This window comes from Ambystoma mexicanum, chromosome 9 (assembly GCF_040938575.1).
Source record: "Ambystoma mexicanum isolate Mex_15411 chromosome 9, UKY_AmexF1_1, whole genome shotgun sequence".
Taxonomy (NCBI): Eukaryota; Metazoa; Chordata; class Amphibia; order Caudata; family Ambystomatidae; genus Ambystoma; species Ambystoma mexicanum.
Window position 1 is genome coordinate 885609594 of NC_090931.1, and position 144179 is coordinate 885753772.

A 144179-nucleotide genomic window follows, 5' to 3' on the forward strand; every position below is an offset into this window, starting at 1 on the left:
ATGCTCATCTGTGTAGAGTTAGCTGGATCTCTGATGAATGTGAGGACGTCAACACTGGCAGGTCTCCCCACAAGTTTTGGAAAATTCCTCAATTAGGCGAAAGAAGACGTTGCTGGCCAATCTGCTATCTTCTGGTGACAGGGACATTTGTCCTGCCCTTGCTAAAATTTGGAACTGTTTGGCCCTCACTCACTGTGAGCAGTTTCTGCAATTTCGATGTGTGTGGAGAGCAACTTGGATGATTATTCTGTTCAGGATTATACTTAAACATTCTGTGTTTGCTGGATCTTGAAGAAACATCAAAACATCTGTGTTTCTCCCGGCAAGATCTGGACAGTCTTCAATTAAGCGAAAAAACAGCACGTTGATAAGCCTATTCGCTTCTTCTTCTGCTTGGGATATTTATTTTGTCCTCTCTGTATTCCGCAAGCAGGAGGAACTGCTCGGCAATCACAGTGAGCAGCCTCCTTATTGTCTTTTCATTTTCAGGATCTTGAAGAAATTCAGTAATGTTGGTGAACCTTCCCACCAATGATTGGTATGACTCAGGACGTCTTTGGTGATGTCGCTACTCTGGGACACCATAAGTAAGTCGGAACAATATTTCCATTTTGGAACGAGTCTGGATACTGTATTTTCTTCCAATTTGTGTGTCCTCGATCAAAATTTGGCATAACATTTTCTTATCAAGGCTTCAGTGTGCCTTAGTCCAAAGTTCAAAGTTAATAACCTTTGTTGTGGCTTATGCATGCAATTCTCTTCTTCACCCTGTAACTAGGATGCACAGAGTGTCCGTTTTTTTTAATGTCCTTATCCCCTTTTTTTGCTCAGAGGAAATGTCCAAAATGAAACCACAACTTTACACAAAAGTTTTCTGTCTTTGCTTTGCTGGTCATGCAACCTTCTTCCTCGTCATGGATCTCGTCTGCACGTGCTGTGGTTCTTCCCCATCGTCTGTAGTCTCAACGCGTTGGGGTGCGGGCAGGGGCCTTCTCCGGTGTATGGCTTGATGTCACCCAGAAAGATCCAAGCTCTTCTTCCTTGTAGCTTGACTGCAGAGGGAGTGACGTCTTCCACTGTGAAGGGACCGTTGAACCTTGGCTCGTCCCACCTTTTCCTCGTATGATTCTTCACCAGGACCGTGTCTCCAGGGAAGATTGATGGTACACATAAACTCTGAACTGTGTTTGCAGTAGTATCTCCTTCTGTGATCTGTGCTGCGTCGCACCCTTTTCGTCATCGCTGCAGCTGGCCTGAAATTACAGTAAGACAAGATGTCATGCAATTCAAGTAATTTTGCATTTCAGACCCTAAGATTTCTCCTGTTCACTGGGCATCACATCTAGCTCTGCCTCGGAGTGTCAGGGGAGTGTGTATCCTTCTGCCTGTTGCTATTTCATGCGGCGTAAGATGATGGTCAGAACCAGGCTGGTGTCTGAGTGCATACAGTGCCAAAGGAAGGCAGTGTAACCATCCCTTCTTTAGAGGAAGCTTCAACTTAGCTATCCTTTCCTTTAACAGGCTGTTGAGCGTCTCACATACCCCATTACCTTGCGGGCGATACGCCAACGAGAACTTGTGCTTTATGCCAAGCATCAAGCTAATATGTTCAAAGACTTAGTTAACAAAGTGAGCCCCATTGTCTGATCTCATAACCTCACATACTCCCCACCTGGGAAATACCTCTCTTACCAGAAATGTGGCCGCACAGGTGGAGTGTGGGTGTGTGCATGGACCTGCTTCTATCCATCTAGAGAATGGACACACCACAACAATTAGGTACCTGTACCTGTTACATACTTGAATCATATTGACGTAATCGACATGCAAGTGCTGAAAAGGTCCATTGAGCCTTGGGATGACTCCTCTAATTACTCGTAGTGTATGCCCAGCCATGAACTGTTGGCAGATTATACAGTTCACCATAAAAAATGCAACGTGCGCCACCAAGTTTGGTATGAACCAGTCTTCAGCGAGCGTTGCCGCAAGATTCTCTTTTGTCATGTGTGCTGGATAGTGCAACTGCTCCAATTCTAATTTTAACAGGGCTATAGGCATTACTGGTTTACCAGTGCTGTCTTGTCGCCACAAGCTTTCGGAGGGGTTTAAAGAACACCCTTGCCGCTTCCAGAGGTTCTTCTCCTCCTGTGGTGCCTCCCCTTGCAGTTCCATTAACTGGGTTTGCCCCATGTTATTATAGCTCTCAGGTTCACTTCGTGCAACAATCATTTTGTCATTTACATCAGTTATTTCCACATTCATTATTGTTTCGTCCTTGGACGCCATATGCTTGGCTTCCTTGTCTGCTGCTTGATTTCTACTTAAGATCAAATCTGTCCCTTTCGTGTGGGCGGCGCATGTCACGACTGCTATGTCCACTGGGAGCTGTAGTACCTTAATGAGCCTATCCAATAGGGCTGCGTGCTGCACTGGTGTGCTGTCCGCTCCGAGGTAGCCCCTCCTTTTCCAGCGCGCTAGGCCTGCGTGCACTGTCCACGTCACATAAGCGGAGTCGTTGTACACTGTTACTTCCTGGTCTGCATGATTCTCGATGGCGAGTATCAACGCAAATAATTCTGCAGCCTGTGCTGAATAGTGAGATGGTAATCATGCACTAATGAGTACTCATAATTCTCCATTTGCTGTGTGCTTTACAACAGCGGCGCCGGTATATCTTTGCCCATCATTTTGATCGATTCTCAAGGAACCATTAACAAAGGCAATTTCTCCTTCTGCCAATGCATTTTCTTTCACTCTGGGAATCTCATCATAAAATTCTTCAGAATTTGCGCAGTTATGTATTGGCTCTCCTTCAGTGACTGGTTCTGCTATGAACATAGCTGGGTTTACTATCTTACATTGAATTATTTTAATCGATGGATTTGATATGATCACTTCATAAGCAGAAGCTCTCTGAGATGTCAATGTGCCCTTTGGTTTCTCTAGAATAGCAAATAGCAACGTCATGGAGCATCCCATCACAATGGTTGCAGCTTTCTCTATGGCGAACGCTGCGGCAGCTAAACTTTGTTCGCAATGGAAGTGGCATCTCATCACTTAGTCCAAGTTCCCACTGTATTATGCTAGGGCCTTGTACCCCGATGTGGTTCTCTGTATGAGCACTGCCATCATAACGCTGCCATTTGTGTGTGAAAACAAGTAGAATTCCTATGCTTAATTGGGAATCTCTAAAACTGGCGCAGTGCAAATGGATCTCTTGACTTCAGCAAACCCATTTTCCATGGTCTCAGACCATTCAATTTTCCCTTTCGTCACCTGTGCCTTCTTTAGGGCCTGTAACAAGGGCTTGGTATATGATCTGTAGTCAAAGACCCAAGCCCTGACATAATTGCAAATACCTAAATAACTCTGCATCTGTTTTATCATGTGTGGCTTAGCTCTGTTCAGTATGGCTTCCGCCCTTTCAGGGGTAACTCTTTTCCCCTCAAGCGAGATTGGTTGGCCTATGTACAGCACTTCTCGCTGACAATATTGTAACTTTTCTTTGTCAACTTTGTATCCTTTCTCAGCCAATATGATGAATAGCCGAACAGAATCACTTCTGCATCTTTCCTCTGTCGTGCTGCAGATTAGGATGTCATCCACATATTGCAAGACAACACACTCTAATGAAAGATTTCTTAAGTCCATCTGCAGGACTCTGTTAAAAATTGAAGGAGATTCACAGTACCCCTGGGGCAACCTCATGCTTTTCAGACGCATCTGTCTGAATGTAAATTATGTCAAATCTTGTGAATCTTGGTGCAGTGGGATTGAGAAAAATGCATTTTTCAAGTCAATCACTGTGAAATATTTTGCCTCAACAGGTATATTACATACAATTGTGGCCGGATTAGGGACTAAAGGGAACTCGGCCTCTACAATATCATTTATCGGGCGTAAATCTTGAATTAGTCTCGAAGACCCTCCCTTTGATTTTTTGATAGGGTACACTGCGGTATTGCATGACAACTCTGATGTCACTAAGATGCCCTGTTCCATCCTAGCCGAAATCGTCTTGAAAATTCCTACTTCTGCTTCCCTAGACATGGGGTACTGTCGTACTTTAGGTAAAATTGCTCCTGGCTTCAATTTAATCCTGACTTCTCCAACTCATTTTAATAAGCCTACATCATAGGGGCCTGTGGTCCATACTGAGACATGCACCTGGGCCATGTCGTCCTCAAAATATTCCGGACGATTCTGTGCCAGCATCATTCTCTGAGGCACTTCTCTTTTGATAATTTTGACCCAGAAAGTGAGATTTACCTCAACTGTTGTTTCTTTTCCATCTGCTTGCTCGTCATCAGTGACGTCAGTCAATCTGTACCCTTCTTCAACGGCGATTACTGTGCACCATTGTCAGCCTTCATCATTGAAACCATCGATCAAAGCCATTTTCCCTCGCACTATAGCTGAGTGTATCGTCAAGGGAAATATTTGTTCCTCCTCCACGTGCATAGGTATTCTTGCCCTAAATAGAAATTCATCTGGGGTCCTCGTGGTATTGTCTGCAAGGCCTGATAGCCCTGCCATTAACACACGTATTGCATATGGAAATATTTCTGGCTCTCATGGGATAGCTCTCACAGCAGTATGTCCTGCGTATGCTCTGATCATCTCACATATGTTCAGATAGTGCATTCCTGTATTTGAACATATTATGCCCTTCTCCGTTAATGAGATTGTCATGTTTAACTTTGTCATTAGGTCTCGTCCCAAGATATTTACTGGGGTTTGTCTGGAATATAACAGTGGTACATTCATATCACATTCTCCTATAGAGACTGGAAGTGTATCTGTAAAAGGAACACGACATGTTGCTCCTGTGAAGCCCTGAGTATTTGTAGCACTGTCGGACAAGGAAAACTTGCCTTCACGTATACACGAGGGTGTTGCACCTGTGTCAACTAAGAAGGAATATTCTTTATCCCCTATAACGACATCCACCCTTGGTTCCTGCAGAGGGTCTGGTATCACTGATAGGATAGAAAACATCAGGGTCCCCAGTGAGCTGTCCTAGTCCATATACAACTTTGTCCCGTTATGCGCAAATGGATTTCCTCCATCACCAGTATTAGCCCTTATTCCAGAATTCGTAGCCTGTCCTGCACTTACTGTCTGTACCATTTGCATCAGCGACTGTTGAGACTGTCCTTGTGGAAAACTTATCAAGTTCTGAGGTTGCAAGCTTTGCTGTGCTCCTGGTGTTTGCTGTTGTACCGTGTGATTCTGTGCAACTCCATTTCCTCCCTGCTGTAAAAACACAGGTGGATTCACCATACCTGCTCTTGTTCCTTGGTCGTTTTGCACCATGCCTTGACTTCTGCATGTGCATGCTAGATGCCCTGTCATCCCACACATCCAACATATTGGCGGTGGTCTGATTACTTGCCCATTAGACGTATCTTGATTGTCATTTTGCATGTTTTGAAAGCTTCCCTGATTACTCTGCCATCCTCTTCCTCTAAATCCTCTCCCTCTGGGGTAAAACCCATTATTGCCCTGATTAACCTGCTGTGGATTATTGACCTGCTGTATGTTTGATCTGTCTGTGTTAGTTATCATTGCCCCTTCAATGGAATATTTTGACAATTCTTTCTGCACTAATTTTGCCTCTTTGGCTTTTCGTGCAGCCTCTTTTTTGCAATTCTTTTCCTGCAGCAGTCTGCAATAGTGCGCTATGATCAACTGTATGTCAGACCACAGTCTGCCCTCGACTCCTACCAATTTCTTGAGCTGCTTCTGTACCTGACCTGGCAGCTCTTGGCATAATATATGGTAAAACACGGGTATAGATTTCCCCCAAGTTTCCCACGTTTCCAGTACCCACGCGTCTTGGAAATTCTGGATGTAAAGCAAAGGGTCCTCTGACTCCTTCATCTTATGTGTCATTATAGCTCCCTTGTCGGAAGTATCTGGATATAGCAATCGTAGTGCTTTCCATACCGCAGCTCTGCAATTGTTAAATGGCACTCCATCGTGCGCAGTATTAATTGTGGTTACGCCAGGATAACCTGCACGTGTCCACACATCGTCAGCTCTATCACCGAGTATGGCGATTAAAAGACCCTTGATATCCCCTATAGCTAACGTGTTCCCTCCCGTCATTTTCTTTAGCTCTTGTATCCATTTTCCGGCTCCCAATGTCAACATTGGAAGCTTATTTTTCAGGTTTTCCTGATGCATGTGTAGCCATCGAATATACTGTGGTCTCGTTCCTCCTTTCTCAAGCAACAGAAATTGTTACGTATAGCCCTCCCTCTCTTCTCTCATCGTTTTTCTGTCTATTGCAGGAGTAATATTCCTGCATCACCACCTACCTGGTAATGTCCTTAGTCGGCTCACATAGGGTGGTGGAGATACCCCCTCTGACCGTAAGATACTTCTTTGTGTCGGTCTGACTGTGTGGCTGACAATGATGCCTTAAGTGCAGACTTGCTAGAATCTGACCATCTTATCTCTTTTCCTCTAGAGAAGCGTTTTTCACATCTCCTCTCTTCCTCCTTTTCCTCATGTTCTTCTCTTTTGGCGTCTGATATCGTCTGTGCCCAACTCGTGCAACTTCTCTCATCCTCCTCGTTCCTATTGATTGTCAACCTGTCTAGGGACAGTTCTCTATTTCTACTACTTCGGGAGGCGTCCTCAGCATCGTACAGCTGAGTGCTTCCAGGTGCTCGTCCTCTCCTTTCCCTTAGGGTACTTGTTCTGGCCCCATTTTGTCATATATACTATCGATCGTCTCTCCGATGCTTCTGGTGTCGAAGTCATTCTCAATATTTGCCCTAGACGTGCCTAGTACTGAATCGTACTCAGGGAAGAATTCTTCAATGTCTTCCCAATGTACTACAGGATCGGGTTTTTTAACCTCTCTTTCCAGAAATTCAAGATCGCGTGCTCTCTGTCTTCATTTACATTCTACGTCGTCATCTAATACACTGCGCTTCCTCGCTTCCTCTCTGACCCTATCTTCTTCCCTTTTCTTTGCATCTCTACGTTCATTTGTTCTTCGTATTTCCTCATCCCTTCATCTCTTTATTCTTTTTTCCCCGTATCTTTTGCTCTTCTTCTTCTATTCACTTTTGTTCCTGTCTGTCCTGATCATTATCTGTTCTCTGTTTATGATTGCGTTATCTTTCTTGCTCTTCGCGATACAACTGCTCTTGTCTCTGCCTATCTTTTTTCCTGACCCTTTCATCTCTCAATCCTTTTTCCTTTTCCTTCTCTTTTCTCTGTAAACTGTCTAACTTACCCTTTTGTCTCACATCATTGATGCCTTTACCATCGAGATTCAATAAAATCTGACCTCCCATCCGTTCGTTCTGTGTGAATGCTATCTCATCAGTTCTATCCTCATTTCTTTTCCATCTTTTGCCCTCTCTGTATCGAGAGATGTACTTGCTTGCTCCTGTTCCTCTCTCTCTCATTCTTGCATCTCTCTTTGTCCCTCGGGACCCTGGAGGTGATATCTCTATCTCTGTCTTTGTCTGGATTTTCATCACTACTTTGCGTAGGTAACTGATATGCCGGGTTGCTATACCCCGTGGCTGATTTAAGTTCCCTTACCGGGTATAATCCTTTGTCTTTACTGACTACACTTTTCGTTTCAGATGGGGTGGGTGGTGCGGAATGCATCTCACTCTCCTCTATGCATACATTAAGTATCCAATCTAACGGCAGCTCCTCCTCCTAATCGTCTTGGTACATCTTCCAAAGCTCTAAACTAGTTAGGCGTTTGTCTAACTTTTTGCCAGTGTATGTGTCATGCAAATATGTTGTCATGTGTTGCAGGACCGTTTTAGACAGTGATCCACCCTGGGGCCATGGCATAAACATTTTTTTTGCGGTTCCTTTAACCCATTCTGCACTGTACTTTTTCAGCTTGGGTGCGTGTTTTGGCAACTGCTTGCACAAGTGTATTAATGGTCTCATGTCTTCCATGCTTAAATCTATTCACCTTCTCTTTATACAACACTTGTTGTGCTTTTCTGTTTCTTTAAACAACTTCAACAATATGAGCGAGCACCAATCGTTGCAAGCTCCAATCCCGTTTTTCCACAACAAATGATACTTTATTTTTCAAACAACAAGCATCAATTTGTATCCTACAATATCTCAGCTAAATAATTGCGTAACTGTTATGCTAATTCCTCAAAAGGAAAAAAGAAATCTCATCCTATAATGTCACAACAAACAACACAGAAGAGAGACTCCAGCTGGCTACATAAATCTCTGCCCCAAGGTTTTACCCCGACATGGGGTGTAAGCCCATCCCTTTAAAATAAAAGTGTCTTTAAACGCTTTGGTCTCCTAGTTATTCATATTTTATTCAGGACTTTGGATGCAGGCTTCTTCTAACTGCTATATTAAGCATAGGAATTTGGGCATATAATCTCTTCTCGGGTGTCGGGTGAAAAAACTTTGCTCACGCCTACAGCCCAAACCGCTGGACGGATTTACACCAAATTTGCGGCAGGAGTGGCGGCTTGGTCCCGAAAGCGTGCTTTGCTTTATTTGGTGTAAATCGGTCCAGTACTTTTTAAAAAAATGTCAAAAATGTAAGTGAAAAAAATTTCTGATATCTGTGTTCGCTTCGCGGACACACTTCCCTGTTCGCTCCGCGGACAGGACGGTGATTGGGCAAGCAGCTTGCGTGATGTCCGCGGACATCTGACGTGCTCTCTCATTGGATTCGGTGAAAGCGTGCAGTGCGTCTGGCTTCAGAGACGCCCGCCATCTTTGTTCCTCGCCGCCTGCACAGTAAGTCTTGTGTCTGTCTCCTGTTCCTCCCACCCCCGCTCATGCCCCGTGTGTCCTTCTTGTCCCCCTCGCCCCCACTCATGCTCCGTGTCTCCCCTGTTCCTCCAGCCCCCCGCTCATGCCATCGGCACACGGTGGCCAGCGGAGGGCCGAGGAGAGGGATCTGCCGCCTGCACACGAACGCCGTGTGTCTCTCTCTCCCTCCCCCCCGACCCCTGCTCATGCCCGTGTGTCTCTCTCCCTCCCCCCACCCCCCGCTCATGCCCCGTGTGTCTCTCTCCCTTCCCCCCATCCCCCGCTCATGCCCCGTGTGTCTCTCTCCCTCCCCCCATCCCCGCTCATGCCCCGTGTCTCTCTCCCTCCCCCCACCCCTGCTCATGCCCTGTGTGTCTCTCTCCCTTCCCCCACCCCCGCTCATGCCCCATGTGTCTCTCTCCCCTTCCCCCCGCTCATGCCCCGTGTGTCTCTCTCCCTCCCCCCACCCCAGCTCATGCCCCGTGTGTCTCTCTCCCTCCCCCCACCCCCGCTCATGCCCCGTGTGTCTCTCCCCCTCCCCTCCACCCCCCGCTCATGCCCCGTGTGTCTCTCTCCCTCCACCCCACCCCCGCTCATGCCCCGTGTGTCTCTCTCCCTCCCCCCCGCCCCCGCTCATGCCCCGTGTGTCTCTCCCCCTCCTGCCCACCCTCCGCTCATGCCTCGTGTGTCTCTCCCCCTCCCGCCCACCTCCCGCTCATGCCCCGTGTGTCTCTCCCCCTCCCGCCCACCCCCGCTCATGTCCCGTGTGTCTCTCCCCCTCCCCCCCTCTCGCCCACCCCCCGCTCATGCCCCGTGTGTCTCTCCCCCTCCCGCCCACCCCCTGCTTATGCCCCATGTGTCTCTCTCCCCTTCCCCCACCCCCCACTCATGCCCCGTGTGTCTCTTCCCCTCCCGCCAACCCCCCGCTCATGCCCCGTGTGTCTCTCTGACACCCGCCCACCCCCCGCTCATGCCCCGTGTGTCTCTCCCCCACCCGCCCACCCCCCGCTCATGCCCCGTGTGTCTCTCTCCTTCCTCCCCACCCCCGCTCATGCCCCCTGTGTCTCTCTCCCTCCCCTCCACCCCTGCTCATGCCCTGTGTTTCTCTCCCCTTCCCCCCGCCCCCTGCTCATGCCTCATGTGTCTCTCTCCCTCCTGCCCCACCCCGCTCTTGCCCCGTGTGTCTTTCCCCCTCCCGCCCACCCCCGCTCTTGCCCCGTGTGTCTTTCCCCCTCCCGCCCACCCCCGCTCTTGCCCCGTGTGTCTTTCCACTTTCCGCCCACCCCCGCTCATGCCCCATGTGTCTTTCCCCCTCCCGCCCACCCCTGCTCATGCCACGTGTGTCTTTCCCCCTCCCGGCCACCCCCGCTCATGCCCCGTGTGTCTTTCCCCCTCCCTCCCACCACCGCTCATGCCCCGTGTGTCTTTCCGCCTTCCGCCCACCCCTGCTCATGTCCCGTGTGTCTTTCCCCCTCCCGCCCACCCCCGCTCATGCCCCATGTGTCTTTCCCCCTCCTGCCCACCCCCGCTCATGCCCCGTGTGTCTTTCCCCCTCCCACCCTCGCTCATGCCACATGTGTCTTTCCCCCTCCCGCCCACCCCCGCTCATGCCCCGTGTGTCTTTCCCCCTCCCACCCCTGCTCATGCCCCATGTGTCTTTCCTCCTCCCGCCCACCCCTGCTCATGCCCCGTGTGTCTCTCCCCCTCCCGCCCACCCCCCGCTCAGGCCCCGTGTCTCTCCCCTTCCCCCCAGCCCCCGCTCATGCCTCGTGTGTCTCTCTCCCTCCCCCCCACCCCCGCTCATGCCCCATGTGTCTCTCTACCTCCCCCCCACCCCCACTCCTGCCCCGTGTGTCTCTCCCCCTCCCGCCCATCCCCCGCTCATGCCCCGTGTGTCTCTCCCCTTCCCCCCACCCCCGCTCATGCCCCGTGTCTCTCCCCTTCCCCCCACTCTCCGCTCATGCCTCGTGTGTCTCTCTCCCTCCCTCCACCCCGCTCATGCCCCGTGTGTCTCTCCCCCTCCCGCCCACCCCCCGCTCATGCCCGTGTGTCTCTCTCCCTCCCGCCCAAACCCCGCTCATGCCCCGTGTGTCTCTCCCCCCCACCCCCGCTCATGCCCCGCGTGTCTCTCCCTCCCGCCCACCCCCCGCTCATGCCCCGTGTGTCTCTCTCCCTCCCGCACACCCCCCTCTCATGGCCCATGTCTGTCTCCTGTTCTCCCCACCCCCCGCTCATGCCCTGTATCTGTCTCCTGTTCCCCTCATGTGCCGTGTCTGTCTCCTGTTGCCCCCCACACTCCCCGCTCATGCCCTGTGTCTGTGTCCTGTTCCCCCCACCCCCGCTCATGCCCCGTGTCTATCTCCTGTTGACCCCCACCCCCCCGCTCATGCCCCGTGTCTGTCTCCTGTTCCCCCCACCCGCTCATGCCCCGTGTCTGTCTCCTGTTCCCCCCACCCGCTCATGCCCCGTGTCTCTCTCTTGTTGCCACCACCCCCCGCTCATGCCCCGTGTCTGTCTCCTGTTGCCCCTCACCCCCCGCTCATGCCCTGTGTCTGTTCTCCCCACCCCCCGCTCATGCCCCGTGTCTGTTGTTCCCCCCACCCCCCGCTCATGCCCCGTGTCTGTCTCTGTTGTTCCCCCCACCCCCCGCTCATGCCCCGTGTCTGTCTCCTGTTGCCCCCGCTCATGCCCTGTGTCTGTCTCCTGTTCCCCCCACCCGCTCATGCCCTGTGTCTCTCTCCTGTTGCCCCCCTGCCCCGCTGATGCCTCGTGTCTGTCTCCTGTACCCCCTACCCCCCGCTCATGCCCCGTGTCTCTCTCCTGTACCCTACCCCCCACCCCCCGCTCATGCTCCGTGTCTCTCTCCTGTTGCCCCCCACCCCCCCGCTCATGCCCCATGTCTGTCTTCTGTTCCCCCCACCCCCGCTCATGCCCCGTGTCTGTCTCCTGTTCCCCCCACCCCCCGCTCATGCCCCGTGTCTGTCTCCTGTTGCCCCACCCATGCCTCGTGTCTGTCTCCTGTACCCCCCGCTCCGTGCTCATGCCCCGTGTCTCTCTCCTGTTGCCCCCCACCCCCCTGCTCATGCCCTGTGTCTGTCTCCTGTTGCCCCCCACCCCCCTGCTCATGTCCCGTGTCTGTCTCCTGTTCTCCCCACCCCCGCTCATGCCCCGTGTCTGTCTCCTGTTCCCCCCATCCCCTGCTCATGCCCCGTGTCTGTCTCCTGTTCTCCCCACCCCCCCACTCATGCCCCGTGTCTGTCTCCTGTTCTCCCCACCCCCCGCTCATGCCCCGAGTCTCTCTCCTGTTGGCCCCACCCCCCGCTCATGCCCCGTGTCTGTCTCCTGTTGCCTCCCACCCCCCGCTCATGCCCGTGTCTCCCTCGTGTTACCCCCGCTCATGCCCCGTGTCTCCCTCGTGTTCCCCCCACCCCCCGCTCATGCCCCTTGTCTCTCTCCTTTCCCCCCCACCCCGCTCATGTCCCGTGTGTACCCTGTACCTCCCCGCTCATGCCCCGTGTCTCCCTCGTGTTCCTCCTCACCCCCCGCTCATACCCCGTGTCTCCCTCATGTTCCTCCCCACCCGCTGCTCATGCCCCGTGTCTCTCTCATGTTCCCCCCACCACCGCTCATGCCCCGTGTTTCCTTCCTTCCCCCCCACCCCCTGCTCATGCCCCGTTTGTACCCTGTTCCCTCTCACCCCCGCTCATGCCCATGTGTCTCCCCTGTTCCTCCTCACCCCCCGCTCATGCCCTGTTGTGTTCTTTATACACCCCACCTTCCCTTTCCATGGTGGCCATCTTGGTAAAAGATGTTCCTTCCTACACCGGGACGCCGCAGGCGTCCCGGTGTAGGAAGGAAAATCTTTTTGGTTTTTTTACCACCCTGCGTTCCCACTTTCAGGACATAAGATGTTAGTGGTCTTCATCTATTGAAAAGGATGTTATGGTGATGTTGCACTAATAAAAACCTATGAAATTCAATGAAAAAACGTTGTTAAAGGGACGTTATGGTTAAGTTGCGCTACTAAAAACCTATGAAATTCAGTGAAAAAACTTTGTCAAAGGGACGTTATGGTTCCAAGTAAAACTGAAAAACCCTTGAAATTCGCCAGTTATGGTAAGCTAAGCAACCATAACTCGCGCCACCACCGTGCACTGCTAAGACTAAGACCCAGGACATCAAACTGTATTTTTCTTTCCCGCCTCCCTCCGTTACCTTCCGTTACTTGTTCTAAGGCATGCACTTTTTGCCAAAGCGTTCAGACTTTTTCACTCACTGTTTGCATGTTTTCCTCTCTGGATGCTCGGGATCACTACTTTCGTCACCACCTCTCCTGCCGTTCACCCGATCGGCTGCTCATAAAAGTGGGAAGGGGTTTGTGGAGGTAAGGACAAGTTCCTTCAGATCTTAACCTGCAGGTTTTACAATTTATTCTAATCACTGTCTATGGGGAGCTTCTCGGTCTACTTAGCCGGATAGCAAAGGACTTGTGATATTGCCAAGGACCTAGAGTTACTTTATGTTAACGGCCAATGGGTGTCTTATCTATTCGAAAATCGATAAACCATCCTATCTCTGCTACCAAGTGTGCACTAGGACCCCAACCGGCCCATAAAGCTGGGGGTTGCCCAATAGCACTTTAAGATGAGTAGCAGCACCCGTGAGATGGATGGGGATGCAGATTAATCCGCTAGCATCAAATCAATAATGACAACTCAATAGTTTGGCAACGGGAGTCTGTTTAATGACAAGTACAAAAAACGAGGAGTCTCATGAATATCAGCGGTTGCTTGATCTTCCTTCTCGCTTCACAACTCCAACGAACTTCATAAAAAACACATAATTTATACTAAATATTTGTCATCACTGATGTGTAACGCTTAAAATGTTGCATGCAATTCTATTGGTTCTAGGAAGGTAACTTTAATATAGGTACTATATCTGTATATGGTAACGGAGTCAGGGCATTGGGTAAACACTGTCAGGTGGGGCATCTAAGCCCTACCGTAAAAATGGCTACTGTAGAAATCACTAAAAGTATGACATCCCATTGGTTCTACTAACTATAGGACCCTAGATTACTTGGTCCACTATGATTGGGTTGGCACCAACCCCACTCAGACTTTTCCACTTTGCCTAGCAGCATGCAGAATGGTCGGCCAGGTGCAGGGTGCACGTCAGCTCCCCCAGCCTTTCACCAATTATTGCTACAATCCATCATCAATTCAGTGTTCATGTGTCAATTATTTCACTGTGGTTGGCCTTGAGACTGCATCTCTGTCTGGAAAAATTCTGATATCTTTGCCTGGCACACTGCCATGCGTAGGTGTGAAAGTCCCCCTTCTTCTCGCTCGGCTGGTCACATGATTCAGACACCATAAAATCGCCTCATTCTCCATGTAATTCATATATTTGATTTTTGTTTTGTCCACCAACTGCCTTCTGCTTCTTATCTTGACCTTTATGAGCAGGATATTCTGTTCCTTGCTTCATTAATTGTAGCTACTGTTGGTCTATTTTAGCTGATACAACCTTGTTTTTTTGGCACGAATTGTCTCTGTCTGAGTTTCGCTTCTGTCTTTTATTCTTGATTTGTTAACTATGAAACTCTCCTCATGTGACCTCTAGTAACCTTTTGTTGATTCTGCCCTTGTGCGTAGTGGAAGTATACTGATATAACGTGCTTCTGTTGAGGTAGGTATGTATAGGTGGTGCTTGCCGCAATCTATCTTACTACTAAGCATAGCAAGCTGCACGATTTTCTCAGCTTTCTTGCGGTTCCAAGCATATGCACACGTGTAAACTAACTGAATATCTTCACCGTGCTCATGGCATAAGCTTCTTACATTTGACATTGTCCTTTCACTTTAGGTTCACAATGTCCCTTATCCAAGGCGTTTCGTTTCCTCTTGTCACTCACAGGTCGTCATATATTCTATATGTGAACCAGTCCGGGTTCTTGTGACAGCACCATTCGTCTTCCTTTAAGACCTTCTTGGCTTCTTCAGGGACTTTACTCTGACAATCTTCATTCCGTTTCATTTGTTGATATGGTTTTCTCAATGAATACTTTACTGTCCAGGTTTTCTTAGGTGTCGGTACCTCAACGGGTGCGGTTCTTCTGATAGGTACTGGACAGAGCCCCACTGCAGCTCTCTGCTGGTTTATTTGCTCCTCGTACATCACATAGTTTGGCATGAACGTTCATGGTACTTCAAATGGACGGTTGGAGTGCGGGCCGCACTTGGGACCTCCTATACAGTGTTCACAGTTTTCAGTTTCTGGCTGTACACCCCAGTGGTGGCTGTTGAATGCTTTAATTGAAGGGGCATAAAAATGTCCCCAAACATGCCAGTGTGACTAAGTTTAGCGAGGGAGCCCGAACCAATTAAGAGGTATTGGGAGGCTTCCCACCCAGAGAATTATTTTAAAATAATGGCTTAAAATGTGGCACAAATTGGGTAAATTTACAAACAGTTTGCAATTGGTTTTATACTGTAACGCATGAAAAAAATACAATAGATGGAAGTCACCAACAGTGCAGAGGAGCATTTTGCCAACACATTTTCATGTTGCTTTTTCCCACAATATATGCAAGTATAAACAAAAAATCACACTGGCTGCTCCCAGTATTCCTTTTTAAGCTCATATTCATGTTTGCTTTACGCATAATGCCAGTAATGATAGTATAAGAAATAATGTCCACGCTTGTAGGGATTCTGCCAAAATACGTCTGTATCTCCACATAATAAACATACGCCATTTGGCTCTACCTTTAAAAATGCCCTGTCACAGTATGAAAATATGTCCAAACTGGCTGCATTCAAAAGCCATTCTAGCTATACAATAAAACCATTCATGCTTGCTTTATCAAACATATCCAATACAAAATGTCATGCGACAGTAAGAAATGGCTAGGCTGGCTGCACCAAAATGACAGCCTAGCCACATAATAGCACTTATCATGTTTGTTTTATAAAAGATGCCCAATACAGAAAAGCATGCCAGAGTAAGCCATGGCTAGACTGGCTGCATTAAAATGCCAATCTAGCCACATAATAACACTTATCGTGCTTGCTTTATTATAGATGCCCAGTAAAAAAATAGTCCTTGCCTGCCTTCTGGTTCCCACAGCACCTGGCACACACACTATCATAGATGGCCAGCAAAATAAAATACCATGCCTGACCCCTCTGGGCCTCCCCAGCGCCTCGCACAGGGTGTTGATTTTGGCTGATGCACATCCCCCTTCCTGTCAAAATAAGCTCCATGTCCCAGTACAAATAGACATGCAAACACATACGCAGTCTTAAAACGCAGCATGCAGTCGCTCATTCACAAGCACACCCATCATCATACACTCACTCATTACACACAACACAAGCATACACACATGGATACATGTATTTAAATAAGCATACCTTCTGCCCCAGCCCTGCTGTTCCCTCAAAGCACTTCACCTTCCGGGTAGCATGAACATGAAGCAAAGATCGCTTCCTGGCTCGTGCACACGCGCACAAAAGCTGGAGCGCTGATGACGAAGTGGCCCACTCAGTTTGTATGTGCAAGGAGGCACAATAGTGCTTCCCATCACACATAGAAACATGCAGTTCCTCAGCTAGCATCCCCAATGGGCCATGCAATGTTGGGGAAGCAAAATGCCCCCTGCTTTGCATGGCTCATTGGATATGCAATTCTGGGGAACAGAACTGTCAAATGGAATCCGCGTTTTCCTTTAACAGTTCAAGCCAGCTGAGGAGCTCTCCCTCAGCTGGGAAAAGCAGCTGAGGGAGTGTTCAGTGTTTACACTGGGTTGGCTTCCCTGGCTCCTCCATAGTAGGTAAGGGTGCCCATGGGTCGGCGCCCCTCCCCACATTGTGGAGAAGCTGCCACTGGTACACTCTATATGAATCTATGCACAGGGTCTGTGTAGCTGATTAGATACTATAGATTAAATAATGTTGACTTTGAAGTCACGTACATGAACTGCACTGATGTTAATGCAGCGATTTTGAACACATTAAGGCATCCATAGACATGTCCTACAATAGAAGGCTACCAGGGTAGCTCAGCAGGTTGAATGATTGTTGCTAAAATATTATATATTTAAAACTTTCTGTAAATCATATGACTTTTTGTAATTCCTTTTTTTTTTAAAGTGCTATAAAATGGGTTTGGCCAGGGATGGGTTGGAGTGTTAGTTTGCTTATATTCAGGGTGAGGGTGAGGGCATTTCTGCCCCCATAGTGAAAATCAAAAGCCGGCACCCATGAACGCAGAGTTTAATGTCCTAATAACTGCTGTCAGCACAACAGAAGCATTTATTTGTGATTAAGCAGGTTGACAAGCATTTAACAGCTTTAGAAATGTATCCTGTGATAAAACACAAAGGAATTGGCACAAAACTCACAGTGCATGTGTGTGGTAGTCGGTCAAAAAAATAAACACTGTTTAAAGAAAAGTAGTGAATGTAAGTTTAAGAGCATGTTTCAGTTTGGAAACATCTTTTTAGTTTTTTTCTAGACAAGTTTAAGATGCCCATTTGGAAGACAATAGTGTGCCCAGCATGTAGGCAGCCTGCTTTTAACAGTGATGACCCCGACTCCAGTGATATTCATGGCCCATTGATTCTTGTGGTGTCCCTTTCAGGCCAGAAGAAAAAACACAGGCTGGGCAAATGAAACCTACAAACGCGCAAAAGATGGCTCAGCAAAAGCGACTCCAGGAAAGAGTTATTTGCAAACAGGGGGGGTGGGGGAGTAGGTCATCAATTAAGCCGGGCAAAGCAGCAAATATGGGGGTTTGCACCCACCTTCCCCCCTCTAAGCACACGTAAGCCCTCACCGAGCACCATTCACTTTCTTTATTTCCCACAGTACACGAACTCAGAAGCATATGTGTACACTGTGCTAGTAGAAACCGCTTGTGTGTACATTCTGGGGGGTATGGGCAGCAGGATAAATCCTAGGGGTCCCCCGTGCACGGGGGTATTCTCTATCTTAACAGAAACGCGTACTGCATGTGCAGGCCCATGTTAAAGAGAAGACATACCCGGGGTGAGACCGGCTTTGAGCCCACGTAGAAGGCGGTGACTGGCAGCCGCACGTGGGAGCTGGCCTGCACAGAGTTTGTGATCACACACAGTGGTGTAAGCGGTATGGCGACTGTACACTCACACCCAGGGGCCTAACTAGATGCCACAGACTGCGCACTCACACACCATGACAAGGAATGCACGGACAGACTGATCGCACTCACAGGGGATGGCAGCAGGGAGGACACCTTTTACACTGCACATTTGAATTCTATTTTAAAAATTCCAGATCGCCCCGATAAACCGAGTGATACCAGGTGAGGCCTTCTGGCTGGGACCTTCTGCACCATCATCGCGAGAGAAAGTCAAGAGGATACACCACGCGCGGTGTATTCGGCACTGCTTTGGTGAATGAGTTTGACAATAATTGAAATTACAGTTGAAGAGGAAACGGGAAATGACCAGAGAGAGAGGGAACTGGGGACGCAGGAGAGACTAATGTGAGAAAGGGAGTGAAGTGTGGCAACCATGTCCCAAAACACCTGATAGTACCACTACGCGACCCATAGATATATGAATGAAACTCCATACACAACCAAGAATTGCCAGTACTTCTAATAAAGCATTATTGTGTGTGTTGTTTTATTGTATTGTATTGCAGATTGTTGGGTTTTAATACTGTGCCCTGTATTATATTGAAATGGTGGGGTGATTGAGAAAGAGGGGCGGGTAAGGAAGAGAAGCTAGGGGGCACATAACGAGTGAGAGGTGAAGGAAATAATCAAACACAGAATGAATAAGGGGGTGAAGTTCAAGCGGTTCCAAAGGGGCCACGCTCAGAGCTGAGCATTAGAGAAGGGCACTCTGTGCGTGGGGCTGGAAGATGGCGGCAAGAAAGAAGGAGGCGTGTGGGGTGGAGAGGAAATTTAATGTAATAGCATTTATAAAGCACGACACTATGGCCATAAGGCATCTAGGCGCCTGTGGGAGAGTCCCCTCTGGAAATGTTCAGATCATGGTCAGAAACTAAAAGATAGGTTTTGAGAGCTTTCCGAAATGCTAAATGATGAATGATGCTTCACAGATGATTTGGTAGTGAATTCCGCATACCAGGTGCAAGGATGGAGAAGGCACGACCACCCACGGCGCTCTTCGAAAGCGAGGGACCATCAAACATTTCTGAGACTACCAACAAAGCCTCTTTGAGAGTGGATTGAGACTGAAAGAGAGAGAGGGATGGAGGATGGAGAGGTAGAGGGAGAGAGACAAGGGGAACAAAGCTGTAGAGTTGGAGAAAGACAGAGGCGGCGAGAGGATGGCGAAAGAGAGACAAGCGGGAGAGTGACATTAACAGAGTGAAGGAGATGGCGGGAGAGAAGCAAAGGAAGAAAAAGAGAAAGGCGTTGACGAGTGGAAACAACAAGACAAGGAAAGACAGGGAAGACCATACCTGCCTAATCTCTGGCTTTTCCCCGACGACTGGGCGTTTTTAGCCATTTCTCCTGGTCTCTGGGGAAGACCCTGGAATCTCCAGGTTTTCGCATCCCGCCCAATCCTCCAACCGATTGGCTACCGGCAGCAGTCTTTTGCAGCCACTCAGATGGAGGATTGGACGGGACCCAGAAACGGCGCGAATGCAGTATTACCGCATTTATGTTGCTTAAACTTGTATTCTTTTTGGCCAGTTTGCCTTATGTTTTAGTCGCCCTGAATTGAAGGGTGATTAAAACATAAGGCAAACTGGCCAAAAAGAATGCAAGCTGAAGCAACAAAAAAAAACGTGGAGTACTGCTTTCAATCCGATGTCTTTCATGACACCGGATTGAAAGCAGTATTCCTATTTTATTCTGCTTCATTCTTTTTGGCCAGTTTGCCAGGGCTCAAGTTGAGGGTACTCGCGGGTGGATGGAGTCCACTCACTTTTTTCGGAGGGTGGACTGAGTCCCCTCCAGCTAAAATGAGAGACATTGAAGGACCTCTTTGAATTCATGAATTAGCCGACCTCAGGGATTGAACCACAGCCATCAGGTTTGCAGGCTGACACCTCACCACTGCACTATTTAACCTCATGAAAAATAAACAACTAAGGTGAAATGTCCAATTTCGGTACCGCAAGTTCAAGGGAAAAACTTTGTATTGGTTCTTGGAGTTTAAAAAGTGCACACATGTTAACGTTTTCAAAAACTTAATTTGAGGAAAATACCCTCGCTTCGTTTTGTGTGTGTATTGCTTTTATGGAAGGCGAATGCCATTCGTCCTAATGAATTTGAATGGTTATGCATGTCCTTGTTATTGCATTCCACTGTAAAGTGCAAACTGCAAACGTGTTTCTAATGATGGCTACAGGAGCCGAGTTTACCTTTTCGGCGTGTGGGCGGGGCCGTGTGCAAAAGGGCGGAGTCTTTTGGACCAGTGGACGGGACATACATCTCAGGGTTTTTGATTTCAATTGTAGGCAGGTATGGGGAAGACACAAGAGACAGATGCAGGGAAATTGAATTTAAAGGGCAATGATATAGCGAGATAAATCAGATGTGGAGAGAAATGATAGGGGAAGAAGGTAAAGAAAGGGGTGAGATTTAGAAGGTGGGCAATAGAGGAAAAAGGAGAAGATACGTAATGGAGAGGGGTGAGCAGAGGGAACGAAAGAGAGAGAGGGGAGGGGGCTCAGTGGAGGGAAATGCAACAAAACAGAAGAAAGCGAAGTAGAATAGAGGTGGGGTCACCTGTGAGCAGGAAAGTGGGCAGAAAAACAGGCACATGCGAAAATAAGGGGAAGGCGTGCTGGGATAACATGCAATAGGGTAGTATATGAGGACGGCAGTGGGAAGAGGAGAAGAGAGAGGCACGAGCCATGATGCAGGTTAGGACATCAGGGTAGCACCTGGAGTGGGAGCCCAAGTCATCAGACAGAGCAAAGGGAGCGACTTAAGATGGGAAGGTTGACTCCCCCGCAGACAGAAAGTGCAGCCATTGCCCATCAGGTTCACTCCCGTGCGTCTCTATCACGGCTGAGACTGGGGGTCAGAGCAGCGCGCCCCACTCTGCTTCCATCATCAGGGCAGCCGGGTAACAGAGCCATCTTACGCTCCAGGAAGAGCAAGGCCCTTCATTGTCTGGCTGTTTCCATGGCGACTCGGTGGGAGATAATGGCGTAAAACCACTTACAAGCAGTGTAGAGGTGCCCACAATGCACCGGGCCTATTTATTGAGCCCCCGTTGTGATCTTGCATATTCGCGGAGCGTCGGGATTGTGTTCGTAGCAGAGCTTCGGTACAGCGGACACAGAATGTTTACTAGCAGCACGGAGCATCTGAAAGGTTAATAGACATGCTCTCTGCTTTCCCTAAGCAGAGTGCAATGACGTCAGTGCACCAGCAAGTAATATGGCGGCTTCCCCAGTCACGCGGATACCTGCTTTGAGGCCATCTCCCAGCCCCCCCCCCCCCATCACCCACTCCATCCGCCACAGCTAGCACCCCTTCACCCTTCGCCAGGGTCAGACCATCTACCAGATGTGCTAGCCTAGGCCTGCACAGCAGCATTTGGTTACACGTCCCTTTCGGCTGCATTGTCTGCACTGGGTCCATCCTTCCTGCAGGCTTAATGCATGGGGCTGTCGTGTTGAATAAACATCTTCCCCTGTCACCCTTTTGCTTTTCTCGGACATGTTTGTGGGAAAATTGATCAGGGGCTTCTGTCATATTTCTTGGACTGTTTCCTACTCTTTTGGAGGTTCTGTGTGGCCTGTACTTCCGAGCTAATAGAGGAGCCCTTCGCCTTGTAGTCTAGACACTTACGTAGTGCAAGGTATGTTCTACGCGAGTCACTTAGCACCCAAAAGGACTTCCTCTAAGGAATGGTTGGCCACCTTCACTTCCCCTCCTTTGCAGTGCGGCATAAGTTGATCGCCTGCGGACTAGAGCTGCACGATGAAGCCTAACCCCACAGTGCAGTACTATACTTCTCTGCTGACTCACCTTCATGCTGCACTCTCATACCAAAGTGACGGAGCTTCCAAACTACACTTACTTTGGCTTAGTCAAGGTTGGTTGTCCAGCTCTTCATGCATGCGTCATATGCGTTGAACCCAGGTGAATGATCCTCTCCCTGTTCAGATCCGGTAAGCTCTCAAATTGCTGCTGCCCTCCCCCACCCCGCCCACTCCACATACTATTCATTAATATTCTACACTGTATTTAGGGATCTGCGTGATTTGTCCGCAACAGAAATATTCGAGGGAGAAATGACTGCCTTATTTGCTCGAAATAATCTTCGGTCATTTCTCCCCTGAACATTCCCGATGTGCGCAAACCCCTACCCAAACCCCCACCCACACCCCAACACACCCCCAAAACACCCCACCCCCTACTTACCTTTCCTTCCGACACGCTGTGTCCTTGCAGCGCCTGTTCCCTTTCACTTTCGTGATCAGGAACCGGCGCTACAGGGTCCTTTTCTTTTTTTACTTTTGAGCGGGTCAGTTGCAGGGGTGTCCCTGCAACCCCCGCTCAGTATACTGTATAGTTGTGTTGCGGGGGACACCCACGCAGCCTTTGTGTTTCTTTTTTTTACCAACCCCACTAAAAGACCCATACCACAAAATGTTCGAACTTTTTGCGGTATGGTGTTTTAGGTCTTTTGGTAGGGTCGGTAATTTGGATACGGTCATTTTGGCCTACACCGTATTTAGCCCCGCCTGCTGCCCTCTGATCATGATCGAGCTGCTGGGCTCATCTCTTCTGCTTCACAAGTGTTTCTCCTGATATGGGAAGACATTGAGGGGCTGAGGGTTCTATCTGACCATGCTTTTTACTGGCACTGTGCAAGGTGTCCTCACTGATACCTTAGGTGGCACGCAAGTCCCTCACTCCAGTGCATGACCTGGCACTCGAGTATCACCCCCCTACTCTAAGTTCTTGCTTTAATGCACGATTCATGAAGACAGTTTTACTCTGGGTGCCCCTTTGTGCAACCACTTAATATGCGGGTGGCTTGAGAAGTGCCTGGGCAACATTTCAGCGGTGGGCTTGCTGCGTTTGCTGTTTCAAAATAATCGTCTGGGAATAGAACAGGCACTTTCATCTCCCACTCTGCTTTATGGCTTCTTCAGCCTCTTATGTACAGCTGTAATTTCCGTGGGAAGTAGGTGATTGTCTGAACGCACTTCTGCTAGCAGCTGATTGTAAGTGCACTTCCTTCTATTTGTTCTTGCCTGGTGAATAAACCTCAATAATGTTCCTAGCTCCCCTTTTCTTTGCCAGAACTTCCACTTCTGGGGAGACATATCTCTGGTTGCTTAGGGTGCGGGGGGTCAGTGTTGCCAACTCGCTGAGCATTGTGCATAGCCTGGAAACCAGACGCTTCTGACGTAGCACACACAGACCTCAACACTCTCAGGGCTTATCCTTGTGTGACACTCTCAAGTCCATTCAATAGTAGAGACAGCTATGTTTCACGGTCAGATGGGGCTAGTGAATATTTTCAGTGGAGGGGTCTACATATCTCCCAAATTAGCATGAGGGATAAAGGGTCTCAAAGGAGCCCAAAATAATACCAGAGGGTGGGGTGGCAGGTGGTTCTCTCCCCGGGGATATTTGTAAATGATGGGTTGAAATGGTGCATTTTACAATCCAATTTCTATCCATGGGTAATAAACCATGTACTATACAATCAGATCACTTGGGTAAAATGTGAAAGACATCTAATCCAATAAGTGCCAGCTCACCAACAGTGTACATGAGAATTTTAAAACACTTTCATTATGCTGTTCCCACAATATATGTCAGCAGTTACCTTCCTGATGCTATACCCACAATATAATCTGACATGTCCACTGTAAATCACATTCATGATACTGCGCCCACAATATATGCCAGCACTGGAACAGTAAATCACTTTCGGGCTGTGCATAAAACATATGCCAGTTTTCATACTGTAAAATCACTTTGATGATGCAGCACCCATATTGCATTTCAACATGCCATTGTAAATCATGTTCCTAATAAGGCACTCACAAGATATATGCCTGTATTGTCACTGTAAATCACTTTGATCATGATGTGCCCATTAATATATTTTAGCATTCCTAGTGTAAATCACTTTCACAATACTGTGTCCTTGATATAGGCCAGCATTGTATGGCTAAGTCACTTTTGTGAATATGCACCAAAATATATGACAACAGCACCTTTGTAAATGTAAATGTATTATGTTGTGCTAATGGCATATGCCATCATTGCCATCAATTTGATGTTGTGTTTACAACATATGTCAATGTGCCGCTTTCATTCACTGTCATGAAGCTGTTCGCAACATGTTTATTTACCTATTTTGTAAAGTATCATGTTGCTATAAACCTGCTTCAAAGTGCAACAATGGAAACATACAGTACATCATGTCTCATTTCTAATCCACATTCAAAAATGTATAGAATAAATACAACAACAGTGATTTGACACATGCAAGCATGAGGTTGTTTTCAAGAGTAGTATGATTACAAGTGACAAATGTATAATTGATGGGGTGAATGTGAAGGTTAATTAATGTGAGAAATGACAAACGGATATGGAAATTAAAAAGCTTACAGATCCTGTGGGTGTGATGATGGTCAACCTTTAGGAGCATAGAAAAAAAGCATTTTCACAAATATTTATAAACCAAGGAGAGACTGAGAAGAGGAAGGGGTAACTGACACACAGACCACAATGGGTAGGCTCTTAGTTTATGATGGAAGTGGTAATGGGAACCTTCATTCTGATTTCCACAGGGAGATTGTTGAGAGCCAAGCCCTGCAAATGGTCAGCAGCCGTGTCTGTTGCTGTGGAATTCCGATGTGCATAGCAGGTTTTTGGAAGCTGATCTGAAGTTCCGGGAAAGAATATATCTCATGATGTAGGTAGTGCGTTATTGTGGCCCGTTATTATTGAGGCTCTTGTGGATGATGCCTAGACATGTGTGTATGTGTCTGTTTTCAATAGGGAGCCAGTTAAACATTTTTGCCGAGGATAAGATCAGTTCCCAATGTTTAAGTGAGAAGATGAGCTTGCCTTCTTTATTCTGGGGGTATGCAATTGGCAGATGGATTCGTTGGTTAAGCCCAGGTAAACAGTATTGCAGTTGTCCAGTCTATATAGTATGGGGGCATGGGCAATAATGATTTTCTGACATGTGTTGTAGTGAAAGATTTTCTGCATCATGAGATGTTGGAAGTTTGTTTTCTGTACCACCTTAATGATTTGAGAGTTGATAAGCATGCCATTGTAATTTGCTTTCATGTTGTTGCACCCACAATATATACCAACATTAATACTGTAAATCACTTTTGATATCATGCAGAAAACATATGCCAATATTGCCACTGTAAATCACTTTCATGAAGCTGTGACTGCATTATATGCCATCAATGCCACTGTAAATGCCACCATGTTCAATGTTAATCACTTTGATGCTACACCAACAATATATGGCAGCATTTCTACTGTAATTCACTTTCAAGATGCAGTGCCCATGATATATGCCAGCATTGTCATAGTAAATCACTTTCATGATGTGTTAACAACACATACCTTTCCAGCTGTTTGTTTGTTTGTTATTGTTGTTTATTGTAGTGCAGTCCACACAAAATTGATTTATCCATTTGAATATCGCCACCTTTTTCACCTGATTGCAACGCACCAGTGACAAGTGCATTTTCCGCTCAGCTGATTGGGCTCCCCATTTCAGGCGGGACCCCCGACCGGAGGCGAAAGCTGGCCGCTCTTGCAAAAGGACACTTTTCAAAGGACCTACCTGTGTCACATTTGTCCTCGTTCCGCTGCCATCCAGGGCAGGGCAGGAGCCCCTCCTTACCCGCTGATCCGTCGCCCTGATTCGGGACCGTGCCTGGACCCGGACCTCGACGTGAGGAGACCCCATCGATGCACCATTACTACGCCGACCCATCACAGTAAGCCTCCACTTGATATACAAGGTTACTGCTCCCTCCTCACCTGATACATAGCCTGTAATACGGCCTCCAACCTTGTTAATGCAGTCCACATGAAATTGATTTATCCATTTGAATATGGCCACCATTTTCACCTGATTGCAACGCACCAGTGACAAGTACATTTTCCGCTCAGCTGATTGGGTGTCATGATGCCTGCCTCTAAGGAGCCAAACCAGGCCCGGCACCCTCAGAGACAGACACCATGCATTCAAAGGAAGTCCCAGCAGCCCCAGATGGGGGCCCTTTGGACTCAATCCTGGCGCTGTTGGCGCCAGGCTCATAGGGGACATCAGTCCTGGCGCCATCGGCGCCAGGCTCATACAGAAGTAGGTTGGGAGTAGTGCTTGGTGTAAACTTACCTGTGCAGACCATGCTGCAACTTCCAAGACTGGAAGGAACTATTTTTCTAGGGACTACTTGATCTCTAGGGTGTGACCGGTGGAGGAATACATATTTCTGGGGGAAGAATACATACCTGGAACTACTTGAAAGGCTATTTAAGCCACACCCAAGCAGCAGACCACGCTTCGCGTTGTTCTGCACTTAGCAGCTTGCCGCTCACTGTGCCTGCTCCTGCCTTGGTCCTCCATCACGCCTGCCAGCATCCTGGAAACGCCTAAAGAAGAAAAGGGAAGAGAACAGGTGAAAACAAGAACCTTACCTGATACATCTGCACTCCGGATTCTGCACGCCGACGATCCTGCAAAGAAGGCAAACATTTTAAACGCGCATCGAGTCGTGCGCAGCACGCTGCATTTCACTCACCTGCACGTGGCGTTTTCGAGTCCTGCGACGTCCATCCGGAGCTTCCACCGCCATCCAGCACCTATTGGAAGGAAGGAGAAAGAGAGGTGAGAAGGGAAACACGAATCTAAGTAGAACTTACCTGTGGTTCAATTCCCTCTCCGCCTTTGGGTTTGTGCCATACCTTCGGCATCTCAGCACCCCGGCCCCTAAGGGGAAAAGAAACAGACATTGTATTAGTGAGAGCATGTGAGAACATTAGCAATACGCTCACTCAAGACTTACCCATTTGCAAGAGAGACACTGCAGCTCTTTTCGGGTCGGCGCCTTACCTCCGGCATTGCCGTACCCCGGCCCATATGGGGAAAAAGACATTGGACATTAAAGGAGATACTTAAAACTGCAAAGGAATCTCTCATCGGAATTCTTACCAGAATTTGGCTTCATCCAAATCGCCTGCAGCCCGGAATCTTCTCCTGCACCTGCGAAAGAAAAGAACAGACGAGTGAATATAAACCCAAACTTGCCATAAACATTTGCGGTACGACGGGAATGGACAAACTAGTTTAAACTCATCAATCCAGTGAAGTAACTGGAATCACAACGCGCCCCTGCATCAGAAGCAGGATGGAGAGCTCGTCATTTTGGTCCCTAAGGTGAGTCTTCGCAGGGAATCCCAAAAGGGTTTCACGGAGGGAGAGAAGGGAAGTGGGAGGTCGGAACATCACCCGCAGACTATTAACCCTTCCTTTTCACACACAGTGGGATATTCCTCCGAGCCAGAAAAGCCAGGTTGGGGAATCCAGTTCAGTCCATCTTCCGGGTCTTACGCATCTCTGCAGAAGAGGTCACAGCAGTCCCAGCCACGCCCGCGCCTCAGTGGGAGCCAGGTGAGCGTTACAGAACGCGAAGCCTACCCATAATTTCCCACCCAGGCGCCATGGAGACTTCCGAGACAGAACAACTGGCCCAATTATTGGGGGAATTACAGGCAGAAGTGCATGCCGCCCGCCAGGAAACTAACGCCCTTAGAGGGGAACTAATCTTATCCAAAGAACGAACTGATGATTTGGCTAAACAGCTTTTGCAGAGTCAGGCAGGACAAACGCCTTTACCCGGCTCCGGGATGAATTCCACTCCGATGGTTTCAACCAACCCGGTGCAAATTAACCTGCCAGGAAATATGCCTCTGGCCCCCCCTAAGCGTTTTACTGGGGATCCCAAGAAATACGCCGTTTTCATGAATCAATGTCGTTTACATTTCATATGCAGACCTGGGGCCTTCCCTAATGACCAAACCAAGGTGGTTTTTGTGCTATTTTATCTCAGCGGCAGTGCTGCCGATTGGTCGATTCCGTTGGTAAATCAAGACGACCCATTCCTTCAGGACTTTCAAGGCTTCCAGGCAAGCATGGAAAGATTATTCGCTCGACACGCTCAGGGTGAGGCCTTGGATAACGAACTTCTGTCCTTGCGGCAAGGAAACCAAGATCTCCTATCTTATGTAGCCACATTTAACAGATTGGTCGTAGAGACTGGGTGGCCTGAGAATAAAAGAATTACATTATTCCACCGAGGTCTGCGTGGAGAACTAAAAGACGTTCTTGCTCAAATAGTGAACCCGCCTCAACTCTGCGCAGAATACATTGACTTAGTGGTCCAACTTGATCATAGACTCCAGAATAGAAAAGCAGATCGGTCCAGATTTGAAACCCGAGTTCTGATCAAAACCCACACAAGCCCCAAGGGTACCGACGCTTCAGAGCCAATGCAAATTGGGGGAGTTAAAGGACCACTAACTCAGAAAGAACGAGAAAGAAGAAGACAAAAACAATTATGTCTTTACTGTGGAGCTTCTGGACACTTCCTGCGGGATTGCCCGGTAAAACCACCTAAGAAGGCGGTTGGAGCCACAGACAGTAATCTTCCAGAACCTGATTCGGGAAACGACCACGCCCGACAAGCGTAGAGGTCCGCTTGCCGGGCGTGAAGACAGACTCTTTGACCTCGCATTTCATCATGCCTATGGTCCTCATAGATCCAAAACAGCCTCAACGGTTGCACGGAATAAAAGCCTACCTCGACAGTGGGGCTATTGGAAATTATGTTGACCTTGAATTGGCTTCCAGGATTGGTCTCCCTCTCCGTCCAAAAACCACCAAGGATGTCATTACCACGGTTGATGGAACCGAAATTGCCTCCGGGCCGGTAACACACTCTACCACGGAAATTACACTGGTTGGCCAAGATGGCCATCGGGAAACCATAGTGTTTGACGTAATCAAGGCTCCACAATTTCAGGTAATCTTAGGGATCCCTTGGTTAGAAACACATAATCCTCGAATTGACTGGCGAGCAAAGAGCATAACCTTCCCTGATTGTGCACAAAAGTGTTATCCAGGAAATCCACAGATGGGTCTAGCCTCAGTAACCTCCACAACAGTACCATTTTCTTTTGAGTATCAAGACTTTCAAGACGTCTTCCAAAAGGAACAGGCCAACACCTTACCTCCTCACCGGCCATATGATTGTCAGATCGACCTGGTACCCAATGCTCAACCACCTTGTAGTAGAATCTATGCCCTTACTGAACCGGGGAACCTTCATTTGCGACAGTATTTGGATCAGTACCTTGCCAATGGTTTTATTCGCCCGTCAAAGTCACCTGCTTCCTCAGCTCTATTCTTCGTACCGAAAAAAGAAGGCGACCTTAGAACTTGCATTGATTACCGCGCCTTAAATCAGATAACGGTCAAGAATCGTTATCCTGTGCCCTTGATCCCTGAGCTCCTTGACCAGGTAAAAGATGCTTGTATCTATACTAAGTTAGATTTAAGGGGAGCTTACCACCTGGTGCGCGTCAGAGAAGGCGACGAATGGAAAACTGCCTTCCGCACCAAATATGGACTCTTTGAGTACCAGGTAATGCCTTTCGGGTTGTGCAACGCACCTGCTGCCTTTCAATATTTTATGAATGACGTTTTCCGAGAACTCATCGATGTTTGTGTCATTGTATATATTGACGACATCCTGGTGTACTCCTCCTCGGAATCCGATCACCGAAAACATGTTAGAACTGTCTTGGAGAAACTGCGCCAGCACAAACTGTTTGCAAAACTTGAAAAATGCCTTTTTCATGTTACGGAACTTGAGTTTCTCGGATTCGTCCTAACACCTAAAGGAGTCCGAATGGACTCACGGAAAGTGGATGCGATCCTCAAATGGCCGTCTCCTAGTTCTGTGAAAGGAGTTCAAAGTATGCTAGGTTTTGCCAATTTTTACAGAAGGTTTATCCCGGAATTTTCTCGAGTGGTTCATCCCATCACGGCGCTCCTACGAAAAAACAGACGCTTCGAGTGGTCTAAGGAGGCAGAACAAGCCTTTCAGGAACTAAAAACCAAATTCACCTCCGCACCTGTGTTAAAACATCCTCGTCCGGACCTCCCTTACGTTGTGGAAACCGACACTTCTAGTTTAGCCATGGGGGCTGTCCTTTCTCAAAGGAATCCAGTTTCAAATCAACTACATCCCGTAGCCTTTTGGTCCAGGAAATTCTCGGCTCCTGAAGTGAACTACGGAATCACAGACAAGGAACTGTTGGCTATTAAGTCAGCTTTCAAAGCTTGGCGTCACTACCTGCTCGGCGCAAGACACACTGTTACAGTGATTACAGATCACAGGAACTTGCAATACTTGAAAACGGCCAAAGCTCAATCTTCTCGTCAACTCCGTTGGGCTCTGTTCTTTGCAGAATTTGACTTTATAATCACATATCACCCGGGTTGCAAGAATGGCAAGGCAGACGCTCTATCTCGAATTGGAATGGGTGACATTGCCTCAAGTCTAGAGCCAGTTCCGATTATTCCCGAACAGAGGATTTTGGGTGTAATCTCTTCTCAAACTATTGAGGATGTTCAAGGTAGAGTTAAATTGCTTTTCGACGCTACAGCTTTACAAGAATGGAGCCAGAAAGGCTCAAACTATTCCATTAATAATGATTTACCCTATTTCCAAGGGCGGTTATTTCTGCCTCACAAGGAATTGCAAGAACTCGTTATAGCACATTATCATGATACACTAATGGAAGGACACCCGGGCATCGCTAAAACAGAGGAAAAGATCAAACAGCATTTCTGGTGGCCATCCTGGCGAAAGCATATTAAATCCTTTGTGATGACCTGCGGAGTGTGCGCCCAAAATAAAAGTCAGAAGCAAAAACCAGCCGGTCCTTTACGGCCCCTGGACATCCCTCCGGCCCCGTGGCACACCTTATCGATGGACTTTATAACTGACCTGCCTCCTAGTCACGGGTATAATACTATCTTGGTGATTGTAGACCTCTTCTCCAAGATGGCTAATTTTATCCCATTGAAGGGGTTGCCTTCAGCCCCCACCTTAGCAAAGGAATTTCTTGAAAATGTTGTTCGTTTACATGGCTTCCCATCCATATTGGTTTCTGATCGGGGAAGTCAATTTATTTCTAATTTTTGGAAAGGGTGTTGCCAAATGGCCCAAGTTGATGTGCGATTATCCACCAGCCACCATCCGCAAACCGATGGTCAAACCGAAAGAACAAACCAGACCCTGGAACAGTATCTGCGGTGTATGTTACCTCAATCTGAGGGTAATTGGAAGGACATTCTATGGATTGCCGAGTACGCGTACAACAATTCTGTGCATTCTGGAACGGGTCAGACTCCTTTCTATACCCTATTCGGCCATCATCCCAGGACTTCGGACCTTGAATCCCCTCAAAGCCTTGAAATGCCCGCCGTGGATCATTTACATGCCACAATAACCCAAGCCTTCAAGGAAGCAAAGACTCATTTACAACAAGCCAAAGAAAGGTACAAGGAAAATGCTGATTTACATCGAAGTAAAGTACCTCCTTACAAAGTAGGAGACCAAGTGTGGCTTGCAACTAGACATTTACCGCTTAAAGGTCCACGAACTTTTAACCCAAGATATATAGGGCCTTATCCAATCAAAGCTATCATTAACCCGGTAGCCTTCAAACTCGATCTGCCACCTAATATGCGAATCCATCCCGTTTTTCACGTATCACTGTTCAAACCAGTACCACCCGGAACCAGGTTATGCAAACCACCAGAACCAATTCCAATAGATGGGGAATTGGAATTCGAAGTTAAGGACATATTGGATTCTAAGATGTCCAAGTCAAAACTCTTTTATCTGATTGATTGGAAAGGATATGGACCTCAGGAAAGATCTTGGGAACCAAGTGAGAATGTACATGCACCTCGACTAATATGGAATTTTCACTGGAAGTTCCCAAATAAACCGAGGCCTCCAGGTTGGACACCCTTGGGAGGGGCCTTGGGGGGAGGTACTGTCATGATGCCTGCCTCCAAGGAGCCAAACCAGGCCCGGCACCCTCAGAGACAGACACCATGCATTCAAGGGAAGTCCCAGCAGCCCCAGATGGGGGCCCTTTGGACTCAGTCCTGGCGCCGTTGGCATCAGGCTCATAGGGGACATCAGTCCTGGCGCCATCGGCGCCAGGCTCATACAGAAGTAGGTTGGGAGTAGTGCTTGGTGTAAACTTACCTGTGCAGACCATGCTGCAACTTCCAAGACTGGAAGGAACTATTTTTCTAGGGACTACTTGATCTCTAGGGTGTGACCGGTGGAGGAATACATTTTCTGGGGGAAGAATACATACCTGGAACTACTTGAAAGGCTATTGAAGCCACACCCAAGCAGCAGACCACGCTTCGCATTGTTCTGCACTTAGCAGCTGGACGCTCACCGTGCCTGCTCCTGCCTTGGTCCTCCATCACGCCTGCCAGCATCCTGGAAACACCTAAAGAAGAAAAGGGAAGAGAACAGGTGAAAACAGGAACCTTACCTGATACATCTGCACTCCGGATTCTGCACGCCGACAATCCTGCAAAGAAGGCAAACATTTTAAACGCGCATCGCGTCGCGCGCAGCACGCTGCATTTGACTCACCTGCACGTGGCGTTTTCGAGTCCTGCGACGTCCATCCGGAGCTTCCACCGCCATCCAGCACCTATTGGAAGGAAGGAGAAAGAGAAGTGAGAAGGGAAACACGAATCTAAGTAGAATTTACCTGTGGTTCAATTCCCTCTCCGCCTTTGGGTTTGTGCCATACCTTCGGCATCTCAGCACCCCGGCCCCTAAGGGGAAAAGAAACAGACATTGTATTAGTGAGAGCATGTGAGAACATTAGCAATACGCTCACTCAAGACTTACCCATTTGCAAGAGAGACACCGCAGCTCTTTTCGGGTCAGCGCCTTACCTCCGGCATTGCCGTACCCCGGCCCCTATGGGGAAAAAGACATTGGACATTAAAGGAGATACTTAAAACTGCAAAGAAATCTCTCATCGGAATTCTTACCAGAATTTGGCTTCATCCAAATCGCCTGCAGCCCGGAATCTTCTCCTGCACCTACGAAAGAAAAGAACAGACGAGTGAATATAAACCCAAACTTGCCATAAACATTTGCGGTACGACGGGAATGGACAAACTAGTTTAAACTCATCAATCCAGTGAAGTAACTGGAATCACAACGCGCCCCTGCATCAGAAGCAGGATGGAGAGCTCGTCATTTTGGTCCCTAAGGTGAGTCTTCGCAGGGAATCCCAAAAGGGTTTCACGGAGGGAGAGAAGGGAAGTGGGAGGTCGGAACATCACCCGCAGACTATTAACCCTTCCTTTTCACACACAGTGGGATATTCCTCCGAGCCAGAAAAGCCAGGTTGGGGAATCCAGGTCAGTCCATCTTCCGGGTCTTACGCATCTCTTCAGAAGAGGTCACAGCAGTCCCAGCCACGCCCGCGCCTCCGTGGGAGCCAGGTGAGCGTTACATTGGGCTCCCCATTTCAGGCAGGACCCCCGACCGGAGGCGGAAGCCGGCCACTCTTGCAAAGGACCGCGTTTCTAAGGGCCTGTCTGCGGCTGTCCGCAGCAGGACACTAGGAGCAGAGTGCCTATTTCTCAATCTGACTACAGTAAGTGGCGCTACACACCTGATCTGCCTAAGAGACCCCTGGCCTCACTAACGTGGGGCATCTGCATGACTGTTTCCAAACCAAAGACATTATTGCCACCGCTATCTGTGACAATCATCACTGTGTCAATGCAAGGAAAGATTCATGCTCTGCAGCCCCATACGAGCTGTCCTGACTAGCACGACCTGCCCATGCATCGCTACCGCACTTTGCCCATACTAAGTTAAGGTTGTTTAGCCTTGTATAATATTCTACGTTACAGAAGTGTATAACTGCATACCATGAGACATGCCTAGTATTGTATGCCTCTACTATCACGAACTGCATATTGAGTTAGACGCTCCCCTGATATTTTCTGCTAATATAAACATGTCTGCTTTTCTTAGCTCAGGGTCTCGAGTTGACCTGCATTCAACTATGGCTATATTCACTCTTCAAGTGTTGCATGATACCCTCTTAACGGTTTCTTACGCCCAATAAGTGCTATAACGTGAAACTACTAAAAGCTGTTTTCTTCTTGTGTTATCCATTCATTGCCTCAAAATATTAGGTCACTATACGCTAGCAACATATACTGGTTAAACGTTTCATTTGTCTATGCTGAGCTCCTGATACGCTGACATAGCGCCCCCACTATCATCCCAGTAATTCTGAGCAACTTAATTTATTGATTGTGATTTTCAAACTATGTACCTTTTAGTCTGCCATTTTGTTGCGTTAGCATCTTTCCACTAATTAAGATTGCACCTTGTATTAATTCCATCTGCTATGTTATGCTGTGTTAGCTTTTTGGGATTTAGTTGGGATTGCACTCTGTATTCATCACACCTGCCACTTTGTGCTGCGCTAGCATCTTGTAACTAGTTGGGATTGAACCTTGTATTCATCCATTTGCCATGTTCTGCTGTGCTAGCATTTTGGTATTTAGTTGTATTCAATCCACCTGCCACCCTGTGCGCTGGAAGAACATTGCCTGTAGCCCACCTCACCCTATTGGTGGTTCATACCACACTCCTAGTTTACCCATTTGACTTTTTTTACTAAATGGATAAATGCATAGATCTCTACCACAAGATTAGCCTATTTTGATTAGCCACTTGACTTTTTTGCTCAAATGTTGAATGTGGGACCAGCCTATTCATGTTAAATGTCTATTGTGGGACTAGCCTCTTTGACCAGCATCTGCCCTGCCAGCCCCACAAGCCTTATGATAGACAGCACACCCCACTGCCCGATGTGAACTTGACTACTTGTGCCTAGTGCTCTGACCTTAACTAGCCTGTTCTTCTACCCCCTCTCACCCAGTCATTACTATGTGCCCGAGTAAGACCCAGGCAACCCTTCTGTTGTGCCTTACAATACCACTAATTGGCCTAATCATGTCCCTTTCCAAACAGGTACCATGCCCCACCTTGGACAGAAATACTAGACTTTGAGCTTGATTGCCCGCCTTTAGGAACCTGTAGCTCACAGTAACAAGGTCTCTAATATCCAGTATAAATCTACCTCACCACTCCCTGAGCCACTCCCTAGTCCTAAACATATTCCTATACAACTCCAGAATACGCCTACTCCAACTATAATATCTGGAGCACTGATCAACGCCAGATCCCTAGTGGCCCATGCCACAGAAATAGCCGACATCTTATCATCAGATGTCCTAGACATTCTGTCTAGGGCTTTATTCATAGCGTTATTGTAGCTCTTCACAAGGAGTTCAGGGTCTGAGTTGTTAGGGAGAGCATTAATGGTAGGGAGTAGGAGTGGCAAGAGGTTGTCCGGTGTGATGTTTTTAGGTAGTGATCTGTCCATTGTTGAGGCGTAATTTTATTGATAATGGTATCGCGGAATCCTGGCTGCACGAAACAGCAGGCCCAGCGCTCTCCCTAGCCATTCCAGAAAATGATCAACTAATTAGAATGGACAGACCTAACAGCAGAGGAGGCGGTCTTGCCATTATAGCAAAAACGAACCTTGCTTTAAGACTATTCACTCAACCTCCCCTTAAAACATGTGAACTGCTCACAGGCAAATTGCCCCTCTCCAGTTGTCGCACCTTAACTATTTAATTAATATATAGGCCACCTGGTCCCATCGGCACCTTCGAGGAGGACCTTTCTAGCCTAATAGCTAATAATACTAAAGACTCATCACAACTCCTACTACTAGGAGATTTAAACTTAGGATGTAATGACTCTGAAGACAAACCAGCCCAATCTATAGCCACTATGTTAGCTGAACATGGCCTAACCCAAAAAGTCCTGATCCCAACGCACGACAAAGGAAGGACCCTTGACTGGGTTGCCACTGTGAACTGCGATACCATCATCAATAAAATTACCCCTCAACAATGGACAGACCACTACCTGATCGACTTTTTCCTAACTATAAACAAACAGATTACCAAAGATAAAGTCATGGCACCTCCACTACCCACCAAATCTAGAAAAAAACATCACACCGGACAACCTCTTGCCACTCCTACTACCTACCATTAATGCTCTCCCTAACAACTCAGACCCTGAACTCCTTGTGGAGAGCTATAATAATGCTATGAATAAGGCCCTAGACACTATCACACCTCTGAAGTCACGAAAAATGTAAACAACAAGCTCACCTCAATGCCTGGTTCACCCCTCACCTAAAAGAACTAAGAATGCAAAAAAGAAAATTAGAATTGCAATGGCGACACACCCCGTCTGAAGAAAACAAACTACAACTTAAACACTTTGCTAACAACTACAAAAAAGAAATCCTACTTACTAAAAAAAACCTGTTCAACGAAAGGATCTCCAATGCAAGTTACAACACCAAGGAACTATTTGCCATCTTAAGGGAACTGGAAGCACCGGTACCCCTACCTGATAATATACTCAAAGACAAACAATGGTGCACCTGCATCCAACATGCCCTAGCTAACAAAATGACAACACTTCAAAATAAAATTTCTCAAAAAAGCCTCACTGCCCCCTAGTGTGACACCACTCACCAGCCCTCCCACAGACACAACTAGACCTGCTCCCTTCAAATTCGCTAAAGTTTCCATCCAGGAAACTGAAACGATTATTGCATCCCTCAAGCCTGCTAACTGTAAAGGTGACAACTGCCCAGCCCAACTAATTAAGTAGGCAGCCAGAGACCTAGCTCCCTTTATAACTAAACTGATTAATGCTTCTTTCTCCACCAACACTATACCTAGCATCTTAAAAGAGTCATGAGTTTTACCTCTCCTCAAGAAGAAAACCTTAGACCCCTCCATTCCCACTAATTATCGGCCCATCACTACGGTACCCCTTCTCAAGATAATAGACAGAGTAGCTTATATACAAATTCAGCGGTATCTTGAATCCAACCAGCTCTTAGTTGTCCGCTAATCTGGGTTTAGACCATAGCATGGCACAGAGACAGCCTTAATTGATGTCAAAACCCAAATTGACGAGCTCAATGACAAGGGAAACATGGCTATGCTACTCCTCCTTGACCTGTCAGCAGCCTTTGACCTGGTGGATCACACAGTCTTGTGTGAACCCCTGGCATCGGCGGCTCACTTTTCAAGAGAGGCCATAGCCTGGGTCCATTCATTTTTGGACAACCGAACAATGAGAGTCTTCTCCACATCGGCATCAGCAGACCCCATCAAGACAGCCTGCGGTGTACCCTATGGCTCCTGCGTCTCACTGACTATGTACAATATATTTACCAAGGCCCTATTCGACAAATTGGACAGACTGGGTGTCACCTACACTAATTATGCAGATGACACCCAGATCCTCATTCTCCTTTCAGGCAATTTTGTCTCCGATACAGCTTTGGTAAATGAAATATACCTCATCATTCAGGCATGGATGGCCACTCATGGCCTCTGCCTGAATGATGACAAAACCAAAATCCTGCTCCTCGGTTCTGCTGCCAACCTAAAGAAACTCAGCCCCAACTACTCTGCATTCAATATTGACGGCAATATAATTACAGTAGCCAAAGTAGTGATAACATTAGGCTTTCACCTTGACTCCCCCCTTGACGTTGCATAAACAGGTAAATGCCCTAGCATCTTCCACCTCCTATACTTGCAAGCTCATTAGGGCATGCCAAGCTTTCCTAACACAAGCAAGCTGTATCGTCCTCGCCAACGCCTTAATACTCTCCAAACGTGACTACTGCAATGCATCGTATTTGGGAGCCAACAAATACATCATTGGCAAAATGCAAATCCTGCAAAATAATGCCCTTAGAACTGTCCTTAACCTACCTACTAGAGTACACATTTCTAATACAAGAAGAGAACAACAGTTGCTAAAAATTAGCGATAGGATCTCTCTAAAAACAGCCTCACTAACCTACAAATGCCTCTATAATGCTGTTCCCCTACCTTGCAGAAAGAATAGTGAGAAGAACATCAACCCGCCCTACCAGAGCTGCAAACTCCTACTGTCTACAGATACCTAGATTCGGGTTAAAAAAAAAAAGGTAGTAGTTTCCCGGTTAAGGCGACCCAGTACTGGAACACACTCCCACTTGACATCAGAATAGATCAATCCTACTACAGTTTCAGACGTAATATTGTTAAATGGTTGAACTCCAACAACCCTCAGGACTAACCATGAATTACTTCAGTCACTGATCACCATCCTTTTATGTTTGTATATATGTATATTCTCCCTCTAGATGTGTTCAATTATTTACTTGTAAATGCTTTTCATGTACCTTTACGCCTTACTTTGTAACTAAGCTTAAAGTATCCATGTATTCTGTTCTCTGTTGCGCCCAGCTACCTTCGGGTTAGGTGCGCCATACACATTAATAAACAAACAAACAAACAACATATGCCAACTTTGCCACTGTATATACCAGCAATTCCATTGTAGATCACTTTCTTGATACTGCACCTATATAATGTGCCAACAACATCTTTTTTCTTTAAACATGTTACATTTTATTACAAACCTTTCATGATACATTCACTCCCTACAACCCAACACAAAGATGAATATGAAAACAAATTCCTAACATTATCCTTAAAACTTCCTTAAACTAAAACATCAGGCATTCTTTTAAATCTTCAAAGAACAAAAAATGAACACTTCCCAGTGTCTCATTTTAAATTTAAAACCTCAATAAAAAAAACGTGGTAATAGCCAGTACCTCTGAGACTTTTCCGCCCAACATGGACCCCTCCAACCATTCATCTTTTGTTAGGGTCCTAAACTGCAGCAAAGCATCAATTAAGAATGTCTCCTCTTCACCTCCAAGGCCCCCCAATCCAACAGGAGATGTTTAGTTTTTTGACCTCAGCCTTACAGTACCTACACAACAAAGAATCAACCACCTTGTCCCTTCTCCTCCATAGAGTGTCATTTGTCAGGAGAATGTTCAACCTCAACCTCAAAAAGACATTCCTATGTCTATTAGACAGACATTTTACCCGATACCTTTGGCCCTCTATTCCATCTTGAAACTGATGGAAACTTTATATGCATATCTTACATACATGGTCTCTATCCAATCAACCCTTCACAGTTGGATTCAAGCTTCGTCCGGGATATTCAACAGTGTCTCCTCATTGAAACGCATATGTTCCAAGTCCTCTCTACACTTGCGTTTCCAGGAGTCAACAATTTGGTCCCTTATCTAGGACAGCAGCACTATTAAACACCATAGTTTTCTTATACAGACATAATGACTTCCCCTTCACAATGGAATTGAGTGACTGCAATCCTAATTCAAATCTAATTAGCGCGACAGCCAAACTATTTGGCAGGTCCAACACATGCCTCCAAAAGATCCCATCCAGCAAATTCCAAAAAGTTGGGGGAATCCTCAACGCTGTTTCTGCCCCGTACAGTAAAATAGGAGCCACCTTTTGTTTGAAAAAGGTTAAGATTGGGACCAGTGTGAATCTGCCAAATTTGCTTAATATTACTTTAGTGTGCGTCACCAGCCTAATACACTTGCGCTTTAATTTTTCAGTCCATAACCTCTCCTTTACTTTGTTATTTATTAGAATACCTAGGTAAATTATGGACTCTACACACCCAATCTTCTGCGTGCCTATATGCCACGCAAACTTGAGGTTTACCTTCCTTCTAGCACTAGTGAAAGCCATGATTTTTGTTTTGTCTGTATTTATCCGCAACTCATTACTCTTCAAGTACGTGTTTTGATGAGTAAGTCTGCTTTGCATGCCTATCGGTGTGCGGTCTATTACCACCAAATAATCTGCATACATTACCCAAGGGATGCTCTGCCTGTAAAGTTGCAGAGGAAAAGCTCTAACCCCCTCTTAGCTTAAAGCCATATCTGAGAGATGGAAGGTGCCAAGAGGCAACCCTGTTTCAATCCCCTCCCAGATGGAATCAAGGATGAAAGTAACCCCCTGGCTGTCAGTCTCACCTGGATAGAAGTTCCTGAGTAGAGGCTCCTTATGGCTTCCAAGAGATCCGGCGGACAAGCCCAGACAGACATTTTCTCCGACGATATCGCTCTACTGATACTGTCAAAGGCTTGTGCCCAATCAATGAAAGCACTATAGATTGTCCCTTGAGACTCCATGGCTCTCGTCTTCAGGACATTAAGGATCATAAGGTTTAAACTCGTTTCTACCCCGGAACAAAACCTGCTTGCCTAATCTCAAAATGCCCTGCTTCCCAAATCCATAAGTTTAGATGTTTTAATAGAATTGCTGCAAAGATTTTCCCAAGAGAATCCAGGAAGGCAATGGGCCTATAGTTTCGTGGGTTATCCCTTTTGCCTTTTTAGTAAATAGGCACCACTACGGCCGTCCATCATGAAACCAGGACCTCTCTTACTACCAATATTTGAGTGAACAGACTCAGACAAAAGTCAGACCATTATTTCGGGTTCTGTCTAATGATGTAATTATTTAGACCGTCCGGCCCCGCTGCCCTCGATGGGTTTAGTTGTTTTATTTGATTTAACATGTACCCTCTATTGAAAGCTATTGCCCACGAGACTGAACACTTTTTTGATGTGTGAGGTCGATGTTGTTCAGGTGCTAAGAAAAGGTCGGTAACTAATCAAATCCAGACCTTCTCTGGCACCATCGGTGTCATAGTAGCCAGTTGAAATGTGGCATTGTTGTTCAATAGTGTCCAAAGGTCCTGAGTATTCTTATTGGCCAGGGCCCTCATCATGGTTTCAGAATCATCTTGAAACCTCTGAGCTCTGGAATCCAGCAACCAATTTCAATAGCACTGTTTCCTTATTTTCTTTTGCCTCCCTTTATCTCCACATTACTGCTGATCTATAGCTCTTAAATCTGACCTTAGCTCTCATTTCATCTGTTTCACTGTCATGCTTGACACGTGTAACCTCTTCAGATCGGGTTTGACCCCTGAAGTGGTTTTCAGCTGGAAGGCCACAAAGACCGGGGAGTTATCAACCCCCCCAGTATTTTTCGATATAAAGCCTGCAAGTCTGCTAACAATATTACTAACCTCATTCCGGGCAATTTGTAGGTGATTGCCCCCTTGATTGACCTGTAAAAGGCCTTCTGATGCCACCATTACTTCCTCGATTTGCCCCTTAAAAGTTATTTTTAGCAGAGAGTGGTCATTGTTTTCCATTGGGATAACTACCAGGCATTCTAATCATTCAAACAAATCATTGGACACAAACATGTAATCTAAATGGGCGCTTAGAGCATCCCTGGACCAGGTTGTTCTCCCAGGAGTGTCCCACTTCATATTACCGTTTACGGTAGTAATGTTTCTCCCTTTTAACTCGGACACCCACAACCCTGCCTTCTTGGATAAACGGTCTATGTGTAGTTTTAGGCCCCTCACATCCAAACATTTGATATTGAGATCTCCACATATTATAACTGAGGGGTTATTGTATTCCACCATTGCTAAGTCCAATGCATTAGTCACCAGATCCACAAAAACCTCATCCCCACTTCCCACTGGATTCCAATACACGTTAAAAAACAATAGTATCTGATGATAATTGCACGAAAGGGCTCATCTGCTTGAACTACAAAACTCACATGCTGCCCCTTCTTACCACTGTTATCAAACCCGCTGAGGGCCTGCCACGAGTTTTCACCAGGATCGGGGAAAAGCACATATCGAAGCCCTCACAAATTGGTTTAGAAACCAACCAGGTTTCTTGCATATAAATCACATCCAGGGGATCCAAGTCTAATCCCCCCTCATTAAACAAGTGCGTAAACCCCCTGGTGTTCCAAGATGCCACGGATAGGGAAGCTCTTCTTGTTTAATGGGGTCATGAGTCTGATCTTTGCACCAGGGAAGAAGCCAACCATCCCCAATCCTCATTTGAATTCAACCTTCTTTCCTTTGTGTGTAATTGCTTGAATGTACTGTCCTCTCTCTTTCGACATTCAAAAGTAACCTTCAAACGTGTTTTCCCCTCTCCCTCTGAAACATTAGAATTCTTGGTGAGACTATCCAACCTTTCCCCTCTTCTACCCTCACGACCTTTCCCCCTGGGGTACCTTCAACTCCCTCCCAAAGGAGATATTTTTTTTCAACTCAGTGCTATAACATCTCCCCTCAGTTAGCTCAAAACCCAAAGGCAAAAAATCCATTGCGGCTTCCAGCAGGCAATTATTAACCAGATTTGATGACAGATGGAGAGTCATCCAGTCCAAGCGCTCCTCTTCAACGAATTCCACAATCTGCAAAAAAATCTAAACCATGGTTTGGGCCAGCATTAACTTTGCTGTGGAAACAGGTCCGCCAGGCAAACAAATCTTGGAGGAGATCTAAATTATCCAGTGAAGCTAGTAAAGCAAAAGATATGTTAAAAACATATAAAACTGCACTCTTTGAAGCTAAAAAGATTTTTCTCCACAGAGAAATCGAATAGGCAGGGCCCTGTTCGATATAGTGGCTAAATTCTCTAACCCTTCACGCATGTTAGTACCTATTACATACACGCAGTTGGATGCTAATAAATTCTATCTTTTTTTTAAAAAAAAGATCATAGGCATACAAGAAATTATAGCAAAAGAAAGGGCCTCTGAAGAGGTAGTGGAAATTACTGCAGAAAACGACATGTCTGAAATCAAGGGGGGTAGGGACGAGTTCCATTTTCAGCTGGTAAATGAAGAATTGATACACGCCTTAATACCCCAACTTAAGCCTTCGAATGATCAGACATTTCCAATGCCGACTATTCTGCCAAAAGACTTTGCGAGTCACATCACTCTTTTCGTAACATTGTTCATTAACAAATCTTTGCAAGAAGGCAGAGTGCCAATGCCTCTAAAGAAGGCTATAGTGAAACCTTTGTTAAAAAAATCTACTCTGGACCCCACAATACATAAAAATTACTGTCCAGTGGCCAATTTATGTTGGCCTACTAAAATATTGGAGAAGGTGGTTTGTAGCCAGTTTTAGTCCTTTGTTGATAATAAGATCTATTGGACGGGCTCCAATCCGGTTTCAAATACAGGTTTGGAACAGAGACAGCACTGTTGTCTGTCCAGGGTGACCTGTTGGAGCCAGCGGACAGAGGGAAGGCCACAGCACTATTGTTGCTTGACCTGTCAGCTGTCTTCGATACGGTGGACCATCAGATTACACTCCAACGGATAAAGAAAGTTGTGAGATCATCCGATTTAGTGACACAGTGGTTAAGTTCCTTTTTGAAGGATAGAACACAACAGGTTTCCCTAGGAGGCTTTCTCTCAGAGCTAATCTGGTTGAAATGTGGAGTTCCATAGGGATCATCACTGTCTCCCTTGATTTTCAATCTTTACTTTCGCCCAGTATTTAACATGTTCAGGAGACATGGGCTGCGATTCCACTCATATGCAGATGATACCCAAATCTACATTGAAAGAGATAACTTTGAAGATGCATTTGAAAAAATCAATCAATGCTTGAGAGAAATTAAGAGGTGGATGGCAAGTAATCAACTGCAGTTAAATGCCTCCAAAACAGAACTGATTTTGTTTGGACCAGAAGGGAAACTGAGCCAGGAGAATCAAATTCCCCCTCCTCGGATATTGGGGGAAGAACTTTGCTACTCCAAGAAAGTTAGAAATCTTGGGTCTCTCTGGCAAGAGAACATAGGGGGAGAAACACAGGTGGGGGCTAAAGTCAAGGCAGTTTATTACTCCCCTTTATTCCAACAGAGGATCAGGCTACATTAGTTGGCGCATTAACCAATTCACACCTAGGCTACTGTAATAGCCTCTTAGCAGGGTTGCCAGGTAAGCAGATCAACAGATTACAGAGGGCACAAAATGCTGCAGTTAGGCTCCTTGGGTCCCTGGGGAAACGGGACCATGTGTCCACCCTGCACAGATCATTGCACTGGTTACAGGTCGAAGACCATATTAAGTTCAAGGTGGTCTGCCTGGCATTTAGGTGCATTATTGGTCTGGCGCCTGGGTATCTTGCAACCAAAGTCTGTGCTTACCGCCCAACAAGAAAGCTTTGTTCCGAAGATAAACTCCTGATGTGTGTCCCTCGGACTACCAAGGTATATAAAGGAGACAGGAGGTTTGCGATATTTGGACCAAAGATCTGGAACCAGTTACCCTGGGATATTCGAGCTTCCCCATCATTGGAAATCTTTAGGAAAATATTGAAAGTGTTCTTGTTTAAAGAAAAGTTATTTTATTAGCATTACCCAGAAACTACGTTCCACCCCCCAGATGAAACACACAAATGGCATTGGTCATTTGCATTGCAGAATTAATTACATTACAACCGCCCACCCCCTCACCTGGGAGTTGCAAAGGAAAACCTAAACCCATATACCAATGGGTCAATTTCCCACAAAAGGCCACAACAAAGGACACCACAGGGGACTAACAACGGCCTTCAGTAACACACCCCTATTCTACTCCGGGGGACCTAAAAGGGGAACACCTTACACATATCCCTGTAAACATGGGCCACAACATAAACAAAGCTTCAAACACTTGTGTCCACGCTTACGGCCCAGACACTAACCTGACCCCAAACCTCAGCAGTCATGATGTCCCGGAGCGTTTTCCACTTCTTGCCACTAACGGCTCCAGCGCCGCCAGAACTCATCATGTGAAACATGCTCCGCGCAACGCCGGCGAGAAAGACGTGCCCCTGGTGAAGAAGATTTCCTGATTGCGTTCGTCACTACGGGAGCAGGACACCTCCATTGCAACCCAACGGGCACGTCTCACGTGACTGCTTCAGTAGTTGCGGTCCCGCTGTGACGTCACCACTCTCGCTGGCAACGCCGGCTTAGCCATCTCGGCAGCTCTCCCCAGAGCTGCCTCACAGACCGTGCAAAAGTCCGACCCCAACGTAACCTCTCGGGGGCGGGGGAAACATCATATGGCGTGTTGACAGCCTCATCCTCCTCAGGCCCTTAGTGACTACCGCGGCAACTTCTTCTCGCCATCAGGTGCCCACGACAGCAAAGAGGAAAGGACGCCAGTCTCCACGCTGCCGGCACGACACAAGCGCACGCCAGGCCGGGCGGCGCACAACAGGAGACACCCTGCCAATCTAGCCTTCGGCCCAGCAAGACGGCCGTCCCGCTCGTCCAGAAATGAGCGAAGGGAAGATGCACAGCTCCCCTAGGCAAACCGTCTTCCTTGCCTCACTCTCCGGTGACACATCCGCAGGATGCCAAACTCGACGACAACAGCAGCACACCACCCCTCGCTGGTGAGGGGCACACTGCGCTTCAGCCAACACTAGGAAGAGCAGCCCCGAGCGCTGGATAAAACTGGGACAACGGCAAAGTCCAACACCAACTGCCACCAGGATGCCCCTCTCTAAACGTGAGGGGGCCACGAACAGCACACAGTGGATGATTGGACACAGACCCGCCTGGGTGTGGGGGGACCTCGCGGGAGCGGTGTTCCTGAGGTGCTGCACCCCCCCAGCAGCGCCGATGAGAGGCGATCCACCTACCATCCCATCCTCGTCGCCAGTGTATTAACGAAGACCTCCAGTACTCAAGGTAAGTTCTTAGGGTCTTTATTGTCCTTGTCCTGTACTCAATCAACAAGACACGGGGATGGTAGGGAACACAGATGACACAAGTTTACAACGGAAACACCGGGCTCACCCCCCCACCCATCTTCTCAGCTCACAGCTTGCTCTCTCACTAACTGTCACCCAGGAGAACACTCCAACTCCACAGCTCATGACATCACACACACACAGCTGCTCTGTAAGCCAGATTACTACATTCTTGTTTAAATAAAAGTTGTATCCCTCTTTTGCAATAATGTTCGCACTTCAATCTGTGTTATAGTTAACATCTGCGCTCGAATGCAGGCTATTCTGTACGGTGTACGTAAAAAATAATAAAAAAATAAAAATCAAAAATAATTTTGATGTCCTCTGGGGAAATAAACCTCAATTTAGGTGAGCAATGGAGGAGTTTTAAAATGTTTGATCTGTTCATTATTAGGCCATCTTTTTCAGATATCAGACGCTCTATGGTGACAAACCTCTTTCCTAAATCTTCACCCCCTATGATTGAGGGGGACCTTTGATTATTCTGTGGGCGGGATTTCCAAGGAGCCATTCCCGTATACACCCTAGAGGGCAAGCAAGGCTTGTGCACCAATCCTCTCTTTTGCTCCATTGTACGAAAGATAGCTGACCTCAACCACGCATCTCCCCTCGGCTCCCGTTGATCTTCCTCGGTGGTCTTCCTTGCACTTATATCGATCTGGTTGATCGTCAAGCTAGTGTTCCTATCCTCCATCTCAAAGGTTACATTCATCTGGTCAATTTCCCCCCTGGACGATACCTCCGTATTAGTTGAGAGATTCAGCAACTGTTGTATGTCCTCTTCTGGCACCTCAATTTGTACCAAACTTCTCTTCTCTCTGTTTTCTTCAGCCACCATTTCCAGCTCCGCCATTTTCTTAGTAGTCCCCTCCTTACCTAGTTTAGGAAGTGATATGTTTCTCAGCAACGCCCTTGAACCGGAAGGGCACCCCCTTACACTTGACAAAACATTTTTGGATTTTTTGTTGTTGAAAGGACCGAGGGTTTACTTTCTCCTGAGGGCTCATGTTTTTCTTTCCAAAGTCCGCAAATACTTTCTCCCCTGCCTCTGGGAGCACATCCTTGTCTTGGGATTTGGCCACGACTGGGACATTTGCCATGACAGAGGTCTCCCCCTGTGGGTCACTGCCCAATCTTTGTCTTGCGCCCACCTCCGTCACCAGGTTCGCCTTGAGGTTCCTCCCTTCCTGTGACTGTCCAGATTTTTTTGATTTTGCAGAGGATGTATTTCCAGTAACCTCCACCCGCGCCCTCGAAGTGGAGGTCCCTTGGCTTCGCAAGCCCTCGTCCACCTCCAAAGGGCAAGGTCTTAAACTACTCGTAACTGGATCATCTACCTGGGGCTCATGTGCCACCAGCCTACATTGAACCTCCTTCTGGTGTCCCTGCCACTTCATTAGATCCATTAGGGCTGACATCATTGTTGATTTATCAGTCATTACCCCTCTCGCTAGGTCAAATAGCCTAGCCTGCCATTGGGCAGACAATTCAGCTTCTTTGTCAAGTCTTGCTTGAACGGTACTCACAAATGACTCCAGGACGATCAACTTTGTAATAAGGCCAGCAAGGTTGCTTGAGCTTTGATTGTTTCTTGTAGATGTTCATATAATTTCATGAAGGGATTCATACATACCACAATTATGCCATGATCAAAATTTGCATCTGGGCTGCATCCAACCCTCCATTCTTCGCCCCATAGTCATATTCATCCTGGTTAGACTGAAGCGAGGAATTATTCAATTGTGAGTTACTTGAGGCAGTCGATTCAGATATTGTTTTCCTGGGGAGTAAAAAGGCAAAGCCACTTGATCGTGTAATACAGCTTCTGGAGCAATTCTGTCCAAAGGCTCATGCATAGGGGATTCATTGACCCCCCTCCCAATTTCCCTTGCCGAAAGTGGTGCACGACCCCCACCTTTGGGCAAGAGATTGGGCCTGTTAAGGACGAGGATTCCAACTGATTGCCCGGTCCACCAGTCCCCTCCCAGGGAGAGGGTTATCAGCTCATTAAACACACTCAGCCTTCTCTGAAACGTGCGAGTCGTGTTGAGCAGTTCCACATCCTTCACCATTCTATTTGCGAATGTCAGGTGCTGTCACTCTGACTTCAAGAGCAGCGACAAAGACGGTGGGGGGGACACAGAAGTTGATTGGTCCAATCCCCTCCAGTACTCATAGTCTGGAGAATCAGGTCTGTTAATCACCTCTTCCAAATATAAACAATCCTCTGCACATCCAGATTTCATCACTGAGAAAGGACCCTCTTTCTTCTCTTTCTCCTTGACCTTGTTGGTTATCTCTGCTTTCCTTTTTTGAGACATAGATTCAGAATTTAAGCTCTTATTGAGAGCTTCCTCCCGGGTCACTCCCATGTTTGGGCTCCTTCTTCCTATCAAAGCTATCAACTTTCGAGAACTGAGGCATGGAGTATTCCAACACCTCTCCCTTCCCCCACTTTAGGGGTCATCTCTTCAGTTGGATTGTTCAGTACGAGTTCCCTCCTTGTCTCCTTATGTGGGTATCTTCTCCAACTCATGTCCTGGGAAGAAGGCAAGTCCCTTTGCTCTCCCCACAACACCTCACCTTCCTCACGATGTATCTACTTATCAGGTGATACTGCAGCTATTGACGCACCTTGAACAGATTCCTCCATTTGAGGGGGATCCGGAATATTTAAGTCCTCAGAGGCTTCGCTATTCTTAACTTGGCACCTCGTTCGTGGGTGTGAAGGAAACATGCTTCCCCTACGTAATTCACAGTACCGTAGGGTCCCCAAGCTTTCCCTCTGACACTGGGACTATGTGACTATGTCCCGTTTATCCCCCTAGCCCAAGCCAAAAGTAGAACAGTAGTACAGTAGTACTAGTAGTATAAGTACAGTAGCAGTACAGTAGTACAAGGATACTGACAAGGGCGACAAGTGTGAGCGCTGCTCTCATGGCTCGACAACAGTTTTCAATTTTCTTTGTTTCACCCCCAAGCCCCACAAGCGGATAACCTTATCCTGAGGTGTGATGGGGTATTCAAATACATGCCTCCTCCTCCTCTGCCACCTCCGCCAAGGGGACTCAAAGGGAACAGCTCCCCACAGTCGTCGCCCCACCTGGAGGACGTGTTTGAAGCAAGTCACAGATCCTTTTGTGCTACACAGAGAACAGCAATGGCAAACCAGGGCACTTATCTGAAGTCCACTGTGCGAGTACCGGCTCCGCTGTCACCACTATTCACCCCCCTCTCAACCTCCTCAGCCCAGGCCAGGCTGGTACTGGGTTTATGGTCTTTTCATAGAAAAAGATCCATCGAACAGTATAAAATCATTGAAGCAAATGCATCGAAAATAATTGCATCGAAATGCTTTCTTTTGCATTAAAAGTACATATACATCGAAACTTGGCCATCGAATATAGGAATGGGCAAGTTTCGATAGATATTTATTTTCAAATGTAAAAGATAGCATTTTGATGCATTTATTTTCCACGCTAAAACGTTACATGGAGCTGTCCAGTGCTGAAATGTCGGCACTGGCCAGCTCCTTGTAACGTTTTAATGTTTATTGTATATTGGGGGGTTCCCACCCAGCCCCCCAACCACCACGCACCCCCCTTAACCCTAACCCAACCCAACCATAACCCTAACTCCAACCCTAACTCTAACTCTAACCCTAAACCTAAACCTAACCCTAACCCTAACTCTAACCCTAACCCTAAACCAACCCTAACCCTAAATCTAACCCTAAATCGAACCCTTAATCTAACCCTTAATCTAACCCTAAATCTAACCCTAAATCTAACTCTAGCCCTAACCCTAATTATCCATCGAAATTATCCATCGAAATGTATTCAATGAATATGCTTTTTGATGGAAAAGCAATTCAATTAATATATTTTCAATGGAAAGTCCAGATACCCCGGTACTGCACTCAGCCTGGTTCGGCTCTGGGATGCATTCCACCCACACCAGCTGTTCTGCTGCTGCCGAGGAAAGGACCTAGGCACGTCGCCACTAGCACGTCATAAGCACACCTCCTCCTCTCTCTCTCAACTCAACACACAGAGGCTTCTTCCAACGCTCAATCGATGCTACATACATTTTCTTTAATGGCCAAGGGCAGTGCCGCCCCTAAACCATGTGTTGTGTGATATCCTGCATCACGGTAAATCACTTAAATGATGATGAGACGACAATAAATGCCAGCATTCCGACTGTAAGTCATTTTGAGGCTGCTGCTCTCTCATGACATATTCCAATATTGCCAGTGTAAATTACATTCATGAAGCTGTGTCCACAGCATATGCATGTAGTATCATTGAAAATCATTTTCATGATGCTGTAACGACAGAATATGTTGGATTGTCACTGTATTTCACTTGGGTGACGATGAACCCACACTAAATGTCAGCATTCCTAAAGTAAATCACTTTCACAATGCTGTGGCTACATTTGGACATTTGGCCTGATTTTCTACATGTATGCCATTGACACCCTCCTCCTTTTGGGGGAATCCCTGGGTGACATTTTAAATGATGCATAGAAAAAGTCACTTCTAGGCTAGTAGGATAACCCTTGTTCTGGTATTCTAGGACACTAAGCTTAGTGAATGGTATGTTCGACTGCAGTTGCCTAGCATTCGAAAGGACTTCATCTAAGGAACGGTCCCTGCTCAGCCACAGTTCTACCTTCACGTTCCATTCTTTGCAGTGGAGCATAAATTGATTGCTTGCTGACCCAAATAGGATGAATCTCAGTCTGCTCAAGTTCAATCCACAAATGACTGGAATTCTGCTCTGTTCTAATTCTTTATACAGAGCACACATTGGGCCTCATTACGAGTATGGAGGGCGCCATGCCGCTTCTAGCGGCATGGCTACCCCCACACCGGGTACCGGGTCTGGGTTCCAGGAATAGGGAATTACTGGGCCATGCTGACTTTGGCAGGCCCGGTAATTCCCATTCTCGGGACCCGGGCCCGGTACAGCCCCATTCCCATTTGAGCCCACATAGGGCTCAATGGGAATGGGGAGGATGCTAATAACGGGCCCATTAATGACGGGCCCTGTGTTAGCATCCTGGTCTGCTAACGGGTCCCGCTAAGGATGCCTGGTCTGACCAGGTGTTCCAGAGCGGGACCCGCTGCAGACCTCATAATAGTGCGGCCCGTAATGAACGGTGCCGGTCCCTTACCGGCACAGTTCATTATGGGTTCGCACTCGTTGTAATGAGGCCCATTATCTCTTGATTCAAAAGGCACATGGATGCTGTGCCTTGCTAGGTGGTGGGCTGCGTAAGGAGCTAACCCTGGCAGCAACTAATGAGGTGGCACGAGGAGAGGCATGGCCGGAGCTGAGCCTCTACTGCAGTGGATGTAGGAGTCCCAGGAATTGGGGGACCCCTAACCAGCTGCAATGCTTAAGTCAATGGGTACAGAAGAAGGAGAGACAAGAGAGACACACTGGTGTCGACCAACCACACTAACTCCAACTGCGACTGGGGGTGCAACATTCCACACATTCCATGCATTTCACAGCTACCTCACATACTCATGACATCACAAACACATCCACAGACCAGATCTTTACACTTCTCCACCAAAAGGGGCTTAAAGCGGAGGTTGCCTTCAAGGCTGTCAAACAACATTCAAACAGGTGCACATGCAGAGATTTTAACGAACAATCAGGGGTATAACAGCACACATGCACACCCAATCACTCTGACCCAGGAAAGCACATAGCACTTTCCATGGTTAGACAACCACACACAAAGCCAAGGCAGATAGGAAGTAGAAGAGGAGAAAAATACCATCCAGCAATCCAAACACATTGCCACCACTTCCCCCAGATGTCTGTGCTTGGCATGCCACACCAAGGAACCATCATCAAACTGCATCCCAAGCCAGCCACACCTGGGATCATGCCCTCAAGTGACTCGAACTGCCAACCCAAAGACATCAAGAACCTGTTTTACAGTCCCACCAGAAACACGTAAAACTCTGGAGCCGATGGATAGAGGCGGTATGATTTAGGAGAACATGTGCGGTTAGTCTGGAACAATGGAACTATTATATTTGAACATGGATCAATGAGGGTTTATGAATGTCTTAAAGGGACCTAGGGAAGGTGCTGGTTAGGGGTATCATGGACCACAAAGTGGGGATCGGTGATGTGGGATTGTAAATGGATCATACTAAATGTTGTCTTTTATGTTGAATTGTTTTATTTCACCAGTATGATCAAATCAACAATAAAAGTTCTTATACATTTTTTTTAAAAGAACCTGCATTACAGACCTGGATCCCCTGAACAGTCATGCGTCTTCCACGGGACACAAATACACCAGCACACACATGAACACACCACCAAACCACTTATCCCAGTGTAAAGAAGCAAGGACTAGGGAATAACGGAACCTGACTCCATACAACATCATACAACAGTAACGAACAAGTGCCTACTGGGGCCACTGCAGTACTTGAGCAGCTGCCGTCTGCCACATAATAGGAGACGAGACCACACTGTTGTGAGAAGCGCCAATTGGGTTTCTTGCATTTGGTGGCACCTCCTCCTGGCGCTCCCCAACCACCATGACATCACGAGATAATGGAAGAACACCTAGTAATCATGGCCACTCAGTAAGTAAATGTACAGTGCAAGGAGAAATGACTAGAGTGAATGAATGAGAATGCCAAGAAGAAAAACATAAACTACAGCACACGCAGCTTCTTCAACAGTACTACATGTAAACATCAGCATAAATAAACACTGAACACCCACATGGTAAGAAAAAAAGGGTGGATGGCGAGGCGCGCACTCCAGTTCCCAGTCAAAATAGACCTGATACAAAAAGTAACTGGGTTAGATCCCCCAAAAAATGTAGCAATTATTAATAGGGTTGAATCCCAAAACATTGAAAAAAAGTATTAACAGGGTTGGATCCCATCTGCTGTTCAATTGCTCTGTTTATCTTCTCCTCCTAGCGCTTTCCTGTCACAAACATTCATCAGGGAGGCTGTGCTGATATTTCAGGTGATTCCAATTTGCAGCTCTTATAGTCTCTAGGGATTCTGGTAGTTGTAGTGTTCAAATGTTACCAAATCAGGTGACCAGGAACCGACACCCCTCCTAGTGCACATTTTTTTCCCAAATTTGGGGGAGAGGAGAAAATCATCAGTGTGGTTCTCTAAAGTGGGGCACAGTAACCCTGGTGCTGCTGCCTCTGGAGCCCGGGACTGCAACATGGTAAGAAAATAAGGGTGGATGGCGAGGCGCGCACTCCAGTTCCCAGTCAAAATAGACCTGATACAAAAAGTAACTCGGTTAGATCCCAGTCCAAACCTTTTTTTCAGGTAATATATTGGCCAGGAACTGGAGTGCGCGCCTCACCCCTTCTTGTTTTTTCATGTACTTTGTGGAGATCCGGACTCCAGAGGCTGCATCACCGGTGTAATTATGCCCTACATTGGAGAACCAGAATTATGGTTTCCCCCTCCCCCTGTTAAGGGTAAGATGCGTGTTTTTGGAGGGGAGTCTTTTCCTGGTCACGTGAATTGTTAAAATGGTTTCACTACAGCTACCACAATTCCTAGAGACTGCAACGGCAATTATATTGGATTCCCCTGAACAGAATGGCAACTTAGCCTCCCTGATGAGTGTTGGCGAAACAAAAGCGCTAGGAGGAGAACAGCAGTGCAAGACGGGAATCAACCCTATGAACAATTGTGTTGCATTTGGGATTTAACCCTGTGAATGTACTCGACACTTTGGGATTTAACCCAGTCATCTTTTTTTCAGGTAATATATTGGCTAGGAACTGGAGTGCGCGCCTCGCCCCTTCTTGTTTTTTCATGTACTTTGTGGAGATCCGAACTCCAGAGGCTGCAGCACTGGGGTCATTATGCCCTACATTGGAGAGCCATAATTATGGTTTTCCCCCCCTCTCCCTGTTAAGGGTAAGATGTGTGTTTTTAGAGGGGAGTCTTTTCCTGGTCATCTGAATTGTTAAAATGGTTTCACTACAGCTACCACTATTCCTAGAGACTGCAACGGCAATTATATTGGATTCACCTGAACAGAAAGGTAACTTAGCCTCCCTGATGAGTGTTGGAGGCACAAATGCGCTAGGAGGAGAACAGCAGTGCAGGAAGGGAATCAACCCTGTGAACAATTGGGCAGCAATTGGGATTTAACGCTGTGAATGTACCGGACACTTTGGGATTTAACCCAGTAATCTTTTTTCAGGTAATATATTGGCCAGGAACTTGAGTGCGTGCCTCGCCCCTTCTTGTTTTTTACTGAACACCCACATGACACAAACAACAAAAGTGCTGCATGTTCACAAAAAATCAGCTCCAAGGAGCACTGGACACTCCATGCAGCAAATACACCAGCGAGATATGCAAACTAAATATCAGCTTTAAGAATGACTAGACTACCACATGCCGCAACCACACTAGCACGGCATGTAAACTGAGAATCATCTGTACAAAAACATCACAACCCCATGCCGCATCCACACGAGTGCCACATGTGAAGCAACATCTTCTAGGGATATCTAATTTATAAAACATCTTCTAACTTTGACTCACTTTGGAAACCATATGAAATATGAAAACACCACACACACACAGCAGTCACTCAAGTGCAGCATGTGACATACTGCACCCACAGTGCAAACGATGACAGTCCTTGCAGTTCTTGGAATCTACAAGATGGCCTATGTGTATCGCTCCACTACATCAGAGAACGCACCCAGGGCAATATTAACTGTGGTGCTAAGCAACATTAATCATCGCAAGGGAGCTCACCATGAAAGGTATAATTAACAATAGCTATCGCAACAAAAACTCAAATACGATTCTGCTGCATTAAACTGCACAGCAACCCCACCCCGTTATAACCATGGGCTGGATAGATCAGTGGGGGGCGGGGGGAGACACTAATCACTTGCCCGCCTTAATCTTATTTCCTGTAAAGGTGACATGAGGTCACGGTCACGTTCTTGGATGGCAGATGAGGGAGTGTAGCACTCTTCACTCACTGTTGTTCCACAGATCAGGCTCCTTCCCAGAATTGCAGTCAAGTTCACTTCATGGTCAGCGCAGTGGAGGTTTATCATGCGTTCGCTGCACAAGACACCTTTTGACGGCGGTCAGAGTCTTACCTTAACCCAGACTGAGTGCTGGGTCACACGTACCTCTTTTACGGTGGCACCAATTGCTGAAATTTGAGTCATTACCACAAATCCAGGTACTGAAATTTGAGTCATTACCACAAATCCAGGGCGGAATGCAAGGGGTACATGCATGTTCTGTGTGAGTTGGCAGAGGGACCGTGGGGCATTACAAAGGGGGAGAGACTAGTTCCCCTATGAGTATGAGAACTAGGTTGGAAGAGCTGGCTCACGAAGGGCATTTGGGCAGGTCTTTGAAAAAGAGAAGCTTGAGGGAAGATTATTGGTGGCCGGCCATGGATGAGGGGGTGGAAGGAGTAGTAAAAGAGTGTGTGGCTTGTGCACTTAGTGATAAGAGTAGAGTGAGGTTCTTGGTGGCGTTAGTAGATTACACCTCGCAGTGAGTGGAGGCTGCTGCTTTTGAAAGTGTCACCACCGATAGGGTGATTCGTTTTCTCGAGAAGATTTTCGATAGAGAAGGGGTGCCAGCAAGTGTGGTTACTGACAACGGTGTACAGTTTGTTTCCCAGCAAATGCAGGATTTTCTGAGGTACTATGGTATCAGACATCATTCGGACCTCTCTGTACAATCCTTGTGCGAATGGATTGGTGGAGAGGGTAAACGGTTTCATTAAAGGGGCTATCCAGTTGGCCATTGCAAATGGGTTATCATGGCAGGATGTATTGTCAGAGCCTTTGTCAGCCTACAGGAGAACTCCTTCGGTGATGACAGGTAGAACCCGTTTGAACTAATGAGGGGCAGGAAGGCGGGTTCGAAGTTGAGGACTGTTGGCCTGGGTGGTGGTGTGGGGACTGAAGTGAATATGGCTGAGGTGTTGCAGAGGGTGCAGTCTTGCCAGGACTGTGTGAGGCTTCAGCAGGCCGGAAGGAAGCCTATTGGGGTTGAAGTGGGTGATCGGTTTGTGTAAAGAATCCCAGGTTTGTTCCGAAGGGGAGCAGCACGTTCATGTCTCCTCGTGTGGTTACAGGTGTAGGGACAGGTTATGTGGTTCTTGGCAACGGGTCGAAGTTGAGCAAGAGGAGAGTTGTGGTTTTCGGCAAGGGTGTGGAACCATTATTGCACCATCAGGAGAGTGGATTGGAAGGTGTTTGTGTGATTTCCCCGTGCAACAGCGTGTACATGATTCTAGGGATCGTGGTGAAGAGGCGTTTGGGGGAAATGGTCAGGAAGATGGAGGAAGTGTTGTGTCGGGTGAAGCGGAAGTTTCTTCTGCAGCAGTGCGTGATGGTCATCCTGCAAGGGTATGTAGACCACCTGTAAGAATGAGAGATTATGTGTGGTAGGGAGTGGAGTGAGTAGTGGACAAATTTAAGATATTCTCATACATTTATTGTAGTTTCATGCTTTACATTTTTGTGTTTCTTTATTGTGTTTTGTGTGGACTTTTTCCCCTTTTTGTTCCATGGAATGTTCCAGTTTCCATTTTGTGTGGTATTATTGTTCATTTTCTGTTCACTCCAAGGGGGGAAGATGTATCATAATGTGATGTGCGTGTCAGCTGGAATGCTGGCTCGCTTTGCGTAGTCAGCATTCCAGCCTCACAGGAAAAGGACGGTTGGGCTGGTCTGAGTGGCGGTGTGCCACGGGGTCTGCTGAATAAACTCAGAGTTGACTGCACTTACCTGGCATCCTCCTTTTCATCACACTCCCAGACCATCCAGACGTTGCAAATTTCAGCCAGGCCTGTACCTCCCAGTGACTCCTTCAGCTAGCACCAGACTTCCTGTCAGCTCCTGCATAAACTGCATCTGCCCTCCTGCCAGGCCCGCAGATACTGCGTTCTCCCTGGCCCTCCGCCTGCCAGCTCCTGATGACAACATTTTGTCTATGCCGCCTGGACCACAGGACATCTAGGATCCCTCCAACCAGGGCCCTTCCTCCAGCTGACTCGTCCCAGCCCCTCCGCATGGTCCGCCCGCACCGCAAGCTGTTACAGGAACATTCCACCGGTCCTCGCCCGCGGCTGGCACCTTGATGGATGCAAGTAAGTCATTGAGAGCAGTGTCCTGTCAGCTTGCCACCCCCTCCACAGCAGCTAAGACCACTTTGACATCAGTGAAGTAATGGGTTTCTTCAATGCCTGAAGAGGAACGCTGGGGGCCGTCCACAGCTACATCACACACTTATGACATCACAGACACAGCCAGAGGCCAGATCTCCACACCATGCCTACAAAGGTCTCAAACTGTATTGCAACAAAGGAAAGCACATGTTCACTTTCGAGGCTGCACTTGGTTGTCGTGGCATAAGACACCACTAGCAGCAGAACAGAATGTTATTGGAGCTCAGTTTAGTACCTCAAGAGATTTCACAAGCACAAAACCATTATAAGCTAAAGGGACAGGAAGTGCCTAGCCAGATATGCAATTACCTGCAACACTGGGGTATGCAAAGGGTGCATCATATAGGTTTTTATGTTGTATAATGGCATGGCCTGTTGGGCAACAAAGGTCGGGTGCCTAGTACAGCAGTTTTGCAGCCTTAAATCCACCGGGGTGAACGCCAAGAGGTCAAAGACCTTATGTGTTTATCAATCCAACCCCTGTGTGAATTTTACAGGACAAAAACAAGAAAACATTTGTAACAGACAACAAGAAAACATTTGTAACTGCCATGCCCCCCCCCTTCCCAGTGCCAAGGCCTTTTTTTGGTGATTTCGATATTCATTCAATGCCTTCTAACATTTTCTCCTTCATTAACCCCTTAAGTGCCAAGGACGAGTTATCTCGTCCTTGGCAACAAGGAGGTAATCTCAAGGACGAGATACCTCGTCCTTGGCACTTAAGGGGTTCTTGGTTTCAGAGTTCCAAAGGTGAACTTGTCACACACTGAACCAAGTTGGGGACATTCAGTAATTCCACCGAACCTACGCCCGGGCAGGTCAGTACAATTGTTTCATCACATGGCTGTTACGGAAAGAGCCACACAGAGCCTGGCAATGTAGTTTCCTCTGCTTCGCTTTTTCTACAGCACTGGCCCACAAGAGGGCCATTATTTACACAACATAATGATAACCCTGTTGTGAGAGCCAGTGTTCTCACAACTCACTTTATGTGTCTGTGGAATACTATAGTATTTTTTTTTTAAATCAATTATGATTATTAGTTATTTATAACACGCTTCATACCGAAGCACTACGTCATCTTGCTTCCAAGACGAGCGCGTTGCCACTGAGTTATACTACCCTTGATTTGAAAAGATAATCCCACGCTTTTTCTTTAAAACAAATGCTTGGCGGTGGGACAAGCGTGCATCTAAAGCACTTCCCCCTGTACCCTGTAATGAAAATATCGACGCAAATGCTTCCTACAGGATGCCGTTACAACCCAGATATTGATGCAGTGTTTAAGCAAAAAGGCATTTGGAACGGCAGATGTGATCTGTGAAGAACACAATGCCAGGTAAGGGCATACCCGGCGCTACTACATCATAGGTTAACTGCGATGAAAGTATTACTTCTGTACAGGAGTACAGGGATGAGTAGTGGCGAAAGCATCTCCTCAATCACACTCTACTACTAAAGCAGCAGTGGTCCGAATCATAAAGGTGAAACAGGCACAGCTCGACTGTAGTACCTGCATCCCTTCTTTTGGTAACGTGGGCTGAGGGCAGAAAGGGTGTGAGCTGGTACAAAAGCAATCCAAACCACAATAGTGCAGTGATGTCAAAATGAAATAATGTCCAACCGAGGCTCTATAAGAATATGATCTTTAACTTAGAAAAATGGACAGGGGTGCTTAGGCAAAGATTTCATCAGCGGAATGCCTTTCAAAAGGCAGAGACAGGGACTTAACAGTCACTGGGGTCCTTTAAGGTGGACCAGCAGGACAGGTCCACTTTAAATACCGTTCATTTTTTTCTCTTTCAGGTTTTTAAGATCGAGCCAGTTGTCTGGGTGCTTTGAACGCTGAGCCTGGGCCAAGTCCGAGAGCGGTGTTGACAGGATACAATGATGCATGCATTTCAGCAGAGGTGATGGCTAGTGGGCCAAAGACGTTGGGATACTGCAGGTGTCGTTGGGTCTGTGAGACTTGAAGACTCAGTGGACTCAGATGTGTAGAAGTGGAGAATTTCTTTCGTTGGCAAGTAGGCTCAACAGGCCGAAAACAGCATCATGGTACTGCAGCAGCAATGACTTGAAGCTCAGAGAAGCTGGTAACCAGGCAGGCAGCTTCAATGTGGGGACACTAGAGAACTCTGTGAGTCACAGATGCAGAGATGTTGGCGCTATGCCATGGAGTTAAACGCAGAGATATAGAGATGGAAGAGCATTTAGGTCAGCAATGATTCTGGCAGTTCTCTTGCATCAGCATTGATGTCAAAGGTCCCTGTACCAGTTTCAAGTCACTTTGGGGATGCAGGGGATGCCATGATTGACTTCCTTTGTTCTGTGGTTGCTAGGAGACCCCGTCCAATGCCTATGGCGCAAGGTTAGCCCTTTTTTCTGCCATTCCCAACCAGGTTGGTTTTTAGAAAGCACTTGCAGGGTTCTGTCACCTCCGTTGACCAGGGCCCTGAGTACCAGAATCTCAGTTGCAGTTGGCCTTGTACAGCCAACTGGACATCGCAAAGAGGCCATTGGCAGGGTTAGGGGGAAGTGCTGTCCTCTTCCGTGGAGCTCCTGTCTTAACCTCTTTGGCAGAGGACTTTGAAACAAACTGTACTTAAAAGAGTGTTTCAAAGATGAATGACCTAAGGGGGGATCATGCCCGCCCCTTAAGTAGTAAAAATGCTACATTAGATTTGTCCAGATCCAGCCTTTTGATTGAGGTTCTAATCCAGGCTGCTGTAACAATTGTCCTTTGCCTGCTAATGTCATACCCAGAGCGTCTCCTCTTTAGGGAGTGGGAAATGGGGACAGTCAGTTTGGGAACCCTAGCAAAATCCAGCATTGTGAGGCTCCCTGTGTGGGCTGAACTGTTCCTCTGGACTACTTGAACTCCACCCCCTTCTTCTGTCTGCCTACATCAAAGGGTCTCCAGTAGGCAGCACCCTTGTGTGAGGTGACCATTGTGATGACATGACTGTCTTTGAAGCACCAGTTCCCAGGGGTCTTCCCGGAGAGAGTTTCTGTTCCCTGAAGGATGGTGTCCTCCTCAGGGAGATCAAAGAGAGGATTCCTGGGTTGGACCTAACATGGTTGTTATGGGTACTCCCAGGCATAACTGCTAATACACCCCAGGCCCTGTCATGAATGAGTCACTGCACACCAAGCTGACATGATTTGACATCCAATGCTTGTGGCTGTATAATTGTGTACCGTCAGTAGCCAACATGTCATAACTAGACATGGATTATATTTAGATAACAATTTGCCATCAGGTGGCCGGGGTCCAAAATTATGATATTTTGAACCAGAGGTGAAGATGGTTAAAAAGCCACATCTGCCTGTTGGAAGTTTGTGTTGCAGCAGCTGTGCTCAGGATTGCACATATGACCTCAGAACCACCCTCTTGCTGCTGCAGTGCAGCAGCTTTGGACATCAGGAGATGGCCACAACAAAGTGAGTGGTCACAGCAAAGTGAGTGCAGTATGCTTTTTGGCATGGAGCATTATTAAAACAAGCTCTGATTAGCAGACCCTCCTTTCAAAGAATAATTTCATTAGTAAAAATCATAAAAGCTCAGGCTATTCGACCCTCGTGGATGGCACCCCATCACAGGAAGCCACCTAGGATTATTACTTTTATAATGTACTTGTATGTTGTTTGCCCCCTGCTGCGGTTACCATGCTATTAGGACGATGCTTGTGAGCATCTTCAAGTTGTGTGAATGTGTTGATAATTCATTTTTAGATTATACAGAGGTGAACTATAGCAAAGGGATGTCGCAGGTCATTGCCAGGCCTTTGCGGTTAAAGGCCTACATTACAGTCGGGCCCTTAGCGTGGTGACGCATCCTGTGTTTCAGGACGAGTGCTTTCAGACGAGCTTGAATCCCAAGGCAGCCGCGCTGGGCTCTGGCGCTACACCCATCTGGCATGGCTGTTCCTACTCAAGATGCTGCGGCCTGCCAGATCCCCCTCCCCCACCCCCCAGGGGTGGAGGAGAGAGTCCAGGAGCTCTTACAAGAAAATTCTTCCTGCATGTCAAATCCGCCCAAATCCAGGCCGCGGCGCCATCGGATCCAGGTCAGACGTGAATTACATTCTCAGTTTAAGATTCTGCGATTGTCAGAGAAAAGTCATTGAGTTCACGTTTCATTGCCGTGCTGGACGTATCGGGCTTTGATCAAGAGCCTTTCACGAGTGTTATAATAAAAGTGGACAATTCTGTATGACACATTTGGCGCGCGGCCCATTAAGAGGGACAGTTGCACTGAGTGAAATTAAAATGCGTAGAGGGTAATGCGCCCTTCCTTCATGAAGATAGCCCCGTGAACGGCTCTTTACCACGTCCGAAAGTTCAGACAGGGTCGCGTGCCTCGCACATGACTCACAGTGTTGACCAAAATAACGATACAGGAGGGGTACACGGACACGCAACCTGATAATGTATTTACATTCACGAGCCACTCCAGGACATGGCTTCATAATTACCATGACACACCGCTTCCACGAAGATCCTGACTTCAAGGAAATATGTATTTATCTGTTAAGGGGTCGCCGCATAACTTAATGGCGTATTGCTGCCTGGGCAGGCTCCCCCTGACTGTCCTGTTAGAATCAATGGGCCTTCAGACTTGCCTTCAAAGACATCTGGTTGGGGCAATACCTATTCCATCAGGGGGGCTATTGGTGGTCCGGCGATCAAGTACAGAAAATTGTCTTGCGTCTCGGATCTCGGTGGCAGCAGAACTTTCCATCTGTGGAGCCTGGGGGTTTGTCAGGTTGGAAATGGTTAAATAGGATTAGGAAAACAAACTGCTAACAACCATTAAATCTGGAGACAAACACCAACTAGAGCCCAATATGGTGTAGGATCACCCACATGGCCTCACTCATTCACGCCATGCAATGAGGAGGCGGAGACAGGAGGAGGATACAGAAGCTCTTTAATCCTCTTGCTCCAAACACCAACTGAACTTCCCTCCTCCCGCCCCTCCCCTTCCTGCAGGCCCATGTCCCTCTCCACGTGATGTGGGAGCTGGCTTAGTGCCGGCGTCACATATGGCTGCAAGGTAAATGTACAGGCAGAAGGTTTCAGCTATATCCAGTCACGCCATCACTTCAAACCACCATCTGCACCTGTGTAGGTGCCATCCCTAAGCTCCACTCAAGTCTCTTTCTTTTACTCCAGTCATCTCAGATCTTTGAATGGTTTTCAGGGTGTAAGGGGCTCACCCTGGACAGTACCAGCCTGCCACACTATACGCCAGCTTTCCAAATACCCTTCAATACGTTCTGACTAGAGGGCCTGCTGGAGCTCCCTCTCCAGGAGTGAGGAGGGTGCTTCTTGGGAGCAAACGCTCCGGAAGGTTGCTATCCAGGGTGCGGGTCTCTCTCCCACTTCGTATCTGACCGTCCGTTGTAGTCTACACATTCTCCAACTGCCTCTGTTCTCTCGGCATCTCGTACAGCAACGGTCAATCAACTCAATGTTCTACTGTGACCAAGGTGTCCTCCAGCAGTTTCTCTGATGCCTGACACATAGGGCTGCTCCACCCATACTGCACTGTCACACGCACACACCGGAGCACATTACCAAACTGCACGAAGCATGTCACTGCCATCACACTGATCTGGGGTTCTCAACTGGGAAACCGCTCCAGAGTGGCACTCCTAAAGCATCCCCTTCCCTGCCGCTCATTAAGGGTTCAGTTACATTTTGAGATAAGTGACACTCCATGGACACACCAGTGTATGGGTGCTATGTGCCAGCTTTGTTGGAAATTATACTAGTCCATTGGAATACCTCTGTGGCATCTTGCTCTTAACGATAGACGTCATACTTGAGTAACCACTCCAGGAGTGACCCGTCCCCACATTGGGTTATGATAGATGCCTAAAACATAACCGTGTTGGCATACAGGTGCATCATGATATGATAGATTATTTATAACGTGTTTAATACCCAGAGGTTTCTAAGCGCGGACCCGGGGATCGGCTCTGTGTCGATGTGCTTCCAAAGCGAGCACGTTGCCGCTGAGCTATCCTCCCGAGATGATCATTCAGTGTCGTTCTACGTTCTACATCACTGATCAATGTTTAATTCTTTGGGTACAGTTTAGGTAATTATACCCGCATTCCAGTGCCATTCATGTGCCTTCAATCCTCTAATATGTGCCTTGATTCTTCTGAACAATGCAAGTCTCCTATAAACAGGCGGTGTCCCAGCAGTCTAGCCTCCACGCTTGCCACGAGCACTGCACGTGGTGTCTTCCTATAGGATTGCCTTGTACCCAGAGTTGTATAGGCAGTAAAGCTGCATTGCAACTACACATTTTGTGTCATGATGTTTGGGGAAGTGGCTGATGTGGGGGATCTCATATGACTTGAAGCATCAATTCCCTGCATACCCGCTACAGCCACTGAGGCGATTCCACTCATCTTCCGGGATCCCTTGCTGGTGCTCGGTGAACAGTGATTTGGGCGGCTATGTTTGCTTTCTTAGACATATCTTTGGCATGCCTACCTTGCTGTACGGCAATCAGGACTTTGGCCAACACCCACCCTATGTGCTGCAGGCCTTCACTTCCGATCCGGGATGCAGATCCACATTTGCCGCTCCTCCACGGTCCTGGCAGATAAGAAGATTCAGAAAAGAATCTATTTCCCAAAAGATACTATTTGCAGTTAACTGGTTCGGATTTCATCCGAGAAAACCGTATTCACTGTCGCATAAGGTGTTTGCAGGGGTCTTTCCCTTCTCGGTTTTAATTTCATCATGGCAAGCACAACAATGCAACACATGGTGTGAGTTGTGTTCTGCTCCTAACATTATTCCTTGCACATTATTAACACTGGTTAGGTAAATCAATAAGCATTACACAAAAACACAATCTTTAAAGCAGTGTTATGATTTTAGTTTCGATGCCTCCACAGCATTGTTACATGGCAGCAACAGGTTACCTATTCTTGATGTGTGGATTAATATGTATTATACATTCTTTTAAACACATGTATAAGCTGGTAGATAGATACACGTTCAGTCTGAGGAGACTGATTGGATTCACTCTTCTCCTTAAATCAGAACCTACCCTGAGCACACAAAACAGACGAAGTGATCTACACGCCCAACATCCGCAGTTTGCACATAAAGCAGAACAATTATATTAAAAAATGGTATACATCAGTTGGTCTGAAAAGGTATTTGAGGACCACATCCATACACAAAAGTTTATGATACGATATTGAGCTTAGGATCCTTTAGGAACGTGCATGCAATGGATGGCATCACACAGAATAACACTGAGTCCAAATACCCGAACCAAATCATGAAGATGGCAAATTACAGTTTTATTAACAATTATCTAAAACAGGGAGTTACAACAAACATCAACGAACGTATGCTCAGTTTCTCTCAGCGATCTTTTCACAAATCGTAGCTTTTATATTACAAAATACGTCAGAGGTGACATCATACTACGTGGCAAATAATGAAAAACCTACTGGGGATCAGGATAGGCTTATGGGGAACATCTAAGTACACATTCTATAGGAACTAGGATTGTAATTGGCTGCCCACTGTCAGGTGGACTACATATGCCTACCTCTAAAACATGTCATCTTCAAAATAAAATACATACACAGTTACTTATTGGTTTTTAAACTTTAAGGTCCCTCATTATATTGACCCCCACAATTGGTTGGCATGCTTTTGCCAAGTCTGGAACATTTGGTCACTTAGCAGCACGTAAGCCCAGACCCAGGTGCAAGGAGATAGGCCTGACTCTATCTCTCCACCCAATTAGCCCCACATCTCTGATCGCCCATGCTTTCTTCCATGAAAAAATGTCTTTGAACTTGGCCTTGCAAAGTATCCTTGTCTCTGAGAATACACGGGAGTGCAGGCACTCACTATCATCTTCTAGGACTCCAAGTCCGAACTCTATTTTCATCCTTGGCTCACGTGACAGGAGCCCATGATTTGGTCCTTTTTGCAGCTTTTAAATGTCTTAAATGAATTAAACTTGGCACTCTTGGTGTTCTTTCTCTGCACCTTAACAGGAAATGATTCATCCTTGCACATTCGCTCCTTTCCAGAATTGATAGCCGACCTTGGCTGCTTCAGTCTTGACTTCAGGCAAAACAACCTCACCATGCGGCTCCACGATTCAGCTTATTCTTCCTGCAACACAATTTTACCCTTCTCCTTCATGGGTTCTGGTTCATGATACCGATGTCCAGCTCCTATACAATCGTGGCTTTGCCTGCATTCTATGCACTACATATAGCCAGCCTCTATGATGACTCAGTCTACGTGTGTTTCAGCATCTGTACAATTATTGAACGGTTGATTCTCTGCAGCACTTTGTGCATGTGTAATCTTTTTCATATTTAAAAGTTCTCTTGATTCTTTACTTCATCAATAGTTTCTGTAGGATCCATACATCCTCTTCAACCAGTATCCTGAGACGTCATTCATACTCTCTTATGACGTCACAGGCTTCTTTCTTTACTCGTTTTTATATTCCTGCAGGGAGTTCCTCCCTCAAATTGTTGTCCATTTAGGGATCCATTCGATAGGGTTGTCTCAATGGGTATCATCTTTCTAACATATGCTGCGGTATTGGCACGACTGTTGGTGTCAAACACGGCACGATCTCAGGCTTCCATCATATGGGAGGTAGGGGGGCGGGATTTCCTGCAGAGGCGTGCAGCTGCTCCTCTACATTCCCCCCTCTGGTTGAGTCCTCAACCACCTCCTCAATTGTTTCCACATCCTGATATTTTCTCTTGAAGAATTGTTTCTTTGGTGTCAATATCTTCATCATCCCCCTCAGGGTGCTGGCTGATTTGACATGTTCATCTACACTCCAGGTCATGTAGTTAGATTGTCCATTTATTGTACAATAGACCCATTATCCTACGTACTTGTTATGATTCTTTGGATACAGGAACTTCGTTCCCTCAGGTGCTACTATGCTGGCCTCGATGTATTTTCTTACAGCGTCACCAGTCAGCTCCTTAGCATTTGGTTCAGGTCTGACATTGATCATGATCCTCATCCCCACCACTTGCTTAGCCATTTTCTTGCATTGGGCAATCATTATCATGACTAGACAGAATCCAAACATCACCAGTACCAATATTACTCCAAGAATTTTGAATCTATTTGCCAACCATTGTGGAATCCACGAGACAAGAGAGGCAAACCAACTGTCAATGTCATCTGTCTCGTCTTCCATCTTGTTATGTAGGTCTGTTAACAATGTTATGGCCTCTGTCAGGGTTCCATTTTGTTCATTCTGAGAGAGTTTGAATGTGCAGCATGATGGCCCAATTTTGGGGCAAACTCCACCTTCCATCGCTGTGATCATATTAAGGACATATCAGTCCTGGAAGGTCATCAGTCGTATGGCCCTCAGCTCTTCCTTTATGGCATTGAATCCCTTTACAGTAGCATTTATTGTCTACAGAAACTCCCATCTAGTGATGTGTAACCACTTGGTGTTCACCACGGTTTGGATCCCAGGCATGAATATAGTCATCAGTATTGTGGCAGTCTTGTTGAACAACCTCTGTTCCTCAGGAATGGAGTCATACACTGTTATCGATTTGGCTGAGAAGTAATTCTGTCTTCTTGTCCGTCGGTAGAAGTTCTTCTTTTTCTCATGTGGGCATCTACTTTTGGAAATTATCCAATGTTCAGGTCGATAAGAAGTATCACTAATGCTGGAACATGGATGAGCACCAAGGAACATACTCCACCCCAATCCTTGGGCAACCTCATGTATGCTCTAGATCCACAAGCCCAATATCGGTCCTTACGGACGGCTGTCCCTTCTCCCATCTTGGGAAAGTCAATTGTGGTTTTGCATTCTTTGTTATATCCCACATGCTTCTTCCTTTGTCTTTGGAAGCATAGTGTCACATTAACCAATGGCATTACAACAACCTCTTTGCCCGGATTCTTCTTCTACCCATGTTAGTAGTTTGGATTGCTTGGCCCATGACTTTAAGCATCCATCATTCACCTTCTGTACTTCTTGTAATAATCAGTTTTCAGCAGATGAGCTGCACAGGACATCATTCCTTCTTCCAATCCATTCTTGGAATTCAGTCGTCCATAGATCAATAATTGAGTTTGTTCCCAACTTCCAGGTGATCCGGCTATTTCTGTCACATAAAGGCAATTCATTCTCTTCATTTCTTCAATGATCACAGGATACACAAGCGTCTTGCTCTTCCATCCAGGCTCTTTCCCCATTTGTAGGGTTTTGATGTAGTCATCCTGGCATGGAAATGACCATTTTGATCTCCATCGCAAGTTCGCCCAACTTCCTTGAAATTGTCCTTAAGTAGTACATGTTGCAAGATAACTTGGACCTCTTTTGCAATGAAAATCCTTACTGTATTCATGGCATAGGGGATGAGAGAGCAGATGTAGCAATGCTGCTTAGATGCTTTCTCCCCCACATTTGTCATGTGTTGGTATCACATGTTATTTTCCAGGTGAGCTGTGTTATCTAGATATGTATTTACCCCTTCACTATCTTCCTCTGCATCTCTTTTGTGTCTCCCAAAATATGTATAGAAATCATAAATTCTGTCATTAGTAATTTTCACAGTGGGGAGAACCATAAGGACTTTTCCTTCAGCGGAAGTACTAAGATGATAGAGACTGTGAAAGATGAGGAACAGAAAGACAACGAGAACAATCATGCAAATGTATATTATAAATAAGAATCTGGGCATCCATCTCTCGTGCCACCCTACTGCTTGTTGAATTTGTTCAATCTCAATAACCATGCCATTCTCTTAATTAATCATTTTTAATACAATCATCAAGTTTCTTTATATTTGAAACTATAAAATGTGTTCAATTATAGCAATAAGGAGTCTTCTTATCACTGGACCGTTTTTAGGATCCTGTACAAAAGTGTGAATATTAATGTCTCTTCTAAAAGGTGCAGGGTAAGACTGAAGTATGAACACAATGGGCCTCATTATAAGCATGGTGGTCCATGGAACTATGGTACCGGTAAGCATGCCGGTACCCTAGTTCCCGGACCGCCATAATACGAGCTGTGCTTGCGGGTGCCAGTCAGCCCACCAGGCCTGGCCGTACGAGCAGACCGGCACCTGCGAGCGCAGCATGTCGGATGCACCAGCACTGTCCTTGACGGTGCTAGTGCATCCAACATCCCCATTCCCATTGAGTCCTATGGGGCTCAAATGGGAATGGGGACCGACAGGCACCGGCACTCGGCAACCCGGCAATGCAGGAATTACCGGGTCTGACAATGTCAGAATTACCCAGTAATTCCTCATTGACGGAAGCCGGAAAAAATGCAACTCTGGTGGCAGCTGTGCCTGTTTTACAAGCACGGCTACTGCCAGGGTTATAATGAGGCCCAATGACAGCAAGCACAAGCTGATGAACATCACTGTCGCAGGTACCATGTGTTTTTATCACTTTAAAACAAATATTCTCCACAAAATTAATCTGCATACTGATCTCGTTTCCAATTTCTGATCAAGGACTGACGTTTAGGCATAACTCTGATGCATTATTCTCTGCTTCAATGTATCTCTAAAAGTTCATTTCAAAATTCCTGCAATACTCTGCAAGTCTTTGCACTCCTTGCCAAAATATCTATAAGGAGTGTCTATTAAATTCCTGTCCAAATAAAGTATGTGTTAATCACTTTTTGCTTTGTCATCCTTCTTCTTAGTCATTGATCGGGTCTGCACACGTAGAAATTATAGTTCTTGTCTTGCTTCTGGATCAGCAACAGATGGGAGGGAAGGTCTTTTGTTTATAAATCTTCACATCGCCCATGTGCAACCAAGCTCTTCTTCCTTGTATTTTAATAGCAGAAGACACTTCCTCAACAATAAAAGGGCCATGGAAACGTGGCTCAGGCCACTTCCTGGTAAAGATTTTAATTAACACTAGGTCCTGAGCATATAGCTTAGGTGGTTGTAATAGTTCACTTGGATTGATTGCCGAATTATCTTCTTCCGTGTTCTCAGACTGACCCCCCTGATGCTTGATTTGATCTGAAAGGAAATAAATACTAGAGGTCATACATGTAAAATAATCATGCATCTCATAACCTAAAATTTTAGCTACACTCTGTGTGTAGAGGAGTAGTTACATGTATCTGCAGGAAATCTCACCCCCCTACCTTCTATATGTTGGAAGCCTGAGATTGTGCGATGTTTGACACCAGTAGTTGTGCCAATCCCGTAGTGGATATTCGAAAGAAGGTACCCACTGAGAAAACCCTATCGAATGCATTCCTGAAGAAACAACAATATGATGGAGGAACTCCCTGAAAAGGAGCAAAAGGAGAAGCTGGTGACATCACAAGAGGCATGCGTGATGCCCCGAAGATATTGGCTGAAGAGAATGGATGGATCTTATAGGAACTGATGACGAGGTTTAGAATCAAGTAAACTTTCATATGCAAGAAGAAGACTGCACATGTGCAAAGTGCTGCAGAAAATCAACTGTTCAATAATTGTACAGATGCTGAAACGCAAGTAGGCTAAGTCATCATAGAAGCTGGCTCTATGTAGTGAATATACTGCAGGCGAAGCTGCCATATTATAGGAGCTGGACATCAGTGTCATGAATTTAATAAGCCAGGACCCATGGAGAGAAAAGGCGAGAATTGTGTCACAGCAAGAATAAGCTGAGATAATAGGAGCGCATGGCGAGGCTGTCTGGCCTGGCATCAAAACTGAAGCAGCCAAGGTTGCTTATTTATTCTTGAAAGCAGTGAATGTGCGAAGGATGAATCATCCCTTGTTAAGGTGCAAAGAAAGAACCCAAGAGTGCCAAGTTTTATTAATTTAAGACATTTAAATGCTGCAAAATGGACCAAATTGTGGTCTCCTGTCATGTGAGCCAAGGATGGAAATAGAGTTGAGCTCGGAGTCCTAGAACAGAAATAATGAGAGCCTGCACTCGTATACATTCCCACAGACAAGGATACTTTGCAAGGCCAAGTTCAAAGACAATCTTCATGGCAGAAGGCATGGGTGATGAGAGATGTTGGGCTAATTGGGTGGGGAGGCCAAGTCAAGTCCACCTCATGGTACCTGGGTCTGGGCTTATGTGCTTCTAAGTGAACCGAATGTTCGAGACATGGCACGAGTGTGCCAACAAATTGTAGAGGGCTGTATAACAAAGGGCCTTATAGTTTGAGAACCAAGGATAAACTGTGTACTTAGTACTGTTGAAGATGACATTTTCTGGAGGTAGGCATAAGTTGTCCACCTGACAGTGGGCAGTCAATCACAATCCTGGTCCGTACAGAAAGTATATTTAGATGTCTCCCTTAACCAATGCCAACCCTTGATATGTTTTCTATTATTTGCCACATTGCATGACATCACTTCTGATGTATATTTTGCATCTAAGGATGTTTTTATGAGAACATCATTGAGAGCCTGAGCGAACGTCCGTTTATGTCTGTTGTAACCTCCCTGTTTTAGATCATTGTTAATAAAACAGTATCTTTGTCATCTTCCTGAGTTGCTTCAATTATTTGGACTCAGAGTTATTCTGCAACCCCATTCAATGCATGCACTTGACTAAAGGGCCTTATACTCAGAGGCATCACTCCTAATCCTAGACAGAGGTTTAAGGGGTCTTGTCATTTGATGCCCTATTCCTTTATCGTGCAGGGTGAGGTGATGGTCTGATCCTGGCTGATTCCAAAGGGCATATAAGGCTAGGGTTAGGCAATACATCCATCCCTTTTTCAAAATCAATTTAATCTTGGCAATCCTTTCTTTGACAAGGCTGTTGAGTCTCTCACAACAATTCCATTTGCTTGCGGGTGATAAGCAGAAGAAAATGTGTGTTGTATGCATAATATAAGCCCTATTTGTTCAAATAACTCATTAACAAAATGTGGCCCATTATCAGATCTCAGTACTTCACACACACCCCACCTCGGAAATATTTCACGCACCAAAAACTTGCCTGCGCAAGTGGCATCAGGGTGTGTACACGGACTTGCCTCGATTCACCTAGAAAAGGCACACACCACCACTAATAGATATCTATATCCATTACATGTCTGCAGCATATCGACATAGTTGATATGTAAATGCTGAAAAGGACCATTCGGTCAAAGTATTACTCCTCTAATTGTTCTCAGTGTATGTCCAGCAGTAAACATTTGACACACAATGCAATTCACCATAAATAGTGCAATGTGTTCCAACAAATTAGGAATTAACCAGTCTTCTGCAGTACTAGCAGCAAGACTTTCTCTAGTTACATGTGCTGGGTAATGCAGCTGTTCAAGCGCGACTTTTAATAAAGTTACTGGCATCACTTGCTTTTCAGTGCTGTCCTGTCACCATAATGCTTCCGTGGGGGATAAAGAAAACTCCCTTCATTTCCACAATCTTGCTCTTCCTGTGGTGTGCTTCCCTGCATCTCTATTAATTGGGTTATTGACAATTTATTAAACCGCTCTTGTACTAACATAGTTGTAACTGAGTTTTCTTTAATACTCTCTGTATCAAAACTCGAAATTTCTGGAGAATATGCAACCCTTTTGGCTTCTACATCTGTGGCTTTGTTCCCACAACAGATCAAATCTATTTGTTTAGTATGCGCTGCACATTTAATGACTGCCATAGCTACTGGGTGTTGTAGTGCCTTAATGAGTCTCTCCAATAAAGGTGCATGTTTCAGTGGAGTGCTGTCTTCACAGAGATAGCCCCTCCTCTTCCAACGTGCTAACCCTGCGTGTACGGTTGATGTCACATCAGCAGAGTCACTGTACACCGTCACTTCCTGTCCTTCATGTTTCTCAAGTGCGGCAATAAGAACTAGTAATTCTGCTGCTTGCACAGAAAAATGAGACAGCAGCCTTGCGCTCGCCACCACCTCGAATTCTCCATTTAATCTATGTCTTACTACTGCGGCGCCTCAATGCCTTTCCCCACTAGTCTGATCAATTTTCAAAGAACCGTCAATAAAAATGATTTCCCATCTCGCTAAAGCTTTCTCCTTCACACAGGGTATATCATCAAAAAACATAATTAGCACAGTCATGTACATGATCATCTTCTTCTACGGGTTCAGATATGAACGAAGCAGGGTTTACTATTTTACATCTTACAATTTTAATCACTGGGTTAGAAATCATTACCTCATAAACTGAAGCTCTTTGGGATGTCAATGTGCCTTTGGGTTTCTCTAAAATGGCAAATAGAGCATGCTCCACGAAGAGAGTCCTAGAGCAGCCCATGACAATACTTGTGGACTTTTCAATTGCAAACTCGGCTAACTCGATCTTGAATCCCACTGTCATATGCCAAAGGTGTGTACCCCAATGTGGTCCTTTGTGTAAGCACTGCTGTCATTCCTGATCCATCTGTATGTGAGAACAAATAAAAGTCCTTAGCATAATTGTGAATCCCTAAAACTGGGGCTGTACAAATTGCTTTTTTCAATTCTTCAAATCCTTCCTCCATTTCTCCAGTGCATTCTAGCTTTGTTTTACCATCTTGTGCTTTCTTTAATGCTTGCAGAAGTGGCCTTGTGTATGTACTATACTCAAGCACCCAGGCTCTAACATAATTGCACAGACCCAGAAACTTCTGCATTTGTCTCACTGTGTTTGGTTTTGATGTTTTCATGATTACCTCAACTCGTTCAAGTGTCACTTTCTTTCCTTAATGCAAAATCAACAAACTTATATATAACACTTCTTCTTGGCAGTATTGTAACTTTTCCTTGTCTACTTTATATCCCTTGTGTTCTAGAATAGTCATTAATCGAATAGAGTCCTGTCTACACTCATCCTCTGTTTTACTTCAAACAAATATGTCATCTATGTACTGAATCACTGCACTTTCAAGATTGATATTGCTTAGATCCATCTGTAGGACTCTGTTAAAGATTGATGGGGATTCACAGTACCCTTGAGGTAGCCTCGTATGTTTTAGTCTTTTTTGGCAAAACATAAATTAAGTCAAGTCCTGGGAGTCTTTATGCAACAGGATCGAGAAAAACTAATTTTTCAAATCTATCACTGTGAAGTATGGAGCTTCTACTGGGATACTACACAATATTGTCGCCGGATTGGGAACTAAAGGAAAGTCAGCATCTACAATCTGGTTAAGAGGTCTTATATCCTGGATAAATCTCCATGACTCCCCTTTATATTTCTTAATCAGATACACTGCGGTATTGCACGATTTCTCGGATGGCACCAGAATCCCCTTATTCATCAGCGCTGAAATAGTCTGAAATATACCTTCATCAGTCTCTCAAGACTTGGGGTACTGTTTTGTGCAAGGTAAAATTGCTCCTGGCTTAAGCTTTATTTTGGCCTCCCCTATCCCCTTAAATAAACCTACATCATAAGGGCCTGTGGTCCATAAGGCACTCAGCACCTTTTCAAGATCCTCCTGAAAGAATGCTGACCGTTGCCGCATTATCACCATTCACTGTGGGACTTCCCTTTTCTCTATCCTTTTCCAGAACTTAATGTTCATGAAGAACACTACTTCATCATCGTTTCGGTCCTCCCTGAACATATCGTCATCAGTTATGTCAGTCAATCCGAGCCCTTCTTCAAGAGCTATCACTGTTCTTCATGGTCTACTCTCATCGTATACTCCTTCGAGCATTGCCATATCGTTTCATACTATTGCTGCTTCTAATAGTCTGCCCACCTTCCTCATCCATGGGTATTTGTGGTCTGAATAGAAACTCATCAGGTATTCTCACAATCTTTCCCACAAGGCCAGGCAGCCACGTCAGTAAAATGCTCACCCCATATAGAAAAATCTTTGGATGTACTGGAACACCTTGCAGAGCCACTTGCCCTGTGAAAGCCAGTATGAACTCTCCCACATTTAAATAGTTTATTCCTACAGTGGAGCACACTATTCCTTGATCAGTAAATGAAATCGTCATGTTACGTTTTGTCATTAAATCTCTTCCCAAATTATTAACTGCTGCTGTCGTGGATATAACAAGGGGACAGACATGTCACATTCTCGCATGAAGCCTAGTAATTCATCAGTAAAAGGAACTCCTCTCATAGCTCCAGAGAACCCTTGAGCATTCATGGCAATAACTGACATTGGATATTTCCCCTCTCGTATACAGAACCGAGTTGCTCCTGTGTCTACAAGAAAAGAAAAAGATTTGCCTCCTATCGTCACATCGACCCTTGGTTCCTCTTGGCGATTTACTGTCACAGATAGTATTGAACACATCAAGTCACCCTGTGAGCTGTCCTATTGTGGATGCAAGCTCGTCCCCGTGAAAGCATTTCCTCCAACCACAGTCATACCTCCTATTCTGGGTATCAATATTTGTCCTGTGTTTGCATTCTGCTGTGTTTGCATAGGGGCTTGTTGTGACTGCCCTTGTGGCAGATTCATTGGTACTTGTCCCTGACATTGTACCTGCTGTACTTGCAGTGCTTGTGCCTGATAAAATGTGTGATCTTGGGCAAAGCCCTCTCTGGTTTGTGTGCTGTATGGCAGAGGATAAACTGTCCCCCTCTGGAAAACTTGCCATTTCGTACTTTCCCTTGGCTCCCACATATGTGCGCAAGATGTCCAGTCATTCCACAATTCCAACATACTGGAGGAACCCTTCTGTTAATCCCTCCTTGATTGTATCCTCACAGAGTACTCTGGTTCTCTTTCTGTATATTTTAAAACCCACCTTGGTAATTCTGAAAACCGCCTCCTCTTCCTCTACCCATATCCTCTTTGGCCCATCGGACGTGAATTATTTTCCTGCGATGTACCTACTGCTTCCTGCATTCCCAATCCTTCTCCACTTGTCAGTACCGCCCTTTCTATGGAAATTTGTGACATTTATTTCTGAACTAGCTTGGCTTCCTAGATCTTTCTATTCTCATCTTTTTTTTTGTTTTTCTCTTGAAATAACCAACAATGATGTACTATTGCCATCTGTATCTCACCCCATGGCTTCACTTCCATCCCCACTTGTTTTTTCATCTGCCTCTGTAATGGCCCAGGCAGCCCTTAACATAGAATATGGTAAAATAATGCCACTGTCTTTTCCAATGGCTCGTGAGCTGCCATTTCTCCTGAATGTTCTGAATGTAAGCAATAGGGTTGTCATCTTCCTTCATTTTACGTGTCATAATTGCACCCATATCTGATGTGTCAGGATATTGTACCCTGAGAACACTCCGAACATCTGCCCTACAATTATTAAACAGCGCACCATCATGCGCTGTGTTTTGTGCAGTCCCACTTTAATATTCCGCTCTGCTCCATATGTCATTAGCCCTCCCTCCAAGAATAGCTGCCAGGAGACCTTTAATGTCCCCTATGGCCAATATATATCCTCCTGTCATTTACTCTCATTCGTATATCCATTTCCCGGCGCCCGAAGTCAAACTAGGGTGCTTGCATTTTAAATTATCCTTGTCCATCTGAGGCCATGGCGTGCATTGCGGTCTTGCTCCCCCTTTCTCCAATAAGGGAAACTGTGTAAACCCCATCCCAATAGTCAGATCCCACTATTGGTCTATCCATGGCATGGATAATCATCCATGTCTGTCTCCTTGTCGGTAAGGACCTTAACCTGCTTACATACGGTGGAGACTCTTCCTTCTCACTGTGTGATCGTCAGCGGGGACGCTCAGGATATGCTATGGGATATGGCATTCTATCTTTAGGCTGTTCCAGATCTGACCATTTCACTTCCTTATCCATCTGCAGACTTTCTTCAGGGGCACACACGTTCCCTACTTCTGCCCCAAGACCGGACTTTCTTTCCTCGTCTGACATGTCTAATCCCCAACTAGTGTGACTATCATCCCCTTCACCCATGTCTAAGTTCAGTCTACTCAAAGACAATGCCTGATGTTCATCACTGAACAGGTTTCATTCCTTACTTCATGATTGAGGTACTGGGGATCGATCATCATTCCCTCGAGTTCCATACTCACTACCTCATCTTAACTGTTGATAGACCTTGTCGATCCTTTCTCCAATGTTTTCTGCATCAAATCTTTCTTCTTCTAGCATTACTCTAGATATTGCTTGTGTTACTTCCTTTAATCAGGAGAATCTCTTCCAGTCTATCCCACCTTATTTCTGGGTTTGGCCTCAATTGTGCTTTATGAATGAGACTGGCATCAAATCCTCGCCTTCTCCTTTTTCACTCTATTTCTTCATCTATTTCCCTTTACTTTCTTGCATCCCTTCTAATTCTTTCTTCCTCATGCCTTCATTGTTCTCCTCCCCTTATTTGCTCTTCTTTCCTTTGTCTCTGTAATCTTTTGTCCCTTAGTCGTTTTGCTTCTTCCTCCTCCCTCTTTCTTTCCTTTCTGTCCCTTTCTTCTATCACTCTTTGTCTATTGTCGTACTTTCTTTGTTCTTCTGCCCTTTCCTCAATTTTCTCTTCTCCTCCTGATATATCTGCTCTTGTTGCTCCCTGATTTCCCTTTTCTGTTCAACTTTTAATCTCTTCTCTCGTTCGTTATCCTTTCTTTCTTGTTCGTCCTTGTCTTCTCTTTGCCTAACTTCCTCGATACTTTTCCCATTTATCTTCAGTAATATCTGTCCTCCCACGAGCGCTACCACGTCAGCTTTATCTTTTTCTCCTTTCCATCTCTTAATCTCCCTGTCTATTTCTGTCGACAAATTCAACCGCTCATTTTTCTCTTCCTTGTCTTGCATGAATTTAAAAATCTCTTCCTTTATTTCATTCTCTTCCGGACTATCGTCGCTACTGTAAGTGGGGGGTTCATATATAAGTTTACTGTACCCTGTCGCTGCTCTGAATTCCTTTAAAGATACACTCCTATGTCTTCCATAGCAAAACACTCTTTGCTTCAGGCAAGGTGGGGGGGGGAGGGCTCAACACTTTCCTCCTTATGCTGATTACGCATCCACTGATCAGGTGGCAGGGCTTCTCTTTCCTCTTGATACATCTTGCAGGGTTCATAGACATAATTTCGAATACAAAATATTCGAAAGTCAAAAAGTCGGAAAAAAAACGTCGAAAAAAAAAATGTCGAATTTTTTTTTTAATGACTTTTTTTTTCGAAATGGGGGGGTTCCCCCCCCCAACCCCCCTTTTTTTTATTTTTACCTATTTTTTTCACAGAAACTAGAGCCCAAAAAAAAATATCGAAAAAAAAACAATTCGACATTTTTTTTTTCGACATTTTTGATTCGACTTTTTTTACTTTCGAAATTATGTTTTCAAAATTAGGACTGGACACCATCTTGCAGAGCTATAAAATCACTAATCGTTTCTCTATTTTCTTCCCTGTGAATGCGGCGTGCAAGTGTGTGGTCATGTGTTGCAATACCACTCTTGACAATGATCCCCCTTGTGGCCACGGCATGAACATTTTATCTGCTGTGCCCTTTACCCATTCTGCACTGTACTGTTTGAGCTTGAGCATATGTTTTGGCAGTGTTTTGCATAGGTGCATTAGAGGGTATCCCCCATAATGACAAATCTCAATCGGCTGTCGATACTTACCGGACTGTTAAAAAAACCTTATACCTTTGCTTAAATCACCACTTTTCAATGTTTTAAAATAACAAATATGAGCAAGCACCATCAATCGCTGCTCAATCCTCTTGTTGCAAAGGCCTATCTATTCTCTTGATTGGTGCCAATCACTTTACTACACTGTTACTTTTTTAATTCTTCACAATCTTTATCGCTCTTCAATTTTTTACTCAAAAACAACATTTAGACTAGTCAGACATTACACATTACAAACACTGTGATCACCTCTTCCCCTCGCCTTTACTTTTTTACCCTGTACAGGGTTTGAGACATCACCTTACGTAGTCCTGACTACGCATTTTATATTTCACTTTACCCCCATTGGGATTTAAAATGTGTCCTTCTGATTCCCTTGAATCAGGTTTTCCTAGGCGGTCTCTCTTATCTCTGCAATTATTTCCCGTTACTCAAAATTATTACAATCCCGTCCCTGTATTTGCCATTCCCCTTAGTCTACTCACCATTCCTTAATCGACTCAAGGCCTTCGGTATCGACTCCTCCTCTAATCCGACCACTTCGCCTTCCACCCGGAGAGTGCCCGTAGAAACTGGGCAGGGATTTCTTCCAAGGGGGACCTGCCCACCATCTCGGTTTTTCTTGAAAGTTTATTTCTATTCAGCCGCTCTCCTCATAAAACTCCACGATCTTCCAGCTAATGGCAGAGGATGCCCGATTGTATGGAAATCTGGAGACAAACTAGTTTGGATCTTTCTGAACCATCCTCTGCTACAACGTGAGCTTAGGGCCCTTTAGGAACGTGCATGCAATGGATGGGTTCACACAGAATAACTCTGAGTCCAAATAACTGAACCAACTCAGGAAGATGGCAAAGTACTGTTTTATTAACAATTATCTAAAACAGGGAGTTACAACAAACATCAACGGACGTACGCTCGATTTCTCTCAGCAATATTTTCCCATATTATACCTTATATATTACAAAACATGTCTGGAACATTTGGATCACTTAGCAGCACATAAGCCCAGACCCAGGTGGAAGGAGATGGGCCTGACTCTACCTCCCCACCCATTTATCCTAACATCTATCATCACCCATGCCGTTTGCCATGAAGATTGTCATTGAACTTGGCCTTGCAAAGTATCCTTGTCTCTGAGAATACACATGAGTTCAGGCACTCACTATCGTGTTCTAGGACTCCAAGTCCGAACTTTATTTTCATCCTTGGCTCACGTGATAGGAGACCATGATTTGGCCCATTTTGCAGCTTTTAAATGTCTTAAATGGCACTCTTCGCATCTTTCCTTTGCACCTTAACAAGAGATGATTCATCCTTGCACATTCGCTCCTTTCCAGAATTGATAGCCGACCTTGGCTGCTTCAGTCTTGACTTCAGGCCAAACAACCTCACCATGCGGCTCCACGATTCAGCTTATTCTTGCTGCAACACCATTTTCCCGTTCTCCTTTATAGGTCGTTGGTTCACTAAAATTCATGATACCTATGCCCACCTCCTAAACAATGGCAGCTTCACCTGCATTCTATTCACCACATATAGCCAACCTCTATGAGGCCTTAGTCTACTTGCATTTCAGCATCTGTACAATTATTGAACGGTTGATTCTCTGCAGCACTTTGTGCACATGTAATCTTTTTCGTATTTAAAAGTTCTCTTGATTCTTTACTTCATCATTAGTTTCTGTAGGACGCATACATCCTCTTCAACTAGTATCCTGAGACGTCGTTCATACTCTCTTATGACATCACAGGCTTCTTTTCTTTGCTCTTTTTCATATTCCTTCAGGGAGTTCCTCCTTCAGATTGTCGTCCCTTCGGGGATCCATACGATAGGGTTGTCTCAATGGGTATCTTCTATTCTAACATACGTTGCTTAATTGGCACAACTTCTGGTGTCAAACGCGGCACGATCTCAGGCTTACACATATGGGAGGTAGGGGGGTTGGTTTTCCTGCAGAGGCATGCAGCTGCTCCTCTACATTATCACTTCAATGTCTTGAAAGATTGTAGGAAAACAGATAGTTATAAGCAATGTTGTCAGCGAAGCACCTTTCCAAATGCAGGCTGCTTGCCAACTACAAATATAAAAGGCTTCTGAGACGCCTACATTTTAAATTTTATGACTACAATATTGGGACGAACATACCGCAATGTGAATGGGCGTGGTTGTTCACCTGTAGTGTGCCTCCCTTGACTGGAGTCTCTTTCTCATTCTGTCCACATCAGTAAACACAGTATTAACTGGTTTTTCTGGGCTCTTTCTCAGTTGCAGCCCACCGTCTTGGCTACCCTGACAGACATCGCTTTGTCTATTTTCATCGAGCATGTGAAGCTCCGGACACCTTTGAGCTTTACAGAGATTGCCACACAAGGTGAGGCACCGCTTATTCTATTTCTACCTAATAACGGTGGGCCTTGGTCAGGCCAGGTCTTCCATTGAATGGCTGAGCTTACTTAGTTTCTGTTTTTGTTTAGGGCTTAGCTTGAAGCCTTGGCGGATAGTTGCTCCACCTCTCTCCTTTGTTGCTTACAGCAGCTGGTTGCTCACCAGGTCAGTGGGCCAACACCTTTTATTGGTGCGGACATTGGCTCATTGCACACTGTTGCATGTTCACCCTGGTTTGGTTGATTCTCCATCACTCAGCACGGTTCTTCATTGGGTGTCACTAACCCTCGGCTCTGGGGCTCAATCCTGACGTTTAGGGGTGCCAGTATACTAATTCACATTGCGGTATATTCGGCCCCATATTGTAGTTATAAAATTTAAAATGCAGGCGTCTCAGAAGACTTTTATATTTGTAGTTGGCAGGCAGCCTGCATTTGAAAGGGTCTGCTATGTATTAGTCTACAGTCATGTTTTTGTGTGTTTTTTACAGTATGGTTACATCTTCCTCATGATGAAGACGTTGTGTAAACCAACACCCCACGTCGAAATCGGTCAAGAAACAAAACCTAAAGGGATGTGATCCTTGTATTGCCTTTTTGTGATCCACCTTTACAATAGATTGTGCTTCAATAAATTCTGTTGTGTGTTTTATAAATACAAAAATAATGAATGTTTTTGTGGGGAGTAGTTATCAATTTTCCCTCCTCATATGTTTTTAGTATGGTCCTTTTGTCTTTTAGTATTTTGGATGTATGTCACTGAGTGTCGAGTTGTGTTTAAATGCTGCACCATGTATGGAAAGTGTATTTGATGATGTTTTAGCCTATTTTTAGGCACATTTTGCTGCTGTTTTGCTATGTTTAAAATTATAATAGTGTTCAATAATTTGTGATTAATTTACTATTTTTCAATTTCTGTATCATTTCAAATAAATGTTGACACATCTTTATAAATATTTTTCTCTGGACATCTTTTCCGCTTTTCAATGTTATAATAATACTGTGGTCCAGAGGTCAGAGTTTTCCTGCTTCCTTCAGTTTTTGTTCTCAGTTGCATGTACAGAGGAGGAGGGGAAGATTCCTCAATAACAGAATTTTCTACATGCAACGAGAATATCCCTCCTTTAATTTTCTCTAATAGTTGTAGGAAATAGCTAAACCACTTGTGTTATCACACGTCAAAGATGAATTCCTAGAGTGCAAAACTCTTACACAAGTGCGTACACTATTTTACTAGATTGACAATGAAAACATAATCATAGCAGATAGCAGGATTTTCAAAGATATTTTGAAAAAATGCTGACTCCCTGGCGACATTGATAGCTAAACTGTGATGTGTCTCTGTTTAGGAGAAGATGAAAAATAACACAAGGCAACCCTCTCTTTTACCCCCTTCACTAACACACACATTTGTCTGCCCCGTCTCCTCGGATAACTACTTACTCGCAAACCTCCACATCACTACAACTGCAAGTGTCCTCCCCTAACATGCTCCTTCCACCCATAGGCATCCCCTGATGGGGTTAAAAGGGGAGCAATGCCCCCCAATTTGCAGCTTTGCCTTCCCTAATTGGTGCCCCCCCACCCTCCTCGCAAATAACTCTTTCCAGGTTTTAAAGGTGCTTCTTCGCGTGCGTTTGCAAGCTCTTTATTTATTTGAACTGTGTTCTTTCTTCTTGACTGAAAGGGACACCACTATAATGCATGGGCCATGAACATCGCTGGGTGGGGCCATTACTGTTAAAAGCAGGCATCCTACATGATGGGCACACGATTGTTTTCCAAATGTGCAACTTACACTTTCGAAGAAAAAAACAAACAAGACATTTTCGAACTGGAACATGCTTCTTAAACTTACATTCACTAGTTTTCTTTAAAATGTGTTCCTTTTTATCTGACTACCCCACAAATACCTTTTTATTTTGCTGCCCCTTCCTTTGTGTTTTATCACCGGATATATTTCTAAAGATGGAAGATGCTTGTCACATTGCTTAATCTATTGGGCTGACCGCAGTTTTTAGGAAACTAAACTGTAGGTTAATGGGAGCCAACGTTTGATTTCACTATGGGGTCAGATATTCCCCCACCATGCCCTAAATATAAGCAAGCGACTAGCCCAAACGATTCCCTGGCTGAACACATTTTATAGCACTTGTTTCTTTTATAAGAAATTTCAAAAAGTCATAAGATTTACAGCCAGTATATAATATTTCAGCAACAGTCACTCAACAGCTGACCTACCCTGGTAGCCTTCTACTGTCTATGGATCCCGTGATGTGCTAAAAATCACTGCATGACCAACAGTGCAGTTCACGTGCCTGATTTCAAAGTCAACATATTTTATCTCCAGCCACACTGACTCTATACATAGATTCATTGAGCATGTACCAGAGGCAGCTGGTCTATAATGGGTGAGGGGGTGCTGAACCCCCCAGCACCCTCAGCCATTATGGATGAGCCACCACTGGTAAATCCACAAACAATCTATATGCCCAGGAGGAGCCCAGGAGCCAGTCCTGTATAAACACTGAGCACTCCCTCAGGTGCTTTTTGCAGCTGAGGGAGCGCTTCTGGTCTGGCTTGAATTTTCAAAGGGAAACACAGTTTCCATTGGGCAAGCGCAGTTGGGGAACACAGCTTTCAAATGTGCCATGCAAAGCCGGGGGCATTTTGCTCCTCCAGCCTTGCATGGCCCATTGTGGATGCTGGCTGGGGAACTGCATATCTGTATGAGCAAGGGAATTCTCCTGTGCCTCCCCGCACATAGAAACTGAGCGGGCATGTGAAGGAATGAGCATGCGCTCGTTGTTTCTTAGTTCCTATTCATGCCATGGGAGAGCTGAAGCACAAGGAGGAAATGTCAGGACCGGTGAAGAAGGTAAGTTGATTTAAATATGTGTATGTATACGTGTATGCTTGTGTTGTGTGTAATGAATGAGATTATGATGATGGGTGCATGTGTGAATGAGCGAATGCATGTTGTGTGTGAATGTGTGCGCACGTGTGATTGTGCTAGGCCGTGGAGCTGATTTGGCTGGTTGTCGGTTGTGCACCGCAGCATTTTCCTTTGTTGCACAACCCCCCTCCCCACTGGTCCAAATCAGTTCCCTGTGTGCAGCCCTGGGGGCACAGGGGGTAGGCATGGTATTTTTATACTGGACTTCTATGATAGAGGCCTAGTAAAAAATACCATGCCTGGCCCTAGACCCCCAGCATGTCACATGCACACATAGGCATTCATTACGAGTCCGGCGGTAGCCGTGCCGGAAAAACCAGCAGGCTGCTGCCAGACTCATGGGGATTTACTGGCGCTGGACTTGCCAGAATTACTGGGGCATTACAGCCCCAGTGGTCTGGTAATTTCCGGCGCCGGCATTCCGTTACTCCCCATTCCTGTGAAGTCCCACGGGAATGAAGGGCGCGGAAACACCAGCACCATGCAGTAATGGTGCCGGTGTTTCCGCGACCGTCTGTGGCCAGTGGCGTTACGCCCATCAGATCAGACCTAGCGGGTGTAACACCACACGGCCACAGAACTCGTAGTTGGCCAGTCCGTAAAACGGTGCTGGTACAGTTTTACCGGCACTGTTAAATCCGACCAGCTAACTTGTAATGAGGCCCATAGTCTCCTTGTGTGTTGTCTGTGGTGCTGGGGGTGGGGCAGGGGCAAGTATGGCATTTTGTACTGGGCACCTATGATAAAGCAAGCATGATAAATGTTATTATGTCACTAATGATATAAATAAGACAGAGCTTGAGTAGAAAAGGTAGTACTAGCTAGAGAGGCATATTAATAACAAACTAGCATCAAAATACAAAAATATTTATTTTAATCAAAATATGAGTACAAATTGTTATTATTAAACCGAATAACAATAACTAGAGACACTGCTCTAGTCAACAAAACATTCACTAAAAGTGTTCTCATAGGGATTCATCAAAAAGTAATTGAATGGTTCAATATACAAACAAAGTAGATGTAACAAGGTCTATTCCATTACACTCATTAGATTAGTTTAACATGTATCAACATGTCAAACTCTGCCTAACTGCAGAGGCTTATGTTCTCAACATGTTTCTGTTCGGGGGATTGGATACTGAACATTCATCAGGAGAAGTGATTTAAAAGATAGAATCCTATTCACACGTCGCTCACTAGTCATTGGAGCAGTGCAACCTTAGTAGGTTCATGTGTGGGCATCATGACTTGCTAGCGCTGCGTCAGAAGGACCTAAGGGAGTCCTTCTATTGCTGTGACTGCACACAACTGAGGTGACAGGTAAAACTTCAACTTTGTAGTTTCAGTCTCGGGCTGGGAGGGAGTGCCACAAGTTATCCGTGTGGAGCTCATCAAGTGGAGAACTTCCGGGCTTATGAGAGAAAAGGCGAAATGCCAATGTTCAGGTAGGTACGGCCATTGGGTCAAATATATCCTGTCTCGCTACCTGTACGTGCCAGTGTTGAGTCAGGCCTGGCTGGGTGCAGAAGGGAATGGTTACGAATTAAAATGCTGGACTAGTCATGAAGGGTAGTCTGTACGTCTCTGGGCGGCGTAGAATGCTCATGGCTAGATCATGCAGACGTCTCATCTCACGGATCGAGGCAAAGATGCGCATGTCCCTGTGGATCACTGCGCTCTCGGTGCGGCAAAAAACTCCAGGTCGCGAAGCTCAAGTTGCCCAAGTCCTTCACTAACTTCAGAAGAAAGTCAATTTCCCGGCTAATTAGTGAGAACTAACCACAACACCAAGACCTTTACCCATAGCGGCTAACGACCTGCTTTTCACGGTATGTTACACTTTGCCACCATGTCCCAGGTGTTTCTTGTTCCTGGAAATGTTCACGTTCTCAATGTAAGCTGTAATATACCTTATGCCTCTGTGCAACATGTGTATCTTGTAACCTAATATTTTGACTATGTATGTAAGAACTGTATTTTTGCTCTACTGCGCCCAGATACCCCAGGGTGAGGTGCGCTATAGAAATAAATAAACAAACAAACAAACAAACAAAAAAACTGTAACATTGTCCGGTGGTGAAGGTGATATTCTCTCTGGCTGCCTGTGTCATTCTACCAAAACTAGGGAAGATGGTGTACACACAAGGACTACCCAATCCAAATAGTAAATCATCCTCCATTCCAGGAACAAGAATGGCAATGCCCCCTAAAAGCACTAGGGATGACACGCTGCTGGCCCACGCCTCCTTAGCCTAGGCGAATGGTGAGGCTGAACGGTTTATGCAAGCCATCAGGAAAATTCGCAAATCGTGGTACATCAGAAAATTGATCCCGAGATGGCCGTGTGCCAGTGTTTGAATGAATACAGAACCGCCCCAGACTCATCCACAGGATTAGTCCCCCAGGTGCCATGCTCCTTCGCTGACCAGTGACTGGAACCATACCCGCTCATCCTCAATGGAGCCGGACCCTGAAGACGTTGAACATAGATAAACTATCAACAAATGAGTGATCAAAGGCACGATAACCATTTCTCAGTACAGATTGGAGTACTAAAAAAAACTGCCATCCCTAGAAACATGTTTAGGATCCTGTATGAAGCTCCAGAGTGGAAGATCCTCGCCTGCCAAGGCACAGTAATAACAGCAACCCATGTCTCTTCCCAAGTGACCAGAAAAACCAGTTCAAAAGACTGTCCAGACATCCCGGACGCAAAGCAAAGACGTGGAGATCCTGAGAACCCAAGAGTATTGAACAGGCTACCCCTGGATCACCACAGATTGGCGATAACCCCTTGCCCCAAATTCAGGATGGGGGGTGCCCACAGAAGTAATCCCTATCAGAAGTATGCCTCATCCTCTGCAATGCCACTTCTCCATGCACACTTAACCCCCAGCTGACTGAGGAAATATAATACCAATTACAAGTAGGAGCACAAGATTATGATGGGAGGAATGTTATGTAATAGGTGGCATGGCCTCTTCTGGAGGACACGCCTCACTTTCACGCACATGCTGATATGCACCCCCGTTACCACGCATCTGATGTCAAATATCTCGAAATGAGCACAGGGTGAATCCTCGTACGGGTACAGTGTCCCTGGTTCCATGTGTTACTATCCCCGCAAAAATATTGCCATATTTTTGCGGGGATAGTAACACATGGAACCTGCGAAGGACACCCCTGCAACCCCTGTATTATTTTAAAGGGAGCGTGGGACACCCCTGCAACCCCTGCACCCAAAAACACCAAATATTATCCCCATTAAAAATATCGCCTATGGCCGTTCCCGACGACCATATATACAGCCATATTTTTGGTGGGGTATAATATTACCTGATACCGTATTACCGAAGCCGTAACCATTGTGTCTGCTTCGTCACTTTGCCACCGAGCAGTGTGCCCTGATTACATGGACACCAAACAGCACAAAAGGCTCCTGTCCGCCAGTCCCTCCGACCCCCAAGTCCACACCACTGTCTCTCAGCGAGCGTAATAGCAGCCGCTGTTCTTGTCTAATGGCGTCAGTGCTGCTGAGGTGGGTGTGAAGGATCGCAGGAACATCGGATTTTTCTATGGTTTGTTCTAAAGCAGAGATCTGACAGTCCTCTTTCCTGCGCGTGCCTTCAGTCAGAAGTAGCTCCAGATCTCACCTCACCTCCCACGGGCGCCATCTCTGCGAGGTTCCTGTGAAAACGCCCACGGGTCCAGCAGCAGCATCTGAAAGAGACAACCTGCAAATGTGCTCAGGAAGATGTGGGATAATGGGCTGCTCCGGCTTCTTGGCCTAGTTCTCTTTTTAGAAATATTGTTTGTAAGTATTTGCTTCCTCCTCCAAGATGTTGCTTTGCCCGTGGCAGCTGCCATGATTGGCCTTAAAAGTGGTAGATCCTGCTCCCTGCCCACTGGATTTTTCTGGGGGACCGGTCTGGCATGAGCGACCCAAGCCGGTCCCCCAAATTATGGCACATTTGAAAATGACAACTATTGCAGTTTTTGGTGTGAGCATGAAACCTCTGCATGCTGGATGGCCGACTTAATACCTTTAATAGGCGGGAGGCATGAGGAGTAGAAGGTGCCTGCAGGTGGGCAGGAGCAAAGCTTTGCAGCTATTTCTAAGTTACAGTAATTCAAATGTAAATGTGCTCATCTCTAAATAGTGCTGATATTGGGCCTCATCAGGAGTTGGGCGGAGCAGTAAAAATGCGTTGGTAGCGCTATTACTGCCACATTACCGCTCCGCCCACTCCCGAGTTTGGGGGAAACTCAGAGCATTCTCCTCCAGCTCTGAGCTGGAGGTGAATATGCTGACTTTCCACCCATTTTCTGCGCAAATACTACGCCACAGTAATTGTGCCAAAAATGCCCCATTGAGTCCCATGGGCTCGCTGGCCCAAGTTGCGGTAACGCTAATTGCATTGGCCAATCCCGGCATATTTGCTGCTGGGACACCGCCCCAAATCCTGATAAAGCCATTGGGCCTCATTACGAGGTTGGAGGTAGCCTTGCCGGTTTTACTGGCAAGGCTACTTCCATAGCGGCAAGAAAATCTGGCACCCATGAATGGGCAATTACCGGAGTGTTCCGGCCCCGCCAGACCCAGTAATTGCCCTTTCGCGGGTGCCGGTATATCCCAATGGGAATGTGGATGTCTGTAGCATCGGCACCGCAATGACCCGGTAATTCCTCATTCACAGACCCCGGATCCCGAACACGATTTTGGAGGCAGCCATGGCGCTAATAGCACCATGGCTACCTCCAAACTCGTAATGAGGCCCTATCTCCTTTCCTACAAATTTCCACACCTTAATACAACACTTGCAATCAAGCAAGGACTATCCCCCTGCATCTGAGGAAGTGGCCTGGTTGCTTACTCACCCCCTTTCCTCCTTCCTATGTTTCTTCCATCACTAACACCCTCACAGTGGAAATCTCTGACGCTACCCTACATCTATTGGTCATCAGACAGCCCACAAGGTCTAGCATGCCAAACACAGACTACAAACCTGGCTGGCTGCTATCAACACCCACACTGCACCCGCTGTAGCCCCCCCATCCCTGTGGCCTACCTTAGGTGTAACCCGCTGCAGGGTCCTTTTACCACCAAACACTGAGCATCCCGACCACCACGCAGGTAACAGGTGCTTGCAACCCTCACTCATCAGCACCACAGCTTTCTACAGCTGACTCTCCTTCTGTCCCACTATCTGCTCCCACCTGACTCATCTGCTCTCCCACCCCACTCAACTGCTTTTACAGAGTCATGCGCAGCAAGGCAAACATTATTGGCAGAAGGACACTCTACAAGACCACTCCACCTTACCTTCACTAATTTAACTCCTCCTTACTTAATATGAGGGAAAAGTAAGAAAACATGAAACAGTGACTCACAACGCAAGGGAACAAACCACAACCTCTCTAGAGAAGAGAAGAGATCACTGACTCACGCCCATGCACAGCAACAACACTCTTGCTGCATTCAAGAATACACAAATGCACATTCCTTAACAACTCTACACAAGGCAGCTAGACCCCAACGTAAGGTAAGTCCACACTCTTCCCCAAGCATCCCCCATGAGCATGCAGGGCACCCAGAAACCCACCCCCAGAGGGGAAAGTACCTAAATCACTGTACCGCCAGATGTGTAATAGCCGCAATACACGCAGATATGAACAGCCATCTTTCACTCACAGCAAAGATATGGTCAGCCCTAGCTGTGGAAGAAAAGGGTCCTAGAATGAAGGCAGCCATGAAACATAACCTTCAGCCACTTAAGCCATGGGACGTACAGTGGGCACTTTCCCATGTAAGGACAGTTTAACCCCTCAAGAATTGCAGGGTTGCTGCCTGCTGTGCTCTGAATGGGACATGTGATTGATCAAATAATTACCTGGCAATGCCCACTACTGAAGACTGGCACGGGACCAAGAAGGCGGGCTTGGACTGGACTATAAATCAATCCCAATATGCTGGGGTGGGACAGTGTTTTTGGCCAAAGTGGGCCAGTATGAGGAATGTATTCATTGTTTTTTATTTTTTATTTTTTTATTTAACTTGTTTTAATTGATTTACAATTTTTACAAGGCTTCTAATGAAGATAAGAAAATTACTTCATTGTACAACTGGTAGTATTGTGTTACTAAACAGATATTCCTTAAATGCACTGTTTGCAATACAGTTTACCGAAAGCTCCCCTTTGGGTACTTCTGAAATAGTCTTTCATGAAAGGAACACATTGCAATATTTTGAATGTGTAACCCTTTTTCATTGGTGCTGGAGACCATTTGATGCCCCGCTCCGACACTGCAAGGACTATGCCGGTAGCAACGCAGAAGTCACACAGTAGTAATTAATGCCTGGGAATGAAGTAGTTCACTCGGAAGTAAAACATCATTTAAGGTTAGTCTAGTTCACATAGGCATCAGCAAGAACTGAGATGACCGACACCTGTAAGAAAACATTTTAGAGATTAAAACAGGTGGACACCTCGCCATGGACTATAGTCTGTGGTCTGAATTATTTGGTATGTATGAGCCAGCTTGGGTGATTGTGCTGCTCGAGTAGCAACACAATCACCCAAGTACACAGACCGCTTGATTCCCTGTCCCTTAGAGAGGCACGATGAATACAGGAAACACACCGGGTCCAGACTGGCAACACTCCAGCCTGGCTGTGGACCAGCAAGCCGGCAACCCAGATGTGCAGAACATCTACAGACCCTCCCCAGTAAAAGCCATGGTGCACACTGTCCTAGCGAGGGCTGTACATCCGGGATCACGTGCACACAAGAATTAGCATACAGACCCAGCCAGTAGACACCGCAGCACGGACAACCAATGCACACGTTATTGAAAACCGCCTCAGCCAATCGAGACTGCGAAAGCAGTCCAGTCAAAGCAGCAATGCACACAATCATGCAAGGCCAGAAACACTGAGGCCAGGTTCATGGCCATACTCTCACAAATCAACCTGCGACACAGACACACTCAGAAAACAGATCTCATAAACATTAATATTAATCTTTTTAATATTAAAAGGCAGTATAGCCTTAACAACTAATATCTCCCCGGACTCAGCCAAACTTCATGATTTATTGATTTGCACAGCATTTAAATGTATACAGCTAACTGGAAGGATTTCCGATCTCTCTCCACCAGAGGATGGTGGAACTCTTTTTGTAATATTCATAAAATGGAATTCTGTATGGCTAATGATTTGAATACAATCACTAAATTCAATGCTAAATGGTTCTTTTTCATCCGCTATCTTAACTATTTCAATGTAACTGCACATGGTACCTGAACCTACATACCCATTTTGAAACTATTTGCTATTTGCCTGTAATCCCATCCATTTGCCTCCGATATACTATGATTATAATTGCAATAACTGTGTGAACAAATATAACATTATACACACTTTCCCCCTCACTATCCTCCCATTTGTTTCTTGTATGTTTTCTTGTTTGTATGCCAGTTTGTTTCCCCATCTTCCTTTTTCTAATTCCCCCAAATGTATTTTCTTTGCAGATTTGGTATAACAATTCATGTTTAATGTTCTATTGCTTCCATAACCTATGCAACAAGAACTATGTAAAATAATACATATTGTCTAATGAATGTTTTAAGCACTATTTCACTTCTTCACATGTTATTATGGTTAACCGATGTTCATTTTTAGCAATTAGTTCCTCCAGATATCTGTAACTTGCGAACACATGTATTATCATTATTACTTAAAAAAAATAATAGAAATTATTAAAATAAAAAAAAGATTAAAAGGGCAGAGTGCAAGAAGAACTCAAGAACGTGCTGCCGCCCCAAGTGCAAAAACTCGAACCCCCACCCCCAAAAGCCCTATGCAGGAATAATGCAGGCTGCAAAAACGTCTAATAAGTGTGGGCAGAGGAACCCACCCAATGCAGGAAACCATGCTATTCTTCAAGATTCCGTTTACCACTGCAGCTCTGAATGGAAAGGGACATTTCGTTAGGTCTACGCGGCACTGTGTTGCTCCATCAGCCCAGTTACAGCCAGCACTAAGATGAACGCATTGTCAAAACAGTTAATAAGTTGGATCTGTACACTCCTGCCACCAGCATCATCCATTTTACTCCTACTTTAAGGTCTGCAGCAATAAAGGCGGGGCAAAGCTATGAAGTCTGATTTGATGTTAGAGAGACCTCAGAGGCGTTGCTGGTGGGGTGGGAGGGTTGAGGGGGCTATAGCCCCGGGTCTTTTGGTTGTAGCCCCGGATAGAAGCTCAGGGGCTACAACCAAAAGGCTATAGCTAGCCTTGAGTCCCGCCAATCCCGGCATTAGCTTAGCACCTGATCTTTTCCAGACCTAACAACACCCTCACTGCCATTTCCACATGACACTTGCGAACATCCTGTGGTGGCTGGTGAATGTTTTAATTCGAGGGGCGTACACATTTCTTAGGGTCGACGCAGCATGGCAGCAGGCCAGCACTTTGGGGGACCTATCCAGTATCAACACTCGGGGACTCACTGATGCAGCGCAGCCAAAGTCCAATCATAGCAATCATCAAAATCGAGAAACACCACAGGACATCAGTATGTATTTATTCATTTATGTGTTTATATATGCAGGAGGAACGAAGCTCTTTTGATCACAAAAGAGCGTACAACAGATAAGATATCAGATTTGATGGGAAGCAGTGAGCTTCTTTCAATGGGGTGAGTTTGAGGGACATTCTGACCAGGTTGTGAACAGGAGTAAATAGAACAGTCCCCAGGGACAATACATTGGAATTCGACCATCCGCACGGTGAGTGTGCGCTCGTCTGGCCTTTTTTTGAAATGTTACATGGTTTTTAATGATGGTATATCAACCTCTGGAAAGTGTGCTGGGTTAATCTGCACACATTTTCCTACGCTCATCGCACAACCTACACATAGACCTGTGTACTCTGGGTGGACACAGCCTACAGGCGCAGTCTTCCCTGTCATATTTAGTTGGGATCTAACAGGTGGAGTACATGATGGATCTCAGAAGGGAGAGGGGCAAAACCTCTCTCCTGCCATGGCCACCCTAATTAACTATTAAAGGCTCCATGGATCTGCCCTGTCAGTTTGTTTACCTTCTGCAGATGGTGGCAGCAATTAACATAATTAACAACCTAATAGAGTATAATTCAAATAGGCCCACATGGGGCCTGGCTGCAGAGGCCAAACAACACAGGAAATCCTAACACTGCTTTGATATGAACTGTGTGAACCTGAAGCCAGCTCCCGCCTCTCAGTATCAAGGGCACTGACCTGTCACCATGTCTTGAACTATGTATTTACAGTAGTCATCCCCGCAGGGGGACCCCACTCAGAAGGTACGAGTATGTGGTTTGGAGGCGACCGAAACTCTGGTCCTGCCACAGCTTCAAGGGAGACCTGCCACAGGAACCACAGAGAACTCCATTAACTAGAGAGACCCTTTGATTCACAACAGACAGGAAGATGGGTGGAACTTAGTATTACATGTTGTCACTCCTTTACCTTTTCTGTTGCAAAGCACTCTGGTTATGACCTTATGCATACAGGAAATTGTTGGTGGGCACCCAGGATTGGTCCATTAAGGTAATTGTAGCCTACACCAATCACTGTTTCCCATTTGACTTTAAACGAGGGCTGAGCCCCTCTTTTGGGCAGATCATCAGAATACTTGACAAGGAGTAACAAGAGGAACTCATTTGGACCCTGGCTGAAGGTACAGTCTGCCTTGAAGCTTCCACCATTGAAGGAAGTCCATGATTTCCAAAGAGGGAAGCAAGATCTACCCCCTAAGCATCTGCCAGGCAACAGAGGGAGATACTGAATCCAGAGGACTCTCCAGCGGCTACAGAACCGTTACCCAGTCAGCATACTACGTGCCCTGCTCGGCTCTGCAAGCAAGCTTCCTAGGTGGGAAGTGCATGAGAGTCTCTGAACCAAACCCAGGTCAAGGCCATTGCCTGGAACACTTTCCTCAGCTTTAGGCCATCTGCCTCAAAGGATGACACAAGCCCAGTGAAGAAGCTAGAAGGAGTGCATCGATAAGCATCAACCAGCGTCTGCCTTAAAGGACATTTTCAAGCCAGTCGAGCCCCTCGAGCTGCAACCGACTGCACAGCTGACTGTTGTCACACTGCAGTCGCTAATATCATCTGAGACACGTCGACCAGTGCCTCAGACCCGCCAACCAGCACTGAGACAAGGATTTCTGACCCTGAGCCGCCATGTAGGCCAACCTGCCGCTGTCCGTCCAGCCTCGCTCGCCGAACTGCCTGCTGCCTGATACCCGCAGCTGTCTCCCATCTTGAACTCTGTCACAGGAGCAGCAAAGTGCTCTGAAACCGACTCGACCCTGTCGAGCACCAAGAACTTCTACAAGCACAAGGTACATTGTGGTTCTGTCCACCTGGTCCTTCTCCGAAGGCCCCTAGTGACATTTTATGACCCATTGCTCCCTTTGTGTTGAAACCAAGTATCCTTGAACTATTGTGTTTGATTACTTTTGCAACTACCCTCCTGTCAGTATCCAGAGTGCATCCCTTTTCCTTCTTGAAACTGTCTGTCCTCTGCATTACTTTACAGGGTGGGTTGTATTTTGAAGTTTGTTTGTTTGTTTGTTTATTTATTTATATGGCGCACCGGACCAGAAGGTATGAGGGCGCAAGCATTACAAGTATATTCTCAACTTAATTACCGTGCTGTAAATTATTTACATTATTATACAAGGATGCAGTGAGGAAATGCAGTTACAAGGAGACAGTAGAGTACAAATGCGAAAGAGTTACAAGTTGAAATTTTTTTTTTGCAGTAGTTACAAAGGTTATTGGTCTTTGTTCTTTAGCCACTGGATGTAGTTACGCCTAAATTGGTGGTAGGTTTGTGGTGCTCTAACGGAGGGTGGTAGTGTGTTCCAGTGTTGGGCTGCTTTCACCTGGAAGTTATTGCCGCCCATTTTCGTTCTCCTGAATCTGGGAACAGCGAGCAGGTTAGCATTGCTATTTCTGGTGTGTCTGTTGGGCGTGTATCTAGTTATTCTGTCAGCTAGATAACTGGGAGCTGGATTGCTAAGGCATTTGTGGGTGAGGGAGGCTACCTTAAGCAGGATTTTGTCCGTGGTGGTGAGCCAGTTGTGAGTTCTCCTAATATTTGAGATGTGTTCTCTTTTAGGGAAGCTAAGCGCTGCTCTGAGCGCATTATTCTGTAGGATCTGGATTTTATTGGTAACCTGTTTGTTAGCACCTACATAGAGGGAGTTACAATAGTCCAATTTTGATAGTACGAGGGCTCTGGCTAGAGTAATGCAGCTTTGGGTGGAGAGGAAGGGTTTGGCCAAACGTATATGCTCACATGTGTAGGCTGTGGTGGAGGCCATGGAGCTGACCTGTTTGTGGAAGGAGAGGGTGGAATCGAGGTAGATGCCGAGGGTTTTCACTTCCTTAGCTACCATTATAGAGGTCCCGTCTATGGTGAAGCTGGAGTAGTTGAGGTCCAATTTGTTTAGGTTTGTGGCTGATCCGAGGATGATGAGTTCAGTCTTTTCATCATTCAGGCATAGACTATGGGAGGCCATCCATGCCTGGATGATGAGGTACACCCTGTTCACCAAGGCCAAATCCATGTTGTAATCTCCCGTCAGCGGGATGAGGATCTGGGTATCATCAGCATTGTAGTGTAGGTGATACCCAGACCATCTAGATCATCAAACAGGGCCTTAGTGAACATGTTGTACAGTGTGGGGGAGAAACATGACCCCTAGGGGACACCACATGTGATGGGGATGGGGTCAGCGGAGGCTGTGGTGGAAAAGACGCGCATGGATCTATTGCTCAGGAATGATTTCATCCAGCCAATTGCTTCTTGGGAAAAGTGGGCAGCCGAGTCTAAGTGGCTACATGGGATTTTATGATCAACAAGATCAAAAGCTGCCGAGAGGTCTAAGAGGAGGCATAAGGCAGTTTTCCCATTATCTCTCAGAGTGTCGATTTGGGCCTTGAGGTCAATGAGTGCGGTTTCTGTGCCGTGTTGGGGTCTAAATCCTGATTGCCGGGCCCCTAGGAGGTGGTTTTGTTCAGGGAATTTTTGAATTTGTAGATAGGCTGTCTTGTCGAGGATTTTTAGTAGGAGGGGGATAGTGGTGATGGGTCTGTAGTTAGTGGGTATGGCTGGGTCGAGTGAGGGTTTTTTTAGTAGGGGGAGGACCCAGGATTCTTTGAGATTGTTGGGGATAGTGCCTGAAGAGAAGGAGGCGTTTTGGGTGCTAGAACTGTCTGTTGTGATAATAATAAAGTAGATATTTGTATACAACCTTGACTGGACAGTCCCTTTAATCATTGGGTAATAATTGTAGTGTCGCTGTGTTGCAACTAACCAACGATCCACAAACTTGCAGAGATAAGCCTGCTGTTCCATCCACGTTACCAAAATTGGACAAGAAGGTTTATAATTTGCTTGTGTTTCCAAACTGTTTGGATCCCTTCTGGTGTAGTAGAGATGTAGGGCTGATTGATGGTTTATAAACTGATATTCATTCCTGGACTACTGGTGCCCCCGAAGTTGATTCGTCACATAAGGACAACCAACATTGGTCATTTTTAAGTGCAGGTAGGCGGTACGCGAAGCTGTGCTACTGGTGTGACCATGATGGATGAAGTGCTAGAGTGGAGGCAGAGGAAGTGAGGGACAGAAGCAGGTTAGAGGTGAGGCAATCAAGGAGGGTCAACACACAGGAACCACCACAGCAAAAGCAGTGTCAAAAGTAGGGACCAACACCTTCCATATCAAGAAATAAATGTTCAAATAACCTGCCATTCCGGTTAACTGTGGTGTGCAACCTGCAGCCCTCCATATATTTAGGCCTACAACTCGACTGCATAGTTAATGGTGAGGCATCATGGGAGTTGTATGTCAAAACTTCAAAGGGACAGCAGGTTGCCAACCACTGCCCTACAACATTTGAAGCGGGCCAAAGTGCATTTCCCAATACGCATGCTACTCGCATGCATGGGTCCCCCAAGGTTACAAGGGTCCTCGTGGGTTTCAGCCCATTGCCTCTCTTTATTGCTTTACATTGCTGAAGAAGCAGCTCTCCCTGCACCTGTGCAGGCCCTCATGTGTTAGCTAGAAAAACTCTAGAGGCAGCAATGCTGATGCAGCAATATCACACAACAACAAATGGTTATGCGTGTTGCATAAAAGGACATATAATCTCATCACCTAAGACATCATAGAGCGAATATGCAAGGATTTACGTGAGCATTACACTTGCTTGCTTAAGATGTGCAGATGTGCAACAGGAAAATACTGTTTTCCAACATAGAAAATCATTGTAATATGTCATCATCGTAAAGGAACAGCTGTTACAATTCATCTGACAAATGTGGTAGAAAACAATGGAGTGCTTGCACAAGTGTGCCTAGAGAGCATATTCTGAAGAATGTATGCATTGTTAAAGGGTCACAAAAGGAATGATGCCAAAAGAACAGATCAGACTGGCAGTCTGGGTTGGATCTGAGTATATCTGGGAAAAACATCTAAAATCAATTTTGCGCTTTAGTCTTAATTTACAGAATGTTTACATTGAGCAATACAAGTGCGTGGGGTTCTGATTCTGCTCCTGTGAATGAGTTAGTTCAGAGGCAGGTCTTTAGCCGTCCATTTTCTGAAGGCTATGTTGTCTTCTTCTGTATATAGTTGTTTGGGATGCGAGTTCGAGGGTTTTGTTACTAAGGGGGAGAAAAGGAGCACTCCATGCCATTTCCGGTTGGAGTTTGGTGGGGCTACTAGTACATTGATGCTGGATATGAGTGTTCTTGATGGTGTGTAGTGTGAGCATTTCTATGTGATAGATTCAGGATCCCTGCTGCAGTAGAAGCAGTGAAGTGTGCATAGTTTTGAAGTGGATCTTCTTTCACTGGAATCCAGTGAAGTGTGTGCAGAGCTGTCATGATATTGTCATATCTTTTCAAACGTAAGTGTAATCTGGCTGCAGCATTTTGGACTCTTTGTCATCAGTTGAGTGAATATTCTGAAAGCCCACGGTTACAGCTGTTGACGTTTTCGAGTCTTGATATTACCAGTGAGATAACTGCCATGGTCCTGTGCATGAAGCTTGTGTAGGGCATGGTGAGTGGAAGGGCGCAGAATTGGAAGAAGCAGTTCCTTACAATGACCAACCTTTGGTTTTATTGTAACGTTTGTGTCCATAGTGATTCCAAGATTCCTGACATTGGAAGTAGTGGGTGGACATGGGCTCATTTTGTCCAGCCAAAGCATTGTTGCAGGATTAGGTGGTACCACACCAAAGATCATTAGTTCACGTTTGGATAGGTTGTGCTTAAGTCTATTGGAAGTCACCCTAGAGTCCATTTTTGCCAGGCATGTATTGAGGTCAGGTGTATCCATTGTTGGATGGTTGGTGAGTTTGTAATCAATTTGCATGTCAGCTGCTGAAACCTTGGGGTACCTCACACATTGAGCGCCGGTGTTCTGAAAGGTGCAAAGGGTGTTGTTTCAGTTCTCTCCGTCTGGAAGAATGCAGTCGAGTTTAGGGCAATTCCCTTTACCCCACTTCCCCCTACTCTTTTTAGTAGAATCTCATGACTGATGGTGTCAAATGCAGCAGAAATGTCTAGTAGGTTAAGTGCTCTGGTTTGAGTTATTGTCTGTGTTATTCTTTATTATGCCCCAAACTGAGCAAAGTGTAGATGGTCTTCCTCTCATTGGCCTGAATCAGTGTAGTGATTCATGGAGGAGGATATTGATCTCAATGTGTTGTAGAAGCTGTTGGTAGATGCAGTTATCAATGATTGTGTTGCTGATATTTGTGTTGGGGATTGGGCGGTAACTAGCTGGCTCATTTAGATCAGTGGTGGGTTCTTTAAGGAGCGGTTCACAAAGGCTGTTTAGAAGTTGAGCTTGTTGGTCCAATGATTGATGTAGACATTGACAAGGGGTACAAGGAGTAGGAAGGCAGGTGCTAATCTCTGTTCTTAATTATAGTTCTGCAGATTTTAGGGGGCCACAGGCTTTCTAGAGAGTCTCCTGGTTGCTGTAGTTGACCATGGAAAGCAATTCCTGTATGGTAAATGGGCATAATGCTGTTAAAGAGTGCATAGAAGAATCACTTTCTTAGGTGGGTAGATCACTGTTGTTCCTTTTCTATCCAGGTGGTGTTGGAGGTGTTCAAATGCCTTGCTAAAGTGGATTACGATCGAATTATTGCATAGAGGTTGGCGTTGTGTTACCATTTGAGTTTACTTGAATTCTTGGATGACTTTTGAATACTTCCTTCTGATTGCAGTGCGCTGATTCCATTGCAGACTTGTTTTGCTTCGAAGGTTTCTGCTCTGTAGTGCAGCAACTGACGATGGTTTGCCTGTTTATCTGCCAGGAGGGTTCTCCAAGAACATTCTGAGAACAGGGCAATGAACAGAAGAAATGTCACGCCTGGCCCAAGTTCAAAGAAGAGTGTTTAAACTCCAAGGAAACGATGAGACATAGATGGAAATCTGGAGTATGTTTCCAGATTTTTACAATTTACCACAATCTCCGCTTAAGGCCGCAATGAACCTTGAAAGCTAACCACCTGACATTACAATGATAAATAACGCCCTATCATACTGATTGGCCTATCACATATCCTTATCCCCCCACTATGTGCCCCTCACCTTCTCCATATTAACTGATTGCCACCAAGGGTGTTAACCCCCATTTGGGGGCTTTCATCAGGTATCGCACAACGCAAATGTCATCAAGATGTAGGAAATGTATTTCTCTCTTTAGTCTTAAGAAACCCCACAGGCTGTTAGATATGACCATTCAGTTTACTCATATTCTCCTGAAGGGTGTGCTTGTTTACCATTTACAAGTATTACGTTAAACTTTGACTACTATTTGTACTTGACAATATTGACTAAACTGTTGAAGATTAAAAAAACAAATTACAAACAACAAGACCCTCCCCCACTCTCCCAGAGTACTGGTGCCTTCAGGCCAGATATAGCCCTGATACAGAACTGCAGACTAGCATCCCTAGAGGTAAAGTTAGGAAAAACTATGATAGGCAGTGGGTGGCTTTGTGTAACTACTCCCTGCACAACCACGGTCAAGGAAAACTCCCCACAACAATGTTCTAACAAAAGATATTTGCAACAGTTGGCTCGGGGGACTGGAAATAAAGAACTGGCATTGACTTCACCCATGGGCATTGAGGCTAAATCAGAGTTGCTTGTTTAATCTACATTAATGGGTTAGGGTGTCTGTAAATGGCACTCAAAGTACTCAGATCTTTATAAAAGCCGTAATGTGCTCGGGGTTTTGTGGGGGGGAGGATTAATATGGCTCTGCTCTCGCAGAAGAAACTTAGAAATTAATTTGTGTGCTCCTCTATAGCATGGATGGGCTGCTGGATCTGAGCAGTTCACCTGACCGTGCATTTAACAACAGGCAGTACCCCAACCGCAAAGTCACAAATGCTGCCTCCTTCCCACTTCCCAAACATGCCTGTGCTGCCCGTGCATTCACCCAGTGCCAATGTTCACATTCCCAACTACTCTTTTCCTGAAGGCCACCTCTCCCTGGCTCTTTCATTAAGGGAGGAATCACCATGCCTTCTTTTCCACCCCCGCCTTTTGACTGAGTACTGCCCTTAAGCTGCAGGGACTCGAATATACAACTACTTGAGTGGTTTTGGCTGGGAGAGGGCCGAGAGGGCCTGCTTGATGTCTTCAAAGGCCGACTGCTACTCCACCCCACATGTCTACTCCATGTCCTTTTTCAGAAGTTCACAGACTGACAGCATCAAAGTGACCATGCTGGGAATTAATCGGCCACAGTATGTGATCATGCCAAGAAACCTACTGACCTCAGCGACGTGCAGGGGGCCGGAGCGGTCAGAAGGTCTCACACCTTGTTTGGATCAGAGAATGTTTCTTGGTCTTAGAACACATGTCTAAAGAATTCTTTTTGGTTCTGTTTCATTGCTGTGTAGGGCGAAGCCATTGTCCTGGTGACATCGGGTCAAAGTCTTAGTCGAGCGTTGTGGTTTTTTTCCATCGTCCGAATATATCAGAATGTCATTGCTTCTGTTGCGCGTAACCGCCAAATCCCCAAACCCCTCTCTTACGGCGTTCCAAAACTTTAGCGGCAGATGACACTCCAAAGTGTTCTTTAGCTGCGGAAACTCAGATGGTTACAGAGAGTTGTTATATTGTGAAAGTCGGGTGTGCAATGACCTTTGGGCTAATGGGGCTTTAGCCAGTCCCCCCCACCAATGACCCTCAACATTCCAGGTCCTTGCTCAGCAGTACAGGACGCAGGTGATAAACAGTATCTGGGGATGCACTGGTAACAAAGGCATGGCAATTACTGCTTAAGGCAATTTATTAGTAGCAGCAGCGCTTTTCATATGCACAAATAATCGTGATGGGGACGTTTCCAACCGAAAGCCCCCACACAGCTGCAAACAACGAAAATTAAATTCTGTTTCTGTTTGGAAGACAATCAAAATCTATCACAGGTATTTTACTTTTAAACACACGGCATACATTTTAGGAGTGAAACACATAAAACCATATAATACATTATTGATGATAAAAAGTCATCTCTTGTTAGGAATCTCAGCACTTGTATGTCAGGGAGTGCACGCAAGGGAAAGAGGGGCCAGGAGAAAACTCCAGGGTCCAGAAGTGCAGAGTTCTGGCGGCCTATAACGGAAAGGCTTCAGCCGAAGAGCCACACTCGAAGCTGTGTAAACAAGTTAGATGGCCTAAAACCACACTTGGGCAAGGATTCCTGGAGCAAGAAAGTAGTCTATAGCCAGGAGGTCTACTAGTTTAACACGCATAGAAAAGTGGCTATGCATTCTGGGACTTGTAGTCTTCCATTCTGGATTTGGAAAATTCGGCAAAAAGGAAACTCTTTTAGACTAACACGTTTATATAAGGCTTCACGTATTATCCGGTTCCTTGTGGTGATATCTGTACTTTGCAAGTACACTCTATAGGAGTTTATTATTGTAGTTCTTGACATCCAAAACAAATATCTTTACTAACTAGAGTTCGGAAGGTATGTGGTCAGTTGCCTAAGTAGCAGAGTGGGTTGAAATCCTGGCTTGGCTACTCAACCGAAGTGTGTGATCATTGGCAAATAATGTTATCTCAATGTGCATTAACTGCAAAAACTGAAGGCCTCAAAAGTCATTCACCCTATTCGAAAAATAACCTTACAGTGGGGTAGAGTTCATGATGTTATTGTCGAAGGGTCCCCTCATGATGCTCTGTTGGATTTTTGTAGCACTGCCCTTCCCTCAGTCCCACATTGCTTGATTTGATAGGCTAATATGTTTTTTCACCCGCCCGTCAGCGCAACAGGGTTTCTAGAGTAGCTTTCTGACCGCAGCCGGACCAATATTATTGTCCTCGTTAGTTGCTTTCAACCACCAGAGATACTTGAGCTGGCCAGAGCTCTGCCTCACAGGAGAATGATTGAAGGTCTTTTACGCTATGTTATTGTGTCTCGTGTACCACATCTTCTGTCATTTTCATGGCTTCTGGCACTTCGGGATCTTCAAGAAGAAGGGTGTATGGGACTAACATAGCATCAGAGGGACAAGGGTACGGTTGTTTTGTTTCAGTGTTGCGTGCACATCTGAATGCCATCCCTATCCAGCTCCCAATGCCATCCTTCCCTTCTACTCTGCTATCATCTTCCTGCCTGACCTTCTTTCTGCCTCTTCCAAGGCTCGCAATCTTGGGTCCTCTTTGATAGTGACTTACAACTGCAACAATTAAACACTACCACTGCTGCTCTTAGTAACCTCCTCAACATTCGGAAAATGTGTACTTTTCTTACTAACCAGTCTACAAAAACTCTAATCTCCCCTCTTGTGCTCAGCAAATTGGAGTACTGCTCAAGCCATTCTGCATATGCTTCCTCTCTACTCCTTCCTCCCTCTAGGCAAAGCCCTCAAGGTCACTACCCACACTATCTACAATCTACCCAGATCCTCCCGCAATTCTACCTACAGCCAACATGCTGGTTGGCTCTCCATGCACAACCAATTTCTTTTCAAGTCCCTTCTCATAGTCTACAAAGCTATCAATGGCCTTGCTCCTCAGTACCTGTCTGATTTTATCTCCGTTTACTCACCAACTCCTTCTCTCCGATCCTCCTCTGCTCTCCACCTTACCGTCCTATACCTTCCCTGTGCCTCCTCTCGCTTCTGCTCTTATTTCCTACTTGCCCCATCTACTGGAACCCCCTGGCTATAACAAGCCAGCCCAACTGTGGATCTCTTCAAAGCTCAGCTTAAACTTCACTTACTTGCTAAAGAGGGAGACCCCACTGGCCTCTCCCCCATCCAGCCTAACTAACCCCACCACAGCCTTTAATGGCGCTTAATAATGTAATTTTGTATATTGGTTTGGGACTCCACTATAGTTTGAAACACTTACCCCTCTAGGTTAATGTTACCTGCGAAAGTCACCTGTTTTATTGTATACATTTTGTTTCTGTTTGTTTTGCCCCTGGTATATGTCCCAATGTTTTACACCCTCATAAACTGGCTCACCACGTGTTCCCATCTTTATAATATTGTACAGGCACCCTTTGTGGGAATGCTTACAGCACCTCTAAATGTGTCATTGTAAGACATTTCTTTTGAAAATTGACATCAATGTTCTTCAAATAAATAGAAATAAAACATGGAAAATAAAGGGCCCTTGGTGGTGTGTGCGTATATGACATTTTGAGAGGAGCAGTGGGTTACTATGCTCTTTAGTCTAATAAACATTGGGCTTCATTACGAGTTTGGAGGTAGCCATTCCCTTAATAAAGGCATGGCTACCTCCAAACTCAGGTCTGGGTCCGGCAAAAGGGGACTTACCGGGCCATTCCAACCTTGGCAGACCTGGTAAATCCCTTTCGCTGGACCCGGACCATCCCCATTCCAGTTTGAGCCCCCATAGGGCTCAATGGGAATGGGGGGGATGCTAACAACGGGCCCGTTAATGACGGGCCCGTTGTTAGCATCCTGGACTGCTAGCGGGTCCCGCTCTGCACGTCTGGTCTGGCCAGGCGTGCAGAGCAGGACCCGCTGCAGGACCTTGTAATTTGGCGGCCCGGAATGGTAAGTGACCGGCACCGTTCATTCCGCGGCCGCCAGCCTCCTAATGAGGCCCATTGTCCTGTTTCTGTTGTGTCTAGCAGAACCGAGGCTAAGAGGAGTGTGGAGAGTTGTTTTGACATACAAGCGGTGGGCTGGTGACGTGTTTAGATGCATTTATTTTAGACACATGGGTCTTTAAATGGTGTGAGTCCTATGGTGCTAAACTGTGCTTGCCACCCCTCCACCCACACTCCTACAAGTTAGATTGTCCCTCAACACACATTAGTTGAATGTCGCACTTCTCGCACACCTCTCTTTCAGCAGCATACTCATCATCTCCTGTGCTTGGGAAGGTGAGAAATTATGTATGTACTTCTTCCCCTGCCATTAGGAGTGGCACTGATTTCTTGAAAGAGTGCCGGTGTCTTTGGTGGCCTTCAACTAATTCTCAAACCTCATCAGCCGCAGCTTCCATCTGGGAGCATTGCAAGCTGGGTTTTCATGTGTCAAAAATGGTGGCATGATTGATAAGTTCAGGTGTAATATATTTCTTCCCTGTACCCCCATTCATCTGCCTCTTCCATTATTTGTTTTTTAATTCTTTTATTATTATGTTTTCTTTGATTTGGTGGATAACCCCACTTTCGCCAGCCAGTTGTCATGTTCCGTTCAAATATCGCCCATAAATCCATTGCCGGTGCTCCCCAGCATGGCGCTGCCAGGGTGCAGAATACATTTGACTCTATTCTCAAGTATGGGATGCCCCACCCATGCGCGGAACCCCCTTTTATTGGAGGCAGCGCCTCATCGCCCATACTCAGTGCCATGTCGTCATGAACTGAGTGGAGCTCTCTTGAGGAGCTTGCTCCTTGCCCCACATCGCAGCCCCTTGGAAGGGCTAGAGGAGAGGCCTGTTGCGGGTCTGGAGCAGTGGCCCATCTGTGTACTAGCGGGAGACCAATCGAGGTCCCGAGGTCGAGAGGTTTGCAAGAAGGCTGGAGTAGAGTACCGTGCGAGACCTGCAGAGGGTCGGGCCGGGGGAGGAGGGGCCAATACATGGTCCATTTTCTGTGACCCTCTGCCCCAGGACAAGCACAGGCTCCACAAACTCAATACTAAGGAAGCGGCTACTGGCCCTGAGAACGTTGCCATGACTCCCTCCCCACACCCCTTTCTGGCTTCTAACATACGCACTAGTTGGCATCCCATTCCCACACGCCCACACCAATAACTGGATGCTAAATTACGGCTTTCACAAGAAGGATTAGCAGCTAAATAAATGTATTCATTAAACTGTCACCCAACATTCAAAAGCTATTTCAAAATAATATTACAGCTGCGTATACCTGCCAGATCTCTTTATTTTTCCGGGAATCTTCCAAGGTGTGTGCCATCAATTTAATGGAGCTTTCACTTTGTTGCTGATAAAACAAGCTCACTGATGTTTGCCTTGGCAGGTTGATAGCAGATTACAGTTTCTGGGACTCCTTCAAAAGCTGCTTAAATGGAGCTCTCTAATTCTAATTCCCCTCAGCCTGAACCGGGTTCACCACAGAGATCCTGCCGTCTGACCCAGTGAACAACAGGAAGCAGACGGTCCAGTCAGAATGTGAGGCACCAGTGCTCTCCTTCCGGGTGAGCACGTGTCACACCTGTCACTGTAAACATTCTGGACCGAGCGAGACACACGTTCCGTACAAAGTCTAAGTTCCAGGCGCACGGCCCACAAATAGACCTCATCGTAGAAAAACGAAGTCAATGGGAAGCTGAAGCAATGATTTGCTAAATCTATAGCTTCACAACATTATGGTGTAAAAATTGTCCTTTTCCGCCTCATTTTAAATGGGGTGTAGTGGTAAATCGAGGTTTACAAAGCAAAACCCTGCTGTCCCATTTTGATGCACAGGAGGGGCGCTGTGCCTCCTCCATCTTGTCAGGGTGTTTCAGTGTACACCTGCCTGACATTTTCATCCTGTCATAGAAAAGACTAGGTAGATTCCATGGAAATCCATTAGTAAACGCCCCCTGCAAAGCGGTCACCTTTTTCATGAGAGGAGAGGAAAATGAAAGAGTGAAAGCGACACTGTGCATTTTACTCTTTCCTTCTCCCCCTCCTCCTCGTGTCCCGGAAGTGCTAACGTTCGTGGCTCCCTCGATGCAATTAAGACTTTTTATACAATGAATGTGTTTGTGAGTTCAAAGCCCTGATCTGGCACAGCGAGTAAACTGTTCCAGCGTAGCAGTGTTGCCACCCACTCCACCCCACACCTTTTGGGAAATGAGACTGAAATGTGGCAATTGTAAACTAATTTGGTAAAAAAAAAACAACGAAATGTTTCACATTCCCTTTCAAAGCTTTGATCTAACTAAATATCCCAAAATGCACCACCACCACCAAACTCAAAAAATGGCGTACTCTGTAGAAGTAAGCACTGAGCAGGCAATAATGACCCAATGGACCCTCGCTGAACGATCATGATTCAATAGTTAAAATGAACAGCATAAATTGGGTGTCATGGGAAATAATGTCAGTTTTACATTCTATGCCTCAGTGGGACCTACTACTGACCAATATTACTAAGAGCTGGCCAGTATGGCACAGTGCTGCTCAGTGTGGCACGGCGCTGCTCAGTATGGCACGGTGCTGCTCAGTATGGCACAGCACTGACCACTCCTGTATGCAGCTGCTGAATAAAAAAGTGTTATCCAATATAATACAGTGTTGCCCAATATGACACAGTGGTGCTCTGCATGGTACAGCACGATGCCCAATATGTACAGTGCTATTCAGTATGCTGAAGTGGCGACCAATATGACACATCCAGGCACAATACGGCAGAATACTACCTGATATGAAACAATTGATTCAAAAAATAACTCAACGATGTGCAGGTATAGCACAGTCATAGCTCTCAACTCACACGCTTTTGGCGGGTGTCACCCGCCTTGTAAAAGGCTGACTCACCCGCCAAGCCTCCAGCACTCCCATTCATTTCAATGGGCGTCTCACCCGCCAAAAACAAAATCGGGTGATTTCACCCGCCTTTGCAACACAAATGGTTGAGAGCTATGCACAGTGGTGTTTAGTATGGCAGAGTGGTGCTCAATGCAACAGTTCAGTAAGGCAGTGTTGTTGGCGTTTAGTGAGGCATAATGGCCGCCAATATGGCACTAGTGGTGGTCATTCTGACGCAGGCGGCCCACACACAGGCAGGACAAGCAGACCATAGGCTGCAGCACTGCATGCTTCCCACAACAGGCGAGGTACAGTACGGGTCAAAACCGTGCAAGCTGAACTCAAAAGCACAATACGAGCCAAATTAACAAAGACCAGGTGCAGTGCAGGATTGATGCATCAGTCATCAGTCACAGTCTGTGCCTTTTCAATGGTTTATGGACTTTGCATCGAATTATTTACATCTAATGACATTTCCATCAAATTCTTTACATTGAAAAAATATGCATCGAATGCATTTTATTTTTTTTATTTTTGGGGAGTCCCAAAGAACTCCCCGTTTTTAACCCTTTAAAACCCACCACAATAAAAATTAACCCTATATCCCAAAAAACATGCATTCGATGCACACATTTTCGATGCAAATCCCTCGATGGAAATGCATTCGATGTAATGGTATTAGATGCAAAGTCCAGATACCCTTTTCACTGTGTGACAGAAGGCCATCTGTGAGATGTACTCTCTTCGGTTATTTTACAATTTCTGAAAAAAGGGGAATTCTGTAGGGAACGGTGTGCTGCCAAACAAAGTCACTTTCCACTAATGCTCTCTACTTAAAATGTGGTGTCGCTGGTTGCTCCCTACCTGGTTTCCGGCCCAAAGCATGAGTAACTAGACCACTGGCATGAATATGGTCGACACATGTTAGCTTCTTCTAAGCAAAATCTAAATACATGCCAGCAGGCCTGAAGCTAGATGGCAACATTCCAGAAACAAACCTGCAAATAGTCTAAATTGTGCTCAGCAACCTGTAGCAACTTCCCTTCATATCCTCTGTTAATGGACCATTGGCATTATGAAGATGGATTAATATGAATACAATTAATACATTGCTGACAAACTCACTGCCGCCGCCTCCATCCTCTCGGTAGATCGCCAACTACTAACCATTGAGATGTCAACATCTGGCTCGAGAAAGAAGCTAATGCTATTACAAAGTTACTTGGAGAGAACGTTGCTACATTACTCCTCAAACAGGTGGTTAAGGGTCTCACCAACATAGTTGGACACACTAGGGATGACATTTTTTGTAATGAAAACATAATCACAGCCTACTCATCAGGTAACTTCCCTTGTGGAGATGACTCATATCGCCCATTCACAATATTCACAGAGACTATATGCCTCAAAAAACCCTTCAAAAGAACCATCAAACATGGCCAGACGATGGCAAGAAATACACATCAACTCCCTACTAGAAAGACTAGAAACAACCAAACCCTGCAGATGGACCAACACCCACATTGGATGCAAAACTCTACCACATTCACAACTAAAATATTCCTGCGTCAGACTGTACTGCCACTAAGGAGCCTTTCAACAACTGTTAAAAAAAGAAACAAGCCAAATATTTCACCAGAGACTACATCACTTAAAAAAGGAAAACATGAAACTGGAGAAAATCTGGAAGAAAAACATCCTCCACACTGGCTAATTTTCCTCCCACCAACAGTTACACATTTACAGGACTGAAGTACTCAAAGCAAAGAAAGCACACTACTCCAAAAGCATTGATTTGGTACATCACAGCAAAAGGGAAATGTATGAGATCATCAGAGAATTCCAAAACCTGACAGTCTTCAATGCGACTCCTAGACAAGAGCTCTGTGTAGATTGCTGCACACTTCAACCAAAAGATCATCGACATCCAGGATCACCTTGACAATAAAGGACACTCCCACACACAATCTACCAATGAGATCCCACCAACACCTCCCACTACTTCCTCTCTATTGTCTTTCTGCCTTCTTTCTGCAGAGGACCTGAAAGCTACCATTGACTTATGAAACCCATCAGGATCTTCAGCTGATCCACACCCCCAATCATTCCAAATCAATCATGAAATCTCAAGACTTAGATCATATCTTCTTATCCTTCCTCTATGACTCCGTCAGCACTGGAAGAGTGTTAGCTCAGTTGAAATTGGCATAAATCAGACCTTTGCTTAAAAAGCCAAGAGCTAACCCATACGACCCAGCCCGGTATCGCCCCATCTCAAACATGCATTTCATCAGAAAACGTCTCGGAAAATTCATATATCATCAACTCTGAGATTTCATCGAAGCAAACCAACTTCAGATTGAGGCACAGCACAGATTTAGACCTTCTAGAAGTACAGAATTGTCTCTGTGCTCCATCTGTAATACACTTAAAATCAATGCAGATGAAAACTCTGAGAGTGTGCACATCCTACTAGACATCTCAGCTGCTTTTGACACTATCAGTCAAAAGATAATTCTAAAAACGATCTGAAGATATTGGTATTAAAGAAACAGCTCTATGCTAGATAACCCCCTTCTATACTGGTCAAACAGAAACCACTGTCATGGGCCCCTACAATTTCCAAAGGCACCCAGTTACCTGTGAGTACTCCAAGGATCTACATGCCCATTTCTATTTTTCAATATCTACATGATACCCCCACTAGCCATAATTAATAAATCTGGCATCTCCTGTTACAACTACGCAGATGACGCACAAATAAATAATTACATTGTTTATTAATAGCATGCTTCATGGTGGACTCCAGCTTCTCAGAGCTGTTGCGAGTATCGAAGCCTTGTTGCTCAGCGTTGTCTTGTTCCCAAGATGAACATTTTACCCCTAGCTATCCTTCCGGCTCATCTACAAAATTGTGAACCACCCATCAACAAAATGCCCCAGACATTACAAACTGCCTTGCACAGGTGGACACATGGGCGGCAGCAAACAGACTAAAACTCAACTCTGTTTTGTAATCCTACAGGTTCTATCTCCACACCTGACCTGGCCTGATGAGATGAGCCCTTGCCAAAACCCTTCACCCATAGTAAGGAATCTTGGAACGACAATGTAAAGCACACTCATTCTTGATCCACAGGTCAACGCCATCATCAGAAACTCTTACTCTCAGCTGTGCATGCTACCCCATATCTTTCCTTACTTAACAATCATGAACAGGGCCATGGTCATCATTTCTTTAATACTATCCTGTGCAAACAGCCTTTCTCTCTGACTCCCAGATTACCTAATGAGGAAACTTCAAAGAGTTCAAACTATAGTAGCAAGACTACTTCTCAAAAGGAATTGATTTGAATATATCACACCAACATTACGTATTATCCACGGGCTATCCATCAAAAAAAGGGTCATTTCAAAACCTTGTGCATAGGCCATTGTTCATACCATGGAGGGGGCCCTTCCTTCTTCAGAATTAAGTTTCAACACTTCACTCCTTCCAGGACACCTAGGTACAGCAATGCCACACTAGTGCTAGTCCCCAATTTCAACAAGAAATGGCAGAGATTATTCTCTTTTTCAGTTCTGGCTGCAAAGTGTGAAACATCCTACCCAAACCTCTCGCCTGGTAGTGAACTACCTAACGTTCAGGAAACAGCTCACAGCTTGGCTTTTCATCCAACCACTTTGAAAGATATTAAAAATTATGGCTATCGACTAGAAACCGTGCACAAGAAATTTGGGCTAATTTACAAAAAGCAATTTTTGAAACTCTTGTCACATACATCTGTGGGAAACCAGTTTGATTTATTAAACCTCTGCTGCGTGACAGGGGCCCACCCCTTAATCTCAGTTAAATCTACCACCAAGATCCAGGTAGCAACAACACCCTCACCCCCTTCACTCCTCCATCCTTCCATCACTCTCATCCCTCAACTTAACTGCTCACTACTAAAATCTTGCATCCTTCCACCTCCCATACGCCTTCAGACGACCTCCAGGTCTAGTGTACTTAACAGATTCAGACACTATACATCTTCTATCAACAACGATGTTGCCAATCTTTGTACTCCACAATCGGGGGATGCCCATATGCCTAACCAGGGTGGGACCAAGCCTGATTTGCATATGGTCTTTCCTCTTTTCTAATGGCTTGGCAGGCAAAGAACGATGGTCTGGACAGTTGCTCAGAGCAATGTCAGTGGTTAAGATTAATTCAAACCCTTCCCGCCATCGCCTTTTTTGGTTTTGCATACGGCTAACCTGCATGGTAGGTAGCAACCACAGACAACATAGAAATGTTCATATCAGCACAAAGGTAACGGGTACATGCGACCTGCAACCATCAACACCAAATGTTTCTGAATCTGCCATCCTGCGATTCGACTAACACCCTGCCCTCCTTCCTTACAGAGCCATTCACAGCAAGGTCAACGTTATTGCCAGAAGGGCGCTATATAAGACTGTTATTTCCTGATATTACTGTAAATATGTATCACTGGTTTGTGTACATAGTTCCTTATAATAGAGCTTTGGTTGCCATGCATTACATCACCATCTCTCGGTTCTGTTTAGAATGTGCATGGAGGGCTGAAGCCACTGTATGAGAGACAGTTGATGCTCCCCCAGCTGGGGGTCGTTTCCTTTAATGTGTGATCTCAATAAAGTATATTTTGGTCACTACCCACTGCCTGGACTTGAGTAATTGATCTAACAATTGGCGACGAGGATCTGAGGACCCAGGAGACAACCCTGGCACATGGCAGAGTGCTTGGAAACCCATACTACTGGAAGCGAGGAGCCAGTTGATGCCAAAGGATGTGAGACAAGGCAGAGTGCTTGGAACCCCATACTACTGGAAGCGAGGAGCCAGTTGATGTCAAAGGAAGTGAGCCGTGGCATTTTTTTTTCTCTTTCTCGGAACTCAAAGAGAGAGACAAAGAGTTAGAAGCAGAGGCAGAAGTAGAGACATAGAAAATAGTATTGCATGTCGAGGTAATTATGTTATGTCGCCAAAGTGAAGATTACAGGCAAACCTTTCCCCACCAGCACTGCTCCTGGTGACGTACACCAGTCATAGCAGTGACATTTTGGACCACTTGGAGTGCGCAAGCTGCAAGGGGCGGCTTGCACTATCACTTTATTTTCGTTCAAGTACGGCGTTGCCAAGCAGAGAGCGCGAGCTGTGGAACCGCGGCTCAAGAAATTATGGCTTCTGTTTACCTATGATCTTCTCCAGTTGCCAAGCGACGCATTTACGCTCAAGTCAACAGCTTTCTGATGCAGTAAAACACTAAGGAGACCCCATAGGAGCACCATGTCATCACGTCCTTAGAGAAAAGGACCTTAGGATGTGGCAGCCATCTTGAACTGACTTGCTGTGGCAGTTAGAGGTACAGATGTAATCAGAGAGGATCAGCTGGAAGTCCCAGTCTTTTCCTATTTGTGTGTGTACATATGGGTACAAACAAACAAGGAGAGCGGCACAGATGGCAGACAGGCGTCAGCAGACTTTGGTGAGTGTTGACAATTCAGTTGAGATCTAACTTATGTGCTCAATCATTTATATATGGAGAATCACCCGAAGTGCTTACTACAATTATAAAGAGTATTTCCCACATTGTCTTGGAAGTTATTACAAGAGGTGAACAGCATATTCTCTTGAGCATCCTGAATGCAGGCAGAGACATGGCAAATGTTCCTGCTCCAGTTTTCTTTCTTTCGAGGCCGGGTGAGCCCAGAGTACGTTGGGCAGATTGGAAAGAAGGCTCCAAAAAGTATGCCTCAGCTGTGTTTGGAGCTAATTTCTCGCATGAGCGCAAGGCGGCTCTACTCTTCCATTGTTTGGGTGCTGCAGGTCAGGAAGTTCTAAAGAAATTGCCAGATCTCAGTGACAAGCCTGATGCAGGCCCCTATGAAAGGATATTGACAAAGTTAGATAAACATTACTGCATTGAAGAAAACATTATCTTGGAAAGATGTAAATTTGCCACAAGGAGTCAAAGAAATGGAGAAAGTATAGAAGACTTGATTACAGCCTTAAGAGGTCTTGCAGTCAAGTGCAGATTTAGTCATTGCCAGGATGAGCATTTAAGGGATCCGTTGATGATCAAATGCTGCAACAACAATATTAGGAAGGAGTTATGGAAAGAGAGGGATGCTTCCTCGGAAAGAGCTATTGAGATTGCCAAAACTGTAGAACACACCGACAAATGCATAAAAGCTCTCCAGGCAGATAGACTCACGGATACATCAGGTGAAAGGCTAAAGTCAGAGGAAGGAGAAGTGACAGTTCATAAGGTGTCGAAAGTCAACCAAAGACATGGGACAAGTGGAACTACATGGCAGTCAGGATATAGTGGAAAAAAGAATGAAGATTGTCAGGAGAATAAATCTTCAGCTGGTAGAGGTTGGTGATGCCAATGGCTTTCATTCAAAGACACCAAAGGGATGCCAAGAGAACTCAACACTTCAAGAGACTTCAGAGATGTTGCATCTGCCAGTGGATACAAAGGGTTTCCTTAAAGGAGGTGTTATAGATGTGGAAGTGTGTCACATTTAGCCTCTGACAAAGATTGTTTTGCAATACATATAATATGTAATGACTGTGATAGGAGGGGGCATCTTGCCATTTGTTGCAAAAATCTTGGTCCTGGCCAGAGTCAGATACATGAATTGAGTGCGGAGTATGAGGATGAATTTTGCAGTGAAAGTGGCGGGGAAGTTGTGTTCTCAGTGATGCTGTTGATGGGAAAGTAAAAGGAAAAAGCCTTATGCCATTGTGTTAATTCGGTGAGTTCCGGTTTCGATGCTCATTGACAGTGGGGCAGATTATACTTTGATCAGTGTACGAGTGTGGAAGGAGAAGTCTGATTGTTGCACCCTCTGGGAAAATTCCATTAGGGTGAATGCATATGGGGATGTGCCGATAGAAATCATAGGTAGTTTTGAAGGTGAGTTACAATTTAAAGAAAGGAAGTCTACTGGAATTATACATGTCACCAACAGGGGTGCAGAATTACTCTAATGGAGTGATCAAGAAGAGTTAAAAATAAGACTAGAGGCAAGTCATCCAGAGCAAGTGCTGCCAGTGAAGAGGGTGGAGACTAATGATCATTTGGAGAATGTGTTTGATAAACTTGGGTGCTTACAAGGGTTTGTGCACAAAATAGGATTAAAAAAGGTGCTGTGCCCAAATTTGCGAAGTTGCGCACCATACCATTAGCTCTCAAAGAAGATGTGGAGAATGAGTTAAAGAAAAGGGAGAGGGATGGAGTGATTGAAAAAATTGAAGTGTCAAAATGGGTCAATCCGATATTAGTGGTCAAGAAATCCAACAGTTTGTTGAGGTTATGCATTGACCTTAGGCATTTCAACAGTATGCTGGTGGCAGACGAATTTCCCCTACCTAGAATAGAAGATCTTCTGGTGGGAGTGTTGGGGTCAAAAGTGTTCTCCATTTTGGACTTAAAATCTGCTTACCATCAAGTAGAATTACGTACAGATTCCAGAGACCTCAGAGCCTTTATTACACCTATTGGACTTTTCAGGTGCATACAGATGCCGTTTCGTTTAGTTTCAGCGGCAAGTGTTTTTCAGAGCATCATGTATAGATTACTTGGAGGTGAGAATGGAGTAATGTGTTATCAAGACGATGTTTTGGTGTGTGGGAGCAATCAAGTAGAACATGATGAGCGCTTAGAAAGAGTTTTGAGAATCTTGAAATAAGCAGGTCTTACCAAAGGTATGGAAAAATGAATTTTTAAGGCTAATAAAGAAGTTTATTTAGGACATGAAATTACAGGGCAAGGGGTTAAACCCAAGGAAGAAGCTATTGAAGCCATAAAGAATATGGGGGCTCCCAAATCAAAAGGGGATGTGTTATCATTTCTTGGTCTTGTGGAATTCTATGGGAAGTTTATCAAAGGTTTGTCATAGATGTCAAGAAACATGAGATTGTTTACTCGCAAAGGGGTGGTGTTTAAACAAACTGATGAGTGCAGGAGAGAGTTTGAGGAAATTAAAGCATCTATTGTCAATGCTCCTATTTTGAAAATATTTGAGGAAGGGAAACACACCTTGGTATTTGTGGATGCCCGTGATTATGGCATTGGTGCAGTGCTTATGAAGGAAGATCATAGTGGTTTACATACTGTGGCCTTTGCATCTAGATCATTGAAGGGTGCCAAAAGTAGATATTCTGTTGTGGAGAAGGAGGCCCTGGCATGTGTTTGGGGCATTGAGAAATGTAAGAGATTTTTTTGGGGCAGGGAATTTACAATTTGTACAGACCACAAACCGTTGGTTGGGATTTTTACCAAGGGTGGTCTGGAAGGAGTTTCAAGACGCATAATGAAATGGGTAACTGCTTTGCAAGGATTGCAGTTCACCATGCTTCATGTGTGTGGTGAGAGAAATGTAGTTGTTGATGATATGTCTAGGTCAGTGGAGAAGGAATCCCAGGGATTTGAACTGCCCCGAAGTTCGGAGGAGATGGTAGAGATATTTCAGGTGCATGAGGCATTGAAGAAACATGAGTGGGATGCTGCCTTTGTAGAAGATGCAGCATATCATAAAATCACTGCTTTGGTGATTAATGGAAATATAAAGACTTACAAAGATGACATGGGTGGATATGCCAAGGTGAGAGATTAATTTTGGATTAATGAGGAATATCTGCATAGAGGACATCAAATGGTTGTGCCACATAAAATGAGGAAGTTGGTAGTTGATTTGGCCCATGTTGGACATTTGGGAGTAGCGAGAACGAAAGGATTGGTGAGGGCAGAATTTTGGTGGCCAGGTGTAGACAAAGATACTGAGGAACAAGTCAAGGGGTGTACGGAATATATTGAAGGGAATATAGGACTTAGGGTCCAGAGAGTACCCATGGTAGTGAGAGAATGTCCCAAAGTACCATGGGATGAAATAGCTTTAGATTTGTTGGGCCTGTTCAAAATTGGAGGCTGAAGAGACAACTATTTGTTGGTAGGTATGGATTTGTTGTCAAAGTGGCCTGAAGTTTGTGTATTAAAGGACGTCTCCAGCACCAACATTATTAAGTTCTTGGAGCAATTATTTTGGAGGAAAGGATTTCCTCAGAGATGTCTATCCGACAATGGGTCACAACTGGTGTCCAAAGAGTTTAAAGAGTTTTTGAACAAAAATGGAGTAGAACAGATTACCACATCTTTGTACCACCCCCAGAGCAATGGTTGTTTTGAACGCTTTAACAGGACACTTATGAAGGCTATTAGAATTGCTGTTGCCACTGGAGGAGATTGGATAAGGACAGTGATGGAAAGAACCTTTCAGTACAGGTTAGCTCCCCATAGTGTGACGGGGGCATCTCCTTTTGAAGTGTTACGGAGAAGAATACCCAACTCACACATATGTCCTGGTTGGATGGGTAAGTCCAGAGAGGTGATTGTGGATCTGGAGAATGTGAGAAAGAATATTGTGGAGTCTAACACTAAGGCAAAAGTGAGGTATGATCAGAAGAACTGTTGCAAGGAGCTAAAGGTCGAGGAGGGGGAGTGGATCAAAGTTAAACTTGCAACTAAAGTGCGAAAGGGGGCTTCAGTATTCTTAGAACCTAAACAGGTAGTGAAAGATTTAGGTTCAGCTGTATTAGTTAAAGGTGATGGTATCTAGAACAAAGAAAGAGTGGCTGTTCTTAGAGTATCTGGTGAGAAAATGAGGTTGTGACTTGGTTGGCTAAGTGTGGAGCCAATGTATTCAATTTTACCTTATTTTCTCCACATTTAGTCACCACAGTTGGTGACACACTGTTTTGTGAATATTAAGGAGAGGAGGTGTTAGGATGGGACTAGCTCTTCTCTATTCCTGATATTACTGTAAATATGTATCACTGGTTTGTGCACATAGTTCCTTATAATAGAGCTTTGGTTCCCATGCATTACATCGCCATCACTAGGTTCTGTTTAGAATGTGCATGGAGGGCTGAAGCCACTGTATGAGAGACAGTTCATGCTTCCTCAGCTGGGGGTTGTTTCCTTTAATGTGTGATCTCAATAACGTATATTTTGGTCACTACCCTCTGCCTGGACCTGAGTAATCACCAACAACAAATGTTTCTGAATCTGCCTCCCAGCGATCCGACTAACACACCCTGCCCTCCTTTTTTATAGAGCCATGCACAGAAAGGCCAACGTTATTGCCAGAAGTGTGCTATATAAGACCACTTTACATTACATTATATTTCAGATGTCTATTAGTATCCCGACCATATCAGTACCAAAACACACACACATGTCATATAAAGTGTGATTAGTCATGCCCCAAACCATAACTGGCCACAGTGAAGTGTTATCGCAAATAATAAAGCCTCCGTTTAAATCTTAATTGGTATTTCACATTTTCTGTCATACCTGTGAGCAATGCACTACTAACCAATGAATTGGGTGGTTGGTGCTCTTATATGTACAGGAATATATTGCTGAAGGAATTTGTGGTAAGGGCAGAAAGACAGTTATAACCATTTTAGTTTTGGCATAAACAAATATACTAAATTTGCCGTTCAATGATTGGTCATGTGATAGAGTGGAAAGGTTGAGAATGCAGTCCATATGGCAGAATTGACAGCAGCTGCTTTGAAACCAGTCCAGAGAGTGTCTTTGTCCTATCAGGCGACATATTTGTGCCTCTTCTCTGTGTGAAGGAGGACAATCAAAGGTTAGGCTGAACACACATCCTGTACTTAAAGCCTGTATTTTGGGCATAATTAGGGCAGAGGATATGCAAAAACAGCAAGCGCTCTTTGTTCTTGGGAGGCAGGAAGTGGGGAGGGAGCTGAGGGACAGTGAGGATCACTTCACCATTTTTGATTTCCAACATACTCAATGGGGCTCATTACAAGTATGCCGGTCTGGAATTAACGGTGCTGTTAAAACCAGGCGAGGTCTGCCCTGGTGGGTGGAACGGCACCGCCACAGCCGGACCGGAAACACCATACCATTACAACATGTGCCGGGTTGTAATGCCCGAGTAAATCCGGCAAGTCTGGCACCGGTAAATCACTACGGGTCTGGCTGCAGCCTGCCGGTTTTACCAGCTCAACTACCGATGGACTCAAAATGAGGGCCAGTATCTGCCACTGCACTAGTCCTAGGAGTTCTCTCAAACGCCTCTCCCCCTGCTCCCTCAGGGGACTTCATTTTGCTCCACCTGTGAGGATCCAAAATCAAATCCTTTCCCCAACTTTTCCAGGACTGAAGTTGAAATAATAAATGATACCCTCCTAGAATATTTAGGAGAAAAGAACTACAATATCTCCAGCATGTTTGTTTTGTTTGCTTCATTTTTAAAAGCATTTTAAAATCTGTCTGCAATATGCCACTAAAATACTGAATTCCCCAGGGGAAATAGTGAGAGAACACGTAGGTATCATTGCTAAGCCTAGGCCACATTATTTGTCCGAATTCCGAATCTCCCACATTTTTACCGGATTCAAAATCCACCAATCTTCCTGAACGTTTAAGAGATTTGTGCAAACGAGTTAGGCAGGCAGATTCGCCCGGCTATATATAAAAGGACCAATTGGAGCTCTTTAGCAGTTGCTGGGAATCTTTCAAGGAAGTGACGTGGACTGGTACCTGTTGCTGTTTGAGAGCTGGTGCATTTTACTTTCTTTTCTTGGTAGGGCTTGTTCGGCTTGTAAGCAAAACATGCCTGCATGTTGTGCATTTAATTTATTTAGAAGGCGAGACAGAAAGAATGAACTTGTAAAATAAAGTTAAGCTTTGGTTGTCTTTGGTGTTTGAGATGTGGAGCATTTTACTTACATTTTTAAACAGGATTTTTTTGGACTTTTAAACAAAACATTATTGCATGTTGCACATTTAATAGTAAAGGAGAGAACCTGGGAACAGTGATTTTATGTAATTCTTAACCGAATATAGTGTTATTTTCTACTTTTCAAACATTATTTCAAAGCAGCTTGCCTTTCACAGAAGGGCAGGCAAGCCTTTTGGGTGTTTGTTTGAGAGATTTCACTTTCTCTGTCAGACTTGGCAGAAAAAACATCAACAATCTACTTTGCATATAAGCACTAAAGCAGCTTGCTTGAACATGCTTCACACAGAAGCAGTCGAATGGAATTTAGCTGACACAATTTTGTGGGAAAAGAAATACTTGTAGGTGTTGGAAAAATTGTTGGCAGTAATGAATTTGATCATAGGAGGTGGGCATTAGTTATTATTAGCGGATAATATTATTATTATTGAGTATTTATTGAGTACAGCCCTAGCTTCATGAAGCAACGAATCGCTTTACAATTATACAGGAAAGAATAAGGTTAGGGAGCAGAGAAACAAGGAAGTGGGGATGGGGATTTAATAACAGGGGAGAGAGGGCAATAGTCAGCAATGGAGCTACAAGAAACCAGTGGAGGGAACAGTGGGGATCAGATTACCCAGTCTCAGGTTAGGTGAGGAGTGGGCAGTGAATGGACCTAGGTTTTAGGGAGGAGCCATTCATTGAAGCGTACGATCATGAGCTACTTCCTGAACTGTTGAAAGAAGGAGACAGGCTGATTGGCTGTGTGATACAATTCACCCCAATGAGTAGTAGCATGCAGGAGGAATGTGGTGTGGCCCAGCTTGCTGGAATAGGAGCGCTCACACCCAACACAAATAGCAGAATTTCTTTCGAGAACAGAAACACATTTTGGGGTGCATGAAAAATGCTGGATGTGGTGTTCAGAGGTGGTGAGCATTATTGTCAGGTTGGTTGGTTGTGTGACGCAACACACTACCTGCTTGAGAGCAGTACAGTCGATGAGAGGAACTTGATTTGAGATGTGAACATTTTAGCTACTCTCAGCAGTTGAGTTGAGACCATGTGCAAGAGCACATAGCACTACCTCCTTCCGAAAAAACTCTACTGGTGACTGTGGCATTTGAAGCAAAAAGCAACATCAATCAAGATATTCTCAGAGCCTCCAAATGTGGGAGGAAAGACGCAGAAGCCATGGAAATGATGTATGGTTCACTTCAGACACAATAGTTGCTACAATAGCTGGGGATGCACGAATCTTGGATATTATAACAGAACAATTTCAGTCAATAAGCAGAAGTTGCACATCAACCACTGCTACAATAAGTACTGCAAGCATTCAGACTCAAGTCGTGCTGGTGCCTACTAGGGATTCTAATGTCTAGCTTGGCTTTTTCTGCAACATCTCTGCACCCAGCCCAAATCCCACCTTACCTAAGATGAGAGTCTGGCACACGCAGGAATGTACCTCATTCTCAATTGTTGCACAAGACCAGTGTACATGTCCATGGGCTCTGTTTATACCAGCTGAAGAGACTGCCACTGACTATGTGGCTGAAGAAAGGTTTGGAATTGAAGCTCTCAGAAGGAGCTCAGGGGCAACACGGCCATGGTTATTTGCCCAGGTTAGAGGAGCAGAGTGTTTCTCGGCTGAGCATACCCATTCCATCTCCAACCCCCTCCACTCCTTTCATCTCTGATGTCAATGAATGGTAAATTGGTGGTGATGAAGACCAGCATGTTGACTACATCCACTCCTCTCATAAGAGAACACTTGGAGAGGGTTTGACAGCTACAGGAACTGATACTGAGAACATCATTTACAAGAGGAGAGCCAGCATATTACACAGCATACCCCAGAGCCAATGTACACTCAGCAACATGATGGCACTGCACCTCTTAGTGAAGTCAGAACTATATCACAATAAATATTATTATTATTATTAGAAGCCAGAACTGGGAGGTTTGTCAGTCACACGCAAAGTAGTGCGTCTGAAAGTGCCATCAGCAATACCAAAAAATGAAGCAGCAGTAGGTTGCCAATGTCCGTGCACCAGCCCAGCCTTAGTAAGTCATGTGTGCACAATCAGAAATATCATGATTGCCATCCATGATTACATTGGCGCAATGCTACATTGGAGATACTGGCAGAAGACCTGTCTGGGGACGGCTTTTTATCATTCAGGGATGCTCTCAGAGGGTGAGCATCATGTAGTCATTTAGCACTTAATTCCTCGTTGGGACGTAGCACTGCTCTTTGAGCATAGATGGAGCCCATGATATGGATGTTGTTGTTAGTACGGCTGGCCTAAGTTCTCCCTTCACGCACTGTGCCTTTGTGACTTGGTGGAAGGTGTGGGTTCATCCCACACACCCTGCACTCACATATAACACAAACATTATTGCACAACACCTCTGCCATAAGACCAAAGCTAACTTAAAGGACACAAATTAGAACTGTATCTTCTCACATAATTCTCTATCTCCTTAAACGCAATCCACCCCTGTTTAGTTCATAGTCTACCTCTTCTGTGCCCATCGACACACCATTCAGACATGGGTGACTAGCAGGGTCTCAGCCACCCTCACTTAACTTAAATGACTGTAATGCACACATGCATAATAGCACCTCCCAATTCTCTGAAATGTGGACTCCGGTCCCTCCAAGGGCGTTCAACGAACAGCGCGATGGGACCATAAGTATGGTGAAAAGCGTTATACAAATGACAAAATGAATGAATTAATGTATCACATGCCTTTGTTGAAAAACAGATTTTAGAGGGTTGATGGCAAGTACTGATGCCCGCTGGTAAATATTCCAGGCAGGCTTACTTTTCACGTAATGCTGTACCTGTTTTGCTTGATGCAGTAGTTCTTGGGTGAGAAAGGCCTTTGGCAGGTCAGAGAATGGGAACATCCAATTCAGTATGGATATGTGGACAAGTGGGCAATGCCCTGATTCCATGTATGTACAATCGCATTCCCTTCTAGTGGCTTGCAAAGAAAGCCATCAGAGCAGCTGCATGCTGTTCTCCAACAAGCCACTTTGTGTATGCAAGGCTTTGGTGGTAGGAGCCATTGGAGCAGAGATCTGGGGTAAAGTGTAATAGCTGGTGTCAGAATGTCTAACTCCCAGAAAACCAACGTTAGGTTTTGTGGCAGATGACAATATCTTCATTGTCATTGTTGCACTGAGACTGGTGAACACAATGCATGTGCTGCTCTGATTTAAGCCGGTCATACTGGGCCAGAAATGCTTTGTATGTGTTTCAGGTGCAGTAAAAACTCCCACTCCACTTTGATGAAAACTATCTGTGCTAACCCAATGAAATTCAACATTGGATATGCTTGACTGGCTCTGTGAGCAAAGAAATGCTGTAAGTGACCGCATTCCCTGTTAAGCTTTGGGGCTCACCCAGAGTCAATGGCAGCTCATGTACACTGTCTGCTAATTTCTATGGCCCTCATTACAACCCAGGCGGTAAGTATCCAACATTACCGGCATGGCGTAATTAGCGTTTACGCCTTGGTCCGATGCCGCAAAGTGCGGCACATTACGACCCATCGTGCACGAGCATTACGCCATGCCGGTAATGTAAACTACGCCATGGCGTAAATGATCCCAAAACGGCCCTCACCGGCATCGTACGCCGCGCAAGGGGCACTACCGCCACCCATCATTGCGGTGACCGTAATTAGCGGTCACCGTAAATAAGCGGAACCGGAAGTAGCGTCATCGCAGCGGAACGGGAAAGAGCACGGCGGCCATCTTTGAAAACACAATCCATTGCCATCATACCCAACCACACCACATCTGACCCTCAGACCTTGTAAAACCCATTACCCACCCATTTCCCCACCTAAACATGCCCAAAGTTCTGAAGAAAGCCTGCGATCGGCAGAGACAGGACCGCTTCAGTCGGGAAGAACTAACGATGTTGGCAGAAACGCTGCAAGAAAAGGCGGACATCGTCTTCTCGCCAGAAATGACAAGAGCAGCCATAGCCCGCAAAAAGGAAATATGGGAACTTGTGGCACAATGGGTCAGTGCCGTAGGTACCACCCCACGCACCTCCAAACAGTGCCGCAAAAGGTGGGATGACCTCCGGCACCGAGTAAGGAGCATATTGTCAGCCAATCGAAACCTGGGCCTGGCAACTGGCGGGGGAGCAGACTCCCCAATCAAGATGCAGCCATGGGAGGAGATTTGTGCCTCGACGATCGGCTGTGAGTGCATTGAGGGCGTTGGTGGAATGGAGAGAGGAGCCCCGACATCAGGAGACACAGTTAGGTGCCTCCAATTCAGCCATGCAAAACACCCTGAATTACACTTACATGGGAATCACAATGTCGCCCCATACGGGAAACACAACACATCAGCAGGAGACCCACACCCTGCACACATGCAGCATGCACACTCCACAGCAGACACACACATTTCTGCATGCTCAACCCACCCAAAAGGGAGACAACCTGTATGTCACAGCCTACAAAGTCCACCATCTATCCTTCAAAACCATGGCAATCTTCATGCCTGCTCAATGTTCGCTGACCCATCAATAACACATTCCCTCCTCTGCTCCACCACAGGCTCACAATCGGACACCGGCAAGGACGAGAGTGGAACCACCCCAGCCAAGAAGCCCAGGACAGAGGGAAGAGCACAACAACCCTCCACCTCTGCTGGACCCATGCCCAAACCACACCAGGCCAAAATCCCTGTTGAAAGACAGCCCAGGGCAGCAATGACCCCCGACGAAAGTGCCATGATAGCACCCATGGAAGACACACAACAACTGCTGCCCACTGAGGGGAATGTGTCTGAGGGGAGCAGTACCATTGGGGAGACTGCTGCCGTCGCAGCATGCTCCGACAGCGACGTGGGGAATATGGGAGATGACACTGAAGGTTCCCCCAACGCCCACCTTCACTCCCCACACCTGTCCCCATGTAGCCTGCATGGAGACGACACACAGGGGCTATCCCTTGGAGATGCATGGCCAGCCACTCCCAGCACAGTGGGAGTAGGGGAGGAGGGGATTAGTCCAATTGGGCCGGCAATTGCAACCTCCATTGCCCCTGATTTCCAGCAATCGCTGGACGAAATATCAACGAGGCAACAACAATTGTCCTCACTACTGACGCAGCATGTTTCTGATTGTGGAGGTGCCAGTGCAGGCATGGAGAGATGTGCTGAGAACATCAAGGCAGCCATCCAATCAGCAAGCAAGGACATTTGTGCAGAACTAGCCGCGGTGCGGAATATGATAAGTGAACTCATACAGACAATCATGGACACACGGCGTAGCGAGCAGGCCAGTACCTCCTCCGCAGCAAGTTCTGACCCAGCCAGCCCAGTCCGCAGGTCATCCAGGAACCTGAGGAGCACAGGCAGGGGGGACCCAGGTGCCGGGAGAGGGGGCTGCCAATAGTGGCCGTCCAGTGCACCAATGGAACATTACCCAGCCCTTCACCACGGGCACCGTCACACCTTTGCAGGGAGTTCAGGGGGGAGGCGGAGGGGGGATTGGGTGTGTTGGGGAGTTCAGGGGGGAGAGGGAGGGGGGATTGGGTGTTTCAGACCTATGCACATTGATAATACACTTTTTTGATTTGCACAAATCAAATGTGTGGACATTGCTCATTGCGTATGTGTGCTTTATTGGTGTACAGTCCACAGTGTGCATGTCCCAGACACACACAGTGCCCCAAGTGCCGTCTCCATGTTACACACACCAGCCGTGTGTGCTAGAAGCATTGGTCAATGATATTCTGACGCATTTCATGGCCCTCCTGTGCATCGCTGCCTCCTTGAGGTGCTGCCCCATCCCCACCCTCATCATCCTCATCGTCAGGTGGTTGCAGTTCTGCGTCAGGGGGCAGTGGAACATTCCGTCTGACACACATATTGTGTAGCATTACACATGCCATGACAATCTTTGCAACCTTCTCATGGCAGTACAGGAGTTCCCCGCCAGACCAGCTGAGGCAGCGAAACCGTGCCTTCAGTAGGCCAATTGCCTGCTCAATCACCACGCGGGTACGTGCATGGGCACGGTTGAAGTCCGCCTCATGCTGGTTCTGTGGGTTCCGGACTGGTGTAAGGAGCCAACTCTTCAGGGGATAGCCAGCATCACCTGTATGTAGGAAACAATGTATGTGTCAGTCATTACATCTAATTCTGAACATGACGTGCCAACATGCACATTGAACTGTTACTTTGGACCACTTTCAGTTGCGCTGATGGATTCACGCTATTCAAACGGTATATGTCCATGGCTCTCATGGACAGTTTTGCATGCCAACAAACCATGTATGCAGGGTGGTCGAGTGCCTTGTGAGTGCCCATCCACTGTGTCCGTCCATGCCGTATGTTTAGGTGACCTGGCACGTGTCCTGTGATGTCAATGCTCACATGATTGCTACATTGCTGTCTGCATCATTATGACCCCAGTGAACTATCCGGATGTTGATAGGGACATTTAGTGGGCCTTGCTGTCTGTGCTGCGGTGTTGTGGTGTTTCTGTCCGTCATGTGCCTCCTTTGTGCGCTGTTATGTGGGACAGGCCTTTCAGTAGATGGTGTATAGTGACGTGCCTGTAGGTGCATTTCGTTGGAGTCAATGGTCCAAATTGGTACAATGCACTTGCAGATGGTTGTGTCATGGCTGGAACACATCCTCTTTGACATGGTGGGGCTGCTTCAGTCAGGCATAATGTCTACAGGTGTGAGATTACGTTAGTGATGCTTTAGGGTATGATCGTCTCTGCTAGTCGCAGCCAGTTGGAGTATGCATCATCCCCTCCCCCCCTTTCTGCCAGGTGGAGTATGCATCATTCCATCATTCCCCCCCCCTTTCTGCCAGGTGGAGTATGCATCATTCCCCCCCCTTTCTGCCAGGTGGAGTATGCATCATTCCCCCCCCTTTCTGCCAGGTGGAGTATGCATCATCCCCCCCCCTTTCTGCCAGGTGGCGTATGCATCATCCCCTCCCCCCTTTCTGCCATACCAAGGTCATGATGTGAGACTCACCGAGTAGCCAGGATCTTGGACCTGCATGTCGCTCCATGTAGCGTGGTATTGTGGAGTTCCTCAGGACCATTGAATCATGGGTTGATCCGGGGAATCGGGCACAACAATGTGTGAGGATCCTGTTGGAGTCACAGACCATCTGCACGTTGATTGAGTGAAATTGTTTACGGTTGCGGTACAGTACCTCCATGGCATGTGGGACCACCAATTCCACATGGGTGCAGTCGATGGCACCAATGCAACCAGGTATGCTGGCTAGTGCATGGAAACCCACTTTGGTGTTTGCAATCTCCTGGGCAGACCGTGTTAATGAGATGTGGTTGTCTGTGTGCTTGAGGAGGGCATCGAGCACTTGGATCAGTGTACGTGAGAATAATGGTTGTGAAATACCATGTAAGTGCCCCACTGTGTGCTGGTAGGTGCCTGTGGCCAGGAAGTGGAGTACAGACACTACCTTCAGTAGGGGTGGGATGGCAGTTGGTGTTTCTATCTTGCTGACAATGTCGTTGTGCGTCATGTCCACGATGGCGGTGATGGTGTCCCGGTCCAAATGATACAGGGTGTGGATCTGCTCAGCAGTGAGGTTGAATGGACTGGCTCTGATGCGTGGGATTGTGGGCTGCCTGCGTGGTGGTACTGGCTGTGCTGTTTGGCCTTGCTGGGCCTGCCTTGCCCTCCTTCTCCTCCTGCGTCTTCTCTGTGCAGCCTGTTGTTGTTGTTGTTGTTGTAGTTGTAGCACTTGCATTGCTATCAGGTCCTCCAGCCCCAACATTGCTAGTCCTATTGGTATCATTGTGGAGTGTGACTGGGTCTGGGAAGAGGTTGGGTGTGCTCTTTTTGTACTTCCTGAGTCTGTATTGCCTCCACCTGTGCTGATTCTGTGCACCTGTGGCAGCTGGATTCACTGCACAAGGCACTTTACGGTTGGTTTGCGATGGTGTAATTACCGGCATGGCGGTAAAGTACTTAACGGGCTGGGTGATGGCGTTAGGTGCATGTCCGCTTGGGTCGGCATTCGCGTACCTTTCCGCCATGCCGGTAATTACGGTGTGGGGGGTCGCGTGCGCGCGTCCTTGGTGCAGTTAGCGGCAGCGTTAACTACGATGCCGCTAATGGCATCGTAGTTAACGGTCACGGGTCTTAATCGGACCTAGCGGAAAACGATGGCGGTAATCCTTTACCGCCATCGTTTTTCGCTTTGCGCCAGGGTTGTATGTCCCTTTGAGGAATGCACATAGCATGTGAGCCATAGCTCTGTGTCGCTGAGTGAGATACTTCCATTGATCTACTTGCTTCAAATGTGCCTGTCCAAAAAGCCAATGGAACATGATAACATGGGTGATTTAGACATTGCTCAGCTGGTGATAGAACTGCAGGCAATATTTCAGAATGACCCAGGTATGAAATGCATGAACAAAAATATTAAGTATATTTTCTGACCTCTGTTTTGAGGCTAAAGTGTCTGCATTTCATACTGGGCAGCAGGACGCTACATAATTGCAATGTGCAAGATGGGCTAGAGAAGCATTTGAAGGGTCAGTGGCTTGCAGAGCAGAAGCTTAAAGGACAGACAACAACAACTGAGTATCCTCAACAGACAGTGAGAAGTTTGTCTTCATCTGGTAGCATCCTCTCCACTGCGACTGTGCCAGGTGCAGAGGCACCCTATGACGGGTGTGCAACTCTCACACATACACCCCTGTGGGACTCGCTTATAGATTTAACATTCATTAATATGTCTGGCCTGGGAGTACAGGTAGTGGGCATACAGTTAAAAAGAAGGTGGATGCTTATTTGAATGACAAATACCAGCTTGGCAAAGACGATGATCCCCCCTTTATTGGTTCTCCAATCAGTCTGTGTGGCCAGCACTTGTCTGTGTAGCCAATCACACCCTAAAATGTCCCCTGCTAGTGTTCAGCCTCTTTGTAACTCATTTAGAACAAATGATATACATTAAAAATGAATGAGCACCAGGTCAAATTCGACTATGTCAAGATACTGTTGCTTCTAAGGAGCGACAGGAAACTCAAAGTCATAGTTGAGTCAGAGGATGACCTGTATCCCAGTGGACGGGGCAGCCTGAGCAGTGGAGGGGCTTGGTGGCTACTGCGGTTTCCAGTGATCCTACTAGTTCAGGCTCTAATGATTAAATTGTATTTGGCAGTGATGGATGGTAAGCAAGGTGATGATGATGAACAACAATGTGGATGACGCCCCTGTCCAGAGTGTGAAAACTAGGTGTGATGTATGTTGTGTGGCTACTGTCAGAGCATAACACAGGTACAGGTGGGCATGATCAATCTAACCTTAACGTTCCAATGATTGACCACATTTTTTGTAGGTTGTTGCTGTATTATAATGGCAGAGGTGTTGAGGTATATCTGGTGTTTCAGTACAAATGGTTATGTGACCAGCTAGGCCGAATGTGTCATAGTCGTAGCTACATTCTAGAGGGTGCGGATGGAAAGCTGTGTCTGTGGCAGATCTCCACTGAAGTGTTGCATTTATACATAGCTTAAGCTCAGAAGGAGCCTATCTTTGATGTCGCTGTGTCATCGAATACTCTGTGGGAAGAAAAAGCCAGCCACATTCGTAGATTTTTCTTGGCACTATGGGCAGGCTACCCCTGAGTCTACCAAGGGCAATAGGCTGTTTGTCCTAGAACATCTTCTATGTGAGACAGTCAGGCTACCATGGAAACCAGGCTAATGGGATTCTCTGAGCGCAATAGAGATTTATACTAAATAGATATCGATACTACATATCTTCCACGTTCTACAGACACTAACCAAAGCAGTCTAATAAACGCAATATCACAGATACCTGCATATAACCACTGTGCATTACAATGGCTAACCTAAGCAGTTATAAGTGCAATGGGGATTACTAACAAATATCTTCAAGCATCATTAGTGAGCTGAACCTTGTAGGCGTAATGCTCTAAGTGAACCACATCTGGTAAACCTGCATGTGCTTACCTCTAGTTGCAGTGCCAGGCCATGCACATATCCAGGCACAACCCCCTGGCTGCAAGTATTGTAAGTGGGTGAATATAAAACTGTCAGTACCAGTACCAAGGCCACAGAGCAGCGGCAAACAATCCTAATGGATTTTTAAGAACAGAAGAGGCCATCCCAGTACATCTTCTTGGTGCAATTAACAGCCTGTCCTAAAAGGGCTTTAGACACATTGGGCTGGTTCTCACCTATGACCTATGACATATGTCCCTCCTCCAGCCATCCGTCTAAGTGCGTCAAGTTTCATACCCCCAAAATTCATCTTAGTGCACCACATTTCCTATTCCCAAATTCCAACTAGGCGCACTACATTTTCTACCCCAGTAATCAATCTAGTGGAGCATTCTGAGTGCTTTGGCAAGCCCCTTTGATATTTGAAATTGGTAGGGGTGGGTGGGAGTGGATGGGTAGGAGAGGTTGGGGAGGAGAGCTGGGGGAGGCTGGAGGGGTCGATGTTTTCATCTCTAGCTCGCCAGCGTACAGCTCTGGTTTGGGAGGAGTGAGATCTGCATCAAAGTTGGATGGGTGGTAGGAGGGGTCGGTTGGATTTGGGGATTAGCAGAGCGTTCAACTGGATGTGGCAAAGGGGCTGCGTGTAATGCTGTGCAGTCCAGGAGTTAAGCAATTAAGTGGGTATTGGAAATGGCCCAGAGGTTCTGGGGTTATGCAGTGATTTTAACAAATTAAATTACAGAGAATACTATAATAACGAAAATATTATAACACAAAAATATTGAATTTTTGTTTAAAATGTATATGGGGTGGGGTAAGGGGTTAAAATGGGTGGAGTGTGGGTTGGAGTGGGTTTGAAAGCATAGGGAAACAGGTGGTTTGGGCCCCCCAAAATAAAAATAAATAAAACATTTGATATTGTTTGTTATAACATTTTCATTATTACAGCATTCCCTGTAATTTAATTTGTTAAAATCACATGTAACCGTTCTGGGGAATGAGTGGGTTGAGCAAGGGTTTTTTGAGGAGTGGTTTGATATAGGATGTTTTGAAGGCTTTTGGCAAGATTTCCGAGACAAGGGACTGGTTAAGGAATGACTGTGCAATACCTCCTGCTCAGGTTGGTGTTAGGATGTTCTTAAGGAGTGTGGGGGCCAGGGGTCTCTAGGAGAGCCTGAAGGGCGGCTTTGTGCTAGGAGCATGAGGAGCTCATGGTCTGAGATGGGGAGAAGGAACAGAAGGCTGGCATAGGGAGGGAGGTGGACCTGGGGTCGGGTGGAGAGCGGGGAGGTGTAGGGGTCATCATTGCTATTTTAGAAAGGATGGCGCAGTGTCTATCAATAGCGATGTTGTGAAAGTGTTCCGACAGGGCGTTGCATAGAGATTGGGAGTTGTGGGGGGGGGGGATTTGAGCAATCTGGCATCTTTAATTCAGAGATGATTCTGTGCAGTTCCTTGCTTGGGTTGTGAGAGTTCAGGATTCGGTTCCCATTGAGGTTTTTTGGGGGCTCCAAATTTCTGACCGGTAGGCCCTTGTCAGTCTTGCAAGAGATGATTTGTTTTGAGGGGTGCGGTTGGTTCTTCAAGTCTGATCCAGTCGGTGCTTGAGAGTTTTGATAGATTTGAGGTGGGCTGTGTTCCATTTGGAGCTGTGGCCCGGTCTCTGGGAGGTATGTTTTGTTGGTCTGAGGGGAATGAGGGTGCTGGAGAGCCAGTGATCGAAGTTTGATGGGGGAGGTCATTTCTGGAGTAAGAGTACTGGGAATGAGTTGAGGAGGGAATTTGCTAGATACGGCTTAATTGTGGCTTTATTCCAGAGAGGGGTGTGGGAGGGAGTGGTTTGTGATGGCAGGACAGAGACCGGAGAGGGGGTGGGAGGTGAGGTCCGCAGGGAGAGGAAGATTGCAGACTGATCTGTCCAGATTAGGGGGTGGAGAGGGAGGGTGAATATAAGGTTTGAGGTGCTGAATACTGCATCCAGGGTGTGGCCTGCGGTATGAGTGGGGAGGGATAAGAGTTGTGTTAGATTGAGAGCTTCTAGGTCATTCAAAGAGGGAGCCAGTCACAGGGCTTACTGGGGTGTGCAAGCAGATGTTGAAGTCTTTGGGTATGGTGAGAGATGGATGCTGGGTAAGGCATTACTAAGAGAGTCTGCAAAGAAACTGTTGTAGCCAGGAGGTCTGTATATAAGTAGAAAGCTGTGGGAGATAGCGGGGAGATATGGAACTGTACAAGCAGTGATTCACAATCAGTGCTGCAGGCTAAGGTGATCCTTCAGTATGGCTGGAATCTGGGGTTTGTGAAGTATGGCTACCCCTCCTCCTCTTATCGGTCTGTTCTGAACAATCAGGTTGTATCCAGGGGTGTGGGGGGTGGGGGGTTAGGGGAGACCTCATGTGCAATCAGTTCATAGTCGTCTGCAAACCAGGTCTCTTTGATGAAGAGGATATCTAGGTTTTCCTCTGAGATAATGTCAAAGATGTTATATTTGTTTTTAGAGACCGACCTGGCATTGATGAGTATGCGAGAGAGCAGGTTCAATATCGGGGTGGAGTGTATTACTGGTAAAAGCAGGGGTCTGTGTGTGTGTTGTTGGAGACGAATGGTGAGCTGTAGGCCTAAATTGGCTAGGGTTGCAGGGTGTGTTGTTGTAGGGCAAGGTGGTTCAGGGAGGGGGGAGCTTGGTTAAGTATGGGATGCCTAGAGGAGGGCATGGGAGGTGTAGGTGGGCATATGGGCGTGGTGGTTTTGGGGGAGAGGGGAATAGAGCTAGAACACGGTTGGGGTTGGGTGGGAGGATTTGGGTGGAGTAGAGAGGGCACAAGTATTGAAATCTCAGATGGAGAAGAGGAGAAGAGAGTGGAGGGGGGTCCTGAGGTGGCTGGGACCGTAGTCCTTTTGTGTCGTTCACGTAGCCCAGGGGGTGAGGGGGTGTGGTGAGAGTAGGGGGGGCTGTTGAGATTGGTGTATTGGCCAGGGCATCCCTTGCTGCACTTAGTGATGGGAAGTGTGAGTTGGCGGAGCAAGGGGGAGGCTGTGAGGCAGAAGTGAGAAGAGGGAGAGGAGGGAAATTGGTTGGGATGGATGGGATTGGATGGGTGAGAGGGGCTGGGGAGGAGAGATGGGGAAGGCTGGAGGGGTCGATGTTTTCATCTCTGGCTCCCCAGCGTGCAGCTCTGGCTTGGGAGGAGCGAGATCTGCATGGTTGGGAGGAGGGGGACGGTTGAATTTGGGGATTAATGGAGCGTTTATCTGGGTGTGGTGAAAGGGTGGGAAAGGGCTGCATGTAAGGATGTGGGAGGGGCGGGCTAGTCGAGGAAGAGGGGAGCCGTTGGCTGGGTCGATAATTAGTAGGCTTTCTAGAGTGCCAGCATGCTGCTCTGATTTGGGCAGTGTGGGGCATGCTGCTTGGCAATGGGAACGATGCGCCCAGATTCAAAACTCACGCTGGTGGGAAAGTGTATCTAGATTAAAGACACAGCGATTGGAAAATGAACCTAGATTTCAAAGAACACAGCGGAGGCAAAATGCACCTAGATTTAACACTCGCTGTGGTTGGAAAATCCACCTAGATTTAACGGAAAACAGCAGAGCCAAAATGCACCTAGATTTGAAAGAACACAGCTGAGGGAAAAATGCACCTAGATTTAACAGAACACAGTGCAGGAAAATACACCTAGATTCAAGAAGGACACAACAAAGGAAAGTGCATCTAGATTTAAAACTCACAGGGGGTCATTACGACCCTGGCGTTAAGGGTTTAACGGCACCGTAAAAGGTGTTGGCGCCGTTAAACCCTTAACGCCTGATTACGAGGTCCCTTTGCGGGACCCGACCTTAACGGCTGGTTTTACCAGCTGTTAAAGTAGGGTGCCGCAAAGGGACCTCGGTGCTAATTACGGTACCGCAATTTGCGGTACCGTACTTAGCGCCTTCCCCAGTCCCATTGAGCACTATGGGGCGAAAATGGGAATGGGGAAGGGCCATGGTGAAATGGAGAAATACCGCCCTGCCAACCTTGGAATGGGGCGGTATTTCCCCATTTCACCATGGCGGACTCGTTACAACACCGGCATGGTTTAGCGCCGGGGTTGTAATGAGGGCCACAGTAGTTGGAAAATGCATCTCGATTTAAAAGAATACAGCAGAGGGAAAATGCACCTAGATTTAAAACTCACAGTAGTTGGAAAATGCACCTAGATTTAAATGTGCACGGCAGAGGGAAAAATGCATCTATATTTAAAACTCACAGTAGCTGGAAAATTTACATAGCTGGAAAAGAACACAGCAGAGGGAAAATGCACCTAAGTTTAAAAGAACACAGCAGAGGGAAAAAATGCACCTAAATTTAAAACTTACAGGATTTGGAAAATGCACCTAGATTTAAAAGTACACAGCAGAGGGGAAAATGCACCTATATTCAAGAAGAACACAACAACGGGAAAATGAACATAGAATTGAAACTCAAAGTAGTTGGAACATGTACCTAGATTTAAAAGAACACAGCAGAGAGAAAATGCACTTAGGTTTAAAAGAACACAGCTGAGGGAAAAATGCACCTAGATTTAAAACTCACAGTAGCATGTCAAAAATAACTTAATTTGGCTGGAAGCCATTAAAGCATGAAAATATTCACCTACATAACATCATAGATATTGAGTCACATATGTTAAAAGTAGGTAGAATTACAATTGGTAAAAACCATGGTCCAAGGGGATGTAAAATGCATCAGTAATAGGACAGAAGGTATCACCAACCCATCCCATTGCTTTCTGCATAAATGTATTAAATCAAAAAATCAATACATTTACAATTAATAAAAACCATGATCCAAAAGAAGTATTAAATTCATCACTTACAGGAACAAAAGTTTTCCCCAGCCCGTCCCGTTACAAAGCCAGTTTTCAATAATTGGCCTGTGCAGTCAGGTTCTGTGTACACATTTTGCAATATAATAGACCAGATTCAGGTCTGTGGTGCTTTTACACAGGGTCACGGCCCCAGTAGCAGATCTAACATCCTTTATGTGAAATACTGGGAGCAGAAAACACTTTCCGAACCTTAAGTATCCTGGGCAGAATAATAGAAAATGCATAGTGGACTCCTTAGGGTTGCCACAGACCGTACAGCCCAGTTCAGGAGACAGAGACCACCTTGCCGTCTAGCTTGACAGTTTGAGGGTGTTGGTGCGTAATTGGATATATAAGCACTGGGCATAAACAGGAGATACCAAGTCAAGGTAAAGTTTGAAACCATAAACATGCTTCTGTCGTATGCACAATGCCCCAGTGCTTAAAACCTCACATGTGATTCTCATTTGGTTAATTATGGGATCATTGCACTTACTCCTGAACCAAGCCTTATCCCTCAGCAGTGGTCTTCAAACTTTTTTGGCCTGGGCCCCCCCTTAGCAAAGTTTGGGCAGGCCGGGCCCCCCCAAAAGTGCCAGATGGACAGTATGTAGAAAGCGCTATGAACTTTTGCGTGCCGTCACCACACCCTATTCCCAGTACAGACCCTGGGCTCTCTCCACCCTACTCCCACCACTATCCCAGTGCTACCGCCCATCCTGCTCCCACCTCAGTCCCATAACACAAGCATACATACATCCATACACATTTAAATAAAAAATAAATCGCCATAAACGTACCTTCTGCAGGTGCCTGCGTGTGGTTGCTAAAATGCCCCGCTCCAGGTTGCTCTGCCCGTATGTGCGAGGAGGCGCAGGAGCACCCCCTATAACATACATACATGCAATGCCCCAGTCAGCATTTCCAATGAGCTATGCAAGGCTGGCAAAGCAAACTCCCCCAGCGTTGCATGGCTCAGTGATCATGTGCGGCTGTGGAACTGAACTGTCACAGGCAAACAGTGGGCCTCATTACGAGGTGGGCGGTAAGGGATTACCGGCACCGGTAAGGGCACCGGTGCCAGTAATCCCTTACCACCCTACTACGAGTTCCCTTTGCGGGTCCTTCCTTAACGCCTGGTTTTAAGGACGGGACTCGCAAAGGGATACCGGGGTCAATAACGGTGCCGCAATTTGCGGTACCTTTATTGCCACCTTCCCATTGAGCCCTATGGGGGCTCAAATGGGAATGGGGAATGGCCCTGGTGAATGGGGAATTACCGGTCCCTACGACCTCGGAATGGACCGGTAATTGCTCCATTCACCAGGCCGGAGTTGGAACGAGTTTGGAGGCAGCCATGCCGCAAATAGCGGCATGGTTACCTCCAAAATCGTAATGAGGCCCAGTGTTTCCCTTTGACAGTTCAGCCAGCCTAGGAGCCCTCCCTCAACTGGAAAAAGCAGCTGAGGGAGTGCTCAGTGTTTGACTGGGCTGGCTCCTCGTCTCCTCCATAATGGGTGAGAGGGCCAGTGGGTGGACGCCCCCTCACCCATTATGGATGAGCCGGCAGGCTTGGACTGGCCTATAGGGCAATAGGGCGATGATCGTGCCAAAAATGCAAAATGCTAGTGTAGGCCAGTCAAAATGGGCCACTTTTTTGGACAATGTGGGTCAGTTTGAGGAGTTTCTTCACTATGCAGCTAGTAGTTCTGACCATTGTTGCTGAATAAATATTCTTTAAATATCACAATTTGTTTACATTTCAACAAAAAACAACCCCTTGGGTACTATTCAAACAGTCTGTGACTAAAGGACTGAATATCCATTTGCAACTGCTGGCCATTTTTTCATTGGTGGCCAAGACCTTTTTATGGTCCAGTCTGACCATGTGAGCTGCCCCCTCCCATTGCCTCCAATCTAAAAAATATATATATATATATTTTTTTTTTACATTTCATACTGGGCTCTGGCGCCCCCCTAGGAGGCGGCTGCGCCCCCTGGGGGGGGCACGCCCCACAGTTTGAAGACCTCTGCCTCAGGGTTAGACTCTCTGGACTAGTCCAGAAAAGCCCTGTACCCAACTTCTCTAAACCACACTTAATAAATCGTAGCCGGGCATAGGGCTCATACCCACTGTGCCTCTCACGTTTAGCAATGCTTCACAATATTTTGCAAGCTGCGGAGGGCTCTATAGCCTTGGCGACTAGATCAATGGATTCATGGCTATAACTTCCCCGATGGGCTTTAGGGCACACTCCCACCTTAGACTTGCCATCACGCTCCCTTAGACTGCACAAGGAGGTGTCTTTAGGAAACAATTTCACCCCCCAACTCAGTTCCGCTGAAAAGCAGTGACCCCAGATTTATGCTCCATACAAAGCCGCTGCCCTCCCCTGTTCCTGATACAATTTTATTGCAGGGGTAACTGCACCCCTTCCCATTTTATTATAAAAGCAGCGTATACCCCCGCTATATTTTTTCAGGGTGGCGGCAGCTTTAACAAGATGAGCTGACCATGTGAGGTCCACGGCAAATCTAACTCCCAAATAGTCATAATGCTGCACCTGTTCTAACGCATAGTTACCTACAGAAATTGTTAATTTGGGTTTCTTCTGGTTCCTTTTACTGAAGACCATCACCTTGGTCTTCTCGAGATTAAGTGACATAGACAGTTTTCGGCACGTCTCCGTAAAAATGCCTAGGTTGTGTTTTAGCCCTCTAGGGGTTGTGGTTAGAAGAGCCACCTTATCTGCGTAAAGGAGTGCCAGAAATCTGTGCCCTCCCAGCCTTGGAGGGCCAGGTCATGCCACCAGCAGAGCCTCTATGATGACATTAATGTATAGGCAAAACATGATGGGGGCCAGCACACACCCATGCCATACCCCCTTTTCTACAGCAAAGTAATCTGTAGTTATACCATTCATCCCCCAGTTTACAGCAGCCCTATTGTCACATTAAAGACAATATGTTTTTTTTCTCAATATGTGCCATAGCTTAGTACAACAGGCGCAGTCAAAAGCTGTTTGTAAATTCATGAAAATGGCGTAAACCCTGAGTTTTCTTCACAATGCATACTTAGGGATAATGGCATTCAAGCGTACAGACTGGTCCATGGTGCTGATACCCGGGTGAAACCCTGTTTCGAGATGATTTAGAATGCCATTCTCAGCGGACCATTTTTAGAGTCGAGTAGTCAGTACTTTTGCATAAACTTTACCTGGGGCATCAAGTAGAGAAACCGGTCTATAATTGGATGGCAGCTTGTGGTCCCCCTTTTTATAGATGGGCACTATTATTACACTGTGCCAAGATTGCGGCACATTCCCCGTTACGGCAATACAATCAAACATCCACTCTAGCACGGGTGCCCACACATCAGATGTATCCCTAAATAGATCTATCGGCAGCCCATCTGGGCCCAGGCTTTACCGCCACATAGACTCTCCAAGTAGTTGGAGAATGCAACCAGGTTTAAAAGTACACATTAGAGGGAAAAATGAACCTATATTTGAGAAGAACACAGCAAACGAAAAATGCACCTAGAATAAAATAAAACTCACAGTAGTTGGAAAATGTACTTAGATGGAAAAGAACAGAGCAGAGGGTAAATGCACGTAGGTTTAAAAGAATACATGTGAGGGAAAAAATGCACCTAGATGTAAAACTCACAGTATTTGGAAAATGCACCCAGATTTAAAAGTACACAGCAGAGGGGAAAATGCACCTATATTCGAGAAGAACACAGCAACAGGAAAATACACCTAGAATTGAAACTCACAGTAGTTGGAACATGTACCTAGATTTAAAAGAACACTGCAAAGGGAAAATGCACCTAGATTCAAAACTCAAAGTAGCTGGAAAATGGCCCTAAATTTAAAAGAGCGCAGCAGAGGGAAAAGTATCTAGATTCAAAACTCACAGTAGTTGGAAAATGCACCTAGCTTTAAAAGACCGCAGGCGAGGAAAGAGCACCTAGATTTAAAAGAACAATGCAGAGGGAGAAATGCAACTAGATTTAAAAGAACACAGCAGCAGGAGATGCACCTAGATTCAAGAAGAACACAGCAAAGAGATAATGCACCTAGGTTTAATACTCACAGTAGTTGGAAATGCACCTATATTTAAAAGAACACAGCAGGGTGGATGCACTTAGATTCAAGAAGAACACAGCAAAGTGAACATGATAGAGATTCAAGAAGACACAGCACAGTGAAAATGCACCTAGAATTAAAACTCACAGCAGTGACAGAGAAATTCACCTAGAAAGTAAAACTCACTTCTGTTCAACAATGTAATGAAATCCCTCTTAGTTTCAAACTTTAGCAGAGTAATGAAACAATATTACACTGTTAGGCTAGATGCAAGGAGACAAAAGATAATTAGGTAATAAGAGTGGTGGGGTTTTACTGGAGTGCAGTAATGGATGTGCTCCCTATTCACAACCACACTTACCTTATGAGTTGATGTAGGCTGACTGTGTCAGGCTGTCTATGTTAGGCGTCACAGGCGAACAAAGGCAGACATGGAGTGGAGCTGCTCAGTGAGATGCCCTTTGCCTTGTGGCCCTTAACCAGTGGCAGCCCGGGCAAGGCTGCCGTAGGTCATCCAGTTAAGAGGCGCTTCCTGCAGCCTGAGCCAATTAGGAGGAGCTAAGGTTGGAGGTGGGCAGGGAGGGCAACAGAGAGGGTAATTCATGGGGATAACGGGCTGAGGTCTACAAGGATAATTGTTAGCCTCCCGCACAGACACCACATCAGAGTCCTCCCTTGCTCCCCTGAAATTGTTCCCAACAAAAAGAGGCTGTCCTATGCAAAATCAAAACACATATTTGATGCCTAAATTAACAAAGAAAAAAATAAAGGTTTCTGAACTGAAATATCAAAGGAAGGGTTCCCTAAACATAAAATGTTTCCCAAATAAATTACCTTCAAAAATACAAACTAAAGTTTCAAATTCAAATCACAAAACAAAATGTTTTCAAATTCCAAATAACAGACACAGATCCCAAAGAAATAAGAAATGCTGTCTAACCCTGATCTATGCACAACCGCTCTCTTTTCAAGATTCTTTGCCTGGTCTACAAGCTATTCTCCTCAGTACCTGTCTGATTGTACCTCAGTTTACTCAGCATCTCATTCCTTATCATTTTATAATTGGTTATTTATAACACACTTAATACCCAGAGGTTTCTAAGCGTGATCCCGGGGATCGAAACTGTGTTGCTCCACGTCGTGTTGCTTCCTGAGCTATAATCCCAACCATCAAAACCAGGATGCATTTCACCTCATGTTCGGAGTGGCATCATAGACAGCTTGAACTTTGCTCTCCTTGTCAATCAGCTGTCACTTCCAATCCTCCTCTGCACTCATCCTCACCGTCCCATACCATCTGCTCTATCTGCCTACTTGCCCCAGTATATTGGATCCCACTGCCCATAGAAATCGAAGCCAGACCAACTGTGGATCTCTGTAATGCTCAGCTTAAACTTCACTGCCCCGCCTGCCCTCTCCCCATTCTCACTACCTGACCCCTCCCCCTCTCCAGTGATGCTTACTAATGTAATTTTGTTTATTTAAGCACTTGCCTCCTTAGGTTAATGTTACCTTTGTAAGTCGTGTGTTATCTTACATACACTGTTTTGTTTTGTCCCTGGTGTATGTCCCAATTGTTTTCACCATCATAAACTAGCTCACCCCTTGTTCTCTTCTTTGTGCTATTGTTCAGACACCCTTTGTGGGAATGCATCTGACGTCTGCAAATGTGTTATTAGAAGTCATTTCGATCGAAATTGACATCCCTGTTCTTCAAATAAATACACATAAAAGGGTGGCAGGATACCAGGTATTAATTTTCTAATTGGGTGAGAGGCAAATATGACGGAGGGGAAGGGGGTGTTAGGAGGCCCAGTAACTCTTGATGTGAAAAGGTGAGAAGGGATGAGGGAATTGGCCATCCATGTTGTGTATTATTTTCTCAAACCTCTCTCCTCCACCCTCTGAAATGCTGTTCTATTTGGGCAGGTAGGGGATGGAAAAGGAACACAGGGGGCTATTCAATGGGCAACCATCAAAACCAAGGTGCATTTCACCTTGTGTTCGGAGTAGCATCATAGACTGCTTGAACCTTGATCTCCTTGTCAATCGGCTGTCACTTGGATCCCCCCTTCTGTGGAATATACCCTTTTTGTTGATAGTTACCCACAGGGTCGGCCTTAGGGTCAGCAGCACCCTGGGCAAATTGGCACCGCCCCTTCCCCTGTGTGCCCCTGGTCAACAGGGCGCGGGCGGAGGGGGTCAGGGCCAGGAAAGTGCCACTCTTTTTTTTTTAAACCTCCTCGCTCCGCCGAGGAGGTTATGATATGAATAGTTTGCATCAGCAACCTATTGTTATTAAATGCGCGCTGCCGCCGGTGCCTGCCACGCCTTCTGCCACTATGCCAGCTCGGGGGAGCCCTTGAAAGACTCCCCCGAGCTGGCGTGGTAGGGGGCTAATGGAGCCTTTTGTTATTAAAAGCACCCGCGGCAGAGGGGCACATTGATTGACAATAAGGTGCTGAGCACCCTATTGTCATTAAATGCGCCCTATGCGGCGGGCGCATTTAATAGCAACAGCCCGCCTGCCGCGCCTTCTCCTACTGCGCCAGCTCGGGGGAGACATTGAAAGACTCCCCTGAGCTGGCGTGGTGGATGCTAATGGCGCCATCGGGGGCGTGACGCTCTGGCATGTCGCCCGGCTCGCCCGCCCCCCCAAGGCCAGGCCTGCTTACCCATCTACAATTCTCTCTGTCTCTCCATGTCCCCCCAGGTTCTTGCCCCCTTGGATTCGGTGGCCCATTGATCGCTGCATGTGTTGCTCTGCGACATCCGCTAGAAGACTGCATATGAGCCTCCAATACTTGCACACTGATCCTCGTCAGTGCCTTGTCAGACTGTAATCCGTGCGGGGGCTTGAGCAGGATATTTGGTTTCCTGACCGTCTGACCCGGTGGACAGAGGATTAGATCCTCGGGGAGAGGAGGGAGGAGAAGGGAGCCCAGGTTGAGCCTGGTTATCTGGGCAGAAAATTGAATTTTATAATCACACATGTCTGTGCCAGCTGGGCCCGATCTGAGCAGAAGGGGAAATAACTGCTGACCTTGTTTTTCAGAACCACACAAAGGCCTTCCTTCAGATTCTCCATAGAATTTTTATGCAGTATGGGTGAGAATGGTCGTTTCCTCCTGCAAGGAACAGCACTGAGAAAATCGCTGTATGTGAATGTTTCACAAACACGAAAAGCGATGTTTGAGTGCATAAACGGTGCTTATGTAAAATGCTCATTAGCACAATGAGGTGCCTGCGAGAAATGGAAGGTGGAGCAACAAAGCATTCCCTTTTAAAATGGGTCAGTTCAATATTATTGCATGTGTTAAAAAAAATTTAATTAAAGCCATACAACTATGTTTAAACAGCAATGTCTTCCTTCATTAAAAAGGGAAAAAGTGATACAAATGTAGGATTCATTTGTGCAAAAATTGTGCAAAGCTGCCCCGATGTGCAGTTATTCCCAGACTAGTACCTATTTCCCATTAATCTTAATTCCCATCCAGTGGTGCCTCATCAGTAATGGGCGAGCCTTTGCCAGCCTTCACCAGCCTTTCATGGCCCATTGGTGATGCAGGCTATGGTACTACACTTCAGAATGTGCGTAAGGGCCACTCCTGAACCTTCCCGCACATTTAGACAGTTTTGGTTGGTGCGTCACAAGCACTGTGGCTCTGGAGCTCTGGTGTAGGTATCAGGAAGTGCTCTTTGCTTCCTGGTTCCTGTTCATGTGGCACAGGGAAGGATGGGGCACACAACAAGGTGCTGATCATACCGGGCTGAAGTAAAGAAACATGTATTTGTGTAAGCATGTGTGCATGTGTGCATGTGTGTATGAATGAATGAGTGAGTGTATGATGTATGGGTGGGTGTGGTGTGCATGTATAAATGAGCAGGTGTGTGGTGTATCAGTGTGCGAGAGACTGTTGTGTAAATGAGCAAGTGAATGTTGCATGAATGTGTGTGATGTGCGTGTGTGCTTGGGCTTGGTCCGCTCCAATGTTTTTGGGGTTTGGGAGGAGGGAAGGGAGTTTAAGGGGATACAAACAATATGGCCATTAAAAGCAATCATCATAAGTCTTGCATGGCTTGCATGGCTAGACTGCCATTCTGGCGCAAACAGTTTAGCTATTTGCCATGGCATTTTTTCCTAGGTATCTATAATAAAGCATTCATGATAAGTGTTATTACCTGGTTAGACCATAAGTTTTGTGCAGCCAGTTTAGTCATTTCTTAATGTGGCATGAAATTTTTTTACTGGGCATTTTTCATAAAGCATAAATGGGTGTGGATAGACTGGCATTTTGGTGCAGCCAGTATAGGTATATCTTTGGCATGGCAATATTTACTTTGTATCTACAATAAAGCAACATTATACTTCATTTTTTCACTTGATATTATGTGGCCTGACTCGCATTTTGGAGCAGCCGGTCTAGCTATTTCTCTGGCATGGCATTTCTTACTAGGCATCTATAATGAAAGCATGATATTTGTTTTTATGTGGCTAGACTGTAATTTTGCTGCAGCCTGTCGAGCTATTTCTTTGGCATGGAATTTTATACTGGGCATCTATAATAATGCAAGCATGCCAAGTGTTATTACCTGCTTAGATTGTCATTTCTGTGCAACCAGTCTAGCCCTAGCCATTTCTTACTTTGGCATGAAATCTTTACTGGGCATCTTTCATAAAGCAAACGTTAGTTTTATTATGTGGCTAGACTGCCATTTTGGTGCACACAGCCAGTCCAGATATTTCTTTGGCATCTATAATCAAGCAAGCATGATAGGTGTTTTAACATGGACAGACTCTCATTTTGGTGTAGCCAGTCAAGCTATTTATTTGGTATGGCATTTTATACTGGGCATACATAATAAAGCAAGCATGGCAAGTGTTATTACTTGGTTAAATTGTAATTTCTGTGCAAGCAGTCTAATCCTAGCCATTTCTTACTGAAGCATGACGTTTTTGCTGGGCATCTTTCATAAAGAAAACATGAGTGTTATTACGTGGCTATACTGGCATTTTGGTGTAGCCAGTTTGGACATGTTTTCATACACTTACACATACACTTGAAACACTTGTGTATAGGTGCGTTACAAATGCCATATCATATCATATCATATCATATTGTGGCATGACATTTTTAATGCCAGAGCCAACAGGTGTATGGTCATAGGTGTGGATACTGCCATATATTGGCAGAACTGGCCCAGAAATTATTTTTTTATGGTGTCATTACTGGAATTCTGCACAAAGAAAACTTGAGTATGTTCTTATATGGGAATACTGACATATATTGGTGCAGCCAGCATGTTTTTATACTGGAATATATTGCAGGCAAAGGCATCATGAAAATGAGTTGGAAAAGGCTCTTGTACATTGTTAGTGACTTCCATCTACTTGATGTTTTTTTGAGTTACTGTTCAGAACAAATTGCAAACTATTTGTCTTTTTACCCAATTTTCACTTAACGTGTGCTGTTAAATGCATCACTTAAACCCATTATTTAAAAAAATGTCTTCGGGGCACCCCATGTCCCTTCTTGGTTGTTTCAGCCTCCCTTGCTGCACTCGGTCGCTCTGGCATATTTCAGGGGAAATGTTTACACCCCTCAAATCAAAAAACTCGCCAGTCCCACTATTCACATCCCCTAATTTGCTCAAACTTCATCACATCACCATGAAAACATCAAATATCTCAAGGACGTGGATTAATCATCACGCATCATCGGTTTCATACACCCTTGACTAAAAAGCCCAAGACGAATTGGCAGCATTTACGTTTTCTAATGCACAGAGCGATGTAATCAAACAATTTATTTTTACTCACCTTCATGCATGCCAGCCAGGAGATCATATCGTGCTGATTCCAAGTATATGCCACAAAGTTGGCATACTATTTGACTTCGGAGGGTCTTCTGCCAATGCCAGGTCCAAATATACATTCCTGACAGGCACAGTCTAAATAATGAAATAGCCTTCAGTGCTGACTAGGCAGTTTGGTCAGATGTTGTTGAATGTCATCTCCCCACCCAAAAGCAAGACATCCGAATCTTTTAAGAGGTGCCCACGGAAGAAGACTCTCTGAAGGCTTGGTGTTCATGGCACAGTTTCCAGAAATATTAAGTTGAAGCTTGGAACATGTGTCAATTATTCATATGGGGTACCACAAGAAAGACTGCCTAATCATTACCACAGCAAGACGGACATCTAGCATTACTGAATGGAGCTAACACAGTCATTTCCTTATATTATTCCCCAGCTATTGAGGTGCAACAGCGGGAAATCATTTCTCATCCGGATGAAGTTATTTTTGAATGAATAGATATTGATCCCTTTTCATTCTATAGACACGGATACCAATCCCAGTGCTGCAAACACCGCTGCTTTTTTCTCAAAGGTAATCACAATAGAAATGTCCACCTGCTTCCAATGGGTCAGGATTAAAGGAATGGTTCGGTCAAAACTTTTTATTGTCCCTACGAGTCGGCCATGTGTTTTTAAGCCTAACACGCTCGATTTTAGAAAAAATTCCTATGGACCTTACCCGAGTTTTCGTCCATTAAACGCACGCAAAACAGGCACCAGGGCGCTGCCATTTTGTGATAATCCTATCACTTGCCCCACAGCCCTGGCTGACCTGCTTTTGCGGCACTAAATCATATCCCCCGCCCCTGATCCTGACATTATCAAAACATTCGTATTCCCCACCTCTCTCTGTGACGTTACTGGGCTGCGTAGGCAAACGCGCCCAGTCGTCTTCTACGCAACTTCACACAGAACCCGGAAACCAACACAGATCAACTCACAACACAGCGCGCCACAATTCGGAATATGAAACTGTACTTTAAAATCAAACAGCAATACGGTACATTTGGTAAAGTACATTTATTTGACATTAAATGTTTAGAGAATATTCAGCAATTGGCATATTAAATCGGAATGGAATTCTTTTTCTTTTCTCTCGATCCGCAAATCCGGAAAAGTTTATCGTGAGTCACGCGCGGTTCCTTTATGGTACACAGGGTGTTGGTTTTCATTAAAAGAAGCACTTTGGACACACGGTGAACCGCAAGGCTGTTCCATCAACTAGGCACTAGGCCACCGTAAAGGTCGATATGCTGCTTCTAGCCACTAGTACCGCGTAAGGGCATATGGCTCCTTGGCGATCGTCCCATAAAATGGTCAATGTAGTGCAGTTGTTTACAAGAAGCTGCAGCTGACAGTTGAAAAATCCATCTGCCGGGGTCTGGAATAGGTGGCAGTGGCTATACGGTAGGATGTACCTGTTTAGAAAACATAAAAATTGGAATTAGTCTCAACAGCGATCTTTATTACTATTATTCATTTTATTTATTACGGGCGAGCTGAAACTATTTGTTTGCGAGGATAGTGCAATGGAGTATGTTCGGCTCTAAAAGCAATGCGAAAACTAACGAAATAAATCGAGGGAAACACACAAACTAATGATTTTTTTTACCGTTGAACCACTGAGAAACGAATGTTTGTCTACATGCGTGTTGAATGGGCACATGCATGCCCATGTGCCCGGTAGAAAGACGACCCCACAAATGTTGTACTTGCTCTTCATTCATTCATTCATTCATTCCGGTATAAAAGCTTCTAAAGAGTTACTTACATTATATTTGCCATTTCCATTGTATCTCTGCGTAATGAGTCCGTAAATCCCACTGTGTTCGTGCCAACGATTTTTCATATACTGAA